Source organism: Ptychodera flava, chromosome 5 (genome assembly GCF_041260155.1).
Source record: "Ptychodera flava strain L36383 chromosome 5, AS_Pfla_20210202, whole genome shotgun sequence".
Classification (NCBI taxonomy): Eukaryota; Metazoa; Hemichordata; class Enteropneusta; family Ptychoderidae; genus Ptychodera; species Ptychodera flava.
Genome location: NC_091932.1, coordinates 36,547,882 through 36,692,060, shown reverse-complemented (window position 1 = coordinate 36,692,060; position 144,179 = coordinate 36,547,882). Strand labels below are relative to the sequence as shown.

At 36.4% G+C, this 144,179-nt stretch overlaps 3 protein-coding genes and 1 long non-coding RNA gene across 6 annotated transcripts; all 4 read right to left on the bottom strand.

The window, feature by feature from the left end:
* Window positions 1-25,090: 25,090 nt before the first annotated feature.
* LOC139133813 (polycystin-2-like protein 2) lies at window positions 25,091-37,377 on the bottom strand. The gene is made up of 10 exons (XM_070700580.1): window positions 37,254-37,377; window positions 36,579-36,656; window positions 36,034-36,173; window positions 34,226-34,497; window positions 33,021-33,104; window positions 32,458-32,567; window positions 31,499-31,614; window positions 30,298-30,502; window positions 26,858-27,035; window positions 25,091-26,601 (listed from the first exon to the last, which is right to left on the bottom strand). Exons 5-10 carry the CDS (start codon window positions 33,088-33,090, stop codon window positions 26,516-26,518), a joined length of 765 nt encoding a protein of 254 aa, XP_070556681.1. The 5' UTR covers window positions 33,091-33,104; window positions 34,226-34,497; window positions 36,034-36,173; window positions 36,579-36,656; window positions 37,254-37,377; the 3' UTR covers window positions 25,091-26,515.
* A 366-nt stretch (window positions 37,378-37,743) lies between these two features.
* Window positions 37,744-38,588, bottom strand: LOC139133812 (uncharacterized). Its single transcript, XR_011552646.1, has 3 exons — window positions 38,538-38,588; window positions 38,180-38,214; window positions 37,744-37,835 (listed from the first exon to the last, which is right to left on the bottom strand). It is a non-coding gene; the product is annotated as an uncharacterized lncRNA (long non-coding RNA).
* A 9,427-nt stretch (window positions 38,589-48,015) lies between these two features.
* LOC139133689 (protein phosphatase 1 regulatory subunit 12A-like) lies at window positions 48,016-53,443 on the bottom strand. The gene is made up of 4 exons (XM_070700448.1): window positions 53,117-53,443; window positions 52,101-52,295; window positions 49,653-49,862; window positions 48,016-48,290 (listed from the first exon to the last, which is right to left on the bottom strand). The coding sequence occupies exons 1-4, from the start codon at window positions 53,361-53,363 to the stop codon at window positions 48,016-48,018; spliced, it is 927 nt and encodes a 308-aa protein (XP_070556549.1). The 5' UTR covers window positions 53,364-53,443.
* A 9,641-nt stretch (window positions 53,444-63,084) lies between these two features.
* On the bottom strand, window positions 63,085-116,417 carry LOC139133810 (glutamate receptor ionotropic, NMDA 1-like). 3 transcript variants are annotated; one of them, XM_070700577.1, is made up of 14 exons: window positions 116,230-116,417; window positions 112,838-112,938; window positions 79,060-79,181; window positions 76,763-76,934; window positions 75,847-76,087; window positions 74,907-75,021; window positions 71,160-71,302; window positions 70,466-70,630; window positions 69,612-69,843; window positions 69,110-69,258; window positions 68,311-68,468; window positions 67,587-67,858; window positions 66,684-66,829; window positions 63,085-65,893 (listed from the first exon to the last, which is right to left on the bottom strand). In XM_070700577.1, exons 1-14 carry the CDS (start codon window positions 116,410-116,412, stop codon window positions 65,645-65,647), a joined length of 2,448 nt encoding a protein of 815 aa, XP_070556678.1. In that variant the 5' UTR covers window positions 116,413-116,417; the 3' UTR covers window positions 63,085-65,644. The 3 variants fall into 3 exon arrangements, with proteins under 3 accessions (XP_070556678.1, XP_070556679.1, XP_070556680.1); XM_070700578.1 differs by having other exon boundaries at window positions 116,236-116,417; XM_070700579.1 differs by having other exon boundaries at window positions 65,718-65,893; window positions 66,684-66,758.
* Between the last annotated feature and the right edge of the window lie 27,762 nt (window positions 116,418-144,179).

The window sequence follows — 144,179 nt, the reverse complement described above, 5'->3', positions numbered from 1 at the left end:
ACTGTTTAACCTTCCTTTATCTGCAAGAAAAGAAACTTGATCCGAGAATGCTTATGATGAACATTATTAGTTCCAGAGACCAGCTCTGGAACTGTTAGTTTTTGCTCACTTTCCTTCTCTCTTTCTTTCTTTCTCTCTTTCTTCCTTTCTTTCTTTCTTTCTCTATTTCCGGTATTACTACCATTATAGAACATGCTATACACAAATTTTACCTTAATTACCCAGATTGCATTGCGACACGCTTATGACATCATCGCTCAGCTCGGACGGGTTTTACGGGCATTTCTTGTTTGTTTATTTATTTATTTTTTATTTTGCATTGCACGACTATCATATTGCGTTCAGCTATTATAATTATAGCTTTCTTTCGCTTTGTTTTTTGTCGCTTTTTTGATTTTATTTTTCTCTAAATACTCGCCGTAGGTGGCGCTATACTGTCATCTCATACGCCTTCCATGTGAGACCCAGGCCTGGTTATTAGACCGCTGGTTTTCGCCCGAGTGCTCATGGGTTGAATGAGATTAACAATGGCGGCGGATACAAACGCTTCCCTCGCATAGAGAGAGAAAAGTAGGCTTTGCGTAAGTTTACAAGCGCGGCTGGGCACATCGTGTACCTAGGCGAGGTGGATGTGCTCGAAAACGAAGATCAATGCAAGTTTTGGATTCAAAATCGGCTGTTTTCGGCGGAGAAACTGCCCGCCGTATTTCTGAGGAGCCACCAGCGGTTTTTTCTATATCAGTCTGCAGGGCTGTGGTGGGAGGCCGTTTAACGCCGGTAACACACAGCCCTGCCATGCAGAGCTAGGCATAGCATAGTGAACTGTCTGTCACCACACCGGCATGCGTTGGCTGCACGTAAAAGCAACTCAACTTTCCAAGATCAAACGGTCAGTATCTTGTGAAAACAGCGACATAGCAATGAAAATTGTTTTAGTCAGTGTTTTTAATCAAATAGAAATGATTGTGGCCTCGAAACTACGCGCCTCTTTACGGCAACAACTCAGCGCTACCCGTCAAGAGATTGATTTTTGCGTAGGTCAGCGGAGCGAAAATTATTGCTCTGGCTCGCGAGAATGTCGTCTGACATACATTTCCGTGCGTTGTCACCCCCGTATGTATCTGTTGCGTTTTTACCGTACATGTAGGCATTGTTAATCTGTGTACTGTAATTCCCCGGACTGCCTTGCTTTTAGTTGTATTCTGTTGTTTACTGCTATCAGCCCTAACTAAAGGTACGTGCTTGCATATTAAAATCCAAAGCACTCTTTCATTCTGCACCTATCTTTGTCACACATTCTCTTGTTTCTTCCGCTGCTCTGGTCTCTGGAACTTCGGTTTGCTTGCAAATGCTTTCTAGTGCAAAATTGTCTTCTCATTATTATTATTATGAGCAAATAGAACTGAAACAAATATTCGCTCATCGTTTTCTGCCGGCAAGCGTACACGCTATTTTGGGTGGGGGGGGGGGGGTCAGTGTGTTTTTGAATTACAACATACTTGCCTAAAATACATCATATCAGCCAAGAATTTCATCATTTAGTTGCATGTATATATATATATATATATATATATATATATATATATATATATATATATATATATATATATATATATATACACTATATATATATATATATATATATATATATATATATATATATATATATATATATATATATATATATATTCACCTTTTGTTTAATTTACTTTAATCGCGGAAGAGCAGGGGGGATCAGCGATTTTGACGTCGACAAAAAAATCAACTGCCCCCCCCCCCACCACCACCCCCACGGGCCGAAGAAACTGACCAGTCTCTTATATGGATATATGGATAGCAGGCATTGTATTTAAAAACGTAGCCTGATTGATCCCTACAATGTACGAGATTTGAAGGCAATCTTCTGAAGCGGTGGGTCAGACGTAGTGAGGTGACCGGCAGCTATAGTGAACGACAAAGAATATCTTATTTTCTTCAGTCAAGCAGCATACGAAAATGATTACCATTGCACGTGCTCAGTCTGTTCCTGGATTCGCTAATACATGTCATGTGACAGGACAATGGTCGTTGATAGCGGTGATAAGTCAGATGCGTCAATAAAGGAGCGATATCTTATTCTCGTTACTATCCTAAGAAAACAACCTACTAACCTCGGAACTGCTTTTAGAAATAAATCCGCAAGCTATCGCTCTGTATTTAACACATTTTTTTCTCAAGACTGCTTTGCACGGAGGCAGAAATCACATAGGCAGTAGGTAGAAATTACAATACCGGTATCCACTATACTAATATGACAAATACCATGTAACATCTATCGCAATATCGTTTCACAATGTGATTTAAGGGTCAGTGAAGAACAGGAGTTCTTTAGCACTGCTAAATGTGTGACTTACTCGCCGTCCATGGCTCAACATGCTGAAGAAGGAACTTCTGTCGTCTGTTGGCACTGTCTATTTTGTGCAACTGATTAAGGCCAATGGGAGCCTGTGAGATATTAAAAGAGAGTATACCAAACCCCTCTTAATGCCAAGGATGACCGCTAGATTTTGTCAAGACGACTATATAGAGTCTGAACAATGCAAGTTTCAGAAGTTCAGCATATCACGATGATTGAACACTGATTGGCATGTCGATCAAGGTTTCAAGCAACTTCACTTGTCCCAAGGTAGCTTGGATTTGAGTGTAATCTTTCTGCACCCCAAACACACATCGAACAATATATATGGTGGTAGCTTCTGTCAAAAAGCAAGGTTTTTTTTTGCTCATTTATTCAGGCACATTAAGGACGAATTCGTTATTTTTATCAGGCAGTAATATGTACATCGTAACTGGGTTCTACGTAGATACACTAACATCGATTGACACACGCTTGTGAAAAAATGAAGTGAATAATGTGTGTTCAGCTGCCCTGACAAACAACTTATAAACAGTGCTCGCTTTGGAGTAACATACATTTATATATATATGATGGACTCACGTAGACTGTCCCTGCAAAAGGTAATTAACGGATAGTTCAATGAAAAAGAAAATAATTCAGGCGTTTTAGAAGAAATTTTTATGACGTGGAAAGACATTGATCAGCTGCTAGTATGACAAGTCAAACGTTGCGACCATTTCTTTGTATGAAACCTCTTTTCGTTTTGTAAAACTCTGTTTTCTTTGTGTAAAACATATTTTCATTGTGTAAAAATCTATTTTCTTTCTGTAAAATTATAGTCCTTTCGTAAAAAACATTTTCTTTCTGTGACAAAGATTTCCTCTTTGTACAAAGCATTTCCATTCTCTAAAAAATCATTTTGCGAAAAAAAGTTTGTAAAAAAAATAATTTTTTTAAAAACCTATTTCATTTTGTAAAAAATTATTTTCTCTTAGTAAAAATCTATTTTTCTTTTGTATAACTGACATTCATGTTGGTAAAACCTACGGTTGTGTTCCTAAACGGCCATTGGTATTGATCACGTGTCACACCTGTTTGTGCTTGTCCAACTCACGAAACGTGTAATTTGTAATCCAAATGTCTTCTTATATATTAATAAAAAACTTAAACAAGTTTTGCATCTGTAAAACTTTAATTTATGTCTGTAAAATCTATGCTTGTATTCCAAAACGGCCATTCGTATTGGTAATGTAACCTTCGAAATAATGGCGCTCTGGTCAAAGGTTAAATGCAGACGCCACCAGTTGTGTCGATATGTGCTGTGGTAATAGTGGTAAAGGTTTCACTTGTTCCGTGAACACCGTTCAGTGGACTGTATAATTTCTTTTATCGTCATATGATGATAATTGTTCGCGAAAATTTCGTCTCGTTACAGGTGTTTGAATCTAGCGACAGTATCATTACGTTGAAAGAGAGTTTCACAGTGGGATATGTCAGGTAAAGAAGGCTGTTTTAATGAGGCTTCGGCCTTAGCAGCACTTCGGCAACAATATGAAGCAAACATGGTGATTGGCATGCTATGTATAATCATGCAAATAATGACATCAACGTCAATACCTCACGCAGTCTGGCATAATGGAAGTAACAAATAGACATGGGCGTATAAAACCAGATCACGTGATTTTTTTCGACTTACCACAGTTGGCATTTTTGCCAGCATTGTCACAATACATGGTTCTCCATTATCATCTACTACATCAGCTCTGGCACCTAAACTGATCAGTAGTTTACTGGCTTCACTGCGATCTAAGTACATAACAAGATAAAGGTTATTTAACCTTCCACCGCGACGAACAGCAAGCTACCCCGTCTGTCTGTCTGTCTGTCTGTCGAAACATAAATCACCAGAAAACATGTTAAAACATTGTGAATAACGATTTTCATTACTTCGTTTTATAATTTACATTTCACCACAACCATCATTATCAAAAAAAGGCCTTGTCAGCTGAGGAAGAAGTAGTCTGAAATACCTATTGTGCTACTTTGAGTGTGTTACGATTTGCTTGAGGCTAACGTGTTGTAATGAAACTTCAACTCAGAGGCAAATGCGTAAGAGTTTCTCAAATTTGAAAGCAGTTGAACATTCACATACATTAGAAACATGAGAGGTCACCATTCGTGTTTTCATTGTATAGATTAAGGTAGAATGTTGCTCGGGGACAGATATTTGGACTCTCAAACTTTTACAATACTTTTCTGATCTAAAACCTGTGGGTGTTCATTTCAAAGCTCTTGGTGTAAGAAAACGTTTTACCTTCTTAGTTTTTCGAAAATCTAAATTTTTATTTTTCTCCATACAGTTAACACAGGGATGGCGGCCATTTTGAATTTATCAATGATAGGTAAATATTGAGCAATTTTTTCTTCCGGTACCAACATTTGCACTATGGCGCCACCAATTTTAATTCTTGATTTTGAAAGATAATTGTTGAGAGATTCCTTGATGAAAGTTTGAGTGAAAGTTTAATTCTTTCACTTTTCGAGGCGCACGCCTGAAGCACAGATATTCGACATTTTAATGCGCACTGTATCTCGAAGCACGTAGACGACGTATACAAGTGGGCACACGATCGCCTATAAAACAACTCTTAATGCTGTAGATAATAGTACTAAAGATTTGATATTGTTCTGTCCAAGTTGGACAGCCAAAAAGTGTGATTTGCATTACTCGTAGCAGTACAAAATGCCGTCAGAATTTTAAAAAGCAAGATGTTTCGCTGAATGTCCGATTGTTCTCCCTTCACATAACGGGTATTGAAAAAAGTATCAATATCCCTCAGCAATATCGCCTTGTTTTACGTATGACTGGCATGTATTTGGCAATATCTTTATGTGTTTTTTTAACTTCAGGGTCTTATGGAAAACCTGATACCTCAGTGGATACGGCTTTATAATAATTTCTATTGCAAGTCAATACGCATCGACAGATATTTGCGTGTTACCATTTTGACCATCCCTCCGATTTCTTTGGGGCCTTTCCTAACTAGAAGTGCCAACTTTGTTCATCACACACGCCAAAGATTTATGTACGGTACCTGCTATTGCTGCTGCCATTAGCGCTGTCCTCCCTTTCGGTCCTCTCAAGTGAATATCAGCGCCACGTTGATACAGGAGTGACAAAACATCACATGCGTCGTTGGAAGCTGCGAAGGCAAGTGGCGTGTAACCGTTTTCCCCGGCCCTGGCATCAATCTCCGCTGAAAGCGTGTTGAAGCTTAGGTTATTGAATAGTTTACCCTCATCTGCGCCCTCGACTGTGAACAGTCGCTTGATATGCTGAAGTCTACGTAGCTGTGTAAAGTCAGCTACATTGATTGCGAGTTATTGTTTCGGAGTTCTTTACCAATGTGAATAAGTAAGAATATAGCGATGTTCCGACTCTATCTTTTACTCCCTGTCAGCCTGACAGGTTGTGAAGACCAAACTTATATCTTCATTAACATTATGTTGTGGTGTATTGTTCACCTTTCCAAACCTTTTTTCCCTTCCGCTCGTAAAGAACAGTTCCTGTTTTACTTCCAAAATCATGTCGAAAGACCAGAACTGTACTTGGTATCACCACAGAGTAACATCATAGACAGTCTGTGGTACTCTGTGGTATCACGTACTTCTCAGATTTCTCAATGACATTGGAAATTATGAACAAGATTTACAATGTTGTCAGCGTTAATACTGAATATTTCATCATACATTGTGGCGAAGAAATGTTTAGAATTTACACATGTGTCTTGTGTCATAAGCTACTTGTTTAAATTTGCAAATAAAACCACACGATACAGTACCTCCTTTTTCCAATAGTAACTCAACCATCGCTACGTAGTTTACGGCTGCAGCCACGTGCAAAGGCTGGCGACCACTATTATCAGCAATTTTCCCGTCGGCACCCCTATCAATGAGAAATTTAGCGATGTCTGTGTGCCAGCATCGGGCTACCTGAAAGTTATGGATGAAATTTTAAGATGTTTATATACTTGCACGCTATTCGAGTAGGCAGTATTGTTTTTATCAAATTTTAAAGCGAAAAAAATGAGAAAATATTTTCCTTAACATACATTAAAAGCCATCGGCAGGAAAAATCCGCAAGATGTAGTTCAAAAGCTTACATTTTCAACAGCTTTGGTGTGTAACAGATTGCAACATTCATAAGCTCCGAAAAAATATTTTCAACATACACCTGTTGACTAAAATTCACGTTATTGAATTTTCGAAAACTCATTTGACTTTTGCAGATTTTGTGACATCCACAATTAGGGGGGGGGGATGTGAGAAAATATTTAGAGTTTCATTTTTTCATGTAATATATCTATAACATGTTTAAAACTCTGGGGCTGCTTTCGGATCAGGAAAACGGTAAGTAGCATTGGAAGAAAGGATATTCTCGCAATCAGATGCTGTGAGCCACGATTGGTTTGTGATCGCCATAATTTACGTCATTTCTTACAAAGCCTGACTTGCCTCATGTATTATTGCCTGTCCATGCTGATCCTGCGCGTTCATATCTGCGTGATGTCTGAGCAAATATTCAACGTAAAATAGATTGATTTCCTCATCCTTCTTTATAGATGTTGCTAGGTGACAAAAATACGCCATCAATCTTCTAGTCTCTTCATTCCATTTATTGTTGATATGAGATACATCAAGCTGGCCGCCTTTAGCGCCCCCGCCTTCGCGCTTATATATATCTAGAGAAGAAAGGTGTATTGATTGATAATAGGATGAAATTATGGCCGGGACAATTATATTAAAGATGGTCTAAGAGGCAAATTGTATAAGCCAGCGGCCGTTTCTATACACGTTGTTCTTCATTTCGCTTTGTTCAGGCCTCTGACACAGATACAATTGACGAATGATATACTACAATTATAATACAAAAATAGCTTTATTTGCTTGATAAGTCACTGCCAGCCATTTTGAAGAAACACAATATATGCAATGCATATAGTGTTATCCTTTTGCACCCGTTGAATAAAAAGAAAATACGTATATTGCTAGACACTGAGTCAATGCAAACTGTATTTATACAATTTTACATTGGTGTAAATCAATGTAAGATAATGATACAGCTAGATTAGAGAGGCCAATATTTAGAAGATATATCTGCTCACCGTTATCCTTGATGTCGAAATCCTCACGCCTTTTTCTATTGCAATTGTCAAGCTTCAATGAATCATAATCTGTCATAAGCAGTTCACGTTCATATAAAATCCCTACCATGTCCGCATAGTTGACGCCCAATGCAATGTGCAAGGGTCGGCGAGAATTCTTGTCGGCACTTTTTACATCGGCACCTCTGTCAATGCAAAACTTGGCAACATTTGTGTGCCAACAACGAGCTACCTGCGAAAGGAGCGAACAAAGCCCGTTAAAGACATGCAAGCCCACCAGAAACTGCTGAGGTAGCTTGCAAAGTTTGATCACTGTGGCGTTGTTATTTGAGTGAAGTGCCATACTTTAAAGAGTTGTACAATAAGGATTAAAAGTGAGGAGGCACTGCGAAATGTGACATCATGAAACAAAATAAACGAGATGAAATACTTCCGGTGAAAATCCGGCAAAACTTGCTGAGGTCAGCTTTGACAATGCAATTAACTGTACTTTAACGAGACAATGTTTCAGATACCTCGTAAAGCAACCATTTATTTCCATATACAAATGCACAATGATTCGATATAAAGTGGAGATGCAGTTAACCTATCAAACACGATCGGAACTCATTTGGGATAATTGGATCTTAATATTTTTCAAATTTCTCGAAAGTGTTAGGTACCCTTTCGTTGGATGTTTCAACATTACAAATTACTCATAAAAACAAGTGTATAACTTAAAAAAAAAGCAGATAAGCTTACATTTGCAGATTAAACCGACATGACTTCACTATCCAATTATCCCAAATAATTTCCATTTACGTTTATCGTAAACAGAATTTTTGATACCGGACTTGCCTCATGTAATACTGTCAGTCCATTGCAATCCTTTGCATTGATATTGGCGCCATTTCCTAATAAGTGTTCAACGTAGTAGAGACTGACTCTCTCATTCTCCCTCTTTGATGTTGCTAGTTGGCGGAAATATGTCATCAGAGCTTTAGTGGCCCTTTCGGAGGCCGTGTTTCCATAGGTTTTGTACACTCCCAGCCGAGCTTCTTTCGTGTACTCAGCTTCGTGCATTCAGAAAGAGAGTAAATAGAAATACGTGATGGCATTTTACTATACGAGTACAATTCTTGTAACTTTCAAAATGTTCGCTTTAAACATGTATAATAAAAATACCTAGACACGATTTTAAGTTACTCCGCCACTGGCCAAACGTTGAGCAGTTTGCACGCCAGTGGAAATAAACGACATCATTCACTAAGAAGGGGAAAGTGTTTTGGAATACACATCTAGTATTAAGTTTTCGCTATGATTTTTCTCAGATCAATTGTAAGAGCCGTGTATTGAGATTGAGGACCAGTTATAGGGCGCAAGGCAAAGAGAATGAATATAGTGGCGCAAGATTTCTCGTAAAAGTAAAATTAAGGTAGTTCGCGCCTCAAAAATGAAAGACTTAAACTCTTGCTCAAACTTTCACCAAGCAAACTTTAAACTCTTCTCTTTCAAAGTCAAGAACGAAAATCGGTGGTTACCGTGCAAAATTTTTGTACTAAAGAAACAATTGCAAATTACACAATATTTACTTAGATTTGAAATCCAAATGGCCGCCATCCCTATAATATCTCCAAGGGAGATATAAAATTTCTGTTCACAAAACTATAGGCCGGTGAAAACTTCTTACTCCATAAGCTTCAAAATGAGCCCCAACAAGTGATAGGTCTAAAGGCATTGTATGGTTTGAGAATCCGAATATCGCATTCTGTACCTTAACATCAATACACGCATTGCTATATCGAAGACGGAAACACAGAAATAGACGATAATCTGCTCACGTTTATCCTTAGAGTCGAACTCCTCACGTCTTCCTCGGTTGCACTTGTAGTCTTCATATTGATTCTCTCCCCCTATTATCTCACACTCCAGAAAACACTCTACCATGTCCACGTAGTTTGCCGCCAAAGCCACGTCCAACGGCTGACAACCGTTCTGATCCTCGCATGTTACATCGGCCCCTCTCTCAATCAGAAACACAGCGACGTCAGTGTGCCAGCATCGTGCTACCTATGGGAACGAACAAAGTCTGTCAAAAAATACCAACGTACTAGATACTAAGACAGAATACTCACCCGTTATTAGGACGAATGCTGTTGTGCATCAAACATCTTAAGTAATGTTGTTTCAAATACCACTTCATCATTTCATTACTGTTGTCATTGTTCTTACCGTCCGATTCCATGACTCTAGTAACTTTTGATTCATTTTCCATTGTGTTTGTTATGTTTTAACTCTTTGAGCGGCAAAGTCAATTTTTCACTTCTTTAGAATGTAGGCCTACCCCCGTCATTTTTCACAGATTTTTGCCAAAATTTTGATAAAAAATTGTAGGCAATCAAATGTGATGTTCATTTGGTCCAAATCATCAAAGTACAGAAAAATTCGGCATCCATATAGGGTTAATACTATATTTGTACCTTTTCTTGAAAATGAAATTCATATCGAAACCCCAAGTGTAAGCTTTTACGTCCGTGACATGAATTTACATGTAGTCGCGGTGGAATTCATTTGTCTAAAGTAACAACGCATTTCTACAATACGTTACTTTTGCAAGTCTTAGACCAATACTCCCCACCTCAACACACGTCGGAGGGAAGGGAAATCGGCCAAGTTTCTCGTACAAAACAGTACATCAATAACAATAATTTAGGCTAGTACAGCTATTTTCTCTAACCTGTCTTATTCAGTAGTGTTCCTTTCTACATTCCGAAGACAATCTTGATAAGTCAGCGTTCATAAATACTGGCAAGGGGTAATCTGTGATTAATATTTACGGCCTACGATCAAGGTCCGCAAAACCCATATCAGGGCCGTAAAGGTTTTATCATACCTTATTGAATGATAACTATGCAGTTTACATAATAATCAGCATTGTGTTGGAGATAAAAATATGTGCGATATCAAAAGTTCATCGCCATTCGTGTCAATTTTTCAATATGCTGCTACGGCGCGCCGATTATTTCAAAATTATTTTAAATATTTGTGAGGATCCAAAAAAAATCGCTGGGGTTAAAAAACGAGGGGGGTCATCCAAGATAAAAAAATCGCTAGGGGTAAATAAAAATGAAGGCTGTACTGTGATAGATAGAGAAAAAAATCGCCGGGGTTAATAAAAAAGGAGGGGTACATCAAGAAAAAAATCTGGGAGGGTAATGAAAACACGTGGAGGTAGGGGGTAACATCCAGAAAAAATCGCTGGGGTAATGAAAAAACACGAGGTACTATTGTAGTGGTAGATCCAAATTAAAGAAAATCGTTTGTTTCATAAGGAGGAGGGAGGAGTTAGCGAGGGTGTAAATAAAAAAAGGGTTGGTTACATATTTGTGAGAATCCAGAGAAAGGTTAAGGTGGGAGAATACAGTTTCAACATTGTGGTGATGTGGAAGGGGCAATTAAAAATTGGAAGATCCAGAAAAAAAACCACTGGGGAGAGAAAACCGGAGGTTATCACAATTTACTTTTTGAACAATAAGAGTGTATAATGACGCAAAACTTTTCAGTAGCTTTATGAATGTTAGAAAAAAAGAAGAGATATAAAATGATACTGAGAAAAAAACGAGCCGTGCTTGTTGAAAATGTGGAGTACTTGTTTGGTGAGCAAAATCAAGATAGGGAATCCTACCATTCAAAATTTGTGGCGTGGGTTGACAAAATAAAACAAAGTTAGGGGGTCTTGGCACCCCTTCATTTTTTCCTTGAGCATTTCGCGAGCTGCAAAAAAGAGGGGTGTTACTTCAGCTCTCTCATTATTTTTGGTCAAGTAAAAAAAATTAAGGCGGTGGTGATCCCACAGCTCACTCATTATTTTCAATATAGAGTCCATTGTGTACTCCGAAGTCACAGAACAAAAGTTGACAACAAGATAACCAAACTCGAAACAGCTCAATTACTTATAATTCTGTGAGCACTAAGCCGTGTGTTAAGAAAGTGAAGAGTTATCAATCGTTGTATCCGGATGTTTCATCTCTTATTTCCCTGCGAATTGTAAGGAAGGCGGCCATAGTAATCAGTCACATCAGTTGTATGCTATTTATCGGTGACTCGAAAGTCACCGATTGCCGAGATCCGACGATTAGGGATGCTCGCTTAGGTTTCTCAAAGCTGATGCTTCGCGTATCGAAAGCTGATGTTAGTACTATTCGATCGATGCAAATCGTATGAAAATCGGACTCAGTTTGATACAGTTACGGACATTCGAAGTTTTGTGCTTGTCACTGAGGCGGGGACCAGCAAATTTCCGAATTGAGCGTGAGAGTATAGCCCTGCGTACGATGCTAAAAGCAGTCTAAAGCAGTCTTTGTTTTGACGCAATTGTTAATTGTTGGTTGCCGTTTTATGGCATTTATTATATGGTTGAATCCATACTTTATTTTGTTGAAGAACTAATGACTGACATTAACAGTGTACTTTAATAGGTGACTCTAAGAAAGGTTACACATGTTTGGTTTTTTTAAACGAGCAGAATATTACATCGCCCACTAGCATCCTAATAATATAGCCTCTCGCCCTTCTACCACTAAATTGCCAGACTTTTTTCAAATCATTGAAGTTCTTTCGAAGCTCTACCAATAATTGAAGCATTTGCCAGAAGAGCGCGTATCAATTAAAATTATCCAAAAATCTTTTTGTTTGTGTGACAGACAATCTTTGTTTAAATTAACTGCAGATTATAAAGCTCAAGTGAATATATATGTGGAAGATAATCAAAAGACAATGTGATCTGTCATTCTTTGTGTTTGATACTTGCCTCGTGTAGTATCGTTTGTCCACGGACATCCTTTGCGTTGATATCGGCTCCTTCTTCAATCAAACCATCGACGAATTTAAGGTCGACCATATCATTTTCATCCGCAAATCGAGATAGGTTTGGAAATACTTCATCAGCATTTGAGTTTCTGTATTTGCGTTTCTGTCGTAGAGCACACCGAATCGTCGTCCTGTGATCCACAGAGAATATCGATAGTTGCTGACATTTCTAGCTATCATTCGACCTCGGACACCTTCTTTTTATAATACTTATGACCTTCTTTTTATAATACTTATAAATTTCGATCTTTTCAGTGTATTAACAAATGGAAGATCAAATAACGTTATCGTGCCCTCATTCACGAAGACTGCAACAGTTCATCTCTCTCTCTCTTCTCTCTCTCTCTCTCTCTCTTCTCTCTCTCTCTCTCTCTCTCTCTCTCTCTCTCTCTCTCTACTGTTTCAATATGATTGAGGAGCTGTTACCTGCAAAGTACGTTGAAGGCAAGCAAAATGTAGCTCGTAAAGCTGTCGATTGAGCAAAGAACTGACATATGCGAGTTTTATATCACTTGTGTCAATGTACCGAGGCAACGATACTTCTCATTGACCGAGGAAATAAAATGACACAATGGTCAGAGCTGAAAACTTTACAGACGTGATCTAGTATATGTAATATTTTACTGCAGGCCATCAAACACGAAGCTATATTAGTTATTTTGAACCGCTCATTAAAAGGAAAATTGCTCACCATGTTCATGAAAGTTGAAATCTTCTCTTCTGGACGAAATGTAGACGTCATAATTTCTAGACTGGCTCGATTGATTGTCTTGGTTGCTATTGTCTGCTGGTTTTACTGGGTAAATTCCATTTGCTCGTATACGCTCGTCCGTAAAACCCCAATAAGAGTAATTAGGTTTTCCGTTCAACCCAAACACTTCGTTCTTAAAACCTTGATCTGGAATGGGCTTTGCATTGTTTGCATGAAACATCTTCATACAGAGCAGTCACGTAATCGTTTAAGGAAAACCATGTGACGTATTTATCCAATAAATTCCAAAGTTTATCAACTATTATCTGAAATAAAGTTGGCAGGAAACATGGTTTGTCATTTCGTTTTGTAAAGTTAACGGAGGCCTGAGTACTCGTAAAGTATCTGTTTTGACATTACAGCATCTCACACTTTTATGAACTGCCCTCTGTAGAGTTTAGTTTTTAATTCCTTACAAGCACAGTTCTGCACGAATAAGTGATGTGAACAAACGTTATGAGTGACTTCAATGCACTTGATCACCTAGTGTATTAATATGTCACTAATTAAGATTTTGACTGTTTATTGAAATCACATGCAAAAATCTGCCTTCTCTTCCTCAAAAAAGAACACATCCGCTGTTTTTTGGGAATATTTAGGGTCCATGACAAGCATTTTGTATCACCGTGACAAGTGACAAGTTCGAAAGTGATTTGTCACAATACTCGAATTTTAATTTTAAGCAGGATGGGCGCACCCAATGGTCTACATCTAGGACACGAGTACTTTGTTCAGTGTGCTGACCTAACATTGCTGGGGTCCAGTGACCCAGTGAATTAATTCATAAGCACTTATTAATGAGAGTGAGAAGGGTTTGCAAAACTATATGCCGGAGAGATTGGTTTCGTTGATAAAGGCCCGGGAACAAGTATTTGCCAGTCTCGTGTAGCCTGGTGACAGAGGCATTATATAGACGGCCAAAACGCCACAATTTACAAAAAGTAAATAAATTCAGTACATTTCCAATCAGATTCTGACTCACACCGCACGACACCCATTCACCTAGTGAAGACATCATAGTCAAAACCGCTCGGCATAATCCCCACCCTTAAAAAGAATAGTTCAATAAGAGAGTTCATTTCTTACAATTTTTCCGACTTTGACCCCTTCACAGGCTGTAGAGCTCATGAAGCATTCGCAGACATACTTTGGCGTTTATAATTATTTAACTCTTCCTCGAGTTAAAATTGTACAAGATTCAACTTAATAGGACAATAATGATGGAGAATCAGATGTTCAAGGGAAGTCAAATTTTAGATTGAGTTTAAACCAGATGCTCGATATTTTGTAACGGTGGTGAAGATATTAAATGGTTATCCAAGACCACCTCGTATTTCCATACATCAGGAGAGAAGTTGTAATGTATCTTTTCATTTGTCTTTATGGTGCTATTTGCAGAAATAAATCAGTTTCGAAGTTGAATTACGAGTAAGCTCATGTGATGTTATCATCAAAATAAACATCATAAACAAAGTAAACAACCTAGCTCGGTTATTTAACCACTCTTTTCAGGGGTAGAGATTTGACCAAGCGGTTTTGACTCTGATGTTTTCGCTAGGTGACTTGGGTACCGTGCGTTGTGAAGTTGAATCCGATCAAAAATATACTGCATTTCACACATGGGTATATATACACTTGTGTGTTTATGAGTTTTCTGTTTAAAGAGGTGATAATGGGAGTGTGCTACGCGTGCATTGACCGGTCACCTATAGATATATTCCATGGATTCCTGTGCCGAGTTGACTACTCCACTTGAAACACTTGCTCCTGAGTGGTGTTTATCATTTACGGTGTCTATATCAGACGATGATCGGTCGTCTATTCTAGATATTTCGGGTCTTCGGGCAGGCATTTGTTCCAACAGATCGTCACGGTTACTCTTTGAAGAAATGCTTACCGTTCATTACGGTTGCTGATGATAAGGCCTAATGGAAAAAAGTGTTTTTCCGGTAACATGCCTCCGAAAAATAGATTAGGTAGGTAGGTGGGAAATGTTTTGCTAGTTTTCTTTTTGTTGGTTAAAAACAACACATACTGTAAAATTCTTAGAATTTATTTGAAATGTTTTGAAAACGCAGAAGAAGTGTATTAGGTAGGCGGGTTTTTTTCTAGGGTAGGTCGGGTTACCAGAAACATACAGATTATTTCATTTAGCCAAGCCATTTTCTATGTACATTTTCTATGTACTACACTTGCTACTCATGAACACAATGGTGCTGATCGTCACGTGAGATTTTATTCCATTTGATTTCCCCTACCTCAACGAGAACATGACATGACCCAGTGCAAGAGGGGCGTATCTCATATGTTTTAACACAGGGTATACGTCCTCCTTGCACTTGGCCTTCGATGTAGGCAAGTTACATCGTCTGAATAAGTATTTTTAAACTACAAATGATCGATATGTGTGTCTCAATCTGTAATTCTAGATGATGTTATGATTGCAAGCAATCCATGTGAGGATGATCTCCCCTCTCAAAAACACATGGGAAAATAGAGAAATAAAAATCCCCTTCCAATAGTGGTCAAAGATGCTTCAGGTGTATATGCTTGTGAAAAGGGCCGGTCACTGTATACGTGAATTCAACTTACCTTCAGGAGTCACATATAATTGACTTTCTGTGTCACCCTTCTTCTACTGCAATCTCACTCGAAACTGCTGGTATTGCTAACGCGCCTGATCAGAGCTGCCTCGACGAAGACGCCAGGCCTTGTCAGATTGCTACTAAAAGCATGATTAAATTCAATGAGCCCATTCATATCACTTCAAAACTCAACCAACCAATCGCACGGCTACTAACAATGTATCATAAATTATAATTTTGTTCATATCATCGGCGTTACATCCGCTCATGTGTATTACTTGATTGACATACACGTGTAAAAATGACCCCAGACGGAGCAAGTCAATCAGTGACTAACGCGCTGTTTAACTTCTTTTCAGTAAGTCTGTCATGCTGATTATACATTGTAGAATAAAAACAGCTAAAATCACATCAATGCATCTATTTGACATACCTTTAGAATAGCTGATTATTATTATTTATGTTACACTAGGCCATTCACAACTCTCCCACGCTCTTTGCCGTCCTTAAGTTTTCTTTGACATACTTCATAATTTACAGACGTGTTTTTCATCGCCAATCCACTAATAATCCGCCTGGCAACTTTAAAGAAAGTGTCGAGCTTTATCATTGAGCTGTCGGATCTACTTTCACGATGTCGGCGAGCGGCAAAGGTCCCTGTCGCACCATTGATGTAACTTTGTTGGCATGTACAACAAATGATTGTCGGGGAGGTTCCACTTGACTGGCCCGTGCTACAAACCAAAATGCAGAAGTGTACCAAACTGTAGTATTAACACGAAAACCCAATCTTGCTGAAGGGCTCTACGCTATTTACTTAGCATAGTGTGCATTATGTGTTCATATTGATCAAAACCAAAACCCGTGACCAAAAGTTCTTCATCTATCATGATTGTTGACATTAACTATTCAGGCCACTGAAGTCACCTATTCCTCGTGAAAGTAAAGCAACACCTACTGAGGCCGTAGGTCGATAAATTTGGTCGAAAGTATTGTCAATGATCTTGTAATTAAGGTAGAACGCACCTCGGGGACAGACATTCGGACTCTCAAACTTTTACAATTCTCTTCTGATATACCACATGTGGGGGTTCATTTTAAAGCTCTTGGTGAAAGGAAACTTTTCACTGGCTTAGTTTTTCGAAATTCGAAAATTTTTATTTTTCTCCATAGAGTTAACACAGGGATGGCGGCCATTTTGAATTTCTAATATCGGTAAATCTTGGGTAATTTGTTTCTCTAGTACCAAAATTTGCACGGTGACCCCCTATTTTTATTCTTGATTTTGAAAGAGAATGATTGAAAGATTCCTTTTGGAAAGTTAGAGCAAAAGTTTAAGTCTTTCACTTTCGAGGTGCATACTACCTTAATAACGCCAACCGGAGTCTCAATATCGAACGATTTCTCGTCTGATCAAAGTTCGACGTAGGTTGCACTGGAGTTAATTACACGTACCTGCCAAGATAAATAAGCTATTTTACTTACAGAGTGAAAGATAGTAACTAAAATTAATTGCCAATATGTTTTCAAGTTGAGGTCAACTTGTTATCAAAGATACATCTTAATCGTCTGTTTTCGATCATGTTGAATTAATAATTGTCACTTTTCTTCAAATGAAAAGTTTAGACTATCTTAGGCATCGAACATGATGAAGTTATAGTATTAACCGGAAAAATCCGAATCGCAAAAATTGCTGCAACTGGCCAGCATTGCTGCTCAGCTCAATTATTTACACGCCTTCAACTTGAAAATTCAAAATGGCTTGGAAGTATTTAGAAAAAACTAGACCATTCTGTCAATTCCACCCACATTGTTGAATCTTGAAGGCGCGAAAACTACACGTCCCCATTCTGTACAATACCTCAATAATGTATTTCCCTGTGACTTGGACTGAAAGTTGTGTGAGTGGGTGGAGAACCATATATATAGACAGACTGGATTTTTTGACATATGTAAGTGGGCGGAGAATCATATAGATTTTTTGAGATATGTGACACATCGAAGCGTTTTCAGGGAAAAGTTGGCATACGGTTTACTTTTCAGAATTCAAGTATTCAAATCTGCCGTACGCTGAACATAGTTTTGACCTTTTTAATGCCAAAAGAAGCTGGCAACTATTTACATTGTATTTTAACTTTCCAACTTTTCCCATCACAGAAAGTGGCCTGGTTGGGATCATTACACATCCTATAAGTCTACTGTTAGATCGGTCCACGGTCTCTCTAATACCGAATGTTTTGACACCTTTCCGACTGCGAAACGTGCACCTTCTTGGTCGAAGTGGCCGTTCTAATCATTTGTATTACTCCTAGACCCATTGGCTGGTCACGTGTTATTGTTAGAAATCTTGTTGCCAAAAATAACTTCTGAGCTACAAAAAAGCAGTCACACCACTAGAAAGACGCCATGGCAAACTGCTTTTAACACCTATGAGCTGAGCAAAATATACAGAACAATGTACTGAGTTCCTGTCGTCGTCTCCGTTTGTTTGTACAGTGGGGGCACAACCATGCTGGCTCAGTCGCCCAGTGCTTGGGAAATCCATACGAAGCAAATGTTTTTTAAGCGGTTTCTTGCGTCGTTTTCTATTTCTCTTTGCAGGGTGGAAAAAATCAAAATGTAAGTGAAAAGGTGAAGAAAAAGAGCAAAGTTCGGATTTCTCACTTCACCATTGTTCTCAGTTTCAGTAGCGCTAAGCTTGATCGTCATAACTTTTATTATTAACACGCCACATGCTCATTCCGTGTCGCGATTCGCCAGATACGTCACGTGACGAGAAAATAGATACGTCTAGTCCCCACCAAATCGACAAAAGTGACGTCAGAGGGTATTTTTTGAAAAGCTATTTCCCTAGGGAAATAGTTCTGACCAAATTTGGAAAAGTGCCCGGTCACGTGACCGTAGTGTCGTCTGCAGCTTTGCAACAATGGCGGGTGACTAGAACGTGATGGGCGTCCGGGATAGGTGACGACACATTCTCTAAAACAGATTTTCCAACATTTTCCAACATTCCAACAGCGTAGGAACTTGAATAGCTCATCGACGGAAAAGATTAAGGTGCAACCACAGTCCCTTATAGAGGGACTGTGGTGCAACTAAGGATGTCGCTCGGTATACTTAGAATATTTTTAAAGAAAGTACCACGCGTACAACTGAAATCGCTGTGGAAACATCGCCCAGTAAACTTGTCACACGAGACTTTGAATGGCTTGGAGTCATTTCCGTAGACGCTACTGGACAGGTTGATGACAGCTGCCGTTGTTGACCCGTTGATGGCTGGTTCGAGTAGCCTTTAACGCTTGCCTCGTTTACATGGCCACTGACGTACATGATGTGCCGTGTGTCAAACCCAGTATCATCTAAGAGTTTGCAAGCCGTGGCTCGGATACAATGGTTTGTGTAGCTTTTTGATAGCTCGGCCTCTTTGCTCAAAGTTTTCATCATGGCCCCCAGAGTTATGAATTATGGCCCACAGGCGCGTTCACTTACCAACACGACTTGGTCTATAGGGATGCGTTGCTAGGATTAATAAAGCTGACGTATTTTTCATGCCACTTGACAACGGTCTGTGCTTGTGGCATACATCCGTGCATGACAAGTCATGAGTGCAGTTGTGGTCTGCATTGCCGGCGTGGTTTTTCACTTTCTTGACGTATAGCGACATAATAGACGATAGCGAATGATGATTGGTCAAACTTCTCAGACCTTCGCGACCTCTTCTCCAAAAGTGTAGCATCAAGTCAAACCAGACATTTTGTTGTAGACCAACGTTGCGTGCAATTAAGATCACAGGTCACCACAGCTGACACTGGCAAACTAGACATTAATAGTCTAAATATATGATATTATTTTCGTAATTATTTCCGCAGAAAGGAAGCTCAACCAAGATGAAATACTAACTAGGTTTTAGTGATGTAAATGGTTCATAATTACTATTTATTTTTTAATTATTACAAAAATAAAATATTTTCAGACTATGAATAATGAATGTCTAGTTCGCCTGTGCAGCTGATAGGCACTTTGTGTGTTGTCATGTCTTTCCCATCTTTTATCATGGTCTGGACCACGCCACGATTATGCAGTTTGCCACTTGAAATTCCCTGTCGTGTATGATATTTATTTTTCAGTGGTATGGGAAACCTGTAATGTGGCGATGATTGATGTTCGAAAACCAGATAAGGATTTCCCGCACAATCACAGCCTGCCTTGTTCTGACGCATAAAATTCGCGAAGTAGCTCAGCGAGTTGATCGATCGGAATGTCGTCAAAATTCAACGGGTAGTGCTTGCAATCAAGCCATTCTTTAGAAGAATAAAAATAATAGAAACCAAAAAAATCACCATTTTGTTTCGTTTTGGTTTTTTATTCCTAGTGAATATGCTATGTTGTTGTGAACAGCTGATTAATTTGAACATGACTGTAAACATCGGCAGTCATAACTCACTGTCTCCTCGCAGTAACTAGATGACGTATTTTCCACTCATTTTCGTCGGCGACGAATCGGAAAAATTAAAGATATTCATCAGGCCAGAGAAAAAAATCTTGTTCATGGGATTTTATAGACCAAGGTCCAGGGGCGGCCAGCGAGAATGTTTTTAAAATTTTTTTAGGCTAAAGATAACCGCGGTCCCTCGGACTTTTTTGCTTGGATGCAGACAAGGCAAAATAATCTTTTCCCCTTTTAGGTTAACTAGAAATATCTCAGACAAGATACACTGATACTTGTTATTAAAATTCAACACTACAAAAATAGCATAGGGAATTATATATACAGTCGGTGTTTGCACAACATATTCTAAGTATTTCAACATACTCTCACAATAAAACTGATATGCACAGCAAATCACTGAAATCCAATAATTCAGTATTGCCCATCAATACTCTCCTGCTAGAACCTAGCGTCTGAGATTTTTTAATTTACTTTTGCCCCCTGTCTTAGCCACTTTACCGCTGTCCAGACACATTTTATACAATGGTCTAACAACATTGTATTGTGATCTGAGTGAAGTTATATAGTCATCGTTCAGAAGAGTTCTCTTGTCCTCCATAACAGAAACAGCAAGCTTCAGATGATACTGTTGTTGTACTGTAGTTGTTTCCATTGGGTACACGCCACAGCTTGGCTATCACGTCGAATGCCTGCGATCAAATTAATACTCAGGGTGTACTAACCTTGACAAAACGGAGAAATTTCAGCGAAAAGTTGACCAAGTTTGTGTCTGATTTGCGAATTCAGACGTCGCACAAACGTGTTGACAGAGCTCAGTGCAGACACGTCGGAAGTCTAATTCTGAATCCCACATACCCTCGAAAACTTGACGAAGAGTAGGGCGCCTCCAGCGGCGGTACTAAAATATTTGCGATGCAGAAGTATGAATTTCCGAAATAAAAAAATCCAAATCGGGCAAAGTATGATCGGCGATTCCGATTATTTTTTTCTTTCTGGCCTTACCTCTCAATAGTCGTACTCCCCATTTGGTTTGTTGTATTTCTGGCATTTTCCGGCGCACTGAGTTCTGTTTCACTGACATCAACGAAGCGAGGCATTGTTGTAAACAACTTAGTACAGAGTGCTGCATACCGCAGCGTATCGCAAGGGAGCCGAGCGCGAGCCAGTTAGAGCAGACGATAAGTGCATCCGGGAGGACTCACTAATTTTGATAAATCGTTCAGAAACGCGTTATATTGATATTGTACACCATTATCAGATGAATTGTTTAATTTATTGCATGTTTAGTCCCTAATTTCCCTTTTTTTAAATGCCCACGCCTTTATTCGTTTGAAAACCAAAATCCTGTAGGCTATTGTTATGCTCGCTGAGGGGCCACAATGCTGGATAATCCGATACATTATCAATAATAATAAGGAGTATGACGTCACAAAATTCACTGGTATTGACAGAACTATATTATAATTATAGTGAATATTTCTTTCTTATACTGAATTCTCATAGAGAAAACAGAAAAAGGATCAGGAATTTGTCAAGCTTTTCATACGAACTGCAGGTTTTACAATGATTAGTACACTTTGCAAAACAGACTTTAAATTTGCAAACATCGAGATATCTCTGACATATAAGCTTAATATTGATATATTAAAGTAACGTCAAAATATCAAACATCCAGATATCTATGATATATATATATGTCTCATATATTGAGGCTACGCGCCCGAAGGACGCGATAAAAATATATGTCTGATATACCAAAGTTACGCAAAAACTGCAACTGAGCGATGCAATTCGTGGCAGGTACGAGTCCATGTTGAAATTTATAAACACACTGAACCCCCCCCCCCCCCCCCCCCCCCATTGACCATTTCAAAAACATAGTGACCCACCCCATCGCCAAAGTCAGGGTAATCCCCCACGAATAAACAGTCACAGGCCGAAAACACTGACGCATCCCTAACAACCGACATAAGACTTGTATGGTTGAGTATTCTGTTACATTCAAATTTCGATTACAACCAATCCAAGATAGATTCTGTGGTGAACAGAACATTTATTATCAATCGACCATTCATGCAGACGTTACATTTCTGTGCTAAGTTCTGCCTGACTTTGTTCAACATCTGTGCCAGGCACAAAAAGAACTAAAGTTAATTGAGGAAAGCCTGTAAAGACAACGACTATTTACTACACTGAAGTACTAATAGAAAACAATCTCGTTAGGGAGGGTTCAGTTATTATGGCCGGGAGTGGGCCGGCAAATTCTTCCTGCGCGTCAGTCAAAATAAGTGAACCCCCTACCTATTGCACCAAAAAATTAATGACCCCCCTTTTAAGATGACGAAAATTTCATGACCCCCCCCCCCACATTGCTTGAGTAAAGCTGCACACACAAACACCTTGGGGGGGTCGATAGAGTAAAAAAAAGTGATTCTCAGATTTTTCAAATGACCCACTTACAAACTCACAAGTTGTTAATGTTCAAATTTCCCCTTCTGACTTGCTATAATTTTGAAATTAGCCCTCAAAGGGATTGGACAGAAATTACAGGTGGATTGCAATATTTTTGCACAAGCCTGTGTGTACAAAATTTTGATATTTGGATTTAATTGATAATCAGCTGTGGATAATGTTGATTCACTATACAATTTTAGTCTATGAGAAAACTATATAAAACATTTTCAATACAAAACTATATCTATGCATTTATAGGTATTTGATAATTGACATAAATCTACTTAATTGGAATAGGGTTGTGACAACTGGTATGTGGACAAAAAGTTTGACTTTAGAATTTCACCAAAAATGTTTATCCAGTATATATTGTGAATAACTTTTTTCCAATGAAAAACTTGCTATACTTGTGCATATTCACGGTTGAATAATTAACATAATTGTACTTGATTAGAATATGATGGTTAAAGGTGCATAGTATGTGATAATGAGTACAAGAAATCTGATTTTGGAATTGCACTGAAAATGTTCATCCACTGTACATGGAAACTATGAATATTTTTATCCAATACAAAAATAGGTAACTCTGTGTATTTATGTACTCTCAATTATTAATATTAATGTGCTTGATTAGACTAGGGTGGTAACAAATGGATGTGTTCGCCAGAAATTGGATTTTGGAATTTCACCGAAATGTAAATTCACTGTACATGGGAGTCTATGAGGAAACTATGAATATTTTTTTTCAAATACAAAACTATCTAAATCTGTGTATTTATAGACGTTTGATAATTCATTTTATAGTATTTAGTCAGACTAGGGTGGTTAAAGGTTGAAATGTGTGCAAGAAATTGGATTTTGGAATTTCACCCGACTGTTGATTCACTATACATTGGAGTCTATAAGAAAACTATGAATATTTTTTTTTTTACAATGCTAAAGTAAATGAATTTGTGCTTTTATAGGTGTTTGATAACTGATACAAATATACTTGATTCAAAAAGGGCATTTGAAAGTTCAGATGTTGACAACAATTATGATATTGGAATTTCACCTAAAAGTATAATTTTAGTTATCATGGTACTAGTAGTCTATAGGTAACTGTTAAATAATTTCCCTGACAAAACTTGCTAATCTCTAATATGTAAGTAATAGGAATTGTTCTTTGCCCTCAGTGACCTCGATTTACAATAAGACTAGCTCCAGAGATGCCAAGTCAAGATGTTCACGTGACATGGGAGTCAATTCTACCTTTTTTCAGATTGACAGTTAAATGACTTCGGAGAATGAAATCATGCAGTGAATCATTTCTATCTCCCAGAATATTTATGAACACTGAAACTGCTTTTTGACGGGACGGATTTATGAAAATGAAGTGAACAACCCCTCTGAGCTGTTTGAAAAATACATAACCCCACTTTGCAGTTTTCAAACTTAAGGTGACACCCCCCCTTGATTTTGCGGCCCACCCCGGCCGTAATAACTGAACACTCCCTTAAAACATCGCGTGGTTCCGGTTACCCCACCTACCGTACCTTTCACCAGCCCACGAAAGCATTTGAAAGGCATACTGTTAACATTAATGCAGACGTGAAAAAAAATCATGGTAACAAAAAAAAACACGTTAAATTTGGCATAAAATACAAATCCTCTGGAATTTCAGTAAGATTTATTCATTGCTGCACGTTACAAACAAGCTACAGTGCAGCCTGCGATGTCCACAACATGTAGTCAATTAAATTCGGCAAACATGAGAACTTGCAAACAAATTTCAGAGAAGCGATATCCAGATTTTCCTTTTCATACAACCCAGTATTTTTGTATTAAATGCGTTCGCGATGTTGCTGGGGTGTGTCCGGAAGTGCTGCAAATTAAGGGAGCATTTGGTAATTACAGGGAGGTGGGGTGCGCAACTATATGAAGGCAAGATGTGGCCGATATGGTGCTTCACCCAAAAATATCAGATCATAGTCTATCGATGCAAACTATTAATAATATGAGGTTATCCCACGATATCAGCGCTTGGTTGGGACGTATTGCCACAAGTGAGGGTGCGAGCCGCATCACACGAGTCGAAGACGAGTGTGATGCGGCGCGCACCCTCACTTGTGGCAATACGTCCCAACCAAGCGCTGATATCGTGGATAACCGATTTATCATATGCACATGACCGTATATTTATGTAAAAGGTAATTAAAAATAAAGAAATTTTATTAGTTTTTGTCAGTCTTTCGAAGGGTCTATGTTTTTATATTCTGCCGCTGGTCTGAGCGCATTGATACATGCTTGGTTACAACAGCTGATCAAGTCGTCGATCGCATCGTGTCGAGTGTATACAGTCTAAACAGGATTATTTCAGCGAAATTTACCGCAGTTCAGAAAAGGAATGGAGCCAATTTTACTTATTCTGTTCACCGTCCCGGTGTTCTGGTGGATAATTATTACACGGACAATATTGTAAGTTTGAATTCACTTTAATAACTCTTGCTGAAACATGGCTGACGTGAACAGGAACGACGATGTAGCGCGGAAATACAACAGATTGTAAACATCACCTTTTAATTTTCTACAACACAACAACCTGTCCTGTAACTCTCTTTAGATCTGAAAAAAAGGACGTTCAATTCATATGTACTAGTAATATGTTTCGTTTTATATTGGTAAATTTTGATTGAAGTGAAAAAGATGGATTTGATCGTTAAATGCAAGATGAACATCATAACATCAAAATCGGAAATAAACAACAATTGATGACGTATAAAATGCCGTATCAGACTGATGTTTTACGTTCCATGTCACGACGCGTCAGAGAGACACGGATACGGTCATGGGTATATGATAATTGTGTGTGTGTGATAATATATGTAAATGTGTTTTGCTTGAAGTGGGAAGTAAAAGTTGTCGTGTGTACAAGTGATTGGGTTTTTGGATTTCATCGAAAATGCTGATTCACAATAAGAATTATGAACAACTTATTTCCAATGCAAAATTAGCATCATCTTTGCATTTACAGCCGTTGATAACTATAAAATGTACTTACTTAGAATAGGATGGTTACAAGTGCATATTTGTACAAGACATTGGATTTCTCCGCAAATGTTGATCCGCAATACATTGCAGTCTATAAGAAAACTATGAACATTGTTTTGAACATAAAACTAGCAACATCTGTACATTTATAGACTTTTGATAATTGACATTAATGTTCTTGATTAGACGTGGTTCAAGAGCATATGTGTACAAGAAATTTGAATTTGGAATTTCAGCGATACAAATTTACTATGCATTATATTTTTTACCGTAACTTAATCTGGTGTTTTACAAGTGTTTGACAATTTTAGAAATGCTCTTGATCAGGATAGGGTATTTGAAAGTGCAGCTGTGAACAACAAGTATGATATTGGGATTTCAATCAAAAATATAAATTCACTTTTCATGGTAACCTAGGGGTAAGGTTAAAAAGTATTCCTTGCAATGCAATTAAGACACTATTGATATGGAAGGGGAAGGCCTCACAGTTTTGCGCATGGAATTGGGGAAAGTAACTTTTTCCGCGCTTTTGAATGGTCACTATTTTCCGCCCTCTCCTGTCCAGTCACTTAATGAAAAATCAGTACCCTTTCAAATCACTGAGTCCTCTAAAATGTTAGCAGATGACACTACATATCAGCGTTTCGGTGACAGTAACCATTATAAATGGGTTTACATTTTATGCACATCCATTGATTATTAAATCCTGAAAAAAAGGAGTTCGATGTTTAAAGATGGGTTTTATGAAAAGTGTTATCAATACCGTTTAATTTTTGGTGAGTTCGATGGCAGAAATTTCACTGTTTTTTATCACGAATTTACACTTGATTTTATTTTAAGTGACTGCCCCAAGTGTTATTCATTAATGCCACGTCGTTGATGGAAGGTACCTCTACCAGCGCGAACGTGGACTGACTTGGTGGATCGGAAACGACCTGGACCTGGAGTAAAGAAGAAACAGACAATCAATCAAAGACAGGACATAAAATTGCATTAATTGATATCGTTCGATCTATTTATTGTCTAATGACAAGATGGCACTGACTCGTTGATGTCTTAGGAGAGGGGAATAAAAAGAAAGAAAGACAACGGAAAGAGACAGTGGCAGAGAGAGAGAGAGAGAGAGAGAGAGAGAGAGAGAGAGAGAGAGAGAGAGAGAGAGAGAGAGAGAGAGAGAGAGAGAGAGAGAGAGTATACCTCTCAGTATGTCCAAAATTTCGTGAATACTAGCCATCGCTTTCTCGTTTTGTGCCTTGAGAGAGTTTAACTCGTGATTGATGCGATGTATTTCGTGCAATTGCTGCTCATATTTTTGCTCTTCTCCACTGTTCAATCCCTTTTTGTTGATTGTATCCACCAGAGCGGCCATTTGATCCTTGATGAAAAAAACACCGAAAAATGAGAAAGGTATCATTTAAAACCATAGGCGGCTTCTTCTCATCATAACACTGACACCTGACAAGAACGTGCATTGTTTCATTTAGCAGACTAAAAAATTTCAGTGACTTAATAGTCGCGCCAGCGGCTCGTCTGGTTCCCTGCCCCCTTTTTACGAAAAGGGTCAGGTATGCGCCATTCTATTCACGGCACTGATTGGACGACACTATGGAACATGTCGATTGGCTAAGGGGAGCACCTGCGTCCGCTGCGTCCGCTGCAGTGTTATATGTTATTTCAAATTTCAAAAACAAACAAAAAACTAACTCGATTCTGTCATTCGGATCATGGAGGTAGCTCTGCTACCTCCATGTTCGGATGAAGTACGCTCTTTCACAAATATATCAGCTCGTACGACGTTTTGCATAATGAAACAGATTGATTTTTGAAGACTTGTGTAATGTTCATGTAACTGCCCCTCCTACTTTGTTGCTGAGTTACTGTCAAGGGCGCAGTCATTTCGAACATTCCAGCCTGACATCACGCGCCACGCGCATCCGTCTGGTTCCCTGCCCCCTTTCTACCGTTGGCTGCGCTACACTCACGAAAAGGGTCAGGTATGCGGCAGCCATTTTGCCCAGATTTTGGGCAAAATGGCGGACGCGCGTGGCGCTTGATGTCAGGCTGGAATGTTCGAAATGACTGCGCCCTTGACAGTAACTCAGCAACAAGTAGGAGGGGCAGTTACATGAACATTACACAAGTCTTCAAAAATCAATCTGTTTCATTATGCAAAACGTTGTACGAGCTGATATATTTGTGAAAGAACGTACTTCATCCGAATGACAGAATCGAGTTAGTTTTTTGTTTGTTTTTGAAATTTGAAACAACATATAACACTGCAGCGGACGCAGCAGACGCAGGTGCTCCCCTTAGCCAATCGACATGTTCCATAATGTCGTCCAATCAGTGCCGTGAATAGAATGGCGCATACTTGACCCTTTTCGTACATAGGGGGCAGGGAACCAGACTACCAGACTAGCCAGCGGCTTACTGACTACGCATGCGCAGATTCATAACATACTATGCGAGTAACCGGAAGTGCACCCGACTTTCATGGGCACCGCCATGTTTTTTTGAGTACTCGTAAATAAACAAATACGAAACGTGCAAATTATTATTTTATAACATGCCATTTATAAAATATATCTCTTTTATAAGCAAGTAAGTATTATTGTCCACCTTGTCGCTGATACAAAATATCGTTAATATCACGCCTAAAAATAGAAAAAGGGAGAAAACTGCCGTGCATATGAACGAGGGCATACGCAAAGAATGCTGGGATTTAATTTTAGAAAAGCGCCCCCTGTGTCAATGACTAGATTCAAAAATTGCCAGTTTTTAGACAGAACACTATAGTTTTCAGCTTACAAGTGGAAGATGGGCAGTGCAGTTACCATTGCAATGATAATGATGGCACAATACGTCCCTTGTTAAACATAATATGCTGTTATCATGGTAAAAATTGCCAATTTTTGTCCAACATTTTTACACATTACAGAAAATCTATACCTGCACTGCTGCAGGGTTTGATGTCGTGTACGTACGTGAACTGCTTTCATCAGAGGGAATCTGGGCATAGTTGTCATACAAACGTATATGAAGTAACAATTAATTCTATTCTATCATGAATCAATACAAATAAAATTTGATAATCTTAATCCCTGGTGCGACACCAAGGGCTGAGCCCTATATAATATTAGAGGCCTTGTCGGCCTTTGTGGACCATAAAAGAACTCTGTCACAACGTGAGTATGTATTTTGAACTGACTTCTGCCAGTGGGATTCGCAAACAATCATCATATGGTAGCTTCCGTTTTTTACGGGGAGGAGGTCGGTAGAAATTAGGAGGGGGTGACTTTTACAAAACCGTTTTTAAGGGGGCATATTTACAATCAAAGATTGGAGGGGATGGTTCAATTTTGCGAAGGTTTGTATGAGCTTATGACAAAAAATAACAGAATTGACAAAAAGTGTATAAAACAGAATACGAGCATGGCTTTATTCTCTCTGAACGGGTGATAACAGCAGATAAGAGCATTTTGTACATAAAAGTGAAATCCTTAAGTTGACCAAGAGAAATAAGTGTCATGCCATGTTCGCACCATAACTTTTATGACACCTTGAATACCGGGAAATAACTCAAATGTTTGGAAATATGGTGTTTTACGAAGTGTTTGCAAGTTTGTAATTACATACTTTAAACAAAAAAATTGATTTTTGGATTTCACTGATATGTTGATTCACTGTACATACTGTAGTCTATTAGAAAACTATGAACAATGTTTTTCCAATATAAAACTAGCTAAATCTGTGTATTAATAGACACTTGATCATTGATATTAATTTACTAGATTAGACTAAGGTGGATACAAGTGCATGTCTGTGCAAGAAATTTGATTTTGGAATTTCACCAAAATGTTGATTCACTATATACGTTGTAGTCTACGAGGAAACTATGAATAATTTTTTACAATACAAAATTAGCTAAACCTGTGCTTTTATTGATAATAGACAATTGATATAAATATACGGGATGAGAATAGGGTGTTTGAAACAGCAGATGTGAACATCAAATATTGGTATTTCACCCGTGATTATTTGACAAGTAAATTCAAAAAGGACTCTCTGAAAGTTCATAGGTCAAATGAGAAATTACATGTCAATTAAGATATTAATCATACGGAATGTGACATCTGGGTTAGGGTCCTGTTTTTCTGCAGGAAAATCGGGGAGGGTGATTTTTTTCTTTCAAACACTTTTGAAGGTTCACTGTTTTTCACCCATGGGCCTTAGGGTGAAAAATTTTAATGTATTAAATCAGATGAATTTATTTGGGGGTCACATTTTACAATTAATGAATTGGGGTTAAAGTTCAGGGGTCACCTTTTGCATTTCATTTGTAGCTTAAGTTCCAACGACCCCCTCCCTGTAAAAAAGCGAATGCTCCCTGACTAATATTTATTTCATGCAGTATATATGACTTCACTGACATTGGAGTATGCAGCAATCACATTAAAGGTAGGGCAGTTTAAAAAACAGAAATTGCATTATTTATTAAACTAAAATTACAACGTAGTCTTTTGTTTCTGACAGTACTCGATCCTTTCAGTGTCACTCTTCTTTCAAAGTTATAGTTCCGAAAACATAATGCATACGCACTTGGTCGTTTCTTTGAAGTTTACTAATAGATATTTCACCTTTATTTGAAAAGTAACCTTCCTGACATCGTTGTCTTTTCCCTCCAGGGCCATGTCGTCGTCATAGTACTCTACCATCGGTGCACACTTTGTCTGTACGTGTTTATAGTAAGCCAGCTTCTTCTCATCAGAGAGGTTGTCCTCTAAAGACAAAATAATCGCGGCTCTTTCCATCAGAGCATTGGAACTTGCATTATCGTGGATCCTATGAGATAAGAAATGGCAACATCGTTTCTGTTACATTCATCTCTGCAATTATAATGACAATCAATATATGAGCGTTATGGGCCATCGTAGTATCGCTGAAATGCCAGGCTTGGCAACAAAAATACTCTTATCACTAACATCGTGCCTCTATTATTTATCGAGTTTGAAATCGTATGGGTTTTATTTCTCAAATGTTGAGCGTTGGTAATTTCAAAAACCAATCACTCTTACAAACAGCCATGGCGATTACTTAGAAATCTCAATGACTAAAAAGATATATGCTACCATGTTTTATGAATGACAGAGTGAAGGAAAGAGGTGTAAACGGTACACAATCTGTCATGTAAACATCAAAGCATTCAGGGTCTTTCAGTACAACTGCGTATATCGATATTCCTCAGTCTAAAGTCTGGTAGAGGTTTTACTCCGCGGTTAAGATGCTTCTTACGTCCTGAGAATGTGACATACAAGGTAGTACACGGAGTTATACTTTACAATGTAGTGAAATTGTGCCAACTGGTTTGTAAAGACAACAAATCCTTTTCTTTCACCGAATAAATCGGAGTTTCTGTTAACATGGCACATTGTAGTTTTCATAGATAAGAAGTCAGGTCAACATTGTTAATGGAAGAATGCGCCTCGGAGACTGATATTCTGACTCCTTAACTTGTAACAATACTGTTTTAGTCTACCACTTGTGGACGCTCGTTTTCTTGGAAGCTCATGGAGTGGCTAAATGTTTCACCGTCTCTTAGTTCTTTGAAGATCGATTTTTCGATATTGGTGGGTTGATAAAAAATTGGCCATTTGTGTGTATATTTCTTCGCGGTGACCCTTGACTTTTATTCTTAATTTTGAAAGGGAATTATCTAAATTTCAAACAATAGTTCACAGAGTGTAGTACCTCTAACTTACCAAACGAATGTGTTTCTTAGGAGAGTACCATAAAGCTTAGAGAATTAAGATTTGACTGGGGATGGCATCCTTAGCTTACCTAACAAATGTCTCGCTGAGCATAGCAATGAAGAGGTTAAGCAAAACAATAGCAGAGATTGCCAGGTAGGTACCAACCAGGATATCACACATAACAGGGTTTTCTTCTTTGAGTCCCTACGGTACAAATAACAGGTGCAGGTACTCTAGTAGTTTAACGGCAGAATTAACACTCATTTTTGAGTAACCTGAAAAAGTTAACTCTGGGAGGGGTTAAAATTATCAATCAAATTAATTCTGTGTGTCCTGTCATAGACATACCAAAAGATTGACACAATTAATTGATAACTTCACGCGACCGAAGGTAAAATAAATTAACAGGTTTATAAGGTGTAAATTGTGACTTTGTGTGCAGCAAAAATATTTTAAAGTCAATTGTCAATGAGTCAGCTCATGCATTTTTTAATAAAGAGTTATTTTGTGATATTAACACGACTGGAACTAATTGGGGATAATTGGATGGTGAAGCAATGTCGATTTCATTTCCCATGTAAGCTTATCTGATTTCTTTTTTACATTAGACACTTGTTTCTATAAGTAATTTGTAATATTGCAACATTCAACTATTGGGCACCTAACATTTTTGAGAAATTTGAAAAATATGAAAATCCAATTATCCCAAATTAGTTCCAATCGTGTTTATTGCAACTACATTTCAACGAATATTAAATTTTAAAGAAAATACATTATTTGACGAACGAATTTTATGTGATTTTTATGGATTTTGAAATGGTTTAAGGTGTCATTTCGGCAAAACAAAAGTAACATGAAATCCTGACTTCACAAAATAGACGATCGATGTAGTGGTACTCCGAAAATTACCTACAAGTTTGTTTCAATCTAACTTCATCAATGGCCCGTTTTGGCTCTGTAATTGTCGTTCGAATGATGTGTGTTACAGTGAACAATGCAAAAGTTACAGAGCGCAACTGGTCAACTGTTGCAGTTAGTTTTACTCACGTCATAGTTGTATTCATCGACAAGGGTCATTCTGAACAAACTAAAGAGCGTCTCCGAGACAGTCTCGAACTCCTCTACGTCACCACCGAACATCATCCAGAATGAACAGGCTGAAATTATGAATTATGTAACTATTAAACTAACCACTTAATTATTATGGAGACAGGTTAGTCGACAACAGCGAATGTAGTGATATTATGATTCATGTACTACTTGCAAACTCAAGTTTCCTGGTTTTGAAGGTGCAATTGAAAATGTTAACTCTTTTTAACAACTATCAAACGTAGATTTCAAAATCTGAGTGGCCCTTCAAATATCGCAGGGTAGATTAGGTTTACATGGTAATAATAAATTGAATTATGTATTTCCAACTGTGAACCGTACTCTGTCCGGGACACTGTATGTCTCAAGTCGACTCTGGAAATAAAATTTTAAGGCAATTTTCAAGAGTAAAGTTTAACTTAAGAGTGGTTTTACGCTTGCTTAATGAGAAATCAAATACGTATGAATATCCCGCCTGTGAGGCAAGTTTACCACGTGACTAGAAAGTGTTGTATACTTACTGTAAGGTAAGTAGACGATGAAATAAAGGAAGCAGAATCTCGCAACATCGCCAAGGATATTGTGACACATAACAATGAAAGGACCTATAAGGAACAAGACAGCCGTAAAAGTTCACCACGTATGCAATATTCGCGGAAAGTAAATCATACCTCATCAACTGTTACCTGGAAGGATATTTCATGATGTATAATTATGTGGTTCATAAGCCCAGAAAGATATATACTATTTTTACTAATAGCAAATTTCATTACATTACACAGAACTCACGAAGTAGATATTTCACCGTCATGGTCCGAAATATATCAGTGCAATAACAAAACCAACTTGAACACAGCAACACCCGTCACTCATTGACAATTTGTCTCTAGTTTCAAACTTTTGTGTATGCGGTTATTTCATTATTGAAAACAGTGACCTTTGTTTTCATTGCTGCATTAAACAGTTCTTATAAAATCTAACAACCTGGGTTGACAGTGATTGTCTGGTGCACATAGGAACGACAAAGAGATGCCTAGGAATATTTAAAAAGACTACATAGATTAATCATAACAGTTGTCAGGTTTAAGCAACCTCTATCGGCGACTTTATACTGCCATAATGCATCGTGGACGATTGACACCGCGCTGTGGAGAACTTTCGGAAGAATTTAAATGAAATCGAAGACTTCTATTTGGTGACAGGTTGATTCCCTACCAAAATTCTGATTTTTCAACAGTGCCAAATAAGGAAACTGTAGTATACAACTGGCAATATGCTAAGAATCTTTAAGACCTTAATTCATGACACTTTTAGATGTAAAAATCTTATGTGAATCGCTTTAATTTGAACTTGGCCGTCCTGCATCCTGAATTTACAACAATAAACCAAGCAGAATAACGATTTCCGAACACAAGAGGGAACCTAATATCATCTAGATATCTGTACATACTGTTCAAGTTTAAAGGGAAACGATGGAAATTTTATCCATTTTGTAGGTGAAACAAAAATATACGTAATTTCCCTTAACCCGACCCACCTCACTTTACACCCCTGATCCTAAAAGCATTTGTTGTCAAAAAAGAACTCGTGGAATTTACATGTTTTGTCTTCTTTATTTTAGGCAAAAGATTAAACCAACAAAGTCTAAACCATTCCACGCATTTTTCAAAAGCATTATTGTAGGAAATTCACATATTTTTGACCTCCCATAAGACTGAACACTCACCCAGTGACGTGAATGCCCTCGCAGTTTTCAAAAGTCTAACCCACACAAAGATTATTGTTATGGCAAAAAGTCGAATGTGGATTTTGGCAGCCCAGCTCTCCAGTTCACTCTCATCCCCAAAGATTCCTATTCCAGTCGTCTCAACGGCGGGCGACGTGGCATTGGTGTTGTCTTCTGGCCAACAGAGTTCATCAGATACGATGAAGATGTCAATGACATGGAAGATAACACAATTTATCAGGAGGATATAGACACACCAGTCACAAATATTCCTGCAATGCAACGCAGAACAGAATAGTGAACTGGCCACATTCCAAGGTAAGATGACACCAGGTAAATTGAATTTGTTGATAACATTTACAAAATGAGTTTAGATCCTGCAGATGTTTGGCTCTGCTATTTCATCGTAGCCACAAGGTTCATAGTCACCAATTGTGGCATTCAACATCATAGCCATACAGGCTCTTGAAGTCAAATACGACATTGACAATTGGCCATTAACAGCAAGAATTAGAGGCTACTGTCAAACCAAAGGCAGTTCCTGAATCTTTTCACCTGCAAACATTCTACTTAAATCGTTCAGGATTTAGATGATAAGACACCGATCTTTTCAAGTGCCAACACATTTTCAAGTTCCAAAAACAAACTTGAATTCGAATTTATTTTTCCCAATGAATGAATTATCTAATGCATGAGTTTATCAATATTGATAATAGTTTACACAAATGAGTTTGTTTCAGTATGCCAATCAAGCGAATGGTCATTACCGATAAAATATTCATTGGCCTAAAATTGTGCGTTAAGAATGAATTGATAGACAGCTAGCCATTTTAAACTACTTTAATTTTCATTCTCAATCAATATGCTTTTCAAATATGTGAACAGCCCGGACCAAAAACAAGATGCCTTGAAAATTGGATAGATAGCTGGGCAGCAGACGCTCTGAATGTTATACGCAAGAACTATTGATTTCAATGGGTTTGTGTTGGATTAATCCATGGAAGTAAGTGGAAATCATGAGGGTATACCTGTTCAATATATCATAGCGCTTGAGTTGTCGCATGGAATGAAATGAAATCGAGGGGTGCCTCAGAAATTCAGATGGTAAACCCGATACCAAATTGAATGCACGGCTGGACGCCTTAGTACTGCTTGTGTCTCAATGATTCAATATATGTAATTCTGTTTCTAAAGAGCAAATTTCAATGTGACAATTTCTTAATACTTTGTTCCCTTTTAAGAAAACCTACTTTGCAACATATGCTTGTTTAGAACATCTTTGATCGCATCACATTGCTGATTGTTTCAAATGTACCCAGTTTTAGTGAGTGTGTGATGTATAGTATCTCAGGAATATTCCTCAACAATTTATACAAAGGATGTTGATTTCATGTTTTGACTGAAGTAAAATAATTCAAGTGAGATACTTATTCGTTGAAGAGAGCAAAACAGAAAGGTCACTAACTCTGATAATATTTTGTTCAGATTTACTGTAAGTAACTGCTAAAGTATTGTCGCTTGTCTAGGGTCAATCTACAACTTTTACAGTGACCGTGGTCTGTTAAAGCACAAAATCAGTCGATTAAATTTGCATTTTAACCAGTCTAATGTTAATATATACGGAAATTTGCTGATGGGATAAGGTCTCTCAAAACGACAACTTCAAGTCGATGCCAACCAGGCGAAAACAACGCTTTATAATTCGCTCTTCAGGGAAATTTGCCCAAGTGTAAACGATCATGAATCAATAGAATCCTATACATTTGACTGAGTTCCGACAGAATGTCTCAAATAGCTTGTTTTCTAACCAGTAATTATGGAAGTACGATGATTTCACACTTTCAACTTCTTCTTTTTCTCTTTCAAGCCATTCTTTTTCAAGTGGCCATCTTGGATGACAATCCTTGAAATCGTCTTCGATGAGATTGAGTTTCCAAACTTTCCAAGCCTAGGGAACGGAATGACAAGTTATCAGTTCAATAATTATATTAATACTTTTTTGGGGGAAGACATGCTTCTAAAGTTGTACTCTTAAAATAGAATATACGGGCAATTTAGCACTTAGTATGGATGATCTAAAGAGTACTGGGAGCGGTGATCTGAATACAATAAATGGGTTCAAGAAAATTAGACATACCCTGTTCCAATAAGCCAGTGATACAAATCAGACTAATACGCATACTACAGAACATAAAATGTATTTAACAAAAACAATATATCACTCTAAATTTGTGCCATTGCTATCTCTTGTCTAGTTAGTTGGATACTTCAACAGGTCTATCTATCTATCTATCTATCTATCTATCTATCTATCTATCTATCTATCTATCTATCTATGTTGTCTTGTACTTACGTCCACTTTGTGCTTAGAATTAGCAAAGTCAAGAAGTTCTTGAACAATTAAATAAAGAGTGAAGGAAATGGCCACAATCTGCAAAGAGAAGACCAACACATCTTATTTGCAACAAGGATCGTCCAATGAAGTTTACTTGAGGTCGGTTTGATGGTTAATTGATATGTACGACGTTATGCGTGACTCTCTTTTAAAACTTTCGAGGAAGAAGAATGGAACAGAATGGGAAAGTGAATAATATTTTTATGTATAAATGTTGCCAACTTTCTCAGAGCACGCAAAGCACGCAGAGCACATAGTCTTTTTTTTACAATATCTTCCGCAAGCTAGAATCCCTTTTTTTCGCCTCCAACCGCACCATGTATTTTATCACATCACAGTCCATTGTTGTGGTTTTTTGACACGCCTTCATTATATCTTCTGGTCAATAGCTGTTGCGTGCATTTTTGTGAACAATATTCAACTTGTTGTTTGAAGTTAAGTACAAAGAATTTCTAAGGAAGCTCAATAAAGAGTTTTTTTAACACGCAGGATTACCGTTCCGAGAATTTGGCTCATCAAGCTTCAATGAGGACACGTGCAACTCCCAGTTGGGACCAATTTTTCACGAGCTTGCTCTATGCATAACCTACACCGATTGATAATTTGCTTCTAATGAATATCGTAACCTATTACCCAAAGAATAATTCTCCAAATATCTCCTGGAATGTAGTAACATGCTCTGGCATCGGGTTTTATCACAGCAAGTGCCGACCACAGTAGAATGTAAACGATATCCAACAAAAAATCGGTCAGGGCAGCCCGTCTATATTAAAACAAGACAAAGTAACGGAAGACTTATGGCACAGCAATTGTAATGGTCACATAAGCTGCTTTACATCTAGCCTAACTACTTAATCTTGTGAAGAAGACTTTTGGAGGATAAAGTAAACAATCCCCAGCATAATAAATGACAAAGATTTTCTATTTCACGGTATGAACGGTGATTTTGATGATGATGATGATGATGATGCTTTGTTGTTGTTGTTGTTGTTGTTGTTGATTATGATGATGATGATGATGATGATGATGATGATGATGATGATGATGATGAACACGATTTATACAGAACATTCTTCAATGATAAAAATACGCAGTCACATCAAAGCACAGTATGGCAACACACCTTCCGAACACAATCCACATGACTTCAAGCAGTCTCTGGATAACCTCATGTTCTATGTTCTCATGTAGTCGAAAATGGACGATTATCTGCAGCTATAATATAAGAAAAATCACATATTAATGGCAGAAGTCTTGATGGAGAGAGAAATTTCAAATTATCGACATACAAGTGGTTCATTGCCATGAGGCGAAAGTAAATGAGATTATTACAGTGTACATTTGGTTGATTGTAAGTGGAGTTAAGCACGCGTAAGGTTTTAAACGTCGATTAGGCAACTGCGAGCAATGGAAACAGACAAAGTTTCCTCCACCACTGTATCTAGCGTTTTGTCAGGCCCTATAAACACTTGACGTTGAGTAATATGCAAAGACATCAAGCATAGAAAATGAAAGGGGGATACCATCGACAGAAGCAGAAAGGTAGTCTGTACTCTTACCGGCGTGCGCGTACAACTGTTCAACCTTCCTTTATCTGTAAGAAAAGAAAAATGATGGGAGAATGCTTATCATGAACATTATGCACTATTGTCTTCTCATTATTATTATTATTATTATTATTATGAGCAAACAGAATTAAATGAATATTCGCTCATCGTTTTCAGCTCGTACACCGTACACGCCATTTGGCAAATCTTCCCATTCTTCCAATACTGATCTAACACGTAAAATTTCTAATTTTAGTTGGCATCTGAAATACAAGGCCGACACACAATAGTCCAGTCAGACTCCGAGTACACAATTATCATGATACAACATATTTCGTAGCTTAAAATTCGCTGAAAATTACCAACTCACCGTTTTCATCTGGTTTTGGAACATCGTCTCCCTTAAAATTTCAAAGGAAAGACAGGTATACCAAGAAAATCATTTCGTGCACATCCTTCAAAAGAAAGCTCCTGTTGAAATTGCAGTTGCCAACATAATTTCCTTGCGAGTTCCTACCCATGAGACATATTTTGAAAACATTTTGCCCTTAGATGTCAGACCCTAAGGGTGAATGAGGCGTTTAGAGTTCGTGGTCATTACAAGAAAGCAAAACACGCGATTAATATTATAATAAGATGGCTGTCGGAGCAGCAGCTTTGGCCACTCTAACTTCGACTATTTCTCTTAGAATATTATTACATGCCTCGATGTGAGTGCAAATCAGTGCACTGATTTGAATAGGAACATCCGGGGAGTTAGCGGGCCGGTGAACGATGTACTGACCGTTTTCCATGGTTACCCGGTGCAGTGAAGCCCTTCGACGTTTTCGACGTCAAAGTAGACGCTTAACGCTAGATGTGAAATATCCATGCGCGCACTACTATTTTGATGTTCGTTAAAATCTGTTTGATGCTGGTCTATAATGGTAAATTGTTTGAAAATGCACTGCATGTAACTAAATGTCATATAGCATTAACTGTGAAGAGGCATGTTATAAAAATATTATTGCCTGAATACATGGGTTTATGTGCCCTCGCAGCAGGAGACAATTTGCCCTCCTGGCGTCGGGCAATTGCCCTCGTGGCGTCGGGCACCTGCTCTCGGGCACATAAATCCATGAATTCAGGCAATAATATATATGCTATCTGGACCTATGGACAATAAAACAGCACAAGATAAATTACGCATGTCGGTCAGAGAGAGAGATAGACAGAGAGACAGACAGACTGACAGATACAATGACGTAAACCAGAGAAGGGGAAGGAAGCAGACAGTCAGAGAAAGTGGTGGACAGAAAGAGACATCCGAATAGAACGAGATGGACAGCTATGGACAGAGTGCAGTTTACTTTTTGCTAGTCTCATTGACGACAAACACTTGTACGCCCAACATGCAGACACTACATACAGTAGAAATGATTTTTGCCTTACCGCCAGAGTTATGTAGCCTGTGAACGATAAATTAGAATTGATTAAAATCAGATGTTGAGATGCCGTCGTTTCCACCTTTGCTTCTTCTTTGCCGATCTCGTTAACTGCACATCGCCTCACTACATCTCAACCACTGTCCAAAATATCCAAATTTCGCGCTTTGGCCGGAATTGCCGACCAATCGGAAAGAGGATTATGACCACCACATTTGTATGGACCACCACATTTGTATGGACTCCCTACAGAGCGCAAGTCTTTAATGCAATCTTCCGTAGCAGTGGGTCAGACGTAGTGGGGCGACCGACTGTAGACGCGAACGACAAAAAATGAGCAAAAGTGGAAACGTCGCCATCTCTCTATCTGATTTTAATCAGACTGGTCAAGCAGCAGAACGTGTATGGAAAATACACTACCAATACACGCGCTCAGTCTGTTCCACGATTCGCTAATACATGTCGATGACAATAGAACGGTCATTGATAGCTACGACAAAGTTGATCAGCTGATGCGTCACTTTAATAGGAAGTGATATAATATTCTCCTAACTCTCCTACGAAAACTACAATTTACCTCGGACGTGCTTTTAAAAATATATCGCGCATCGCTCTATCTTTAACACATATAGCTCTCAAGACTGCTTTGTATAGAGACAAAAAGTAGGTAGCTATCACAAACTGTATCCACTGTAATAATATGAAATATACCAAGTAACATCCACTGCAGAGGGTCAACGCAGTACAGCTCCCCAGTACTGCTACATGTGTGACTTACTCGCTTTCCAGGGCTCTAAATGCTGTAGATGGAACATTTGTTGTCTGTTTGCGCTGTCTATTTCGTGCAATTGGTTAAGACCGCCGGGAGCCTGGAGAGATAAGAGAGGTTATAATCAAACCCCCTTTAGAGCCAAGAATGACTGCCAGATTTTGTCAGGACGACCATACCGAATCTGCATTGTGTTTTATAAGTTCTGCAATTAGGCAGTATATCACAATGATTGACATCTTGATAAATCTTTCAAGCAACAAGATCTCTTGGCACTGCGGTAGCTTGGATTATGCAATCTTTCTGTACTTCAAACACCCATCGAAAAATATTATATAGTGGCAGTGCCTGTCAAAAAGCAAAGCTTTTCTGCTCATGTACTCATGCACAACGGGGACAAATTCGTTTTCAGGCAATAGAGTATGTACATCGTGACTGGAAATTCTCACCAAGCACGGTGAGAATGGTAATTTTCACGGTGAGATGAACAGCGAGTCTGCTTGATTCTCACCATGAATGGTAAGTCTGGTTGATTCTCACCGATGAACAGCGAGTCTGCTTGATTCTCACCAGTAAATGATGAGTATGAAACATTCTCACCGTGCTTGGTGAGAATTTCAAGTCTCATCGGTGAGAATCTGTTATCATACTTTATTCTCACCAAGGAGTGCATTTCTCGCAGCTCACCGGTGAGAATTTAAAAATTCTCACCGACAGCGGTGAGAATAACAAGAGATTCTCACCAATTGCGAGAAAGCGTCACTTTCTCGCTCCAGTCTCGCAATTTTTTCCTATAGTGACACGACCTCATCAATACGTTTCCTGTACCGAATGCAATGAAATCGAAGAAAACGTCGCTGTTATAGCGCTTTGTATCTGTCTTCATAATTTTTCCTCTTGGTGGGTTCCTATTATGTTACATGCTACAATGAATATTACTACGTCAGTCACCTTGTTTACCTGACTGAGCCATATCCATGATTCTGATTGGTCAAGATTTGACGTGGCAACAAATGATTCGACGATGTGGAGTTTCAATCGGGAATTCCGGAAGTCAGACAAAGATGTAGCGAGGTCGTATGTTCTCATTCACATGAACAACTGTCGCAATGTTTTCCCTTACTTTTGGTTAGATAAATGTGGCGCACACCTTGCACATATCAATGGTGCGCACGTTACAAGCACAAATACAAACTACTTCAGTTCTGGCTCGTTTCACAATAAATGGATAGGCAGGTATAGACAAAAGAAGTTACAACTAGACCAACATTAGGTGATTATTTTCGACTCACCACAGTGGCATTTTGGCCAGCATTGTCACAATACATGGTTCTCCATTATCATCTACTACATCAGCCCTGGCACCTAAATTGAGCAACAGTTTACTGGCTTCACTGCGATCTAAGTATACAAAAAGATAAAGGTTATTTTAACTCTTTTAACCACGACGAACGGCGAGACACACACACACACTCTCTCTCTCTCTCTCTCTCTCTCTCTCTCTCTCTCTCTCCTCTCTCTCTCTCTCTCTCTCTCTCTCTCTCTCTCTAAAACATGTTTAAAACATCGTAAATAACGATTTTTATTACTTTGTATTATATACATTTCTTCATGACTTGCGTTTTGTAATAAAAGTTCAACTTCACGGCCGATGCTTATGGGTTGCTCAAATTTGAAGGTAGTTGAACATCAGCATCATACATTAGAAACACAAGAGGTCAGCTATCGTGTTCTCAGAGTATAGCTTAATGCACAGATTATCGACATTTTAATGCGCATTGTATCATAGGGTCCTCAATCTCCGATGACATTGATGATGATGATGATTAAATATTTAAAAATGAAGAAAAATAAAAATATATTTGGACTCAGTAAATTTGTTGTTGTTGTTGTTTTTGTTATTGTTGTTGTTGATAGTATTTGCAGAAAACTGAGAACAAAGTATGCGCTGCGAAATTCAACACAGCCTAACTATACATATGCGCTGCAAAATTCAGCCTAACTTTACCCAAGGAATGTCACTTCATTCCCACACACTTTTTTTTACTAACGCCAAAAATGCACCTAGCAAGCATCGAAAGCGGTAAAATTCGTCGTAGTGTCAAAGCACATTAGTCCTCCACGATCATACTCAAACATTTTTACCTCTTACCGATGAAAAGTCGAGAAATCAGCAGGTTTTTCAATGCATCTCGTCGTCTCTTACATTCCACATTTAAAATACCCCGCGTTCGATTAAGTCACGTGGGTGCATTTCAAATCGAACCAATAGCAGAGCCCGTACTGAACGAATGGGCCCAGCGTGAAAACCCTATGTGTGAACTGGAATTGTTAGAGCTACCAGAATTTCGTATGCAGACGCACGCAGACAGTGCTAGGTGCAATTTTGGCGATGGAAAAAAAATGTGTTGCAATGAAGTGACATCCCTTGGGTAAAGTTAGGCTGTATTGAATTTTGCAGCGCATAGTATAGTTAGGCTGTATTGAATTTCGCAGCGCATACTTTGTTCTTTTCTGCAAATACTATCAACAACAACAACAACAATAAAAACAACAACAACAAATTTACAGAGTCCAAATATATTTTTATTTTTCTCCATTTTTAAATATTTAATCATCATCATCATCATCATTAATATCATCGGAGATTGAGGACCCTATGATTGTATGTCAAAGAATGTCGACGACGTTGCAAGACGACGCACGTCCTGCACGATCTGCTATATGTACTTGTGAACTCTCAATGCTGTTGATGATGCAGCTTAAGATAAGATATTCTTCTGTTAATTATGCGCAGTACTAAACGTGTGATTACGCATAGCAGTACAAAATACCGTCATATTTGAAAAAAACAAGATGTTTTGCTCGTTTCTTTTAGTTCCACTACCTCAGTTGATGTGAAAATCAATACACATAAACAGATTTTCGCATGACATCATTTTGACCATCGTTCCGATTTCTCTGGAGCCGTTCCTGACTAGAAGTGTCAACTTTGTTCATCTCACACACCAGACATTTGTACGATACCTGCTATTGCTGCTGCCATCAACGCTGTCCTCCCTTTCCGTCCTCTCAAGTGAATATCAGCGCCACGTTGATACAGGAGTGACAAAACATCACATGCGTCGTTGGAAGCTGCGAAGGCAAGCGGCGTATAACCGTTTTCCCCGGCCCTGGCATCGATCTCCGCTGAAATCGTGTTGAAGCTTAAGTTAATGAAGGGTTTACCGTCCTTTACACCCTTGACTGTGAAGACTCACTCAATATGCTGAAATCAACTTAGCTGTGTAAAGGCGGGAATCCAGTCTTCTACATTATTGCGAGATATTGTTTTGACTTCCTATACCAATGTGATAAAAATCAGAATATGGAGATGATCTCGGTCTTTAGGGGAGAACCATGTGATTTTTTTTTTTTGGGGGGGGGGGGATGGAGGAAATGGGTATGGGAGCAAATTTTTTTTCCTGTCACAGTGACAGCAATTTTTTTTCTACTGTCACAGCTGCGTCAATTTTTTTTTTTCAAATGGAGTAGCAATGCAAATTTTTTTTTTCTTTGTCATCAAGTTTGTGATGCGTTGTCATTATTTACGGCCTGAAACTCAGAAATTTCGAGTGACACACACCCCCCCCCCCCGTCAACCATGATGAATTTGAGTAACTCCCCTCTCTAACTCTGAAATTTTGACTGATACCCCCACTTAGAAAAGTTAAATACAAATACATGTATTTGTAAAATTTACAAAATACAGCAACAGTAAAGACCTTTGAAATCCTGATGTACTCTGGTAGACTATCGTCAGTTATCTCATGATGGTTCAAAAAAGGTGAACCCATCAATATGAAATTGCAAGTCACAATAAAATAAAGATATAAAAGCTCACGCAGTATCTAACCATATAGTATATTGTTTAATTTGGATGGGTATTATGACAGGGTTTTCACTAGGATATCTGACCGGGCAGAATTTGAAAGTACAGGGGGGGGAACACGCGAGAGGCTTAGGGGAAAGTGTCACAGGGGCTTTCCCCTATCTTGCATGGAAATTTTTCAGATATTGATGTGTGCAATGATGCAGTCTGATGCAATCTGAGAGGTGTTTTTTAATTTTTTTACTATGTGAGACTGTTAGAACACCCCAAGGGGGAGAGCACGAGAGGGGGTTTCCCCCTCTCGTATTGGAAATTTTGGGAAATTGATGTGTTTAATGGTGCAATCTGAGAGGAGTTTCAGGTTGTTTTGCACTCAGTAAAACTGTTTGAAAATGACATTGAACACTGCAATATTTTTTCACATTTTATGCATGATCAGTGTTTGTGTCACAATATTCAACAACCAAACAATGGCAATACAATTTGTGAAAAATAGTTGTTTGCCAGAGACTGAAGATAAATAAATATACAGGAACGGAAAATCTGTGACCTTCTTGTGTCATTTCTCCAGCTGCCAGCTTCTAATGAAAAGCATGAATATGGTATGTTTAACTGTCAAAATGGTCATTGAACTGAGGTAAATGAAAACATGTTTCTGTGATAATAAAGGATGAATTCACAAACAGTTCAGTTGATGTGAAATTGATGTGCGCCACGGTGCAGTGTAGTGCAATCCGATAGGTATTTAAATTGTCTTTTACCAGTAAAACTGTTAGAAGAGCCAAGGGGGGAGAGCAAGAGAGGGGGTGCCCCCCTGACTCGCATTGAAAATTTTGAGAAATGGATGTGTGCAATGGTGCAATCTGAGATGTGTTTCAATTTATTTCGCCAAAAAATTAAGTAACCCCGCCCCCTTCTTCCTCTCCACATTTTGAGTAACGCCCCCTGAAGTTTTCAATTTTTTTAGTGACCCCTCCCTTGTATTTCATTATATTTGTTGTTCCTCAATTTTTCATTGTCAACTTGTACATCTTCCTAATATATTTATATTGAGAGAATAATATATTGATTTTAACACTAGTTTATTGACTCCTGTCTTGTGTTTTAAATTTTCACAATTTACAGAAGTCAAAAAGTCCCCTTTAGATAGTGCCTATGCCATTGAGATATTGCAACAGAAATCCTGAAATATGATTTCTTGGGTCAGAAAAGGGAAGGAAAACATTGAGTGTACGAGGTGTAAAGTAGACCTATGTAGTGCATGCTCATATCATAAGTGCTGGGAAAAAAAACATAAGAATTGCTTGTGGTAAAAACATTTGCGCGCGGCGCGCCGGCAAAGAATACATGAGAATAGGGTTTCCAAATTTTGCTAATTTCTGATGCATCGTGACAATTTTTTTTTTCACTTCTGTCTGTTATGACAATTTTTTTTTTCTCAGGCCATGACAGGATCATTTTTTTTTCTTCTATCTCACCTGGCGACAATTTTTTTTCTCAAAATCCTCCATACCCCCCCCAGAAATCAAATGGTGTTCCCCTTACCTTTTACGTCAGTCTTTCAGGTTTGTGAAGACCAAACTGATAGTTCAATCATAGATAGTAGAGGGGAACCCCTCTTTATGGTTCAATTAACAGTATCACGTGGTGTGTTTTTTCACCATTCATAGCCTGCTCTTTTCCGTTCCGCTCGTGAAGTACAGTTTCCTGGTTTACTTCCAAAATCATAGATCAATGCTCTATACTGATCACTTATTTCTCTCGGCAATGACATTGAACATTGTAAACAAGATTTACAATATTTCCTAGGTTAATATTGTGTATTTCAGCTTACGTTGTGACGAAGAAATGTTGAGAATTGATGCGTCTTGTGTCATATGCCACTTGTTTAAATTTGCAAATTTAACCACATGATACTGTACCTCCTTTTTCCAATAGTAACTCAACCATCGCTACGTAGTTCACCGCCGCAGCCACGTGCAAGGGCTGACGACCAGTAAGGTCACCACTTTTCAAGTTGGCACCCTTTTTAAGAAAGTATTTAGCGATATCTGTGTGCCAGCATCGGGCGACCTGAAAGGTATGGATGGAATTTGAATGTATTTACTTACTTGCATGCGATTTGAGTTGGTAGTGGTGTTTTTTACCAAATAAAGCGAAACAAAAACATTTTCTGTCGAACACATCACGTTTAGGGAGAAGGACTCATTTTCAACAGTTTGCTATGTCACAGATTACAACATTTATAGCCCCGGAAAAACGCATTCAGCATACTGTGACTTATCTTGTTGACCGAACATTTACGTTGCTTCACTTCTGCAAACTCCCGTTACTATGGCAGATTTTTCGACAACATAATTGTCAAAAAATCTTCGTAGAAAATATTCAGAGTTGCACTTTTTAATGAAGTGTATAGATGACATACTGAAAACTATGTTTGCCAAAATACTTTTCTGATCAGGAAGGGGTGGCAAGGTAGAAACAGATGCCTGTGCGCCATGGCTAGTATGTGATCGCCATAATCACTTCCACTACATGACTTGCCTCATGCATTATTGTCTGTCCGTGTTGATCCTTTGCGTTGATATCGGCTCCACTTTGACGTAAATATTCAACATAAGACAAGTTGACTTCCTCATCCTTCTTTGTAGATGTTGCTAGGTGACAGAAGTACGTCATCAGGGTTCTGGTCTCTTCCCTTTCACTGATTTTGTTGATCTGAGATCCATCGAGCTGGCCACCTTTTGCGCCCTCGCCGTTGAACAAAGCTGAAGATAGCAAAGAATGGTAATTGGTCGATAATGGAATTTATTTGGAGCCTGGAAAATTTTCTTAAAGATGCTTTAGGCCAATTTCATGTTGTAGCGGCCGTTTCTATACACGTCGAACTTCATTTCACGGTGTTCAGGCCTCTGATACGCACCTCTATATAAAAGAGACGAATCATATATATAACAAAATTTGCTTGCTGAGTCACTGCTAACCATTTTGAAGAAAATGAAACTCGATGCATATTGTGTCTTAGTCTTATCCTTTTGCATTCGAAAACTTAACAGAAAATGCGTTTATTGCAAGACACTTAGTCAATACAAATTACATTTTCTAAATTGGTATGCAGCAGTGTACCGCCAGACTTGAGAGGGCAATTTTATATAATATATATATATATATATATATATATATATATATATATATATATATATATATATATATATATATATATATATATATATATATATATATATCAGCTCACTGTTATCTTTGATGTCGAAATCCTCACGTCTTCTTCTATTACAGTCGTTCAAATTAAACTTCAAATTCTTTGAATCTTCATGTTCGAACAAAATCCCTACCATATGCACGTAGTTCACGCCCAATGCAATGTGCAACGGTCGACGATTTTCATTGTCGACACTGTTTACATCGGCAAACCTGCCAATGAGAAACCTTGCAACGTCTGTGTGCCAACAACGAGCTACCTGTAGGGAGCGAACAAAGTCCGTCAAAACATGCAAACATACCTGAGACTGCTGTTGTACTAGTACACAAAGTTTGGTTGCTATAGCGTTGTGTTCGAGTGAAGCGCCCGTATTTTAACGAGTTGAAGGAGTCAAAGTGCGGATTCATTGCGAAATGTGATAAGAAGAACATACAATAATTGAGACGCAAAACTTCGATTCCAATGAAAATCAAGTAAAAACTTGTTGTGATCAGCTTTGAAAATACAACAATGAACTGTACTTCAACGAGACAATATGTTTTAACCGTCTTGTAGAGTAACCATTTATTTCAAACTACGAATGCATTTAGTCAACGTATTGTAAACAAAAATTGTTGATACCAGACTTGCCTCATGTAATACTGTCAGTCCATTGCAATCCTTTGCATTGATGTTAGCGCCATTTTCTAATAAGTGTTGAACGTAGTAGAGACTGACTCTCTCAGCCTTTGATGTTGCTAATCGGCGGAAATATTTCATCAGAGCTTTAGTGGCCCTCTCGGAGTCCGTGTTTTCATAGGGTTCGTACTCTCCCAGCCGAGCTCCGTACGTGTCCTCAGCTTTGTGCATTCATAAAGACAGAAAAGAGAGGCGATGATGTTTTGTTATGACTACCGTGCCTGTAACTTTCAAAATGCTCAATTCAGATATGTAGACGAAGAAATAACTGGACACGAACTGGTTCTCGCACGGACGATCCAAGTTACTTCGACACTGACCAAACGTGAGCGGTTTGAACGGCAGTGGGAACTAGCGTCATGATTCACAGGCAAGAGAGGGTATCGCAATATGAATAGCATCGAGTTTTGTCTGTGATATTTCTCAGAACAATTGTAGGGGGACTAGTCATGGGGATGTCAGTCTATTTCGAAAAAAATGCAAGAAAACATCCTCGTCATATTGTCATTTCTTGAGATTTTCACCTAAGACTTGGAATCAGTAGTCATTTTGGGGAAAAATATTTTAAGTATTGGTGTCACCGTGCTATATTTCAAGATAAAATAGCAAATTTCGTTACTTTCGGAGAACCTGTGAAAAAACGCTTACTCGGCAATTTTCTTGGAGATTTTGATGAAAATATAATTGTGTGCCTTCATTGCACGGTTGGCAACCGACATTGTCTGTTCATATAATCTAAAAAGCATTGGTAAAGAAATGTGTTAAATTGCATGCTATAGGAAATAGCAAAATAATTATTTCAATTCTTATCCGCTCTTTACATTTTTGAACGCTAAATTTGTCATTAAGTAGTGTGAACTACACAAAATCAGGGGATCGCGTATTTCTATGGGATGTATTTCAAATTTATCATGGGAACACTGCTTTTTCTCATCATATTTCTTGTCTACTCATTAAGCGGTACAACATACAATTACACAGAAAATGACAATATTTTCGCTTTTGCGAAATCAGCGACCTTACACGTCGGAATTACAGAGGCAAATTAAGGCAAATCATGTTAGGCCAGATTTTCCGTAAAAGTAAAATTAAGGTAAATTGTAGTTCTCACCTCGAAAATGAAAGACTTAAACTCTTGCTCAAACTTTTACCCAGCAAACTTTAAACCGTAACCTTTCAAAATCAAAAATAAAAATCGGGGTGGGGGGGGGGGGGGGGAGGGAGGAGATCGTCATGCAAATTGTGGAACTAGAGAAACAAATTACCCAATATTTACTGCTATTTGAAATTCAAAATGGCCACCGTCACTATTGTATCTCTATGGGAGAAAATACAATTCCAGATTTTCATAAAAGTATCCATGTGAAACTTGTTTTCCTCCGTAAGCTTCAAAATGAGCCTCAAAAATGCTAGACCATTAGAATATTGTAAGTTTTAGAGTCGAATATGAGTACACCTTAACATGTTGAACAAACATATTGTTGCATTGCAGAAGGAAACACACAATAGATGCATCCGCTCACCTTGTTCCTCAAAGTCGAAACCCTCACGTCTTCCCCTATTGTATTCTCTATATTCATCTATTTCTTGACGCTCCAGAAAACACTCTATCATGTCCAGGTTGTTCACCGCCAAAGCTACGTCCAACGGCTGACAACCGTCCTGGTCCTCGCATGTAAAATCGGCCCCTCTCTCAATCAGAAACACAGCGACGTCAGTGTGCCAGCATCGTGCTACCTATGGGAACGAACACAGTCTGTCAAAAATACAAGTATACTACAACCGTAGACAAGAAGACGGAATACTTTGCCGTTATAAAGACGAATGCTGTGTATTGATAACACAAACATCTTATATTGTTTTAAATATGACTTTATTATTTCATTTCTGTTGTCATTGTTCTTACTGTCACATTCAATGAACAGTAAGGGATTAGTCAGTTTCTTTGCAAAACAAACTTCCAATATGCAAACATCCAGATATATCTGATACATTAAAGTAACACGCCCGAAGGGAGCGCCGAAAAATGTCTCAAAGTTATTCGCCCGGAGGGCCTGTTACAACCGATAACGTAGTAACTAACCGATTCTATCTATCTAATATCTATCTATCTATAAATCGATCGATCCATCGCTCGCCATGAATCGCTTAATCAGATATTATCAGTTAATCGATACGTTATTGGTTGTTTTGATGCAGTATTGGTTGACTTTCCTACGTTATCAGTTGATTTAATCCGTTATTGGTTCATTGATACATTATCGGTAAATTTGTTGATACATTATCGGATAGGAAAAATTACTACGTTATCGGTAAATTTTTACTACTTTATCGGTTAGAAAAATTTACTACATTATCGGTTCGTTACTACGTTATCGGTTGATTTACTACGTTATCGGTTGATTTACTACGTTATCGGTAAATTTTTACTACGTTATCGGGTTGATACGTTATCGGTTAGTTACTACGTTATCGGTTGTAACAGGTCCAAGGCGCGCCGAAAATGCAAGTGAATGATCAAATTCGTGACTGGTACGATGTATTTTAGGCAATTATATGACTCCGTCTTACCCCCTAATGCGCATTTCAAAAACACGGTGAATCAACCACCCATCACCAAACTCAAAAACAAGGTGGCCCCCAGGCCGAAAAAACGGACCAGTCCCTAACTTCTGATACATTTTCAATTCCGTGTGTTCTGTTATTAAAATATACTTTATATGTGTTCTTGAAAATACAATTCATATTGGAATGTCCAGTTTAAGCGCGTATACGTCCTAGATATCGAATTTAGTTCCCAATAGAATTTCATTTGTCAACAGTAACATTTCATAAACACAACACGTTACATTTGCAAGACTACTGCTTCGCATTTCAACGCACGTCGGAGGGAAGGAAAAAATGTATTAGTTTTCCGGTACAAGAACAGTGTATAAAATAAAATAAGTTACAGCTATTTCCGTCTTTACCTTTTCTCTGAGCCTTGCTCAATAAGGAGTAGTGCTTTCGTCTGGACTCAGCAGACAAACTTGTGATAGGGCAGCATTCATAAATAGTGACAAAGGTTCAAAGATTTTGTGATTAAGGTAGAATGCGCCTCTGGGACAGCTATTCTGACTCCCAAACTTTCACAATTCTTTTGTCATCGACCACTTGTGGGGGGCTCATTTTAAAGCTGTTGGTGTGAGACAAAATATTTAGTTTTCCGAAAATCGAAAATGTTAGAGTTAATACAGGGATGGCAGCCATTTTGAAATTCAAATATCCGCAATTCTTGGGTAATTTGTTTCTCTAGTACCAAAATTTGCACGATGAACCCCGATTTTTCTTCTTGATTGTGAAAGACTATGGTTGAAAGATTTGAGGAAAGATTGAGCAAACGTTTGTCTTTCACTTTCGAGGCGCATACTACGTTACATCTTAGTTACTTTTAGGTGTCCTTGAAGTACCGCCATGAAACTTCAGACCTTGCCCCTGCATGGTCTAGTCATTTCAAGCCCGACACCTGATACAACCAGCATGAAATGGAAATATTTTATGACATGGTATTTGCTGTATCTTTCGATTATGGTATTTTCGATCTGTTCATGTAGTGTAGATGATTTTTACTTCCAGGCGCCACTGCCTTCATACGTGGCCTTTTACAGTGTTTCTTTCTTTTTTTTTTTTTTTTTTTTTTTTTTGAAACGAACAGATATATCATATCACCCTCTGGCACCCTAATGATAGCCTATCGCCCTTATACCAACAACACATTTTCAAATCCTTTAATCTTTCGCAGACCTACCCATAGTTGAAGCATTTGCAGGGAGAGCGCTGATCGATCAAAATATGAAAAAGTCCATCTGTATGTTTGATGACAGACAATCTTTGCTCACATTCAGCTGCAGATTAAAAGCTCACACCAAATGTATATGTGGAAGCTATAATCAAAAGACAATCTTATCTGTCTTCCTTGATATGTTTAATACTTGCCTCGTGTAGTATCGTTTGTCCTTGGTCATCCTTTGCGTTGATATCGGCTCCTGCTTCAATCAAACCAGCGACGAATTTAAGGTCAATCTTGTCAGTTCCATCCTCAAATCCAGATAGGTTGTGAAAGTACTTCATCAGCATTTGAGTTTCTGTATTTGCGTTGCTGTCGTTGAGCACTCCGAATTGTCCTCCTGTGAACCAGAGAGATTACCAATAGCTGTTGACATTTCCAGCCATCATTCGATATCGGAAATCTTCATTTATCATACTTATAAGACTTATAAATTTCGATCTTTTCAGTACATTTACAAATGAAATATCAAACAACTTTATCGTGCCCTCATTCACCGAGACTGCAACAGGTGTACCGGCAGCATATATAGATTTAACCTCTCTCTCTCTCTCTGTCTCTCTGTCTCTCTCTCTCTCTCTCTCTCTCTCTCTCTCTCTCTCTCTCTCTCTCTCTCTCTCTCAAAGCGCATATTTCGCTTAAATAGAAAAGGGGATGTAGCGTAACTATCCACGGATACAACGCTAGAAAGACAGTTCAAATGTAAGAAATTAATGTGGGTTCATTGTCAAGTTATTTAAATGTTATGATATTGTTGTGACCACAGGCGCCAGTGGGCTGACTAGTCTGCTAGATCGATCGATGAAACTTCGCAGAACGGAATTATATTAGTTTATCAAACCTAGTGACCTCTTTTCCTTGTTTGTGCCAATGTGCATGATAAACACTGTACGCGCATGCTCCATTATATTTGAGGAGACTGTGACCTGCAAAGTACGTTGAGGGTACGCAAAGTCCAGCTTATTTCATGTCACATGTGTTGTATCGGGGAAATGATATTTCCCATTGACCAGGAAATAAAAGGACACTGTATGGTCGAGTCTAAAAACTACAGACGTGGTCCAGTGTATTACGGTAAAAATTTACAGCAAGCGATCATACACACAGCTATATCTATTTTATAATTTGGTACCGCTCATTTAAAAAGAGAAACTTGCTCACCATGTTCATCAAAGTTGAAGCCTTCTCTTCTTGACGAAATGCAGCCGTCAAAATTTCTAGGCTGGCTCGATTGATTGTCTTGGTTGCTATTGTCTGCTTGAGTTACTGGGTACCTTCCATTTTCTCGTATACTTTCGTCCGGAAAACCCCCATTAGAGTGACCAGGATTTTCATTCAATTCAAACGCTTCGTTCTGAGAACCTTCGCTTGGAATAGGCTGTGTATTGTTTGCATGGTGCATCTTCATACAGCGCAGTCATGTAATCGTTTCAGAAGAACCATGCGACGCTTTTACCCAATAAAATTCCAAACTTTATAAACTTTTGTCTGAAATAATGATGGTAGAACACACGGTTTGTCATTTCGCTTTGTAAAAGCTTGACTTCCGGTAAAGTAATTGTTTTGACATTACCGCATCTCATGGACTGCCCTCCAGGGATTTAGATTTCAATTCCTTACAGTCAGTTCTGCATGAATACGTGGTGTTGACATAAGTTTTGCACTAGATCACCTATTGTATTAATTTTTCACTAAAAGGAGTTTCTTTGTTTATTGAAATCACTTCTGCAAACATCTGCCTTCTCTCCCTCTAAAAAGAATTTTTCATTCACATCGCTATTCATGGGAATATTTGCGATCCACGACAAGCGTTTTGTGTCACCGTTGCATGTGACAAGTTCGAAACTGAATTGCGCAATACTTGAAGTTTAATTTTAAGCGGGATGGATACATCCTATAGTCTAAAATCTACGACCACGAGTATTTTGTTCGGTGAGCTGACCTAACATTGCTGGGGTCGAGTGACTCAGTGAATTAAGGTAGAACGCGCCTCGGGGACAAATAGTCAGCCTCTCAAATGTCTGTAATTCTTTTCTGATCTACCACTTGTTGGGCTCATTTTAAAGCTCTTAGAAAAAGAAGAACATTAAATTTCTTACTTTACGAAAGCCGAAATTTTATGCCCCCGTCCTATAGAGTTAACACAGGAATGGCGGCCATTATGAATTTCAAATATCGCAAAATGTTGGGAAATTTGTTTCGCTATTTCAAAACTTTGCACGGTGACCCCGATTTTTATTGTTAATTAAGTAGGAGAATGGTTGAAAGTTTCATTCAGGAAAGTTTGACTTTTCACTTTCGAGGCGCATACTACCTTAATGCTAAAACATTGATAAATGAGTGTAACTTGGGCTTGCAACTATCAATCTCCGGACAGAGATTGTAGCGGCGTGGAAAATTATAACCCAGCTAGGGAGTCTCAGCAGTAGCCACACTAATCTCTGCCACAGGCGACTATTTTCACCAACTTTTTGGGTATTGCGCGTTTTCCATGATATACATTTTCTGTCTTTTTATATACAATACTTCGAACAAAAAAAATTAGATAAATGAATAGTACACTAGTTTCAATACCGATCCTCGATTCCGTTAACACTTGCAAAACATAGACCTTGCTCTAGGTTACAGGGATGTAAATTGATGATTCAAAATGTATGCCCCAACGGCTGTCAGCTTTGCAGACGCGATTGCCAAGTTTTAGCAGATTATTTATTATTTTTATTGGTGTATTAATGTATTATTTTTACCAGTGTGCGGGAAAGTGCGATCTCTAGCTGGATTGCTCCTATTATTTACTATTTCTGTCACGTTTATTCAGCCAGTTGGGCGCGCGCAGGACTGAAAGAAGTCCGATTTGGAATATTTAAATTTGCCTGCAGCAGAGATTGGTGGGGGCGCGCGTTCAAACGACTCGGAGACTCTCTAGCTTGGTTCGAATTATCCACGCCGCGATGCTGCCCCACTGCGCTTCAATCTCGGTGTGGAGATTGGCAAACTATATGCCGGAGAGATTGGTTTCGCTGATAAAGGTTCGGGAACAAGCATTTGCTTGTCTGTGTAGCCTGAAGACTGGCATGATATAAACGGTAAATACGCCATAATATGCCAGAAAGTAAAGAAATTCGGTGTGATTTTCGATCGGATTCGAAAACACACCGTACGGCTCCCATTCATTGCGAAGACATCACAGTCAAAACCACTCGGCCAAATCCCTACCCTTAAAGGGAATGGTTCAATAACCGAGCTCAGTTGTTACAGTTGTTTGACTGAGACCCCTCCACACGCTGTAGAGCTCATGAAGTATTCGCAGACATACTTTGACGTTTAGTCAACCGTTTCGTCGAGTTGGAGTTTGACGAGATTAGTAAGATAATAATGATGGAGAAATCAGATGTTCAAATATCACTAGGGGGAAGTCATTTTTAGATTGAACTTAAACCATTTGCTCGGCATTTTGAAACAGTGGTGAAAATATTAAATGATTATCCAAGAACTTCTGGTTTTTCCATAAATCAGGAGAGATTTGCAATTAATCTGTTTTAATTTATCTTTATGGTGCAGTTTGCAGAAGTAAATCAGTTTGGATCAGAAATTGGGCACGAAGAGGAAGCCCATTGATGTTATCATCAAAATAAACAACGTTTTCATACAAGTGTATGGAGCATGCAGAGATGCTATGCGGGAGAACGCTTAGATATTTACGCCTGTGTTTGGTGGAAATTTGATGTATTATTTTTCACATAATTACGACGAAGCGCTAAAATTACATTTGAACGGTCTGCAGATTCATGATGACACGGCTCTGCATGTATTATATCCCAAAGATTTGGAATCCCTTGTCTTTTCATCGTTCTTTTTGTCTATAATGATTTTTCTGTTGTAAACTGTTGATTATGAGAGTGCTGTGCTACGCATGCATGAAAAGTGTGTAGGATCGGAGGTTTTTCAAGGGTACATGTAGTTCAGGTTACCAGAAAATACTGTGATATTATTTTGTTTGGCCTAAGCATCTTCATTGTACTACAGTTTCCTATGCTCATTATGGTGATGCTTGTAGTGTGGGATTTTATTCCATTGGATTTATCCTAACTCTCCGAGAACATTTTAAGAAGTAACTAGCACATATTTGCAAATCACAAGTTAGTGATGTGTGCAAGCGTCTCAATCTGTAAGGCAAGATGATTTTTTTGTTTACAAGCAATGTTTGTTTGGGTGACCCTCCCTAAAAAGAGGGAGAAAGTTATAGTCAAAGATGATTGAGGTTCGCTCAAAGTATACATGAATTCAACTTACCTTCAAGAGGAACATGTACTTGACTTTCTTGTCACCCTTTCACTGCAATCTCACTCGAAGCTTCTGGCATTTGCTAACGCATCTGATAAGAGCTGAAGCGACGAAGACGCCAGGTCTTGTCGGATTTCCACTCCCAAAACTCCGATTAAATTGTCAACGCATGCGCTCCAACCGTGCACCAATGGCCACCAATGAGATAAGTGCCCATTCGCATCACTTCAAAACTCAATCAACCAATCGTACGGCCACTGACAGATCTCGTTTGAAAAGTGTATCATAATTTATAATGATTCATATCGACGGCGTTACATCTGCTCACACATCTGTATTTATTTCGTTTGATTGACATACTTACGATAGCAAGGTACTTCACCGTGTCAAAGATGACGACTGCGTGAGTCCATCAGCGACTCACGCGCTGTGTGAATTTCGTTATGTTGATTTATGACAGTTTACGATAAAACAGCAAAACTCACCTCGATACATCTAATAGAAATACCTTTAGAATAGTTTGTTATTATTTCCGAACACATAATTTCAAAACTGTTTTCGCCTTGCTAGTTACTAAATGCATTCCTCTGGCCACTCTTTTAATAAAGCATCGGGCTTTATCATTGAGCTGTTTGATCTCTTCTCATAAAGGGGCGAGGGGCAAAGGTCCCTGTCGCACCATTGATGTAAGTGTACAATAAATGATAACACTGTTTTTTGGAAGAGGTTCCACTTCATGCAAACCAAAATGCAGAAGTGGGCCAAACTGTAGGATGAAGAGACAACAGTAATTGGTATGAATCCCATATCGCTGAAGGGCAATACTCTATTTGCATCGAGCCGATGTGCATTCAATCAAAACCATGCAGTCAGCTTGTGTTTCAAGTTCTGCAGGACTTGTAATCAACGACGTATCTTAATCGCCCGATTTCGGTTGCGTTGAAGTAATTGTCACATTTTTCCAAATGACAAGGGAAATGGCAATGCAAGACATGGAAGATGGGAAAGCGTTAGTGTAAACTGGGGAAAAAGTTAAATCGCAAAATTGTTGCAGCTTACAGCCTTACTGCTCAGCTAAATTGTTTTCTTGCCTTAAACTTGAAAGTTCAAAAAAGCGTGAAAGTATTGGGAAACATAAGACCGCAGACTGTGTCAATTCCCTACACATTGTCGAATCTTGTAGGCTGAATCAAAATAATGCAAACTCAGTTTTGACCTTTTTAATGCCAAAACAAACTTGGTACTATTCACGCTACTAAATAGCCATAATAATTTCATTTTTACGTAACAGCATTAAAGATATCAAGACACACTGATATGAAACTGGCCTGAAATGATGACAATGACCTTCATAACGAGTGTTGACTTTTCGGCATATCGATACGTTGAGACTGACTTTTAACCATACGCCAGGAATACATCATTGTATTATTCCAGTGAAGTTATGGATATCGATGGCAGTTGAAATGTGCTGGAGAAATATTAGGATGATTCCATATTTAAACAGGGAAATTCATTATTCAAACAGATACTCTAAGTATTGGACACATGGCTGCTGTTGCAGTGTGCAGTCTAATTATAAGTCGTTAAGATGTTTTCCCTTCTTCATCGTAACATTGATAGTCGCGTATGACCTTGTGACCTAGTCTTTCATTGTTCTTGCATGCATATTTTTAAGAAATGTAATCAACATTTTAGACAAATATTTATTTTTGCATATTAATGAGAACGATAAGTGTATAAACCCTATTCTGTCGTAAGGAGGTATCTATGAAAGGGATCACAATTTACAGTGGAGGAATTAGGGTGTTACAATTTTTCATTTCATATACGCAGCTTCACTTCCATTGACCCCTACCTATAGAAAATGACGGGTGCCTTTTACTACTCTTTCATTATACCAATTCTACGCCACATTTTCCACTGGAATAATGCGATAACGCATTTCAGATTTATGTTTAGTAACTCAGCCTTACTGTATCCGGTATTAATTCCTTGCATATTTAGAAATAATGGCATCAAAATTCAATATGTCGCAAGGTCAAAACATAATGAAGGTCAAGGTCATCGGTTCGGTGCTCAAGGTCTAGGTGATACCCATTTATGGCAGAGTATTTTGACAAACCTTTATGCTGTTACATTAAAATATAATTATTGTGGCTTTTTCATTTTGTAAATAGCTGCCAGTTTGTTTTGGCATTTAACAGGTCAAAAGGTCAAAAGTGAGTTATAGGCATACGGCAGATTTTGATTCCAACACACTTGAATTATGAAAAGTCAAGAGTAAGCTAATTGTTAGCCTAAAGGCTTTCAAAATTTTATACAGTTGTAATTGTGAAAAATCCGACCAGTAACATTAATATACGACGTCGACTGAATCTTTCAGTCTACGTGCGACCTTACTGACATGTTAGGCCCCTATGTTTTTTTCTGTTATCATTAGTTTCAAATGTAAACTAAGACGCGCAGGAAAAGATGGTCATGCATATCGGAAACTTGCATGCTGAAAATCAGATTTCGGGTTAGTTTGTGAATGTTGAATGTAACATCTGTTTTGATAAGTACATGACTGTAAAGTGTGATGTTCACTACATATTTGTTACTGGGATGCTGGGTAGAACTATACTGGCTGTGTATTTGGCCTAATGTGTCCCGGTTAGTGTCAGGTTATTGAACTATGATATATTATACACAATGAGCTGCATCTGCTGTTTATCAGCGTAGGGATCAACAGGTATTTGTATAGTTATGAACCTATTTCCAGCAAGGCAGTGGCCCATGGGGACTGCCATGGGAATGTTATACGCAGGTTATCAAGGAAAGTTATCATTTGAAGCTATCTTTCGAAAACAGAACCATTCCATGGTTTTGAAACTGTGGTTTCGAAGCGTAGCGTCAAAGTGTCACAGTGTCATACATATCTCTCCACTCCGGTGCTGGGAATGTGTTTAGACATTCAGATTACAACTATGTCTCGCCATGGCTAATCAGCTCCACGCAAAAATAAACAACAAAAACATAGTGAACACTCACAATATACACACTGTCATGTACAAAACGCAAACAACCAAGATATGGGATAGCCCTGCGTACAGGTCTGTGTGTTCCCGGCGTTATACGGCCTCCTGAGGTGGAGGCCGTGAAACGCCGGGAACATACAGACCTGTACGCAGGGCTAGATATGGGATTGCTTAAATAATGATGTCATATTCATTTTTCGAATTAGTGAATTTGCTCCAGGCAGTATTTGATTTGATTGTCACAATATATCCAATGCAAACACACAAACATATATTATATTACCATGCCCTGCCCGTCGCATTTTGATTGGTCGAGCTGAACAACGTGACTGACCACAAATACACAGAAATGGTTTGCTTACATGCCCGTGAATATGAATAATAAAATACACAACTCAAAGTATTGTAACTTTACAGCTTAAACGTAAATCATAATCAATCACAAAATAAAATGGAGCACTTGTAGGTCAAGTTAAGATACTTTTTTCTGAAAACATCTCCGGATTTGCGATTTTTTTACAGCGCGCGTGACACTGCGTCGCGTATCGCTCAGTTTCTGGGGCCCCAGTTGTCGTGTCGCTCCTGAAATTTTCGGAAATTTGATGGTTTTTTTCTTGGGTTGACTGTTAATATAATGGAAATAACAGACTCCGCTCTGACCATTAACGTTTATTGTGGGCGCGGGCTCGAGGAAAGCCAAATTAACGGGCTCAGCAAGCCTCGCGCGTTATTTCTATAATATAATGCAGACTAAAGACAGGACTCATTGTGCTGGGTAACACATTGTGCTGGGTAATACAGAATTAATAAAAGAGGAAAGTATCATTTAAAAAGTTCTATTAAATGATAAAAAAAAGCTTTTAACCTCTTTTAATTGAAATAATGCTCTGAGTGTCATTTGGAATTTTGTCAAAGTCAACACTACCTGCATGGGTAAAACTAAAGGGGAATAATAGTAGAATAGGGACCTGATCATACTATAAATATTACTTCAAAAACGAAAGGATTGTGAACAATTTTTTCTGGACTACTCCCACAGTAACTTTATGCACATGATTGAGCTTAAGGTAGTAAGCTTATGCACCTCGAAAGTGAAAGACTTAAACTTTTGCTCAAACTTTCCTCAAAGAATATTTAAATCATTCTCTTTCAAAATCAAGAATAAAAATCGGGGGTCACCGTGCAAATTTTGGAACTAGAGAAACAAATTACTCAAGATTTACCGATATTTGAAATTCAAAATGGCCGCCATCCCTGTGTTAACTCTATGGAGAAAAAATAAAATTTTCGATTTTCGAAAAACTAAGGCGGTGAAAAGTTTTCTTACACCAAGAGCTTTAAAATGAACCCCACAAGTGGTAGATCAGAAAAGAATTGTAAAAGTTTGAGAGTCTGAATATCTGTCCCCGAGGCGCGTTCTACCTTAAAGTGGCACTCACACTTGGTAACATTTTTAAAGCACATTTTTTTAATGCCAACGGTCGATATTTGACGAGGCAACTGCGCGCGGATCGCGAGATATCGATAAAAACATGTCTTCAAAAAAGTAAAAGTTTGAATTCCGGTGGCCCACCTAAATTCAGCTTCCGAACATCGAACGTTCGGCACTGGGGCATTGTCAACTAAGCTATGGAGTCTATACGAGTCTACGCTGACGCTGCTGTACGCCACAGTACCACTGGCGTCGGTGATCGGTCATGGCCTGTGGGAGAAAGCTGAGTCTTACTGACTTGGCGTATAAACGAAAAACAAATTTTGCTGATCTCCAATTCATGATCCACCAGAATTGGCAAAGGTGACTAGCACAGATACGTGCGGTTGATACATAGCGGCCGCCGCGTGGTATGCATAGACACATACCACGCGCGCGGCGTACTGTGTGGCAGACGACAAAATGTAGTCATCGGAGGCGTTTATATTTAACATGTAAAAACTGACGTTTATGTGGTATTGGTTAAAAATATAATACAACCGATTTAGAATAATGAAAACAACAAAACTAAGGAGAAGTTTTTAAAAACTTACCTGAGGTAAAGGCATAATGCTGTATATAAAGTCTTTGCAGTGGGAAGTAAATTAATTGCGTCGTTCGAACTTATTGTAGACTCCCTAGAATATCGTCAATCAGCACAACAACAAACCTTCGGGGGATTTCGAGTCAAAATTCGAACGATCGTAAAACTTCGGGATGTGAAAAATACGCTTGGGAAATGACATGTTTTTATCGATATCTCGTGATCCGCGCACGGTCGCCAAGTCAAATATCGACCGTTGGCATTAAAAAAATGTGTTTTAAAAATGTTACAAAGTGGGAGTGCCTCTTTAAAATATGATATCCTGTGTGTGACGGGAAACAAACAAAGTTCACTGAAATGAGATTGTTCACTGTCAATTCAAGATGTCAGATGAAAACTCAATTGCACTTAAGAACTCTAGGCAAATTTCTTCTTTTGCCTCTGCCCTGTTCTCAACATCATATCTCATGAATAATTCATAGCAACCAAAGTCCTGCAACAGAGGACAGTCCCTTGTATCAATGTATACTTTTGCTTGCGATTCCCCACCCAGTCTGAGTGAGAGGGTACACCAATAAGAGACAGAGAAGGCACAAGGGACTGCTGACAGTCTAGGATGTGCCTAGCTTGCGCCTTCGGTGCTACGCTTGTGAATCCCCACACCATCGTATGTGCAAAAGACTACACTAATGAGAGACAAAAGGCACAAGGGACTGTTCACAGTCTACTGTGTGGCATGCATTTTCTAATGCACACCACATAGCTACACACCGACCATTGTGTAGTGGTTCATGAGTGACCGTGCTATAGTGTAACATATTCAAGTATCATTCTTGTAATGCCAATTCAGTCTGTGCCCAAATTTTCGCAATCAATGAAGAAATGTAAATGAGTTAGTATGTCTCATAGATAGACAACAACTGTTGAGGCAAACTATTGGCTGAAAATTACCATTTTTAATCCAGAGACTTTTAATTTTAATTCAAACTCATCCAGGTCATTTGTGTCTTCTTCATGCTTTTGATCATACAATTATAGCCATCATTGAATGTGATTACAAAATTATACATAGGCAATCTTCTCTTGTTAGAGGGGAACTTTGAACATGCATTAGCTGTGTTAGTGGCAGGCCCTGATTATGTATCCAGCTACAAACATGTTACTCCTGACAGGTGAAATAAATGTCAAAGCTTGTAGTACAGGGGATAACCAAAAATAAAACAATGAAAACAACTCAACCAAACTGTTGCTGAACGGAAAAAGAAAAAAATTCACAAAACAACTTATTTGAAAGATTGACAGGAAGCAACATTTGAAGTCTGTTTAACAAAATTTAAACTTAATTGACTAGGTTGGCTTTGTAGTGGAAAGACACACCTGACTAACTACTTCACAATGGGTATTGATAAGGGCCTAGTCTACAAGTTACATTACTTACACTGAATGCCTGACAAGGGAAGACTTCTTTGAGTTGGTCAACACTCTGTTTGAAGGCTATTTGTACCCTACAGGTAGTAAGGATTAAACGATAGATCTGTCATTATACAATTGCAAAATATAGAATGCAATTTGCCATAGGTATTTTATCCAACCCTGTTTGTTGTAAGTTTCTATATGCATGCATATTTACTTTGTATAACCATCATAGTTATAAATCGAGAAAACCAGATGGTGCAACACCCATTTTCTAACTTTCAGTCAAAGTGGTGACATCAACTTTGAAATGGACACACAACATGCAAACTCTTGAGATAAGTCTTCGCTACTCCATACCAATCCAAGAAATGTGAAAGAGAATGTCCTTGTTCCTTCAGGGTAGGTCATAATCATTTTGACCTTGCAAAATGTAAAATTCACAACTCTGCTCAGGTGTTATAAAGTGAAACTAGGAAAGTAGCTCTTTAAACTCAAGAAGTATGTCATGCTCTTTCAGATTTTACTTTGTGCATTTCCAATTAAAATGACACTTATATTCAACATCAGCAGATAATCACTATCAATGCAATAAATGCACTACTACTGTGACATTTTTTCTGTCTTCATACCAGTATTCAGAGGCACAACCTTATAAAGGGATTATAAAAGAGAGATTTTCAAAGATGCAATGCTCAGTATATAAAAACATTCAGGGATTTGCTAAATTGTTTCTTATCTCAAAAGACATGCAATCATATAAATAGAGATAATGTTCCCACAGAATTTACATTTTTTTATAAACATATGACTGAGCCAATAAAGACTTCCTGAGTTTTTAGGATAAACAGTGCCATTGGCTAAGTTTTTGAAAAAACACAACACAACAAAATGAAATAGGAGGACGTTAAGACTTCTTTTCATGTAAAAACTGCCGAGTAGGTCTCATGGACCAAAGTAAACGTGTATATTGCATTCTTTCATGAACTTAAGATGTGAAGATGCCGTAACAAGAATTCTCATGGTTGGAAGAGTTCTTAGCTGTGTCATATGTGACATAGGCAGTATCAATCCAATAAAACTGAACATACTCATCAATACCGTCAAAACTTACAAATTCAATGAATAATCGTCTATTGTTAACATGTTAATTTAAAGTTTGTAAAATAAGGTGCCATTCACGGCATAATAAATCTAACTATAATAATTAAAACACTTTAAATATTAATAATATTTTTCATTTGTTTTTATTACAAGTTTTGAATCACATGCTCAAATAATTGTCAGCTGTTTTTTTCTACCATGATATGAATTTCATGCTGTGGTTTCACATGGCAAGCAATATATATATATTGCAAAAGGAAAACTTTAAAGAGAACATTTCTGATGAGATTAAACAGTAAGCAAATTGCTTCAACCCATTTCAAATGCACTGGAAAACAAGGTTTGCTACGTGTAAATTAATAGGTGCATAAATAGAACAATTCATACTACACTGATAGCTAACCTATCATGCACAATGAATTATCCACAAGTGCAACAGAGCAGCAAAGAAAGAAGTAGAGAACATATTCAAGAAATAATTTGCGAAGTGTATCGCCCCCTTGTCTGATCCAAGAGAAGCGGCAGACATGCAAAAATGTGTATTAGTCTCTGGTAGCTGTTCATATCACTATCTGCTATACCTCAATTTTATTTCAAACAGTCAATGCAAGCAAAGACATTTGTTACAAACCTGGGTGATAATGTGGTAACTATTTTGATGTGGTGTCAGCTTTTTCAGGTTTTGTAACTGTAGAAGAAGATGTTAATTTTCCCCAGACAACTGTTTCAAAATAATCACCATAATTTCGGAAATATTAACATTGCATGAGATTAAATCAAAATTTCCATTGCTCTTAAAATGTTTTACATCTTTGTTATGTGGCTTGTGCCCTCTCTGTAGATCAGGCTTGTCGGGAAGTAAGCTTAGTACCTTAAAACTCTTATCCAAGGTATATAGTATGATCTGAAGCACTGAGGTAGATACGAACAGCAGTAAAATAATCCAAAGTTTATTTCATATGTATCACCTAGCTCACTGTAGCCTTTATCTTGGTCTATGTCTATGCAAGCAGTAGTGACATTATTTCTCAATAAAATACAGACCTTCATATTGCACAAGCATTTTGGTATGACACATTGAGTCAACAGATGTAATTGAAAACAACTGAAACGCAGTTCTGTGCTTCTGACACCAGTTGCTCCGAGCTCCATGTCAATATCCCAATCTTTCATGCTGTTCACATGATGACCACTCTGAATGCATTCATATAGATAATTCATTGATGTAAACAGGATAAAGTAGCCATACAACTCATTAGTGGGTAAACTTTCCGTTATTGGTACAGCAGTTGTTGTGATCCCATGTACAAATCCAATCAACTTTATTAGCAAATAAAGTACGCCTTGTATTTGTTTCTATGGTAAGAGCAAACCTGTGTATAACTCAAAATACATGTCACACATCATTCCTAATTCTATTTCATCATTCCAAATCAACCTTTATTTATTTGCTGCTTCATTTCCTCACTTTAGATTTTCATGTATCAAAAAAGTTCAAATCTCTTACAGATCTCACATGATACAACAATTAACACTCTGTGGGATACATTTTCATTCAATCCAGCCAATTACTATTTAGGCTTTAACTCTATGGAGTATTGCTGTTCTCGAGTTGACTTTCTACAAACCATTTCAAGGCAATGCATCTTTTGCCTGGAACAAGTGATCGTTCAGTAACTCTCTGTACAGGACAGATTTGTAGTTCTTTGTTCACTGTTGGTTTCCAGCCTTTGTTGTTGTCACATTTCCACTTTGACAATTTTCAATAATACACACACCAACGCGCGTTTCAGTACAGAGATTCCTCTTTGAATACCTCAAATGGTCACCAAACCATATGAAACAATATTTTCTCATACAGTATGTTCTAAGATTTCAAATTGGCTGGCAAGATGATTCCTCTTTAGACTAGATTTTCTGGGAAGTAAAAGAGGTGAGTCACATACTCGTATCTGATCTGCCTGCTGTGTTTGTGATATTGTCTGAATTTCTGATTCTTTTGCTTCCACAACTTTGGGTGGTATTGAATGGGTATTTGATCTCAGATTGGCTCGGGCTTGCTGTGCTCTATTCAGGAGCGTTTGCCGTATAGTTCTTCTTCTCTGAAATATTGAAAAAAGCATGGAGGCTCAAGAATTTTTCCAAAGACATTCACAAATGATAACTGATTTGAACTTTATTTTTACATGAGTCTGCCACGCAAATCATCAATATAAATAATGGTTATGATTGGCCATAACGTTTCTTAAAATTTAGCATTCTCAAGTACTCTGTATGTTTTCATGAACAAAACAACATACTATCAGGTCCTTTTGTCAGCCACAGAACCTTTTAGGACAGGTCTCATATTGTGAAGGGAAGGGGTCTTTTCTTAGTAACATTCAATAAAGAGATGCAAGATGTATCATTGTTCTAATTAGACTTGCATATGGTATTGATCCTTTGAATTCTCTCAGATCACTTTCACAAGATCTGCATACTGGCTAGAATATTTGGCAACTGACTGTGATGCTCTTATTGACAGCTTACACTTAATCTTACTTACTTTTCATGATTGATGGGAAATGGTATTCTGTAAATTATTTGCATGTTGTCTTTGTTGATGACTTGTTAGTGAAACAGAAAACAACTACAGGAAGGAATTACAATGCATTGCACTCAGGCTATCTTGCATTGTGTTCCATCATTTTTGCCTTGGATGATTTAATATCAGTGAGATTGACTTGGCTATTAATAACAGATTGAGATTTATTATTATTTTTATATTTTTTTATTCTTGCATTTGTTTACTTTGCAATACTCCTTTCTAAGAGCTCAAAATCTCAGCTTAAAACTTTTACGTACAAGGACATCAAAACTCAAAATACTTGACAAAATTTATCACTTAAATACCTGGACAGTACCCCTCCATCTCTGGGCTGCCATTCTTGCTAATTCCATCTGTTTTTCCTTTGTCTCCATATGGTGCTTGTAGAAAATTTCAACAAAGATAAGTGGTATGCCCATAACAATGCCCCCAGCCACAAGAATGAAAACACCTGACCAAAATCGAGAAAGAAAGAGATAGTGTTGTAAAAGTCATTACGTTTTAATGTCAGAAAGTCAATTCTGGCCTTTGATGACATCGAAGTGTCATAACATTTTAAACCACTGACTTGATACTGAGTTTTCAGTTGGTTATATTTACACTTTGCAGCCTCTGACTTACCAGTAATATGTGAAAACTGAAGGCAGATACTCAAGAAGTAGATATCAGTAAGTGACTGTGCAGAAGATGTATATGCTTGTAAATATTAACTGTCATGTGTTACAGATGTTCTGAGGTGAGCTGATTCTGCGAAGGTGAATTTCCATCTCAGACTGCACTTTAGGATATGCTGTACCAAGTGAGTTTTGGTACAGCCATTGCACATTGTTGAGAACAACTACAGTATTGCTGGTGTATGTATTAGTCCTTTATGAAATATTTAACCATTTATATCAGACGGAATAACTAATATACATACATGTATTCATTTAATTAAGTCTTATCAAGTAATCAAGTTTATTCTTAAAAATGTATTTACTTCAAGAAGACCAGGCAATTCCAGAAACGACCTTTAATAAAATACATATGCTTGTATCAGTTGCAATGGGAAACACCTACCTGGTCAAGGCATGTTACCAAGAAATAAAGACATATTAGAAGGCACATTTGTCAAGAGAAGGACATTCTACTGCAAATATGTGCCATAGATGACTAGACTAACTAGCAGTACTTTTTGGGGTTACAAATATACATAAAAAATCACTTACCAGCCATGTTTGACAGTCCTAAGGTAGCTGGCTGATTATCAGTCAATTTACAGTGTTTGTAACTTATCCATTGTGCGTCTAGTCCTTCCATGACACCGCTCTCATGAAAACTTAAAATTTGAAGTGAAACTTTTTCTGTCCAAGGGCTTCCTTTTTGTAAACCTAAACCAAAGCCACACCTTCCAAACAGCTCACCAACTGTAACTAATGAACAGTCACTAGACGCTTCATAATCTAATACTGCCGAGTCCCAAATGAAAGCATCTAATTCACTGAAAAAGAAAACATGAAAGTACTTGCATTACATTTCAAGTTCTGTTTGTCACAAACGTCTTTTACATGTCTGCTACTTTTCTGTGTAACCTTTGTATTTAATATCTCTTTACCATGATTAGCATTAAAATTAAAGCATGGGTGCAGTAGAATTTTAATTAGTTTACATTTTTGAATATTTAAGCTAAGGAAATATCAAACATAAAGAAGTAATGACACAATGTTCGTCTTTCCACATTTTTATCATAATCTACACATGTAGTGGACACTTTTAACTCTCTGGTGCAACATCAGAACAAAAGCTAACTCAAAACTATCGAAGAACAGTTTACCTGGGGGGTTTACTGCCCACAAAAGAGAACAAAGTTTCACACATGAAGAAAATTACTTTCATTTTCAAGATTTTCACAACTGTGAGGTGCTCACAAACTTAATGGTAAGAGCTACTTACTTTTTTCTAAGGGCTTCTATAGCATCTGTTACATTTTGATAATTATACGATTCCATGAATTGATACATTGTTGATAGTTCTACTTGACGCCGAAAGTACTGCTCCACAGAACTGCCTGTGACTGTTGCATATTTAAAGGAATCTGATGGATTTCTTAGCTGTAAAGGAAATATTTAGTTTAGTATGACAAATCACAATACAAATAAATAAAAGCAAGTCTGCATAAACACCTGGATTTGTCTTTGATCTAATCAAAGTTATCTTAATGACAGTAATTTCATTGTAGCACTTTCATATCTTTTTTCCCATAATTATTCTAGACCTTGCTCATCACAAGAACTTTTTAAAACAGTATGCTCTTTCCCTGCTCATGTCATAGTTATCTTGTGTAAGAAGGATCTTTATGTTTCTTTCATGTGACAGATAGCTACTAAAAACTTTGTACCGATCCCCAAAAGCAAAGAATGTACGTGATTACTCCTTGCATGAGGTAGTCTGCAGCCCAAAATGAAAACATCAGCAGGACTAGGCTAAGAGGACATTTCATGAGGTAATCAGCACGGCATGTTGAAGGATGTGGATTATTAAAAACACAATATATATGATCAGCATTGGATATTCATATTATCTTGTCTGTACTACATTGAGAAGACTTCAATGATTAACTGCAGGGACAGCCTTGACTTAATTACAAAATTATAACAGTCAGTGATTTGCGAGTGACTGTGAAAATCTAAACACTCCATTTATTGTGAAATAGCGACTGAGAAGTTGTGGTAAACAGACCCTCCTTACTGACCCTTGGATCATTTATTCCAGTGATGCTGGATTCTGGTCTGTCTAAGACAAGGAATGCTGCTAAGTTGGCAGTATAGGAAGCAACCATTATCATGGCAAATCCGGCCCATACCATGCCAAGCACTCTGGCACTAAGACTGCGTGGTGTACCTGAAACATAACCATGCACGAAATATATATCATGTACATTTTTGGCATTTTCATGGAAGAACTGCTGGTTCTTTTGACTAATAGATTTAACAGGCCTTGCATAAAAAAATATTTGCATTGTGTGATTTGTACCGAAAGATAAATTTTGAGCACGGTCCCTCTATTTTTTGAGAAATAACATTTTGGACTCGCAATTTGTGGATAATTTGGAAACCCAAATCCAGCATTTGGTGGTAACAGTGATTTTCTGTCTTTGGTAAGGAAATCATTACTGTACATGTACATGTATACTTGTAATAGCAGGAAAATATCAATTTGACAATCAGAAATGACTTCACAACTTGCAAACTTACCCTCTCCCATTCCACTATTCAACAGAACACCCCAAGAAAACCACATGGCTGATGATAAAGTCAAGGCGTCCTGGTCCTCATTACTTTGAGACGTCTTGAAGCGGCCAAATGGACTGAAGCGGTCCAAGACATAGAGGATAAGAGCCACAATGTGTACTGCTAAACCAATGAGAAGCCACAGCTCCATCTCAAATGGCTGGAAGAATGATGCAAAGCTACTGCCATGGTCTTTCTATGCAGAAAAAAATAAATGAAAATTATATACACTCGGTTATTTTACACAATCAAAGACACCAATTCTGAAAAAATATCTTTGAAAACATTAACAAATTATATCTGAACAATTGTGATGAACTTAAATAATTGGGAAAAAGCAATCATTTAGTGACCTTATGGTATTGTATAGAAAATAAAATATTTCAATATCGGAAATACTAAATAATATAATCATAAACATTCTCAAATCTTCTTCATTCTGTCTCATTCTGATTTGAAAATGGCAGCAAGCACTTGAGTCAACAGTTGGACATTGTTTGTTGCATTGCTAATTATATGAATCAAACGATTACTTTCTGTATTTAGTATTTTGAAAACTGATATTACAATGTGGGTTGTTGGGCATATTCTTTGAGGGGCGAAAAAAAAAAGGTTGGATGGGACCCTAATCAAGGTGTAAATTGGTGAGTATCTCATGATTTGACACTGTTGAACCTTTCAATATGTAGATCCTATGGACGCTGCTAAGCAAAATCTAGCAGGCACATTTGGAAATGAACAATAAAAGACTAAAAGCAAGTGTCTACACTAGTCTTCCAGTGAAAGGTTGAGTACACAGGTACAAGTATGTGGCCTACCTTTTTGACAAGAATTGTCAATCCTTGATATTTGAATGGAACTGAAAAGTCAATGTACTGAGCACGCTCATTGTTGATGGTCAGAGGTGCCACAATCATGTCGGCTACACCATCTACCAACTCGCCAACCATTCCATTCCATGATTTCTTTGTGTTTCCACTTTTCTGAAAATAAACATCGTGTCACAAATGAATATAAATATGCAATCAAGCAAATCATGTTAGAAATGCTTTGTTAGTGGATGTACTGGTTACTTTGTGCAATACTGTTTCATGTACACCATCCCATCACTCTGCAAGAGCTAATAAAATCTACCCAATTTGTGCCATATGAAGCAGTTTTCTGACACACTCTGTGACATGTATCAATCAATATCTAATTATAATAATTGTAAATAGACATGTTAATTTGAGACACATTATTAGCAATGACATCACTGATGATGATGACAACGAGAGGCAGAGAAATGCTTTTTGTGTAAGAGCCAATATTTTGCTGAGACTTTGTAAGTCCGGTAATGTGGATATAAAGAAAGTGTTGTTTGAATTATTCTCTTCTTGGAAAGATTAAACATCACCCATTCTGTGAGATGTGAACACAGGTCATTATTTTCTACCCTTGGTATATGATTCCTCAATATACTATGGTATCCGATGCAGTTCCCCACCATGTTCTGCAATACCTTACACTTACCCCATTCTGTCTTCCCGTAGTTGTAATTTCCATTTGTCCATAGAAACCATCAGGTACCAAGTGAACATCATATGTGAAATTCAAATTGTCTGCTAGTCTGACCAATAAATCAATACAAAATCCACTGCAGCACATCATTGACCCTGTGCAATCAAGACAAAAAAAACCCCAGAGACTATAATTTTCACTCTTTCGTAATGGAAAGGATATATGAACAAAATTTTCCTTTGCTTCTATTGTTTTTAAACTATCATTTGCTATTAACCCTTTGACCTAGCTCGGACAGAAATGTCCGATGATGTCACAGAGTACCAAGGGTCAGTGTGCAAAGGGTTAAAAATGTTATTGATTATAATGTGGTACACTGTATTTACCTTTTATTGAAATATTAAATTTATAATATCAGTAATATTGTTTAGTCAAATTTCAGCCAGTAAATATATGTAGACATGGTTCCTTGGATTTATATTGACAAAAGCAATGTACTTTTCAGGAGTTAGTTTGCAGTTTGTCTTTGCACTCAATATTCAATGAGTGGTCTTTGAGATATCTCCTAACTAATTTTGCGGAAATTATTAATTATGCAAATATACTAAATTATTCAAGCCAAGCCCACCAAAAACTAATCAGATCTCATAAACTTTTAATAAGTTCACCTGTGTTCCAAATTTTTGCTTCCATTCTAACCAGTGTTCTTAAGATATCAAATCCATAGATGGGATGGAGAGACAATAGACATTCGCGCCACATTATGAACATGGAGCTTAAAGAGGCACTCCCACTTGGTAACATTTTTAAAACACATTTTTTAATGCCAACGGTCGATATTTGACGTGGCGACTCCGCGCGGATCGCGAGATATCGATAAAAACATGTCATTTCCCGAGCGTATTTTTCACATCCCGAAGTTTTACGATCGTTTCTGGTTATGACCCGAAATCCCCCGAAAGTGTGTTGTTGTGCTGATTGACGATATTCTAAGGAGCCCAAAAACGTTCGAATGACGCAATTAATTTACCTCCTACTGCGATGACTTTGTATACATCATTATCAATGCCTTTACCTCTGGTAATTCTTTTTTAAAACTTCTCCTTAGTTTTTGTCATTTTCATTATTCTCAATCAGATGTTTTGAATTTTAAACAATACCACATAGATATCAGTTTTTACGTGTAAAATATTAGTTGCCTCTGATGACTACATTTTGTCGTCTGCCACACAGTTACGCGTGGTTCGATACATAGCGGCCGCCGCGTGTGGTATGCGCGCATACCACGCGGCGGCCACTATGCATACTATGTATCAACCGCACCGCACCTATCTGTGCTAGTCACTTATGCGAATTCTGGTGAAATCGGCAAACTTTGTTTTTCGTTTTTTTGCCGAGTCAGTAGGACTCGGCTTTCTCCCATGGGACATGACCGCTCACCGACGCGAGTGGTACTGCTGTGGCGTACAGCAGCATCAGTGTAGACTCGTACTCCATAGTTTAGTTGACAATGACCCCAGTGCCGAACGTTCTGTGTTCGGAAGCTGAATTCAGGTGGGCCACCGGAATTCAAACTTTAACTTTTTGAGGACATGTTTTTATCGATATCTCGCGATCCGCGCGCAGTCGCCATGTCAAATATGGACCGTTGGCATTAAAAAATGTGTTTTAAAAATGTTACCAAGTGGGAGTGCCTCTTTAAAATGTGCAGGTTTTACAAAGCCCCGGGAGACATAAACTGTTTATCTTTTGTTTTTGTAGTCTAATACTTTAATGAATTTTATGAATTTAATGTACTTTTTGTCTTGGATATGGGTACTCCATTACTGTCCAACATACAAGAGACATAAACTCTAAATTACCTTTTATTTTCCTAGTCTCATACTTTTAAATAACCTGTCATTTAATTTCTCTCTTTTAATGGGCGCACTATTACTTTTTTCCTAAAGTTTTTTCTGCAAATGTAATTTACCTTTTGAACAACTGATTTTAATCAATCTTTTTTGTGTCTTGACCTCTAAAAACTTTAGATTTTGTTTTATAAATTATGATGCATAGAAACAAACAAACAAATAAACAACAAATTGATAAATAAATCACATGCTTCAATTTATAAACTTCAAGAAATGAATCATCTGTTGCTTGATGTTGCCATGTTCTTAGATTAAAAAAAATATCACATAAAAAAATAAAACATAGGGCCAAAGTCCCTGAAGCTACTATAGACATGGATACAAAATTAAGTATTTCCTGACTGTATGAAATTATCTCACTAAGGTCATCCTAGGGACATGTAAAACAAATATTAAAGCTGTCTGACCAGCGGTTTTGAAAAAACAAGCGACTCAACAGTTGACAGAGCTCTGCTGTGTTATGTAGAGAATAACCTTTTGTGACACATGTATTGATGAAGAAGGTGGATATCTTTGATAGCTCATTCAGGATGGTCTGACCAAAAATGGAAAAAATTCTGTAAAAATACAGATTTGCATATTTCATCAGACTATATTAGTCTATAACAGCAAATAAACGAGAGTTAATACATTCCAATTAAAAAAAAGCAAGACTTGCTTAAATAAAGATTTACGTCATAAAAAAACAGCATATCTGTCAGGTTATAAAGAATCTTGAGCTGGTTATCTTTAATATCAGTATTTTCATCCTATTAACCAAGCACATTTTAACTTTCAAATTAACATTGTAAGTAAGTTCTGTTGAATAAGTTGAGACTGTACGTACTCAGAGAAAGCACACTGAAGAGACAAATGTTTGAAACTTAAGAAGTTCAAGGTCATCAAAAGCATTATAAGGAATCATGTTACACTTTCATTGCACTGTTTACACAGATTGCATAATTGCTATAAATAGCACATGAGGCAGCCCAGCTTTACCATAAAAACTCTATCACTTTGACCACTCTTTTAATTGACCACTCTATTTTTTTCCTCAAAAAGTAATCTTATTTTATCCTTACCAAGTCAACCATAAATGGAAATAAGAACTTTCTCTATCTCTATTTATTTGACCACCCTATCATGACAAACTATTATGAGCAATTTCTTTTAGATAACATAAATGGTGGTTCAGAATATATCAAAGTTGGGATTCAGGAAAGTTGCCTTTACATGTTTTAATCCTCAATTCACGATGAACTGTCAAAAAAAGTTGAACTTTCTGATAATTCCACACTAAAATTATTTTGGCTTTGATGATTTCCTAATTAATTCAATTATTTAAAATCATATTAATTATTTTTTTCTGGGTGAATTGATAGGGTTTATACAGTACAAGAATTACATACAATGTAAGTCAAACTTTGACCAAAAATGACAAAAAAATTCCTTAAAAATACACATTTGCATATTTCATCACAATTTGAACAAATCTAAGTTGGGTTATCCCTAGGGACCTGTATACCAAATAACAAAGCTGTCTGACCAGTGGTTATGAAGAAGAAGATTTTTTACCAAAACACCTTTTTTGTCATTAATTTGCCTATTTTCAACAATATCAAAAAATAAAAAAAGTAGTTTCTCAAAATCATATTTTTCATCTACACAACAAATATCAAATCAGTAAGTACTGCGGTTCTCAAGATATTTGAGTGGACGGACGCCTCACAAACGGACATACATACATACATACATACATACATACATACATACATACATACATACAGACTGACGCCGGACGGATACCCATCCCAATAGCTTCTATAGACTATAGTCTATAGTAGCTAATAAAAAAGTGTTCACTTACAATCATCGGATGAATTATACTGTGCACATTCAACAGCATTGACTTCGTCGCTGCATGTACCATCACTGTTTAATGGATCCACAAACACAAATGGTGGAGTCAAAATAGTTGTAATCTGGGAATGAGACCATGGAAAAAGGGACAGTAGATGTTTGATCAATATTGTTTACATTATTGACTTATTCTTTTGATTACATAGTATGTTATATGATTTTGAATATAACAGTATGTCAGATATTGTGACTCAATTGCTTTTGATGGAAAAGTCTCTTTGAGATTTGTACTTGACAAAATTACATTGTATACATGGCAGACTGAGAGAAATTATAAAAAATTATTCAGAAATATGAAAGACAACCTGGAAAGTATGCTTTTACAATATTTTGTTTTCCAGAATTGTTGGTTAAAAATTTAGCAAGATTTAGTGTACACTTTGAAACAGCAGAGATAGCTCAGCATAAGCTTTTAAGCTTTTTTGGAGGTGAATCAACCCTTTAGATAGATTTTTGACTCTCTCAAACTTTTATAATACTTTTTGGCTTAGAAATTGTGGGGCTTTATTTTGAAGCTCATGGGAAATATAAAAATTTTCTATTTCTTTTTTTGTGTTAAAATTGAAACTTTCTCTTTTGCCTCACAGAGTACATTCAAATGGATACAATTTGAATTTCAATATTGGCAAATTTTAACAAAAATCTTTACACGGAACAAAAGTTTGCATGGTGACCCAAAATTGTTATGATTTTGAAAGAGAACAGCCTAAATAAGTTTTGTTGAGGAAAAGTGTGAGCAAAAGTTAATGACTCTTTCGATTTTGATGTGAATACTAGCTTAACACTTGGCATGTTTATGATGTAAATAAAAATACTGAATATCATTTAGTTAGTTCACATTTACCAAAATCTTTAAGATTCATTGTTACGTTAATATTCCCATTTACCTGTAACCTTGATGACAAAGAAACACCCTCTGGTGGTTTACCAACTTGACCTCCTGGCCATACAACAGAACCAACTCTAAGCCGAGACTTTTCCCATAATCCAACAGGAACAGCCATATTTTGGTCATTTGCTGATTTCTGTACATTGACAATCACATAGGATGGTGACTCTCTGTCTCCATGGCTGTCAAATGAAACTCTACCAGTAACACCATCATTTAGTATTGTGCTTATTAGTTTCCTACAAAGGAAAAGAAAGTGGGAGAGTAGATTTATATAGCTCTCCTATTCTGTGAAACCCGTGACAAGAAAATGGTTATAATTGCAATAATGGCATTTTTCAACTTTTATTTTTTATTTGGAAAACAGGTAGAAATATCAATCACTTCAACATTTTAATAGTTCTAACAAATAGTGTTACACAAAATATGGAGAGTTAAATTCACAGAAAGGGTTCTGCAATACTAAAAGCTATCATGAAAATCAATTAAAATTTGCATTCAAGTCCTGTTTGATGATTTGCCTTGACTGAAAAGTGCCTTGTATGGCTTTACCGCCCTCATACAACTACATACAGAAATGCTTTTGTTTTCACTTGGCGAATGGAACTTCAGCTCTGGTTGCTTCAATGCTGTAAAACTCTCATAAATCAGCACAACTTGAGAATGCCTTTGTTTAAATTGTCACAATTTCTCTGCATTGCCTGCAAACATGTATTGTATAGATAGCATTTCCCTCTTATTAAAATTAAGCTAGTTTTTCCTTCGGTGAATTTGCCATTCTACTGTTTGGGTACTGAAGGAATTGTAGTATGTATAGTATTTATGAGTGGATGACTTATACCTATATTAGCTGCTGAAACAATGGATTTACCTTGTATCTGGCCCGTGAAAAAGCAAACATAGACATGATTTACCTGTGAAAGACTGGTCCACTTGGCCAAAATTTTCCAGAAGTTTGACAGGTTTTGGGTGGTAGTGTTGTGTTTTCTGAGAAAAAATTCTGCAAAGCTTTGGCGACAATATGAATGGCATCTGTTACATGGGCTAGCTCATTGGTTCCATTAATCAGATGTAACCCAATTACACCTGTTAGAAATACAACAAACAAAAATGATCTTATGAAAATCGTGTTACACAATGGAATATTTCTTTTTTTGCTGAGCATTTTGGCTAGAAAAAAATTTCTCCAATGTTGCAGAGACTAACTCGTGGGGAAACAAAGTGATATACCATTATTTAACTTTAATGAAATACAAATGGGTGTCTATATTATCCAGAATTTGTACAAACAACAGACATGTTGACATATGATTATCTTTCTGGATTAGCAATATATGATAAATACAAATATAATCTATAACATATAGATTTCTGCCAACAGCTTTTCAATTTACTGTGGATATTTTTTGCAATATTCGTTTAATAACCTGAGCATGTTTTACACTCCAAAATAATCAGCGTCTTTAGAGAGAAGACCTTAGCAAAGCCATGAACCTGCCAGGTAAAAAGTATACTACATTTTCAACACCATTCAGGAAGCGGCCTTTTCAAATTCATTATGTAATACTGCACTGTACCTTAAGTTCTATCTTTGTAGTGTCTTAAAATATTAAGCCTGACTTTTAGAATTTTTCATACTGTTTCATTTTTACACTTTGAAAAAAAATAATTATCAAAACGATTGTTGTTTTGTGCATTTCTAAATGTAATTTGTTTATTCATTATACCGGTTAATGTTTAAATGCTGCTGTATTTAATTCTATTCAAACATGTAGGTATGCAAAATTTGAGAGTGATCAAATCTCCAATGTATGGCACTGACTTTGATAGCATATACAGCCAGTTTCATTCTCACTGTAACCTTCAAATACGCAATTAGGTTGAATTACATAGTAGTTTTGCCTTTAGTTTGGTATAGACGTTCTACCTAATCCAAATTTGACCAAAGTGAATTAGTCTAGGCTGTGATTTTACTGTATATTGATAATATAGTTCCACTGAATTTTACAAGTTTGCCAAATTGTAAATACTGCATGATGAGACTCTTTGCAAGTTAACAAGGCATCCTGCAAACACGTCTGATCGCAGATTATATCAGCCGAGACAGACCTGTTCCACCAATAAAAGATTAAATGCATGTCTCATAAATGTTGAAAGTATTCTCAAGAATGTGAAGTTGTCTGCTTGTTTCTAGAGGTTACTGACCACGCACTTTGTAACTCTGAGATAATGTTGCTGAAATACGTTTACAGTTATTGCAGAAATTTTAACATTTATGTCATATAAATTCAGGAAGTTCATATTTTGTGACTGGAAGATATCCACTTTACAAACTATTTTTTTCAGATAAAGTTTATGCTTGAGGATTGAAAAAATAGAATGTTCTGAAAGCCATGCTATCTGACTCTGGATCTCTACAAGAATGTTGACAACTTGCAAGATATCAGTCTGCCAGGAAGGTCACACAGGGTCAAATCCATCAAAATCACTCACCTTGAGGGAATAGTAATTTCCTACACCAGGGCTGAATGCCACACGGCTTTGTCAGATACTCAGTTGAAAATATTTAACCATGGGAACGATGTTAATAATTATACCTCTTACATTTTTTCAAAATTTGTGATTAAGAAGTGTATGTGGTTCGCTAGCACAGAGACTGTCAATTTAGATTTTATGCTATCTTGTTTACACATTACAAGGACTTGATATACAGTTTCATAGTCATTTATTGGACAATAGCACCCAATGCTTATACATTGTAGGATGAACATTCAGCTTAATTCCTTTGATTTTTACTTCTGAAAAACATCAAGTTTGTTGTTTAACAACAATGTTAAATGATATTACTATTGTACCAGCAAAGGAACATATTTTTGGTTATATCAGTTGTCTTGTTTCTGTGTGGTTGAGAAATTGAGAACTTTTGATTTTACTTAATTTTAAATGGAGAAAGCGATCAAGCAAGGATTTCAGAAAATATGTTTAGCAAATTAATAGTTATCAGTAAAATGAGCCATTCAAGTTGCTGAAAGAATGATAAATTCTAATAATATGGCCGATGATTCAAGTTTATTGCCTTCAGATTTGTACAGCATATGAGAAGCAATATTTCAATAAATCTAATCCAAAACCAAAAACTGCAGATTGATATTTTTTACTCTTCTTAGAATGTAGAATTTTGAAAATCACAGAGAAGACATGATATACTTACCTAATGGAGCCTGTCTGAGAGCTTTACCCGATATTGCTTGTTCTGTCACAAACCAGACATTTCCTTCACCTGTGAGGTTGTACTTAGCAGCTTCTGCATAGATCTCAATGGCATCATCTTCACTGAGGATTAAAAATATGACAAGATAATCAATTAAATGTGGCAAAAAATGGCAGGGACTTTGTTGGAGTCTAGAATTCAAAGTTTACACACTGTCTTCACAGGACACATTACTGCTGAAATATTGCAGGACCCAGCTTAGTCTAATGTTATTATTTAAGCACAGAACCTGTAAAAATAGATTAATTTTCATCATGCTATAAAACTAATATAAGGTTATACTTTGGAAATTTTGGAATAATGAGAAGTAAATATCTGCAATGTTTGCTTTTGGACAGTAAGACACTCATACTATGCTCTCGTTAAAAAAAATACATGAAAGAATTTTAATGAAAAGTAATCACACAAATCAAAAACTATGACCGAGAGAACTACTTTTGCAATATATTGAAGTGCTATTTATCACACCATTGAAGTTTATGGCAAAATGCAGCAGACTTAAGAATGTTATGATGTTGTAAACTCTGGTTTCAGAATTGTTATCACCATATCATTCATTCCAATGAGGATTAAGACATTAAATACACATAGCTACCGGTAGATGTCATTGAATGTAGCAGCAATTCTGATAATATGTTTGATATCTAGCTAGTAAGATCAGATGAGGACAGTGTACCCATAACTGTCATTCATTTGGGTGTCATCAATTCCAATACTGCAAATTAAAGCACCTACAAATTGGTATTTTAAAAATATGACATGACTCAATTGATTTCACAGATGAAGTATATATGGAGGTTGGTTAACATTCCATGGTACAGTAAGTTACACGTACATTTGTGTGTAGCATTTGATTCCCAATCCAATATAGTTTATCAATGACACTAAACATCTTTCCTTCTTTCTGTTATTTACAGATTATTTGAAAATACATGAACTAACTAAAGATCAAATTAAATAATTTGACAAACTTTGATAATTTTCTTGAAATAAAGCTTAACTTTCAGCTATTTGCACATGAATGAGCTAGTTGAACTACTTATCATCAGCTGGTTAAACACAATTAATTTTCCGTATGGCCTGAGAGTGTACATGTATGCCTTTAGGATTTCCATGGTAACAAAGGTTCATAAGTCTCAACTCTCCTTAGAGCTTTCTGAACATCCAATGGACATTTTTGTCTTGATTAGAGGAATGCAGCTGATGGCTATTCCATTTAAGCGGAGCACAGCTCCTGCTGGGTCAGTAGATTCTCTCTGTACATATTGCCTGTGAGAATTAAGCTCCTTGTATTCAAATCTACAAGTGCAAACACATATAATCTGATGCAGTGTCCTCAAGAAGTGGAAGCCTAGAGATATCATGAATGAATTTAAAGATCGAAGTTTAAACTAATCTATAAAGAAATCAATAATTGACTTAAGGGATATTGATTTATATTACATCAGTAATCTTCAGTGTCCTCGTTCAGCAAGACTGTATACACAAACACTGTTAAGAATCAATTGAGTTAACATAGAAACTTTCTTGGTATTTGTCTCTCTTTCTCTTCTATACCAATTATTTGGCCACCTCAAGAAAGATATTGATAATTCAAACTTCCCAGCATGCATAGGGCATAGTATACCACATGTATTTCCTATGCACTGGGAAATATTTCATAGAGTCGACGTCAACTTTGATACTCAATTCATTGTAATTTGTATGCAACTCTTCATGCACACAGATACTGGAGTTGTTCAATACTCAGACTCAACAAACACCCATCACAGCATTCATGTCATTCAGAGCTACACTCACTCGGGTGCATTTATTCTACTTTTAGGTCAATTTGGAATCTTTTCAACATCCTGATAACTGCCCAGGCTTTCCAGTTCTACAGGGATTTTGCTGCTGAGTTAAGAGTTCAGATGGAATTAAGTTTTTCCCCTGTGGCACTGTCTATGCATATTGTATTATCTCCAAGACATGCTGAAAGACTCAGCTGGCTAGTGGCTTTTTTACAACGTACAACCCTTTTGTATTTCCTGTTTAATTGAAATTTTAGAAAATGGGATATCCTTCTAAATTTTTCAACGATCGTCACTTTTTCAGAGCAGGGTACTTCTCACTGCATGGCTTGCCATTCTTACTGTTAGGTTACTTTCCATACTGATGATATACCCAGTTGGTAAAATTGCATACATGTGAGTGATCAGCTTCACAATGGGCTTCATCAGTGCAGCACTTTTTGATGGATACCTATAAAAGCTGTGTCACAGATGGACGCGGATCGCCATTTGATTGACAGGAGTTGAGGTTACTTGAGAGAACGCCACAATGAAAGATGCTTCTCAATAAGACAGATATGGATTTGCAAGAATGAATGAAGACTGTTAGCTTTGATTGATCATGTTGTGCACTGTTGAGAGCAAGGCGAATCAATGTGACTCATTTAGAATGGAAGACAGAGAAGCTGGGTCATAGCTGCTAGTCAATTTCAAAGTTAATTTAAGGCAAGGTCAATGGGGAAGCATGATTGCTAATTTCTGACTTAACATGAACTTTTATGGCATACTGTCATTCCCCATGTGTGAAAAGATAGAAAGTGACAGTTTCATCATCAGACTGTCCTTCAAATTGCTTACCAATCTTATGCTGCAATGCATGGCTACTAGTATAACACAAACATTTGATTGAAGAAAACCACCATTCAATTAATTGGACTTCAAATAACAATGATCGATATCTGATTTCATTTGGTATGGGCAAGGCGATTACTCATCACATGAGGCCATCAAACTGTTAAATACCCTTCAACTGCATCTTTGCAATCAGATAGATAGATCTGACAGCAACTGTCTCCAAACCTCAAGAACTACAGTCTGATCTCTGTCGTCATACAGTTGAAGCATACCGGTACTGACTGTATCATCAGTCTGCTTAACAGTACCGGTGGCTGAAACCGAGATTTTGTGTATGAACATTTTACTTATGAAAATAGCGGGGATACTGGTATTTTTTCAATTTATCATTTTATGTGGTAAGTAATGGTTTGGTAGATATAGGTAACTTCATTATGTTCCCTTTGCAGAGAAATCAAATGAGCAGAACATGAAGATTGGAAGCAAAGGATAATGACAACAGAACTAAATCTGGCTGAATTTCACTACATTGTGCAATGTGACATTAACAAAGAGGACAGCAACTGAAAAGTTGCACAGATCAGAATGTAATATCTGTTACTGACACTCTAAACATTACAAAATTCAAAGTAGTCATGTAAAAAAAAGTACCAAGAATAGAATAAATGTCAGAATGAGAATACAAAATCAAAACAATGTGAATTATGCCATCACAGTGGACTTTTCAGATTTGTGGAAAGAAGAGAAAAACTTCAAGATGAAGAAGGAGAAATTAACCAAAGAGCAAAGTCCAAGGAAGCCTGCCAATGGTGTGAACCTGAAAGTGAGAATGTATTGTGTTACACTGGAAGATGTGTTGAACAGCTCAGGCTGAAATTGAAAAAGTGGCCCTAGCTATGCAACATGAAAAAAAGACATTACCAAACAGTCAAAATCAAGCACTTTTTGATCTTTATATCACTATCTTGTATCAAAATGGTTTGGAATCTAAAACTGCTTCCACTTTTGTGAAACAGAGCTACATTTCAGTCTGAATCTACCAAAAATAAAGATATTTGTTTCAACTCCTAGCAAAGTCAAATGTGAAATCTTGCATGCATTTGATGTCAACTTTCACAATGAATGAATGCTGGAATGCTATTTAAAACATCATCAGACTGGGAGTGTACACTCCAGGGGAATGCCTTAACATAAAGGCCCCTTTAACATCATTGTTCAGTTGGTGAGCATACGCTTTTAGCACTTTGTGTTCAGCCATCCTGAAGAAGTTGTCGAACTGCATGGCTGCACTATGCAGTTAGTGTATCTATTTCTCTTCCACACGACAACTTTGCCAAATTAATGAACCTCAATAAATATAGTTACTTGTGTTAAATGGTTTTAATTTTACAATGTGACCGTCTTTAGTTTTAATTTCATTTGGTACAATACAGCGATGTGCGTACTGATCATAGCATTCCTATTATTAGATTTACTTCCAATCCACTTGTGTGACATTCAAATACGTTTTCAGTCAACAGTAGTGTGATACAAAAGCCATCAAAAACTATTCAGAAACATCATGGATTTGAACAGAATGGGATTTCTTCTCAGCCTACTTTGGACTCAATTTGATAAGTGTAAGTGGATCGCATACGGATTTCTTCAAGCCAGACATGAACCAACTGAATAAGCTCCTTTGTTTCAGTGTATGTAGTGAAAAAATGCCCATAATTGAATTGACACTTTCATTTTCTGTAATTACTTCCACAAGTTTCAATCTAGTCAAAATGAAACTTTTAAATACCAAAATGAAATAAAATTGATGATAAATGAATATGTTTTTACTGTTGATATAAAGCTTCAATTAAAAATACAGTTGTATTTGCTAATTAGCGATCAATTAGTATCATGTCTTTTGTTATACTATCATATCTTGTATCATGAAAGTATCTCACATATTAGTTTCATAAACTTTTGGACCTTATAGATAAATAGCTCCAATTGTGAAAGTTCACCACTAGAAATATGCAAATGAGCTATGTCATCTTTATGAAACTCCCAATACTCCTGCAAAACTCCTTAATTTTTGCATATTGATCAATATCTGCAGCAAGATTACTCACATCTGATGCAGTCACTCTGAGACTACATCTGAATAATTTGTGCAAGTTATTTTTGGGGTTTGGTAAAGTTTAAATAATTATCATGCAAATTCTTTTTAAATGTTCAAACAATAGCAATCAAAAACAAACAAACAGTTCTTGGCATTGCCAAACAGAATTTACATACCAGATTTGACTCATATCTGATGAGCCATTCATACAACCGCAAAACTGACTGAAACAAACTTACAGACAGATCAACAGACAGACATCAAAGAGATAGATTGAGGTATTGTTATGATAAAAGCTCACATGTGTGTATGTGCTAGAAATACATGTTCCTATAATCAGTTGTTAAACAGCAATTTTAACATCCATGTGGATGCTCTCATCTTTTTTACCTGACTTCATTTCTCAATTTTGTGGAGTGAGCTTCCTCAAATCATTCTTACTTGTATTCACTCTGTTTTCCTTTGTTTTGAACTTTTGTCAATTACCAGTTTCTTTTTTGAGTTCTGGAATGTGTAAAATACGTGGCTCTTTTGTCACAAAAAGTTTCATTTTTTGGGATTGGTATGATAGCCTCTTCGCCTTTTGATTACATAAAAGCTGTTTCATGAGAAACATTGTGATTTTTCTGAAAACATTGCAATCCTACATATAACACATATACAAAGTTTTAAAAACTCTTTATAAAAGGTACTAATTATTTTGACACTCCTCTTCATAGAATCAAACCTTTGATTGGAAAATAGCTAGCCAAGAGAGTTGCTGGTCAAGTGGAGTAGTGTCCAGCAAGTAAAATTCAAACACACTGACAAACACATGTCTTTCTGGTACCAATAGCAAAACCTCGTCAAAGTTTGCATTACCAAATCTTAAATGGTAATTTTACAAACATGCCTTGGGCAAAACATTGCCAGTGTTTGAAAATGTCAATTTTTAAATATATATAGCACCTGTGTAGTTACTTTACTCAACATGTAGGATAAAGCCTCTTTATTCTTTAATTTGGATTATTCTTAGCTTCAGAAAATAAGATGAATTTTTCCTTCACCAGTGAAAATACATAGTATGAGTCTATGTATATTTTACTTGTATCTACTTTCATAGAGCTTAAAGCTTTCTAACAGCTTCTGCCGACAAATGGACAAATACAGTATTATCAATTGTATGGCTATGTACTACCTCTCAAGGGCTTTAATGTCAAGTAATGATTGCGGCTTGCTGACTGTGCGCTAAAAGCCTTCCTAATGCCACAAAGATAGCAAGCTGCGATAAGGTCAGAGAACCTAACCTATTAAAGTATACTTTAAAAGCCAGCATGGTATTCTACCATTAATGCATTGGCTATCTTATCATGTGAGTTGAGGAATCGGAATTTGCAATGAATATATTTCTGCATTGTACCAGAAACGAGCTTTTAAGTGGAAACACTCATGCCAACTGCTACAAGCTTTTATTTGTAATTTGCTCAGTATCTGAGCCCTTTACCATGGAATGGAAATCTTATGGCTCACCAGTGGTTTCAATTTCACAACGGAAAACATTTATTTTGTTGACAGCTGATCTATAGCAGGGACATAGTTTAGCATGATAAAAGTCAAGGACCTCACACTGTCATGTTATTTCAATAACCTTTGATTTTCTTCCTACAGAAAAACCACATATTTTGTCACTCAAAACAAATGATAGTATTCTCAGAGAGTGTCAGAAAAGATAAATATTGCTATTTTAACCTTTTCTTGCGGCATAACAGCATGAATTTTTATTTTTATAGATCAGATGTTTTCTTGTGTCATTCAAGATAAGTGATCAATGCTATTACCTGCATGTTTGCAGTGTATGGGTCTCCTGAGTCTTTCATGTCTGAAATTCATGAAATTCATAGCATTTCTGAAAGATTATTCCATGCATTTCATGGGAAATGTTCAGTATTTCCAGCCCACATGCTATGGTGACTCATAATCAATACTACTTTTTGTAGATTCTTTTGACTTTCAATTCTCAATTCACAAGGCTGATCAATTGGTTTTGTATCGACCAAAATACCGCAAGTGTTCCTATGCAACAGTGACACAAAATACCAGCCTGAGGTGTTCATTTTTGTTTTTTACATGAACAAAATTTCCACTCTCATCAATTGAGGGTAGATACAATGACTGTCTGTCCTGTGCTGTAATACCTATAGCACACCTGTAGCTGTGCACAGATGTGTCAAGAAAATTTTTAGTGAACTCTCTTTCTGACAAGTGCTCTACCACTTTGATGTACTGGTACTGAAAACACATACCAGTACCACGTAACCTTGTATTAATTACCAAAATTAAGAGCACATGCAGTATATGTTAAAACCTACAACACTGGAAAGCATGACTGTGAACTGGGCAGTAGTGGGAATCAAACTTTGAGTTGATTCATTTGTATTCTTTTTGCAATCAATGATGGTTAAAACCGAGCTTCAAGAGAAGGTACCCCGGTATTTGTTTCATTCACACTTGTTTTTCTGATTAGTCTCAATCTGACCTATGAGCTAAGTAATCATTTCTAAGAAATCAATAGTGATAACTATTTAGAGATATACCCATTCTGTATTTGTCAATGACAAAAACTCCCGCACCTTTTACAACATCTTTCAAGCTTTGCACAGAGAAGAAATTTCATTGTCAGTGGGTTTGTAACACATTGGATTGTACTGTCACAAGAAGTAGCAGTTTGCTAATCAGTGATAGTTTGTCCCCGCAAAGAAGACATACATTTTTTTGTAAAAAGAAAGATACAGAATGAGCAAACTGTTCATCCTTAGATTACTACGTAGAAACATTTTGTGTGGCTTTCCAAATTACTTCAAACAATACACACCGCAATGTTGGATAGCCTGCTAATTGAATTGGAATGATTAATTTGATTTGAGATAAGATAAAAGAAGCCTTAAAAGCTGGCGTGATGACTACAAGAGGAGAGACAGTAAAACTTGATCAATCACAGACATCATAATCATGAATGTTAGACATGAGTGATACATATCACTACCAGTTATAATGTATTAAATATCTGAAACAGAGAATATTGATAAATGAGTGAGCGGAATCATAGAGAGTGCATCATACAGTTGGATACCATGTCTTAAGGGGAACATTAGAAATATACATAAATTTTTAGGTCAATGTTAAAAAGTTTAAGTTAAAGTAGAACACACCTTGGGGACACATGTTGGACTCTCAAACTTTTAAAATTCTTTTTTGATATACCACTTGTGGTGGTTCATTTTAAAGCTCTTGGTGGAAGAAAACTTTTCACCCACTTAGTTTTTCCAAATTCTAATATTTTATTTTTGCTGTAGACTTAACCCAGGATAGTGGCCATTTTGAATGTTTAATATCAGTAAATCTTGGGTTATTTGTTTCTCTAGCGCCAAAATTTGCATGGTGACCCCTAATTTTAATTATGATTTTGAAAGTGAATGGTTGAACAATCCTTAAGGAAAGTTTGAGCGAAAGCTTTTGAGTTTCACTTTCCAGGCGCATACTACATCTTCCGGTACCTTAAAGCTTGTGCAACAATATACTGTTATGACTTTCATTGAGATTGATGAATGGCAGCAATTGTACATGAATACACATTGGGTGTCCAATTCATTCATTTATCATGTTGTGCTACGTACACTGATGACTTTCAGCAAATCATTTGATGAATTGAGGGTCCTTCCTGATAATGTGACCCAATGGACCAGTCACTGTAAGGGCAACTTTGGTATTAAAATGCTTGGCCATGTTGAAGCCTATATGCAATGGAAATTAGTCTTTTAAAGTGGGGTCATCACCTGGGCAGGATGGTAAATTTATTTACGATTTGATAGAACCATGGCCTGCATCTAAAGTACTTGGCATGAAAATGAACGCTGACAGCTCTATGACAGGTTTTCAGAAAGCAACGTTGAGGATTCTTCACAATTCCTGAGGTTGTCTCTGAGTGTAGATGTGCTCACTGTAAGAAATACATAGGGACTGTACATGCAAAATAAAGTTTTTCCTGACTTTTCAGTTTAAGAGAAGTAAAAACTCACTACCAAATACTCAATTTCAAGTGAACTGTTGACAACCTAACATATTCTGAGAGGCATAGTAAAATTGAGAAGGAATTTTGAAAATGCTATAACTACTGTAGATCGTACAAACTTAGAATTGTTTAATCTCTTTGGGAGCAAACCCACCTGACCTTGGTGTAATATATATGCCAAAACCAGTTATTTCAACCATGCAGAAAAATGCAAATACGTCATTTTCTCCCAAGTGCCTCTTCCATCGACTTCCAAAAAGTTGAAATTTCTATTACCTCTTAACTTCCTGCCCCTGAATATAAGCTTCATACTCTTGGTATTTGAAACAATGGCAGTAATTAATGAGTAAAATTACTGAGCTCACTTAAATAAGTACAGATCTGATGTGAAGTACCCGTACATGTATATACCACATCAATGATATCATCAATCAAGTGATGAAAAGGTTTACATACAAAATACAATGAAGTATCAACACAAACTGATAACTTTACAGTTTGTTGATGTCATTATCGTTATTGATGTTGTTTCCGATTAAAAATCTCTTTATCGTTTGATTGATTATTTTATCTCAATTGGTACACCCACACTCTTCATGTACTAATATAATGTACAGCATATCAGGTTTGCTTGAATGATCCCAGTGGCAATCACCTGGTGAACAGTCCTGTGGGCATGTCTGGGGCTTAAAACAAACTACCGGAAGATGATCTCTGAACAATTCCTGGCTAATGCCCTTTGCATAAGCATGACTTTGTACAAATATGCTGAAAATATAATGCCACACAATATACCTTCTGTGTTGTAATTTTTTTCATCAGTATTATTTCATACATTATATGATTTTTTTAATCAAGTGCTGTTTGGCCAGCACAATTTGTTGTTGAGCAAATGATATATTGTATCTCTGAAAAAAAACTAGGCCCAATAGAGCCAAAGGCATTCATCTTTGAAATGTCAGCCCACACTGTCTAATCCATGTATGACACACAGATTTGAATAATTTTTAGCATATGTAGTAATTGCACATATACGGTACTTAATTAGTATGCTCTCTCATTATGGAAAGACATTTTTTTTCATTTCACCTTTAACAGTATAGGAAAATGCCACAAGCCATCCTGCACTGTTGAATACTACACCTAACTTTGAGTTTACCGGTTTTTATTTCATCTGCATAAAGTGTGCATTGTTTCCCATAACAGTTTACATTTTCTTACGTCATTCAGAGTTTAGAGAAATCTAGAGAGTGATTTTATGTGATCATGAGAGGTTTTGAAAGTTGTTTTGTAAATTCATTTGATTGCTGAAAAATCCTATGATATATAATTGTGAACTTTTTCCCATAAATCATGTGATTGAATAATAATGTAACATCAATAACGTGACTAATCATGAAAATATCTTCATGACTGTTTTTGCAATTAAATTCTTTACCAAATTTCAGTTCAGTTCAAAGAATACCCTAGATTGAATGTCAGTTCATGAAATGCACCTTCGTGAGACTCACTCATCAATCAAGGAAGCTGATTGTTCTACTGAGTGAGCTATCTAACAAACCTCATTCTAAAGTAAAATTTACAGAAAGCTTGAGCAAAGTAACCAGATAAAACACTAAAATCATTATGGGATATAATTCTGATGGTGATGTTGCTAATAATATGAATAATCAATAGACAAATTTTTTTTGCAAATTTCAAATTGGATATCAGCTGCTACTTCTGTATTGTACCAGCACTATACAGATATCATGTTGGCATATTTGACAGACTCATATAGCTCAGGCTTTAAACAGGATATAATCAGCTCTTGCTTGTTTCTGTCAGAAGCATGCTGTCTCATCCTTCACAACCATCCACAAAGTAAGTATCAGCTGGCGCCTAGCCAGCATATGCAAGGCTCATCAAACCCGTCTACAGATGACTGTACAACCTCTCTGAAGTGTTTCTCCTTGATTCTGCTAACTGATACGATCAATTGTCAATGTCCATGGAGTCGTCATTGATTTAAAGCTTGACTTGTTTCAAGAGAAGGAAATGCTTCACACAATGGTGCCAGTGAGAACACACTGATCTCCAGTGCTCTTGTAAAGGTAATCTGTACATATTACCAGTTTAAAACAAAACAGCAAGCTTGCTTTCCACATAACATTTTCCAGGGACAGTAGCTATTATCTATAGTCAGAAGAATTGCTTATTTTTTCCATCATATATGCTTCTACTTCACTTAAACTTCAATCTGCTTGTAAAAAAAATGCCGTGATGAAATAAAGCTCCATGAAAATGAATAAAAATCAACTCTTGCCTGCAAACATCTGTCAGATGGTGAAACTGAATGACAATCAGAGAAATCATGGTTGTAATTGAATATTCCACTGCACTTTGTTTGTCTTATCAACTCTTATTAGATTTGTCTAGCCCACTTATTCTGTTGCTTGTAATATGTCCTGCTACACAAGTAACAGTCTAATTCAATAACCCTTGATATAAACAATCATTGTTGGTCAAATTATGCCAACAAGAATTGCCACAATTCTCTTATTGTGTGATGCCCTCACAGGCAAGATGACTGCAACGATGACTGTGTTTTCTGCAACAAATAAGGTCTACCAGTACCTATATGTCACTGAAGACAATTTGTAGAAAATGGATGCTTGGCTAATCTACTACTGTACATTGAATTTTTGTGTGCACTTTTCGACTAAAATGTTCTCCTCAATGACCAGTAATTGATTTCTGAAAATTTTTATCAAGCCAATCTAAAGTGTTTACTCTTGTAATGGTAGGGTTACACATTCTAGAGTTTTAAATTGAGAACAAAGGTCAATGTAAACTTTTTCCCCTTGTCTATGCTCTTATCAAGAATACTGACATTGGCAACATCTTGAAAATTGTGTAACTAGGGCAGAGATTGATCTGCTTTGAAACATCTGACTTACATACAGTGATGGAGCAGGTACAGAATAATTCCAAGAAAATCACATATATTTTAAAATGAAACAATTGCCCCAACTGGAAATGCTTTCTTCATATTTATAAATATAAAAAGGAAAACATCAGCTTAAAAACTTAAAAATTTTGAATTATATCATCATTTGGACAGATCAGGGTTAAGACATTCCTGGGTACATGTACATCACAAATTTCAATGCAATGTGACAAGTGTCTTTTTGTGTACTGGTACTGCATAACCCCCTGATTTCATATTAATTTGAACTTGAATGAGATCATCCCTACAAGGCTGAAAACTTAATTTATAGTGATTTAAAAATTGCTCTCAGAGGTGAACTTGCTTTGGCAAAAGTAAAAGAAAATTTTGATTTGATGTGACAATTAAGACCTTATGTATGCCAATTGCAACATTTTTGTTTTAACAAACTTGAATAAGTTTCCCCCTATGAATATAATTAACAAATAAAAGTCTGATGCTGATGTTAACAAAACTTACAGGTATCCCTGGGATTATACAATGTGCAAAGCAATTGAACAAGATATTCTTGAGATGTTGATCTGACGTTTTCATATCTTTCTCAGCACACTTTGCAGAAAGCAAGAGAGCGCCTTGGATGCATGTTGACATACGAGCAGGAACACAAAAGCAGCAAACAGATACCATTGACATTATTTTTTCAAGATGATATTTTCTTGTTTGATATTTGTCCCCTAAACTGAATGAAGCAATGTTCTCAATCAAATATCACAGATGTGTACAGAAACATTGACCTCTTATATCAAATCAGATTTCATGATCTTCTCAGTGCAATGAGGAATGTCTATCCACATTACTGTCACTGCTTGTCTTTTTTTGTGAATATGAACAAATTTGACAGAAAATCTGTAGTTTTCTATTTGACATTTGCAAGATACTTTGATGACCAGATCTGAAACACACTCTGTGCATCTTGCTGCAAGATTTTCAAATCGCACAAGCTCTGCCTCAAGGCAATGTGACATATGGTATTTCCACAAATACTTGTCCTCTTCACTAAGTATGGTATTTTAATCCATAGACTACTCAGAGATACAAGGTAATCCAAGGATTGGACTTCACTCACCCAGTACCTGATGCATCATGGGAAATCAGTCAATTGGATGGTTGCTATGGCAACTAAAAGGACGATACAAATGTGTGCAAACTTGCCATTGTTTATATTACCTTGCAAAACATTGGAAATATCGACAAGGAATGATGGGTGTAAAAGGTCTTTGGCATGATGAACATTCTGGAAAGATTGACAACAGTCACTGTACAAGAAAGATTCATTTAACTGATCGCACTTCCATTTTCCTAAAGAAGGGAGAAGTCTCATTAAGATAAAACTCCATGCAGGCATGATGGCTCATTGTACTGGTTTAGTATAAATAGATTTTATCGCTTTTGTTTCTGTCGCAAACTTTAGCGTATAATATGCATAATCCCATGAAATTTTTCTGTGTTTGATATCATCGGATACGAGTGTTTCTTGCAAATCTATAGAGTCAGTGTACAAAACAATAATAACCCCACTACTCACACTCCATGGTACTTGGGCAATAAAATATAAAGGAAAAAAGAAAATACATATGTGCATCACTTTACCAAATGTCAAGGACCAGAACAATCCTTTTTCCTTTTCCCTTTCACCTGAACATCTAAAACACTCTGTACATTTCTTCCTTTTTCAATGGATCTTGTTTTGCAGGGAAAAATGTATATGACCTAATAAAGAAGTCACTGGTGACTGTGCAGCTCAATTTAAGTCAGCTAATTTGTAACCATGGCAACACTGATTGATAAAACTTATCTTATGATCGACCACTGGATAGTTTATTAATCACTGCCTCTGGTACGGTAAAAAGTACAATAATTTGGCATCTGATAGGTAAAGATTGAAGCAGGATTCTCCTTGTCCCCTCATGACCATCAAAATATTAATGTTGTGATCATATAGCCAGAATCAGAATCAAATTATCTGGATGATTAGGGATTTGCAATTGAATTCCAACCATAATTAGCTGGCCAGGCACAATTGTGCTGATTTGTCGCAAACCACTGTAATATGATCAAACTGCTCTGTATCTCCAATCGCAGTTTGCATGTCAGTTTTGATGAATGCTACAGCAGACTGAAATTGCCAAAATTAATTCTTCAGCAAACTCCATAACTACACAATCGATATTTGATAGTCACAGTAATTTTCATTTTTCCTAACATACCAGTATATGGGTATATAGTAGCTATGACGAAAACATGGAACCAATACCATTGCCTAAGGAAGAATTGCCATGGCAACACAGTAAAAAATAAAATCACAGTCCTGTATATATGAATTTTTCTGCTGAAAAAATAATATTTTACTGATTTATTAAAAATCTGGAAGATTATATTGTCTTTTGTCTTCTGACTGCTAGACTGTTAGATTAAGGGAACAATTATTTTCTCTCTTTAGGGATACATTTTCAAACAAACATGAATGGTAAAAATTAAGAAACTTCCGTACTCATAGCCCAAAGGGAAGCCATGATTGGATATCTCAGCCAAGGTGAAATGAGAGTATTGACATGAATGTTAGGAGATTATAGGTCTGCTGACATCTTTTAATGGATTTTTAAGAACACTGAAAACTAAGCCATCTATCAAATCACGATAGAAAAACACAACCAATGACATTTTGGTGGCAGCTGCAATTAGCTGATGCCTGAAAATCTTGTATGACATCATATTCCCAACTATCATGCAAGTTTCGGGAAGGCATATCTTCTCTGTTACATAGATTTCTATACTATAGGAAACAAAGTCTATGCAAGTATATTTGTACATGATTGTTGAATGATATAGTATCACTGTGTATAGCAACGATGTAGACAAGAAGACACAAACCGTTTTTCTTGTGAAGGAAAAGGATTTTTTGTATGGCATAATCTTTCCGATCAACAATTATGGAGATGCTCTGCCATCCAAGGAAAGCTTGCAAATGAACATTCCATGATAATATTCATTCAACTTTAAAACTGGACAAAATACAATTGAAATGAAAGTTTTGAATGTTACTGGGCAAAGCTTGTGAAATAAATTGGAAAGACTACATCAATAATGTGTACAAATGAAAATTAAATGGTACAAGAAAATTAAATGGTACAAGAAATTACAGTAAAACTAACTTGATTTCTGGCATTTTCAATCGGTACAACCAGGATAACTAAATAATTCCTTGTTCGTGCCATGTGTTTGTGACTTGTAATTTGATCAACGTCTATCAATAAAAGCAAATAAGTGGAATGGCCTGCAGGCATCTTTTGTATTGAACAGGATCTCTTTGACTACGAGTATGTTTCTGCATTCATGTCTAAGTGGTAGTAACAAACCTTCTCTAATCACCTAAGAAGGCATCTGCACATGCAAATAACAAATTTAGCAAACTGGTACTATGATTGTGTTAATTGCATTGTAAAAGCCAGCTGAGACTAAATTGGATCACGAGTCAGGCGGAGAATGCCTTGAAGATTTCATTTGAATCACTGCACAGCATCTTCATGGATACATTTCAAGTTCATGAAAAAATGCAAAGATAAAACAATGTATTTTTATCAATCTATTGCCAGGAAGCATAGATCTATCATAGCATCTAATAATTGAAAATATAACAATAGCTATACTATTCTTTTGTATATTATGCAAAAATAAATTAATCTTGAGTTTTTGTGAACAAAATGAGGTAGATCCTGTATTTTAAGAATGTGATTGATGTTGTTGTTGTCGAGAAATGAAATGAAACATGCATGAGTTTTAAGTAAAACATTGGGCCAATGTCCCTGAAGCTACTATTAGACATGGATACAAAATGAAGTATAAACAAAGATTTTGACCAAAAATGGCAAAAATTGAAGATTTCATCAAATTTCAATATATCACACTAAGACAACCCCTAGGAACCTGTATACCAAATATCAAAGGTATCAGACTAGTAGTTTTTGAAAAACAATTTTTTTTACCAAAAATGGCAAAAATTGCACCAAAAATACAAAATTGCAGATTTCATCATAATTTCAATGTATCATATTTAGTTCATCTATAGGAACCTGAATACCAAATATCAAAGATGTCTGACCCGCGGTTATAAGAAGAAGATTTTTTACCAAAAAAGCCTTTTTTTGCACTAATTTGCAAATTTTTTTACAATATCAAAAAATAAAAAAAATACAGTTTCTCATAATCATATTTTGCATCTATACAAGAAATATCAAATCTGTAAGCACTTAGCAGGGTTCTCAAGATATTTGAGTGGACAGACATCCTCATAAACGGACATACATACATACATACAGACTGACGCCGGATGCCGGACAGATAACCATCCCAATAGCTTCTATAGACCAATAGTCTATGGCAGCTAAAAATTATTGCGTTATCAGTTGATTGACACAACTTTCCAATCCATCTTATTCAAAATATGGCAATTACATATTATACCGGTAGAGGAATCTCTCCTCAAGTTTAAAGAATATTTCATTCGGTAGTGTAAAATTCCTACATAAATACTGGCTACTGTCTCTTAAACAATATGTTGACGGAGCATGCCTCTTTAAATGTGAAAAATTTTGTAACATTACACAAGGCTGCAAACATTAAAGCTGGGTAAATGTCTCAATAAATTCCAATAATTCACAGACCTGACATTTACTTAGGCTGTTATTACCTTATATCTGTTTTATGATGTGTTGGTGAGCACCTAACCAAACGAACCGCCAATAAATTCTGTGATTTAATTTTGCTTCTGAAGTAATTCAGCATCACCGGAATTTGATTTTATTATAGAGTTGATGAGGAAGAAAGTGATGATTGTGATGGAGGTGTTTTTTATTACAGGCCCCAATGACATAGATAACCATTACGATCTTGTATCCGGTATCTCTGGAAATATTTTAAAGTTGGCTGATGGGATATAGCTGATTGAAGACGCACATTAATTTTTTTGTAACGTTGGAAACACTCAGATTCAGTATTTTCCCCAATTTGCATTGCAATAATGAGGTTCTCAGATTGGCATTGATTATTATCAAGGAGATGTTCTAAGAAATTTGAACACTGCTTTTTTTGTGGTTTAAGATCATCAAAGATATTATATTATTATAATGCTAATTTCTAAATTAAATTCCTATCTTCATCGCAATAGAAAGAAACAATACAAAGATAACTAAGAGACTGCTCTTCTTTGTGAGAATGTGTTTGTTTAGGGTGTCACTCATGAAAAATGAGTAAGCTGAATTGTGATAGAACCATAATTGCAAAGGTAAACCTAAGAATTCTTGAGTTTATAAAAACACCTAGACACTACACAGTACTGCTGGCTTTAGTATAAGTAGCTTTCTAATCAAGTAAAATTCTAGGAGGAAGAGTACTGCATTGCCAGACACAATTAAGAGAATGTACCGGGACATGCCTGTACAATCTAAGTTGATATGAATATGCATAAGTATTGTACATGCTGAGTAAAAGATTTGAAAAATCGATGAAATAAAAGAGTTCTAAAATTAGCTATTATATTATGAGGACACTGACAGAAAATACAAGACTACTAGGCAGCCATATGTGTTCCTAAATGCACACAAATAGTCTAAGAGTCTTCAGGCAAGACTATGGTAACTAGACTCTATTGCTTGATAATTTTTGGCTTTCCTGTAGCATTTACTGAATAACCCTTCCAGTTCTTAACTCCAATGTGTATGGGTAGTTCTGGTAATTTACCAGAAAGTCAAGCCTGAAAGGGTTAACCAATTTTTATTAAAGCCTATATTCTTCTACTTTTACTTATTCATTTGACGAATACTTAGAACTGACCTGCCGATTTCAATCTTTTTTCTTCCTGCTTTCAAACTAACATATTACTGTAATGCAAACAGCTTGTGAAAATACTGGGAGGTTGGAGAGATATTAAAGTTGGTAGCCCGGAAAATCCACACATCCTTGTACACTTTACTCTAGGTTATAGTCACTCAGCATTTTGCTACTTTGGTATCTTTAAGAATGAGTGATGCACCTACTTTGCAATGCAGTAATCAGGAAATAGCTAATGACATTTAATGTCTCAGGTTTGATGAAACCATGTGAACGTAAATATCCATTTTTTTTCCAATTACCGGTACACAACTAATGGAAATGAGAAGGGATTGACATGGTAATTACGGATGATGAACACACATTTTTATTCCGAGATGTGGTACACCCACGTATCACATGTGATGCTGACAAAGGCAGTATATGTTGTGGTTTTTCATGATGATGATAGAATTATTTGATAAAGATGTATAACCTGAAAACATTTGCAACAGTATACATGTATGTTCTATACAATTGACAGAGTTTATGGAATGTGCATTTAATATTTTTTGAAATATTTCACATTAAAAAAAAAGGTAACAAAGTGTTGAAATAACACCAAATGAAATGTAAATTCATATATGTTTGTGACTTTAGAATATATCCGTATTCCTTGAAGGCTAGTTTTCCCATAATGCCTTTCTGTTAAGTCTCCGATTGCAGACAGTTTGTTCCCAAAGTTTATTTCCTGATCCTCACTACAAGCAATGCTGGGAATTGATCACTCACTGAAGGAACTAGCTTCCAAGTAACTGTGAGCATTGATGAACCTTCAAGATAATCACCCTCTTAAGACATCACACATTTCAGTAACACTCACTCGCAATCTAACAGACATACTGCCTCTTAGCTTCCACTTGGGCGCTGTATTTTGAGAGCATTAATGAAGACAGATATGGGGCTAGGTGTATGAATTCTCAGCACTATTGACAACTGCCTTGAGCATTTTAACACTTTAGAAACCCTAATGTACCATTCAAAACAGTCTTGAAATGAGCTAAACTTCCTCAGTGTATAACGTATGTCCATTACATAGCTTTTTCTTTAAAGATTTTCAGTTTAAAATGTCCAGAGCTCAATCTTGACAAAGCCAGAGCGTTTTGTTATACTGTAAGATGACATAAATTCATAATCATCTGTACCAATAAAGTTACACATCAACAACAAACTCGACACAATGTTATTATAAATGTCAAAGTTATTCACCAGCTGTGTAGTTTTTCTACAAAAAACCTAGTCTAATTTGCTTCACTTGACAGTCATAACTACCTGGTTTGCATCCTTATTTTTGCAATCTACCTAAAACCATAAAACTAGAAGTATTATAGTTATTATTACATATGTACCACAGATTATCAGTCAATGGCTGCAAAGTAACATTGATATTTCAGTATCTGGACAGGGGAATGGGAATTCCCCCTCTCTTGACATGTTGGCACCCTTAGTAATTTGTAAAGGGGGGACCAGCCCTCCATGAAATGGTTCCAAGCAGTCACACCTTAGAGATACAAGTAGAACACATAAACTAGTGAAATCCCCCCTATATTTTCTGATAAAGGAGGAAAATCACCCCTGTTGATGCCATCATCTGGATGAAACACTCTGGTATTTTTCAATGAAGATCTTACAATAAAAAATCCCTCTCAACAATAGACATATTCAAAAACTTAGAAGTAAATTTCAGTTTTCCCTACATGTTCCAAATTCTTCTAACTTTGTTTAGAAAGTCATTCACAAACAAGTAATTGTAGCTGAACCACTCAAAACATTTATTAAAAAAATACGGCATGACAATTTCCTGAACAATTGTTTCTATACGAAAATATGTCTTATTTATTTACTTGATGAGAAATGCTCTAATCAACCTGACAATTAGATTATTAAAGCCACAATCTTTTGGTCATCCAAATATCACTTTAGCAACTGTAATCAGTTTACAGTATTTTGCTAACAATATTTTAGGAGAAAGGAAAACCTGTATAACTGGTTTTTCCTGAAAATGAGAATGCCAGGCTATATTAACACATCTTACTAGACATGCAAACACAAGGGCCGGGTAATGACTCTCGATTGCCTCTAGATGAAAATATGCAAATGGTTTGAACGACAGCTTGTACAAAGATGCACTTATATCACATCAGGCAGGAAAAAGACACAATAGAATGCATTTATCAATCACCTTGGAGATTAATTCTCACAGATTTCTGATAGACAAGATCTTTCATGGTCATGACCATGATGATTTGCATTTACAACTACATATTATTGACTATGTTTTAGCAAAGATCAATGAAAATATTTAACCAGTTGGATCGCAGGGACATGCAGATGAATAAGCCTTATTGCTGTTGAATAGAGATTGATTTTAGAACCAAATCTCTATGTAAACACATTAAACACTTTTGATTACATTAAAGTATATGATGTTGAAACAGGTCCAGGTCAACCATTGTGTAAATTTTAAAGAATAAATGTTACTGGGTAACCTGCAAATATTTGATCATTTAGGACAAAATATCTCATTAAACTATGCTGTTTCACCCATAGAGAGTTTCTGTACTGTCTATGGTTCACCGTACTTTGTGAAAGAAAACATTGAATGGTTGTGTTGACAGTTTACAGTATGATTGAAGCTTATAGATTTAATGCCTGGTAACCATGCAGACTTACACATTAAATGAGTCGCTCTGGTAGGTAGGTGACAGTTGGCTTTGCAATTTCATGTCTTTTGTTGGGATTACTGCAGAATTCAGAGATCACACGGCAATTTCTGATAGGCTATGATGATGAAGTACAACTTTATGGGACATATGGCTTGATTTGATGTATCTCGATAAAAAGTAACTTTCCTCAATACATGAATGCATGCATATGCATATGTTCAATTCCTGTTGATGCTCTTTTATGTATATTCACTGTCAACACTACATAAAATACAGTTGCACAATAAAATGGACAGCAGCAGATGTCCCGATTCCCATGTTGATTTCAGTATACATCGATTACATCTTCTTTTCTAAAGCACTTGTGCTTGTATCCTACGTGTGATTGCAGCGACAATTTCCGCATATTGACTGAATGTAGTGGTAAAGTCATCACCTAGCAACACTGCCATGGCAACAATAAGCATTAGGCACAAAAGGGTATGTACCGGTAAACTTCAAACAAATGTGAGAGCAGTCATAACTATCTACCTGAGGAATTTTAGTGAGTGTTTCTGAATAATCTGGAGGAGTGAACACCTTTTGATCTTTCCGGAAGCAGGAAGAATCTGCTTCTGTATTTCTTTTGCGATGAAAAAATAATGAAACAGTCCGCTGCAGGCTTTCAAGCTTTCTGTTTTATCCTGCCAGTGGATCTATTTACAACAGATTTCTGTTCCATTTTTCCCTACTAATATGCATTATTCAAACATAACGGACAACAGTTCATCATCAAAGCTAGCCTACATGTACATGGTGTACTTCTATCAATGCTGACAAATAAGTGAACACAGCCTTTTATACTCAGTCTGACTTATTTGCAAATATATTGATGAATCAGATATGTGTATATACACATCATACTGGTGTTGGTGCTGTGTATCTGTGCATGGATATACACAGCAGCACTGGGTTGCCTATTAAAGTACAATGTACGGGTATGTTAATATGTAGCACTTGAAGATGGGCAATTATATTACTTAAGGGATTAGGGATTCACTTAATATAGAGGTTTCAGTAAAAGTACCAGCTACATTATTCTGTAAGTCTGTTCGTTTCATATTTAAGAATTTTGTACAAATTGAACTCTTCCAAAATATGTCATACCGGTATATGCAATAACAAGGTGAATACAAAATACTGTACTCTGTCATAAAACTAGCACATGCCTTATGTGATCCAAAGTATTCGACTTAAGTGATCCCCATGTGCATTTGCTGAATTCTGAAGAAAGTTGTATACCATAGATCAAAGGTAATCCCTAATGAAAATTAAGAATAAGACCTTGATAATTGGTCATAGCCTATAGGTCCTGGAACTTTTTGTAAACAATTCATTGACAAATGTATGCATGTTTAGCAATTATCACATACGATTGCTGAACAAGTTCAAGGTCCAGATATATGTCTTAGTACAGACCTACATGTACAAACCATCACTGGAAACACGTACCATGGCAAAATCATAACATGTAGCAGAGAGCACAGATTAAACATTGGAAAACCTTGACCTTACTTTATGATTCAACAGCTGGCGCTTCATCAATCTATTTCCATTTAGAAAATAATATGCTACTATTTACTGCTTGCTTGCAAATAAAGTCACATTTCTTGGCAAAAAAATTGTTGCACAGAAAACAGACAGATTCTCAAACTGAAAGTTATACATTATTAACTTGCCAATCTGACATTAATACTAATCTTTCACCCAGTTTAAGTGATGTATTCATTGTTTCGTTTTGATAAGTTTCTGTGATGTGCGATAGTGAGCGTACTAGCGTGACTAGTGCTTCACGAACTCTACAGCATGAGGAGGGGTCGCAGTCAGGAAAATGTAATAACCTAGTTCGGTTATTGAACCAATCTTTTTTGAGATTGGGAATTTGGTCGAGCAGTTTTGTGTGTGGCTTCTCCGCTAGGTGACTGCATGGTTGCTGTACATTGTGAGTTCGAATCCGATTGAAACCTCCATATCTCAGACTTAGTACTTTGTCGGCGTGTGCATTTCTGCAACATATAACCCAATAACATTTAAACATTGATCGTGATTTAGGATGCACATGCCACGGGTGTGATTTCCTGTTGAAGTTGCATCTTGCATTATCATTCTGTCGATGTTTACCGGTATACCTCCAAAGCTGTACCACGTTTGTCTGTCATGATGATAAATCTCTCAAGAAAATTGGATTACTACTTTCAACAGCACATTCTGTAAATTGGAATAATGTCTCTTTACAAATTGGATTGTGTGAGATACCCTCTTTAATAACCACACACACATCTGTTTGGCCATTTCAAATGGCGTTTAAGCAATGAAGTCTATTCAATTATCCAATCGTAATGTATATTTATATACACTGACTGTGCATTTCGGATAATGCCATGGTTGCAGATCTGCTTATGCCAACAGCATGCAGCTACTCTGAAGACAGGTTAAAACCTGAGCTTTCGGAGTACAGCAGTTTTGATGATTTCTTGATATACGAAAATGTAAAATAAGTTGAGAGTAATCTATTCTTTGGGTTTTCACATTCTTCGGTAATACTAGCAATCTTTCTAAAATCAATGTCAAACTAGTGTAAATTTATAAATCATCTTATAATGTGGTAACACAGCTAGCGTTTTCCTACTGGTGAAACCTTTTCATGGAAAGTGATGGTTATATCAAATGTACTATCAATATCATAACTGTAATAACATATAGGGTGTGTAAACTTTTGTTGTAAAAACCATATGAAAGATACAACAGGGTTCTCAAAAATTTTTGAAGTAGGCGGAAAATTCAGGAAAAGTAGGCGGTTAGCTTCTGTGTGCAACCAGGTTCCCTGGGCGGGCGGGGGGGGGGGGGGGGGGGGGGGGGACAGTTCTGAGCAATTTCATGCATTCTTATTCAGTGTATAAAAGGCTATTCCAACATACACACAGGGGGGAGGGTTTCAGGGAGGGGGTCCCCTCCCTGTGTGCAAGAAATTTTTAAAATTTGAAGACATTTTGGAGTAATTTCATGAATTATTGTACTGTATGAAAGACCATTTCAGCATAAGAGTGTTAAGGATTATTTTTAAATTTGAAGACATTTCTGAGCAATTTCATGCATTCTTATACAGTGTATAAAAGGTTATTTCAACATACATAAGGGGGGAGGGTTTCAGGGACGGGGCTGGGCAAGAAATTTTTAAATTTTGAAGACATTTTGGAGTAATTTTATGCATTCTTGTACAGTATTAAAGACCGTTTCAGCATACAGAATAATCATTATCATTGCCAATTTCAACATGTTTTCAAAGGATAAAGTTTTTAAAAAAGTCAGAAAAATTAATTTGATACCACTCGGGCCTGTCAACTACATTCAGTTGACAAGGATAATAGCAAAATTTCACCAGACTGTTGTGTAGAATTATGTTTAGCTCATGACTGGAACAAACATTTTGAAATACATTATAGAATGGGGCCTAGGGTTTTCACAACCCAGATAACGATCCGCTAGAATCCTGACCAGCCTGGCTGTACAAAGTGTTTTACTGATTTAAATAAACTTGATTGAAGATACAGTAAAATCAAAGAGTTTATTCAATTCAATGAATTATAGGAACACAATTTACAGTGATTTTAATTCCCTGTACTAATTTCACGATAAAACGAATCCGCGAGCTGATTATTAATTTTTTGCTGATGTGAATATAATTGAAAAAGAGAGCTAAATTTCAGTGTTCGTGTTTGATAAAACCTCAAACTAACGACGCTGAACGCCAGCCTGTACTACACCGTGTGTATACAAAGCACCGGTAGTCAATATTGTAACACAGTACACACAACGCGATATCGGTCGACCTGAAATTTGGCACTGTGATCGACGTAGCGTTTCAAAAGTACGAAAGGTGAGACCAAGTAATTTTTTGTTTATTTAGATTTGATCTAAACCTCCCATAACCAACAGACAAAGTCAGAAAATCAAAGTTCTCAAGCGTCGACTTTCTCTTCCGCGATGCACACAACCACGGCCCCTCCACAAAACGCGATGTCGATCGACTTGAGTTGAATATTGACATCGTGATCGACCACGGATAGATTGACGTGGCGTTTCGAAAGTATGAAAAATGAGACTCAGTAACTTGTGGTCGCTTTAGATTTGATCAAAAACCTACCAAACCCATCAGACTAGGCCCTACTCTTACACAGAAAACCAAAGCTCTCAAGCGTCGACTTTCTCTTCCGCGTTTGAGCGAAACAAAAGTCGGCTTCATTCGGTAATGGTCGGCTATTCGCGGGCATAACGTATGTTAGTCCAATTTTCGGCTATACCCGATGTGAACGTCGGAATAATTCGGGCTGTGATCGGGCGAGCAAGGCGAGGTTGACCTCGAGAGCGATTGTGTATAGTACAACACGTTCGCTGATCGCGGTAGGACAGTGATAGCAACAAGTTCACCGCGTAAATTGCTAGACTACATATGGCCACATCGGCACTTCTGAAATATTATCTGCGGCTTGCAAGACCACAAAAAAAAATCTAATTATTGTTATCAAAACCAGAATTTCCGGGCCAGAGAGCGAAACAGTGCTGAAAAGTAGCCGGCCAAAATACGAAAGTAGCCGGTCAATTTGGCCGGCATCCGGCTAAAAATGAACACGCTGTACAAGATTATTTTACAGCCATATGCAGAGTAATGTTATAGAAAAACGCAAATTCTTAATCAGAAGTAAAGTTTCAAAACGAAGATGTTGTGAGATTATAAACTTCAGGTCCTCTAATGGAACTTGTTTATTTATAAATATTATACTTATCACATGCACAAACCGGGGATTTGTTATTTTTCACTTGAGTAAACTTTGAAGTACTTTTGGAATAATATCAATATGCACATGCAAGTTTTCAATCATTTTCTAGTTGTCTAGTTGTCATGGTCATGTGAACAAGGGACAGTGTTCACGTTTGTGTACAGGATAAATGCCAGAAGATCACTACATCTACAAATTTATACACAATTTTTCTGCAAATTTATACATGATTTTAAAGATAGCAGAGGCCTAGATGTTAACTACAGACAAAGTTACACTATTTTTCGAGAACAAACATCAATTGAATCTCAACAGTACGGTGTCTTACTAGCAATACTGACTAGTTCAGTAGTTACAATACCGACGGAACCTGTGATATTGCGACAAGCTTCTAGTTTGTTGTTCCTGAAAATTATTTGCATAATTCTTTTGGAATATACGCTTAGGGGTGTTCCTCTGCAGTTTTCATTTTTGGATTATGAATGTCTATGGAAATACTGATTTCAAGATAGGGAAGCTTAGTATGCAGCGTTGACGCAGGACATGACCCCCCGTTATTGTTATGGAAAGTACATCTACAGCATGAAAGTTAAGATGGTAACTCTGTTCTTGTGAGAATAAGGATTAGGTTTTATAAAGTAATACAATTATAACACAGGCTTATGACCACATATAGCATACAGTCAACAGAGTCATGTAACTCTTTCAACCAGTGATGCATGCATGAAAAATACGCCCATTAAAAATCATGTTCTTGCATTTCCTATGGTAAGTGCAAGATAAGAAGATAAACAGATGAAGATTTCCTTTCAATAACTGCATAGTACCATACATGCAGAAACCACCTGCTTCATCTCTTTTCAACTTATCTGACCACATGGATATTGATGAAGATATGGCAGACAGAAAATGACCCTTGGTCAACCAAAAGAAATTCTTGATGAAAAGTCACTTAGTGTAGAATACTGAAAAAATATTTCGCAACATTCCTGCCTGTCAAATCTTAGACATCTTGTTGCTAATTATCCATGTGATGGAGTTTTGTTTTCACTAAATACAGTACAGAATATTTTATGTGGACTTAGTAGGTACACTGTATCTACATTATGCTTACAAGTTTATTCCTGCAGTCTCACATAATATATACTAAGATGATATTCATTGTATGTGCTTTTTAAAGTAAACTGAAAAACATTATATCTATGATGTACATCATTCCCTGCTACTTTTGTATGCACCTGGCAGAGACATTTATTTCCATTAACAGCTGAAGTCTATGCTATAGGACCATTAATGAGCAAAAATTGGGTTGTTCATCATCATTAAAATGCAATCACACTCTCTGTATGCAAGCAACATCCCTGGTATTCAAACAGTACTGCTGTGACCAGTACAAAAGTGAATTAAAAATCACCACATACAATTGACAAACTCTTAATGAAATAGCTCTTCTTCATACACCCGGTATCTTTGAAGGGGAAAATTTCAAAAATTATTTTTATAATAATATTGGGTTCTTATATAGCGCACATATCCACAAGTACATGTGATCAAGGCGCTTTTACAATTATTATTACCCCTGGTCACTGGACCTAATATGACACCACTCAACTCCCTGGGGAGCAAACAACAGCTCACATGTGCGGCCAATAAGCGTAGCAGAGCTAAACACACGCATTACAACCACTATCCTATCAGGTACCCATCAGTCCTGGGTGGGGAGAAGCAATGAGGAATAAAGTACCTTGCTCAAGGACACAACACCACAGCCATGCCGGGGCTCGAACTCGCCATCCTTTGATCGTGAGTCCACTGCTCTAGCCACTGGCCCATGATGCCTCCTGCCCATGATGCCTTTTGTTGAATCTCGTGCTGGCTTTGTTTACAAACGGAACGTTTGCTGATAGCATAACACGTAGTAACCAGAATGAAGCTTTTCTGAAATGCATGTGCTTGCCAATACCGGTATTTGGGCAAAGTGTGCCTGGGCACGATACGGCAAATTATTACACAAATTTGAGGGTGTTTTTTCCATAGAGTTACACAGGAATGTATAATAATCTCTGTTAGTATGCATACATCAATTGCTTTCAATTGCTAGTTCTACCGGTACACATAAACAAATAATGCCATTATGTATTATATTTTTATCATTTCATAAGGTACATAAGGTATATGATAAAATTTTTGAGGCCCTGATACAGGTTTTACAGATCTCGGACGGGTGTACGGTGTATGTTGACCTCAGACTCCGTTCTCTCACGTTAACGTGACATGGTATGACGAATTTCTTTTCTGGGACAATAGCAGAAATATTTGAATACATTTCCTTCTTTTTCTTCTAGGAAACATAACATTTTCTTCTTTCCCTTCAATGATGATACAAAGTCTATAATGTACAATGTTATTATCAAGAAATGAATTTTAGGCCAGACTAAACTTCTGATTTAAAGAATGACAATTAACAGCTGTTACACATACTCTCAGGCTGTCCATGTTGACGAGTTACAGACTTAGGCATTTCAACATCTGTGTGATGGAGGAAAAAAAATTGCATTTTACAGACACAATAAAAATAATTGAAAATAGGGAGCTCTATCTGTTCAACAGTTAGATTTAGTTTTAAAATCATAGATTTTAGTGAGAGTGGCAAATCACTGCAGAAATTGGCATTTGTTGTGTGATCACAGACGCAAAGCGGTGTATCAATAATAACACTGTCATAAAAATTGTAGCTTCATTGTAACTATAGCATAATACAATCAGTATTGGCTCACAATGACAAAGGGATTTACTGTCTCCACTTTTTGGTAGGGGGCCATAAAAGTAATTTTTGTGGTCTCCATTACAACATCAAAAGTTGGAAAGAACAATTTTCATTCTTTGTTTAATAAATTCCAAAAGACTTATAACCTACTTGCACAAAAAATTTATTTTCCAAAAATTATCATCAGAGCTTTGATTGCATTCAAAATTAACCACATTGTATTTGGATGGAATATGTTGATATCATTGTAAAACTAAAGGCATAGCATTGCAAACACAAAAGCCTGTGATTTTAACGGAATACTGTGAGGTGATATTGAAAATATCACTTTTTCTTTTCCTGTCTACCCCAGACTATAAAATTCTGCACATTATCCCCATTTGAAAACCAAGCAAGCTTGGCGACCTGCCACAAAATATCATACACTCAATACAAAGCTCTTGGTATGTTTTAATCAACGGTTGCCAAAACTAATGGAAAAGATGGTGCTGTCATCTAGGTCTGAAAGATTGACAGCTTCATCTGTATTGATATGCTAATGCTGGGATATGTCAAAACGCATACATAGTAACAGCTGTTCAGTTATCTATTATGCGATATGCAAAAAGTTCCTATTCCTTACTCTTATAAAAAGCCAGATCTCATTCAGGATATGAGATTTGAGGTTTTTAGGGCATGGGTGGCTGTACAGAACACAAAGATAAAAGCTACAGACTACAAGCTGGTGATTGATACAAAGGTTACTTGAGCAAAGATTTCAACGGATGATCCATAACCAATCAATCATACCTGCAATTTGCTATTTTCTATTTCATAGGTACACTCCAAAAAAAATATTTTGGAATAGTATACCGTCTGGTATATAGCAATTTGTGCTAAAAATGAATATATGGAAATCCCATTATTGTCTTACAGGAAGACTTTATGACATTTTACCTGGTGTGTGAGGTCATGAAACTTAAATTCTGACGACCAGGAAGTTTATGATTCCTGGTATCTATTCAGGAAATACAGAGTAAAGCTAGAGGTAACTGTGCTGGCATACATTCAAGGTCAAACACTACCGTATACTGGGGAATAAAGATCAATTAACTCTGATCTTGTCCAATTCATGCTTACCGAATGTAACAGAATTATAAGAATTTGTGAAATTTGGTCAAAAACATCTGAACTGGAAACCTGAAGGTGATGACTGTATAACAATAGAAAATTTTAATCACGTGATTACACAATTCAGTACGTGTACGTCAGCGCAAACCATGCATCACTTTCATTATGCATATGAAACGCACTAGTGAACGTCTGTTTAAATAACGACTCATTAGAGACATTTCCAATTTTATCTGTACTTGGGTTTGATTCACGACTTTCAGGGATTTGTACAAGATAGTTTGAAATACCGCCAGCGACATAAAGGCTTGAGATAACAATCAGCATCAGATTGGAGCATTCTGATTCGGACTGTATTTTTTCAAATAATTCAAAGATAACTCACAATATTGATGTTTTAGAAATAGATTGAAAGAGTTATTCAACAAAAAGTATGGATTTTAGCCCCAAGGCAAAGGCCCTTGTCACATCCCATCAGGTAACGTGACGCCCACCTTATTGATTTTTATGACCCCAATCTCTGAATGTTAGATGTTGTATTTGATAAAAATACGATAAGAATTTCATTTCAAAGCGTTATCCACACTGCCTGTTTTTGGAGAGTAAAAATACCAGTTTTTCGGTATTCTTTTTTCCTGTTTTTTTTTGCGTTCACTTCAACAAAACAATGCTATTTTAACACATCTACATCTCCCTCGCATATGTTCCTGAAAATAATTCTGTCACTGTCAAATGTGTGTATGATAACATCAACTGCAACTTGTGAATAGATTCACAAGATGGAAGAAAATGCAAGTCACATTTGAAGCCTGCAAGGTGGGTTAACACAAGGATTGCATTAAACCCAGTATGTAGAAAAAATCAATATGGAATATAAAAAAACTGACATAGACTAAAGGTTTCACAGAAACACCTTTGGACTATATACTGTATGGATTATGCATCAATACAATTACTTGAAAGAAAAATGATAAGATGATAAGAATACGGGGCTCATGCTAATCCATGATACAATTCAACATTATCTGAGGGGGTATGTTTCTTAATTATTAAAGTATCATAAAAGGCACCCCAAGAAGTTCTGCCATAAGGATTTGTCCCGGTTCCTAAGATGTGCCCCCCCCTCCAAAATATGAAAACAGCAGACATGTAATAGATCCCCTTGTACTTTTAGAGAAAGAGATACGATAAAATTGTACATTGCTAAATTCCTGTGTTTCCATTACACCATAATATATGATTGTTGATGGCTGTAGCTGCTGTCAGTTCACTTTGCCAAAACATGTTAATTCATTGTGTATGGAGTGGTAATCTTAAACAGATCAGAGCCCATTGTTCTGTCGTGTTTTCCCGTTTGCCATAATTTCCTCCGAGATTTATTGATACATCCATAATTTTCAGATCGATATTAATCCAATTATGTGTCTACAACTGAATTATAAATTTGCCTTACCCGGGGGTAAAGCATATTCCCTCCTCAATCAAGTTTCAGTCAAGCTTATAATCAGGAACAGTCTGATAACAGACTTGCTTAGACTGAACAGTTAGACAACAATCTCTGATGATAGAGCCTGGTAATTATATTTCACTACCCTAAAGTGAAGTAGATGAATGCAAGGGTACACAAAGTGGACATTTTAGACCATTTTCTATAATTTGATAGTTTGTGATAGGTGACTTGTGTCATTTCACAATAATTTTCAAATTATATCCAATAATATGTTATTGTTCTGGCACTATGATACTTGGCTAACAAAAAATGTAAGCCGTACAAATTGCCTTGTTTTCAGTTTTCCAAACAAAAATTTTAATGTTAATATGGTTAAATCATCACACGTGCTACATGTTTGGGCCATTGCAAAATTACATTCTTCTTTGTGAACATTTAATAAGTTCAGAACACAGAGGCCTATGCTTGTCATAATAATCTGTCCTGAGCTATGAAACTTGATATTTGAAGACTATTTTGGTAATTTCAAAAAGCAATTTTTGATACAGTATGTGTACAACTGTGTGGCAAAAGCTTTATAAGACATTCATATTTTCCAACAAATCAATTTGTGGGATTGGAGGGTACTATTTAAAATAATAGTCTAAGAGTATTTATTGCACACATGCAAAAAAAATTGATCCAATTCAATTTGCATTTTAATTTGAAAAACAGAAAGTCAAACATGGGAGCTTCTCCCTTTGCATGCTTCAGTAGGGAATAATGGAGTTCGGCATCCATGACAAATGAAAATTTGGTAAATTTTGAAAATTTTGCTGAATTTCTACATTTGCAATTAAAGCCCACAAATTGTTTGATTGGAATTAATTTTTCAACATATTGGGAAATTTCCAAACGCAATTACACGATAATTTTGCTAGATTTTTTATTTTTGTCATATATCTAATTTTATCTAATCCATACACTTTCTTTACTACACACAGCCTATAATACTTTCCCTTTACGCTTTTATCTTCAGCTAACAATATTGTGCTAATGGCAGAACTTCACAGAAAACAAATCATCCAAAGCAACATTTCTTTTACTGTATATCTGTCCAATGACACATTACCACATCATGTCATTGCCTGAAGAGATACAATCAGCAGTAGAATTCACTAAATTTTAAAAAGCTATACGGAAGAGATGAGTCTATGCCTGTAAAATCTCCTACTGAGTTTCTGTCCTCTTGTACTATTTTCAGTTGGCTTGTTTCAGGTAACATTACCAGCTCTGCAGAGAACTAGTTTAATGTGCTCTGAGTCACCATTTTTGTATATAAATGTCATCTAAAGAGCGGATTGGTATGACAACTGCAAAGTATATGATGGGAAAATGAGTGCTAAATTTGGTATTTCAAGGCAATACTTTGTCAGTGACAAACAGATCACACAAAATACTAATAACATCCAGTTTAATGGTGTATTTGATGATATGTCATAGAATTTATGTGCCTTGGGGACAGATATTTAGACTTTCAAATTAAATTTTGTACAATTCTTTACTGATTTAACATTTGTGATAGCTCACTTTAGATCTCTCAGAATAAGAAACAATTTCACTGTATTAAATTTTCGAAAAAATCATTTTTTTTTTCACACAGAGATGACAGCCATTTTGAATTTCACAATATTGATAAATGTCCAATAATTTGTTTCTCTAGTACCAAACTTTGCATGGTGCCCCTGATTTTTATTCTTGATTTGGTGATAGAATAGGTAAAAAGTCTCACTTAGGGAAGTTTAAGCAAATAGTTTGATTAGTCTTTCGCTTTTGACGCACATACTACTGGTGCCTTTGACACTTAAGTTACTGACTCACTCATCTACCCGTTAGGTTGTACAATGTTTTTTGAAAATACATTGAAGATGGTATGAATACAGCTTACCATAATAGCAGGAAACTTTTAAAGACAAGAATGACAAGGACATCTTTAATGTTGTTTACTTTATGTCAGCGAATCACCCTTGATGTAGCATTTATACGACAGGGATACTGATAAAACCATCATTAGAGGGCATTGAAGGCAAGTCATTATTTACGGTAGATCATGACAATTTCGGTTTATTATTCATTTTTGTTATTTTGCAGAATATGCTAGGACAGCAAGCAATATTTGATTCGCTACTGCAATGTCTGATTGCAGATACAGACACACTGTCACTGTAAACTTTTGATGGCTATGATGAGTTATAAGGATGAAAGTCTGGCATCTTCACAGTAATTTCAAACGGTGTTTTGCCACAACCGTGTTATTAAATCTCTCCAGGAAGATTGCACACAGCAAAATATTAGCCACAATAAACCTTGATTACAAGCCTAGTACTACATCAAATAGTCCATAAGCTCTCAGTTGTCAGACGAATCTGTCGTCTCATCAGTTTAGTTTTTCTGATCTTAGACTGACACAGCTAAATCAAAACAAATGCTCATTTGGACCAGATACAAATGCTTGCAAAATTATTGAGCACTGTAATCCCCCCCCCCCCTCAAAATATCAAGGCAACATTTTACCGACTTTTATGAATTTCTCTGTAATTTTTTCCATAATTTTGGACTCAATGGACATAAATTTTCATGGGCTACATTTTTTGACCAAAATTTTGGGTAAAAACGGATAAAAAATTTTCTACAATCTGACAGAAATTGTTGGTGTTACATTGTATAAAGGCAACAAAAATCGACTTTGGCACTCAAAGGATTAATGTTAATGTACAGTACCAGTATACTAACAGCAATCATTTCTAAATGCAGCATATGAACTTGGTATTATTATTGCAAATGGAATGCACTGCATGTATGTACATAATAATCCATTCAAATGTACATTTTCATTCCTTCTTATGCGCAAACATGGAATTGAAGTAAAATCTACTTTTACTTATTGATCATTACTTGAGACAGTATATGCCAACAGGTATAGCAAGTATGGTGTACTTGCACTTTAAGTTTATCAAGTACAACTCAGGGGACATACTTGTGATGCAACATAAGCAATTCATCAAATTTAAGTCACTATTCAAACATTTATTTTACACAGCAAAACTGTCTTTACTCCCAAGTTGTGACACTCCCTTTTCATTTTTCAACACCATTAGATGATATTTGGCTGTAAAAATCTTTACCAGTTGTGAGTGTAAAGCACTGGTTCATATATGTTATGAAATCATTCACACAGCAAAACATACCTTGTACAAATTAAAAGAACAGAACTTTAAAGAAAACGAATATAAATAGCACCACAGTACCTTGCATACAAGAGGAACACCCGAGACTGGATTTCATATATCGAAGTAAATAAGTTGGTTATGTTGTCTCCACCAGGTTTATATACCAGTGACTGTTCAATCTATAAAGTAAAATCACGGTCAAAAATGTTAGGATTAGTAAAAATGAGCCACCAGTAATTTAAGGATCCCAAAGGCATTTTACTTACCAGACAAGCAATGTGACAAGCATTTTAAAGATTGGCAAGTAAACTCAATTGTATGAAACTTGTGCTTAAAATTGCACACACAGCTGTCTCATTAACCTATGACATATATTTGTAGACTTTCAATGTTATCACACAAGATCTATGGTCAAAATGCTGTACTGTTAATGGATTTTGCTGTTGCTATTATTATTCTACAGTCCATGGCACAGTTACTCTTGCCAGCAAATCTTCATGTCATGCCCTGCCTAATTGTGAAGAAAAATACTATAATTTCTTTGGAAGGGATACTATGGAAAAAAATGAATTATTAAGAAATCTCGGGCATCTTCAGTTTGTTTAATATACGTATTGCATGTTTCTGTAACTTTAAGAAGCATTGAAACTGTTTTTTACAAAAACCTATTCGTGTGTAAGTGTAATAGAAAATATCGTGACAACTATTAAAGTCTAAATGGGTAAATAATGTGAAAAAATTATGTACAAATAGGTATTTTTTTCATTTTGGACTCATACCAGATGATAGAATAAAACTGAAATGTGCAAGTTTTTATCTGCTTTTTCATACCAGATAAAATGATAAAAACGGGTCAACTTTGGAAATAAATGGTCAATGTCTATTTCATGCTTAAAGAAGAATATTAATCAATGAAGAGTCTATCTTGTAATGTTGATGTTTGCATGACTTTTTGTGTCCAAAGTGTAATGTAACGGTGTGAATTATACCGTATTTCTCCACCCAAGGGACCAGAACAGGTAAATTAACACAAACAATGGAAGACATTCACTGCAGTGTAAGCTTATTTTACCATTTTGGAGCTAACATAAATCGGCATATCAAATCTAAAGTGAACATTTATACAAATTTGTTTAACACATTTAAATAATAATGTTATCATAGCTGCTAGCTTGAACAGCCACCATTTCTATATCTCTGTACAGTACTTCAGCATGAAGGTAGAATATTTTGTCCAATGAAAAGTTGGATTTCATAGATAAAGTAGTCTAAACAACAGAAACTTTGCATTGTGAGGCTATAGATAATCAGAAATGTCTGGTACAAGGTCACGGATTGGCAGAGACTGGGTCATTGTATAGGGACCCGTGGTATCTTAGTATGAACTTATGACTGGTACATTTTTATTACATTATGAGCACAGCATGCAGTTCACTGTATATAAGACTAATTTCTGCCGTAGTGGAGAATTGTGCATCAATATTCATGACCTTTCAGGTCTTGCTAAAATGGCTCCACGCCCAGCCACTATCTTACCAAGAGGCCTATTGCAGCTGTGGTATGTAGTATATCATTGTTATGGATTTTGATTGTGGAGCGATCATTCACAAATGCTGTGTAATACATGTACTTCACACAAAAAATGTGTGAAAGTGATATCGTTTTGCTATGTACACAGAAATCTGGCATCTTTGTTTCAATTAACAATAACAATAGACAATAGTACGAGAGTCTTAGTATAAGCTCATGATACAGGCAATTGTGACCTGGTAAAACTGGGCTGGGTGGTGGCTTTAGATAATAATGAAATGGATACTTACTGAAATAGTAAAAGTGAAGAAATTTCCACAATCAAAAACATTTATTTCAATAAAATATAACAATAAAATAATTGTCCATGACAACAGCAGCTGGTTTAATGGGTTTAATAAATGGATACGTACATAATGGAATATTGTGATCGGACGATCACAGTTGAACACAAAGTGATAAACAACAAAATTTATGGGCGCTGCTCATATCTTTATGGAAATATCACTTTGAACATGTGATCCACATGCACAATGTTTACAGTATCTGTTTAGGCTGTGAAGCTACACAAATTCTACTACGATGCCATTTTGTTTCGGTGTATGGAAGACCACGGTCACAACATACAATCTGCGGACAACCTGCCTCTGCCATGTTTTGTCGTGACCTAAGGTTGTAGTACCCGCATTCATACTTCTAGTACATATAAACCTGTTGAGCCTAATTATATGGCTTTACAGGCTACAAGCTTGCCACCACAGCTCTGCCATAGACAAAAACTGTTAACCTCCGGTTATACGCCTCTGATTGCAAGTGCGCAGTTTCTCCACTGAAAACAGCCAACTTTTAATCCAAAATCTTGATCAATCTTGTTTTCAAGCATGCTTAACATTCTAGATATGTGATGTGCTGAGCTGCGCCTTTAAATTTACGCAAAGCCTGCTTTTCTCTCTATGCGAGGGGACTGTCTGTATCAGTCACCATTGTGACTCTTGTTCTTTCCCATGAGCACTTGAGCGAAAGCAGAGGATTTGAAGCCGATCAAATTTCGCCTTTATGATTTTGTGGTTCCAACGTTATCAAGGTCTGATCAAAATATTCCTTTAAGTACTTTATCCATTCATTACAACCCAGTCAACCAGCTGCTGTGGTCACAGACAATTATTTTATTGTAATAAATGTTTTTGATTGAGGAAATTTCATCATTTCGCTATTTTGTTATTTTGTTAAATATTTACTTCGTTTATTATCAAAAGCCCAAAATCAAAATTATCATCAATTATCAAAATTAGATACCTTGATCAAAATTGTATAAGGGGAAGGGAACTTGACTGGGCATACATGTATGTGGTGACGTTGAGAATTTAACACTATATCCATACAAATTTTTCTGATGGCAACCTCTTGATCAGATAGGGTTTGCAATTACCTACACATGCAGCAGAAATATTTTTTAATTCATTTATACCATATGATACACAGTGCATTCAATTTTCTTCATTTCATAATTTTTATACTTACAATTCACACTAATATTTCTACTCTCTCATGAACTATGCCTCTTAGAGCAATTACAAAATTGGGAAAAAGTGCAGACTATTTCATATCCCCTTTTCCCATATAAATTCGCAAATCAACTGTGGCTATATCATTTTGTATGTAATGGTTGTAGAATTGTTTTCAACTTCATGCGGTTTGTGTTGTATTAAGTTGCCAGTAAGTAGCATCAACACAGATTAATTACAACACATGTCAGTTTAATGTCAGCAAAGCTAACCTACATGTACCATAGCAGTAACATTGATTTCATGCCAACCAAACTTACAAATATATACCTTCATGCCCCATCATTCTTCTATGGATAGGATGATCATGCCAGACAACACTGGGATGACAAGCTTGCATGACTGTACAAGACAAGCGGCACATGGAACACCTACCCTTACCATGTAGCCATTGCTGTTTAACTCCTCAGCAAAATTCTGAAAAGTATTTAAAACTGCGCGACCATCTTGATCATTGCTTGTTATCATGACCACACGCGTCCAGCCGTAATGTTTGAGTAGATCTGCCCAGACAATGGCTTGGTGTGAGTATGGCGGAACTGTCCTCAAGAATGACATATGGATGTGCTGTAATAAATGGGAGAGAGAGAGAGTGGGAAAAATTAAATTGTGCTTTTGCCTGAGAATGAGCACCTGCAAACCATGTGAACATTAATATATACCATTACTGTAATAGATACTCAGTTCTGTTAGAGCAGGTACCCTAGTTAATTGTATCAGGGTTACCAATGGTACCTTACCATTATATCAATGCAATCACATCAGGTGATGACTGGAATGGTCATGCTAGGGTACAAGCTTAAACCATTTATTTATTCAGTAAACCAATATTTATAACATATCCTACTGCATAATTTATTACCAGAAATCAATACATAGTATCGGTATTGTAAGTTTTTATGGTGCACTAAAGTTGGAAAACAGAAATAGATATTTGCAATGAAAGTAACCGGTAACAGTGCACACACGTTTATTGTAATTTTGCTGATACCTGTTGAAGTCATGGTTGGAACAAAACTCTGTTTGCAGAGTCTGACATACATTAGTAGATGCACAAACACTGAATAGGTTCATGGCAAATCTGTACTTATATTATCAAGGGCTTTTCCTGTTGAATTTTAAAAAAAATTCAAAGATTCATTATTCATTGATTTTCCATTAAACCTCTAAAGTATGCCCTCATATTTGGCAAAATTTATCGCACATTTGATTTAGTTTTTCAGACTTTTAATCCCATTTGTGTAGTATAATGTTATTTATATGCATTTACCATCTCAAGTCAGGCAGAAATAACAAATTCATATTTTCTGTGTCATATCTCCCCTTTTAAAGCAAGATGTTTTTACTACCCATGTGAAATATGAGAATATTTGCCAACAAACCAGTTGGTCTGTAATTTGTCAATGTATTTGTATATCATACTCACTGGGATGTACACATAAATCTCAGTTCCATATGTTGTACATGATGAGCAAATACAGGTATTTACTAAACCATAAGAGTATACCATGCATGTATCTTTATGCTGAAATATGTAATCCAAGGTAGACCAGCAGGAAGTCACTGAGAAGATTCAGATATTGAATGAAATCAATTGAATTTTTGATGTTGAAACAAATTGTTAATGCATGGATAATTACGGAAAGGAGTCATAGAATGCATTAGACATCACAAAGACAAATTCTAATGGACCTGGTGAAGTTTTATAAGTAGATCAATCATTAATTTGCCAGACATTGTGAATAGCGAGTGCACAAATGAACTTGCACAAGGATCTGACAGAGACTAACCCTAGGATACTTTATACCAAGTTTCTAGGCAATGGGATGATTTTTGACCAAAAACAGGAAAAATTGCCCCAAAAATACATGTATAACCATGAAAATTTCACTTTAATTCTGACAAATCTAACAAAAGTCACCATAAAGAACCTGCATCCCTAGTTTCAACCAAATCTGGATTCTGGTTACAGATATTTTTTGCTGGATTTCCTAGATGTTTTTACCTCATTTACATGTATTTAACACTGACATGATCATTTGAACAAATTCACATCTCCACTCATGAGTGCACCTGTAACACCACATTGGTAGGTGCTGTGGCTTTTGAGTTTTTGATGTGGGTGGATATACATCTGCACATACTAACATACATACAGACGCCGCCGACCTACCATATAAGCTCTTTTTGGTATATATACCAGGGGTGCATATACTCAATGTGAGCTAAAAATTCGGCCAGTCCAGTATATTTCTACACTTAAATTTCTCATTACACAAAAAACACAGATATTGCCAATTAAATAAGTATCATCATTGCACTGAGAAGATAGTGAAACATATTCTTCTGGAAACTGGAGCCTTCACTTCACTGACCCCACTTGAAGTGAATCCATTGACAGTTGAACAATGCAAATATATGCATGCATGGGCAGATGGTTTAGATGAATTTTTCAATGTCCTGCTCATTCTACCATGAATTCCCAAGGGAGTGATGTTATTGATCAACAAGTCACAATTGTGAAATGAGGATCACAAGGTCATTACACTGTAGTTCCAACCAAAGATAATAACGAAGCTTCATCATTATTGCATTTGTGCAAACCATGATACATGCATGCATACGAGGTTAATAAACTGACAACTGCAACTCTATGCATACTAAAATGCATGCAAATTTACAGACATTTCAGGTGAAGTCTACTCCATTGATTAACACTGGATACTCAGAAAGATGGTAAAGTACTCTTTCATCAAAGTCATTGGTAGATGTATGGTATGTGTGGCCACATACCCTACAACTCTTCATTTACTCAAATGGTGATCAAGTGACAACATTCCTCAGCCATGACTTGAGGAAATAGTTAATCAGTAGCTTCTGTATAAATTTAAAATTTGACAATTTTGGACAGCGGCACAGTCAGTTAGCATGGTCACTTGCCAATTCTGAAAAACTGGTATCAATACTGACTATAAATAAGAATAGTGAATAAGAATTTATTGGGCCACTTTTGAAGTCATATTCTGTGCTTTAAACTTTCGAAAATGATAAATTTTTGTCGTTATATATAACAGAAAGTCTAATGAGGTGTGCCTTCATCATTTGTGCTTCAATGAATCCACTTGCGGTGAATCAATTGGCAACTTACATTCTACCTTGCATGCATGCAGATGGTTTAGATGAGTTTTTGCTCTCTTAAGCATTTTGCCAAACATTCTCCTGAAAGCACTAAGTATTCCATCACATTGTGACAGCTAAACAGTAGAGTTGAAAGATTTAATACATGCTTGCTTATTATGTGACATATAAAGAAAAGTGCTAAATAAATTTTATCATCTAGTATCAGTATATTCATGCTCCACTGGCCTCATTCCTGGTGAACCCACTGACAAATCATTTACTCGCTTAGAGTCTACTTCAATGTATCCCTGGTGTGTATGGTGGTTTTAGGTAGAACTTTGTATGGTACTACTTGAACATCAAGAATGGTTTGTGGATCATATTCTATCAATTGATGAGTAATTATCCATTACTTCCATATGGTCTGTCATTATTCATTGTCAGCTATTACTTTTAGTCAGAATAGACAAAAAGTGTACTATAAAATCATACACATATCCCAGGTATGGTATCCAACTAATCTAGACTAAAGGGACCTTAGCAGCTAATCTTCTACATGGTTACCCTACTATTACTTGATGTCAAATGGCTGAACCATGTTTAACCATGGTTGAAATATGGTTAATGGGCACAATTTTTAGCTACATATTGACCAGGATGCTTGTGAAAGGGCATCAAGGTGAGATCATTTTCATACACTGGCTTGATACAAAAACATTGTCCACCATGTTTTAACTTGATATGGTAGTTTCACTAGGTGGTGCACAGCCATACAGGTACATTCAAATGTCTGATGATGATATTTGGACATGTTAATCAATTTGTCTGCTTGAAGCCTGCATTTGAAAATAATGACCTACTGTGTTAAAAAAGTACTAATTTTAAAAATTAACCCAAAAATGATAACAACATGCGAAAGAAAGTGATATATAAGTACATGTATATTAAAAGTATACATTATCCACTTACAAGGAGACCAACAGCTAAGCATATTTCCTTGACTTTTGAATTATTTACCTTATGAGGATTATAATGTCACTTGGATACATTAAATACATCTACCGGTAGGCTAATCAGTACAAAATTATTTATCTATTGACAAATGCATTGAGGTTGCAAGTATGAAGGAGTAAAATGTGTACGGATCAATGATGCCGAATGAGTTATCGCAACATCAAGGGATTCAATCTGTCATATATTACTAGACATTTGTATCAGAATCGACAACAAAAACGAGTTTTCTTCAGGCTGAATAACCTTGCTCAATATGCTTAGATTACATCACCAATCTACGTTTCAAAGGCAAAAGCATATATCACCCAACTTGTCTACAAGTTTAACAGGAAAACATTCCAGCCATTCATGCATGAACACTTGGCAAATGTCGTCTCACTGGAAACAGGCAATGTGATATTGTTAGCTTCAAGTCACCTGTATGTCTTTTCTGGTGACCTTACGCACCCAACGTAATGCACAGACTAGCTGAAAGCTAGCAGCTTTTAATTCAATATATTCACAGCTAAGTAAATGAAACAGTCAGGCTGTCAAATGTAATGCAAAATATCAACCTTTCCTAACACTTTCAATGCATGGCAATCCTCAATGGGACTATTACCTGATCGATTTGCATTTCAGAAAGATAACAATGTATTGAGTGATAAATGTGCTGCACGCTAACAAACAACTAATACATGCCAGGTAGTCATTTCCCTGAAGTTGTCAGTTATTTAGTCCAGAATGCCCTTAAAGAAGAGCGGGATACCACTCGATATTTGATCATCCATTTTGAAATACTGCAACAATGGTAACTGAATTGAACTGACACAAAATCCGTAGGGACACTCACAGTTTTACCCATTATGTCTCTTACAAAAATGATATTCAAGGATATTGTGATTCTGCAAGACATCTGGCTGAACAGTTACAAGGTTAATATACATTTTTATTACACCTTACTCATTCAGCGTGCACTGCCAACGTGCCGATGCCTCTGCGAACTTAATGATGCCCTCTGCATTGATATTACATAGATGACGTCATTTTACTAACTGCACATCCTTTCTGTGCAAACATATTGTCGTTCGCTTGTTGTACTTTGCAGTCGGCAACTTATGGCTGTGAAACGTCATGCAGAGCTGTCACGGCACAGTTAGACGATATTTTGATGCAAGTAAACAGCAAACGAACGAAAATGGCAACAAGGAATGCAATTTCTGTGTTTAGCGACTATGCAAGCAACAAATTTGGATAAGCCACCGAGGAGATCGGCAAACTTTAGTGGCAACCCTAGACTTGGCACTGACAACATTTTACGCTGAGGTCCGGACTCAGAAGGCGAACTGTACTCGAAGAAGTCTTTGTGTTTTTGTTCTTTGCATGTTTGCTTGTTCGGTGTAATAAAAATAATAACACATGAGAGCTCGGGCAATATCACGGTTTTTTGCCTGCCTTCTGGCTGGTATGGTCATGATCGAAATACTGATGATGCCCGAGCCTTTGGCGAGGGCATCATCAATATTTCGATCATGACCACCATCCCTTGGGCAGGCAATAAATCATGATATTGCCCGAGCTCTCATGTGTTATTATTTAACTATCTATCATGTCAGTGATAAAAAATGTATGATAATTACAGCCCTGTAGAGCATATACATTAACACTGAGGCAATAAATGTAGATCTTACAACAGGAAATTTCCAGTTGTCAAAGGAGCTACTGGTAGATATATGCTTTCTGGACGCTCATGTGTTCACAATCATTCAAGCAGCATTTAATATTCTCTAAATGAAATCCATTGACCATGGATGTCATTAGGTGTCAATGAATTGCAAAATCTGTGAACTATATGATCAATATTCAGTGAATTGCAAGTAATTGAAAGCTACCTGCTCACCTGGGGAATTAATATAAGCTCTTCACTCAGGTATTTCTGAAGAGCTTGAGTAAAAAATTCAATAAAAGGTTAACCACTACAGTGTCTGGTTTGTGTACTATGTGGAACTACCGTACCGGTACAATCATGTTACTACAGTGAGCACTGTTGAGATTTATTAGGGATTTGAAAAGATGAGGACATTGGCTTTTCAGAAATCATTTGCAATATGGGCTGTAAAAGATATTACTACGTGTGCACTTTTTTTTAGAAATATCTTGCTATTAAAGCACGTCTTTGTTGAATGATTTGCAGTGCTTTAGTTATCATAAATCTTTGAATCAAGCAGTATAAAATGTGATTCAGAAACTTTAATTTACAGGGGGGAAATTTGACATCTTGAGGGAATTGAAGGGACTCTGACCCTTATATACGGATGTACCGGTATGAGTCGAAGGTGACAGTGAATGAATGCTCAATTAAATGGTCCTAAAGATGGAGGGAAATTCCTTTGCAAGAACTATAAGTGTATACTTCTTCAACCTGCAAAGATGTTTTCAGGCAGCTATGTTATACGCTAAAGGAGAGAAACTAAGAGCATGATGCTGAAATACCAGCTCATTTTGCTCAAATCCCTGGTCACCACAAGATGGATTTTAACAAGTTATCTCCTTAATTTCAAGATGAACCACTCATAAGTTCTAATGTCCAGATGAACCACTCACAAGTCCTTTGTAGTGATCATTATGGCAGTAATTGGCAACATTGAGACGGCACATACCAGTAGCAGCTACTGGTACATTTAAGCCTTATACATTGCAGGAATGAACAAGTAAGGAGCTTAAGTACACATTCTGTGTCCAAAAAAATTGCAAACTCTTCCCTTTTTTAGTCCCCACGGACACCGTCCGGGGGGACTTATAGGGTTGGTCATGTCCGTCCGTGCGTGCGTGCGTCTGTCCGTGCGTCCGTCCGTTCACGCAGATATCTCAGACATGCCCAGGTCAATTTCTTTCAAACTTTGCACAAGGATAGTTCCCTACCCCATACAGATGCACGTCGATTTGTTTCACAATGCGATCAATTTTGGCCGTGTTAGAGGACTTTTTAGTTTTCACCTCCATAGACTCCCATGTATAAGGCAGTCTCCATAGACTCCCATGTATAAGGCAGTCCATAGACTCCCATGTATAAGGCAGTCCATAGACTCCCATGTATAAGGCAGTCTCCATAGACTCCCATGTATAAGGCAGTCCATAGACTCCCATGTATAAGGCAGTCCATAGACTCCCATGTATAAGGCCAAGAAAAATAAAAATTTAGTTTCTCATCGTATTCATATTGCAAAAAGGATGCAGTGACAGTTTTTAGTCCCCACTGATGAAGTCCAGGGGGCTTATAGACTGGGTCATGTCTGTTCGATCTGTGAGTCCATCCGTTCACGCAGATATCTCAGATATTTTGACCTCAAATATATATATTTGTCCATAACTCAGTAACCACAAGTGCTACACCCTTCATATATGGTATGATGGGACAGCTTATGACGCCACATATTGTACCTCATTAATTATGTGCATATCTAATTTTGAGCGGGCCAATAGAGCTAGAGGTCTGATTTTTGGTATATAGGGATAACTTAGCAATACAATTTTTTTGACAAAATGTCACATGACCTCAGTGACCTTTGACCTCAAATATACATATTTGTCCATAACTCAGTAACCACAAGTGCTACACCCTTGGTATGATGGGACAGCTTATGACGCCACATATTGTACCTCATTAATTATGTGCATATCTAATTTTGAGCGAGTCAATAGAGCTAGAGGTCTGATTTTTGGTATATAGGGATAACTTAGCAATACAATTTTTTTGTCAAAATGTCACATGACCTCGCTGACCCTTGACCTCAAATATACATATTTGTCCATAACTCAGTAACCACAAGTGGTACACCCTTCATATATGGTATGATGGGAGACCTTATAATGCTTCATACTGTACCTCATTAATTATGCGTACATCTAATTCTGAGCAAGCCCATAGAGCTGGATGTCTGTTTTTTGGTATATAGGGATAACTATAGGATAGAAATTTTTGATTAAATGTCATGTGACCTCGATGACCTTTGACCTGAAATATACGTTTATGTCGATAAATACGTAACCACAAGAGCTATGTCCTTTATATTTAGTAGGGTGGGAGACCTTATGACAACACACGCTTTACCTCATTAATTATGCACACATCTAATTCTGGGCAAGCGAATCTGGGCAAGCGGTCTGATTTTTGGCATATAGGGATTAATTAGCAATACAATTTTTTTTCAAAATGTCACGTGACCTTATGACCTTTGACCTTGATTATACATCTATATGCATAACTCAGTAACCACAAGTTCTATACCCTCCAATTCTGATAGGATATTAGACCTTAAGATGTCACATCTTATACCTCATTATTATGCGCATATGTATTTCTTGGCTGGCCAATACAGCTAGAGGTCTGATCTTTTTTCCCGATTTAGAACCATAACTTAGACATGCCTCATGTGTTTCAAATTGGGAACAACGACATAGACCTATGTGCCCATAGATCTCAACATATACACTCCAGTGATACTTCTTAATGACCACATTTCCCTGCCCCATCAAGACTAATACTCCCTATTACAAGTGGGGACTATGTCATTGTCAATGACTTGTGGTGAAAGGCTTAAGCTGGTAGAGGAGGGTGATGATGAGGCTGTTATATTAAAGGGCCAGTAATGCTAACTTTTGATAATTTTTTCACCATGATATTTGTTTTGAATGTCAACCATAATTAATTGTTCTATTTGGGCTTGGGGTGGGGGTGGGGGCCTAAATTATGGTACTTAAGGATAGGTTTATTGGTGTACTCTATGGGAGGTGATAGGTGCACCTACAACCCAACTGCAATTTTTACGGGGCACCTGGAGGATGGCCAAATCACAGTACAATTGGGTTGGTTACGAGTGTGTTTAGGGGTGTTCGGGGGAACCTACAACCCACCTACAATTTTTTTTCTGGGTGCACCCTAGGGATAGCAAAATCATGATACTTTCAAGTGGGTTATGGATGTACCTGATATACCTGTACACGCATTGTGGTTAATACCGGTGGGTTTCGGGTGCACGTCGATGAATGAAATTTCGGTAAGGGTCAACACACTTTTCTTTAGACATCATTTTGAACTACACTAGAGCAATTGATGCAAAGCTGTGCAAATTGCTGGCAAAATAAAGTCCCGGCTATTCATACTGATTGTGCAAAAAGTTCTGGTCATATCCTGCATTTGCAGTTTTGATTTAAATAGCTACAGCTGGAAACCCTTCTGTACACAGTTCTGTCATTAATAAAACTCGTCTTCATGCTTTCATCTTCTTTGACATGAAAAGTAGTATTTGACAATTAAGATAAATAGGCATTTTTTATTTGTTCACATGTAGGAAAGTAATTTCATTTGCAAGTGTGGAAAACATTATTCCTTGCAGTTTCAGAAACGTCTTTAAGATAAAAAAAAATGATGTTTCTCTTTATGTTGAAGTTGGATGGGCTATATTCAATCAGGAGTGATTTAATGTACCTCATCTCATCTAATTCTGGCACAAATTGGACACTATTCACTGAGACAGGCCTACGTATGGCTCCTCATCCCTAATAATTTTCTCTTTAATTTCATTGAACAGACTGACAGTTCAAATCTCATGGACATGAGCAGGTTAATTGCTAGGATGCAGTTGGGATACACTTTGGCGCCTTTGAGAGAGAACTTACAATTGACAGTTTTTGACAATCCATCAGTACTGGCATTTCCTTTTCCTAAAATGTCGATTTGATTTTAGCTACTATTTAAAAGTGTTACAACACCTTTCAGATGTGCTTTCATTCACTGATTGAAAACCTAAATTCTTTCTTTGTCCATTTTACAGATTCTTTTTGACTGACAAGCCATCATGTTCATTACCTACTCTGACATCCTGCAATTACCATTAAAAGTATATAAGAACAGTGAGTCTGATTTTACCAAGTAGATCTGCACTTCACTCAGGGACGTGCATGCAAATGTATACATGTACAATTTGTAGCATTCGGAGTACCACCACATTAACTTGAAGATAACCTTCTTCCTGTATTCCTCTATAGAAGTGGCAGACAACATTTTCCAACCTGGTGGAAATGTCCTTACTGTGCTTCACTCAACCTTTACACTGGCTGATGAAAATGCAAACAATATTGTCTTCTCACTGCCAGTGTAATTTATCCCTCAGAACAAAAAAATAACCAACAGGTTAAATTTAAACAATTATAGTGTAAATGATGAAATATAAGAAACTACTAACTCCTTTCAAATCTGTCAAAAATGTAAATTTTAGTTTATAATTACTGACTAAATTTATGTTTACTATCCTAGGCTCTTGGGTTACTGCATCATCATACATAAGTAACATCTATTTCGTTTTCTTTCAACCACCTTAATTCAGCTATTTGGAAGTTCCATAAGTTCAGAATGACAAAAACATGAAAAATGTTTCCATATATGTATTGGGATTTTCAGAGGTGTACTATTCTCAAGGTGCCAATCGCCCACCCAGAATGTGTGTGTGACTTCATTTAGAAAGCAGTCACACAATGTTTCTCAGTTTCCCAGCATTTCAGCAGCCAGCAGCAATAATTGAGATGAATGACTCACTGGTTTAAGGAGTGACCTACTTATTATGTGAAACACCTGTGAAATGGTGAACGTCTTATCAAAGTCTGTAAATGAGAATGACATACTGTCTCAGATGTAAACATCAACAATTGGATTTATCGAATTCTCACTAAACCTATGGGACACAATGTCTCATTTGATTATGTTGCACAGCAGCCTAAGCATAGTACCATATATCGATCACTTCAGTTTATCATGTGATCACACCAAGATATTCTGTGAAATGTTTTTTTGTTTACCTGAAAGGAGCAGTTCTTGTAATTCAGTCACTCAGCTTTAACAGTAAAAATATTTGTCACTTCAATATCCACTTACAGTGAAAGAGAATGTAGTGTATAAGCAGAAGATGAATTAAAAATCATTTGTACAGTACTGTATACTTCCAGGTATAGAATAATAAATATTGTCAGGACACTATTTTACTTCTTTGTATATCGTGTCCTCATAATTAAAGGATTTGAGTTGTAAAGTAATTTCCTGTTAAAGGTTGTAAATTCATTTCTTGTCAGCCATTTCGCTTGCGAAGTCACTTTTGTTCATCCCAATAATCCTGACTTAAAGAAAAGATTTACACTTCTCAAATTATTTCAGAATCCACCAATATAAGCGGAAATGTAGACATGTTGATCCTCCACTGAGAAATATCACCGAATTCATCATATCATCATCACAGAGATAATCCGAGTGATGTCATCACATTTGATATATCAAATGGCTGATTTAATTCAGCGAGTCTTATAAGCTCATACTTTCACCCACATGTATCTGATGTATTATTTAAATCTGGTATTACTATTCACAACCTTGGTAGCTTGAAATAGAAATTGAAACAAAGTGCAGTCAACTCATTTTTATGTATACTGTAAACTTTGACAGAGTGAAGATTTTTCTTCTGCAAAATCCTACCATTCAATATACATTTGATATTGAAATTTTTTATTAATAATCGTAATCAGTATGTATGGGACAAGAAAGGACAAAATTAGCTCTTTGGGTAAAATCTACAGGCAATGCATGTAAACCAGATTCCTTCTACTTATACCAACCTATATACCTGGTATTAGTTTCCATATAGTTACAATCTGTATCTAATTCATATCCAATGGCAGATGCAGCTACAAAGAGTTTTTTTTTCTATCCAAAATATTGTAAATTTTAAATGCAAAAGCTTAAGAATGAGGTTTTTTCAGAAGAGAATAATTTACACATTGCATGCAATTAATATTCAGTTGAAACATTATTACAGTTTTAAATTTTTTCCACATGGATAGTAGATGTGTGAAAAATATTTTGAACAATTTTGAGGTAGTGGTGACATGAAAATGTGACGATACTGATGGTATGTTTGGTCATGTTTCAAAGGAATTTGTTCTGATGAACTGGAGGTTAAGTATCAGAAAGTGAGATCCAATACTGCAAAATGCATAGCACATATCAATGTTCTGATGATCCAAGGAGCTTTACTATCAAACCCCTGCGGAGTAAAGCAATGCTCCTCACGCTGTCTTTGTGAAGAGAGTAAACAATGGCATGTTACAACTACTTGAATACAAAGTGCATGTAATTCTAAAAGAGCAATTTTCTCCCTTCTGTGAAATGGCAAAATTTCATGTATTTACAAAAGCAATTTTCAACCATTTGTCATCCATTTTTAATCGCATAGCAGAACTATAAAGTACAATTAAAAGTAAAATTAAGTCACTGTTGCTGTGGTGTAAATCTCCTGTTAGTCCTTCCTTACATGGTACACATACATATAGGACTAATTTCACCTTGGAAACGTTACACTTACAGAAAAACAATTTCAGAATACTTTATATTGTATTCTTTGTATTTTTTATCAGTAAAATTTCTATCACATACCGGTATATCATTCATAATTTTTTATTTTCTGTGTATTAGTCTGAGTCAGTAAACTATGTTCAAAAAGTAAAAAAAATTAAAAGAATAATTTTGTGTTAGAGAGAGGCAAAATATTTAAAAAAAAATGGTTCTAGAACCTGTGACTGATCTCCTGTACCAGTAAAATAAAAGTCATTTGTATACTGTCAGGGAAATGTTGCATGCTCTTGCCTCATATATCAGCTAGAGCAAAAAAAATTGTTGTATACACTGTACGTTATGTTTTGATATTTGGGAGTAGCTGATTTTGGTCAAGCATAACACATGGTACAAGTAACAACAGTTCAAGTAGCTAGATATGAACTGAAAATGCTCCCATGTTTCAGTATAAATTGCAGTTGTCTGTACATTGAAACTTTTGTCACAATTTTACAACTTATAAGGGAAACTGCTATGATCAATATCATTAACGACATTCACCATAGATAAATTCCACAGTATACAAATATACTGGTATACCAGGTATTTAGCATAAATTAAAATACCACATTTCTGTGACTGCTGTCACTGTATCACCACTTTACACAGCAAGTGTAATAGCCTTTAGTCAAGTAAAACAACTTTCATTAGTGTTATAGTATCGTCAATGTACATAGGCTTTTCATCTTTATGGTCAAATCAATTAGCTCATGTAATCAGTTCATGCCATTCCCAAAGAGAATCAATGTATCAAATTTGATTCAGATCAGATAAGATGGTCTTGAGATATCATGTTAACAGACAGACAGACCATCAGAAACACAGACAGACATCGGTTTGACATCAGTTCACCTGTGTGAACATATGAGCTAAAATCTGCAGAATTTTAAGGCCTCAAAAACCACACCCTGAAGATCCTTGAAATTAAAGCATAGATATACTGGTACCATGAAAGAAAGGGTTTATTACAATAATCTTACAAGATTTTAATTTACTTTTTACTCCAAGTATAATTCTTAGAATCACTGGATATACCACAAAGAGTTCTTAGTCTAGGTCTATTCATACTGTTCACAAGTTCAAATTTATTTTTTATATTCTAATGTGCCAGAATTGCTTTTTCTGAGTTTTAAATACAGTTGAAAGTTGTATAGGAAAAATTTTAATGTTAGTGTGTTGACATCATTTTTTTCAACTGAGAGACACATGGTGTTTAAGCTATTGGATTTTTTCTACAGGCTGAAAATTCTGTACCATATTTTAAAAGTGGACTTTCATTCATTCACAACTTGCTTTTAAAATTAACTGAACAGAAAGCCGCCTTTTAACCATTTTTAGCAATTATTTGTGTAAACTTTACAGGATTACTCAGCTTTATTCTACTAAAATACTGCTAAATTACCATGTGCTAGAAAAAAATAATGGCCTGCTATCATTAAAATCTTATCAAGTTACTGTAAAAAGGTGCATTGACTTTGAAAACGGTTCAGAATTCAATGATTTCACATTGAGTACAACTATAGCACAGCTGTCCAGAACAACATCAATTACAGGTCACTAATGACACACAATTTGCTTTAGGTAATGGACTGCATATACCAGTAAGATGACAATACAAACTGTACTAGTAATACCGGTATGCTAGTGGTAGTTGACTGTCTCTATACGTGGCCTAAAAGTTAATTTAAGGACTTGCTGGACATGTCTTTATTAATGCAATGCAATTAACATTTAATTAAGTAGCTGTCAATATAAGAATATCATACTACAGTACCATGAATTTGTACAAGCATGATAGTTCATTCCCATATTTTTGTATTTATTTTTGCCCTTCAGGCACCAAAGCATATCACTACAATAGCAAATTTTGAATTTTCTGCGCGCAGCAATTGTATCAGTATTAATTATTTTTTGGGACTTCCATGCAAAAAAATGAATTTACAATAACATCGTCCATAGAATATATATAGTGAGTTAACTAAGATGTATTCTTTGCTTATAAATGTTAGTCTGTCATCTACAAACTCTGTTAAAGGCATGGGTTTGTTTCTGGATTTTCTGCACCTTTATAGCCTAATGCTTATAGTGCCATACCGGTATATCTTGTTGGCATTTTGAATAATGCACAATTAGGTTGACCTTTAGAATCATGGAACAGTGCATGTGGAGATATATCTCAGTTGCAGTTATAGCATAGTGGGATTGTGCTCCTTCGGGACAAAACACCAAAATGTCAACTTGGACCATGGATTCATGGGATAGCAAAGATTGACATAGCAAGGTGAATTGAAAGCTAGCAATGGGATTTGCAGAATACCAAGGAGACAACCTATTACATGTTTATGTCAGCCCCTATTAGCCATCAGTGATGACATAGAATAGCACATGAGAATTGAGTTCTGTAGATTGTGTTCATCAATCTGTCTTATATCCATTGGGAAATCAATATGTTCTCATGTTCTTAGGACATTGGAATTTAAAAAATTGCAATTAAAAGACAGCTTTCAGGTCAGTGACTGTGTACCCCATTTTATTCTGCAATGTGTAGTTCCTATAACTTATTTGTCTGTACACGTACACTAATGTACCGTAGATGCAGTATGACTCTCTGACCAGCAATTTTTGTATCTTTCCTATTTTTACTTCCTCTTCATCTGACTAGTCTTTTCTTCTCTTTCAGTGAAGTATGTAGCATCAACAAATACAAATAAGTAAATAACAAATCAAATGAATGCTCTGAATTATTATCAATTTTTTTTGCGAACATTGGGCTGTACAATATTATGTACCAGTATATGACAAAGAATTTTACCAGCTCATTGTAGCAATAGTAATATGTACTTAAAGCACCAGTAATGCTAACTTTCGATGATTTTTTCATTATTTTTGTTTTATAAATCAATTGCAACTTCTTATTCTACTCCCCTAACAATGTTGAAACACTTAGCTTTTCAACTTGGCGTCTACTGTATATGTGTAAAATGCATGGTTACTGTTTACATTTGAATTCTAGTCTGAACCAGAAGTCAGTTTTCAACAATAACAATGCAGTTTACAACCATAGGGGCTGAAGTGACAAGCTGAACACTGTGTATATCAACATTCTTTGGGGAGAAGAACAAGGAATTATGGTTCACATTCAAAATAAAAAATGGTGAAACTATCATCAAAAGTTAGCATTACTGGGGCTTTAAAAGACAAAAACCTTTCATTCTCAAAATCACATATCAAGAAGTATTTACTTTCCCAGAAACTCGCATTGCACTTTTAATCGTTGCCTCTGAGAAGAAAGGGATCAAATTTTAATGTGTTTCTTGAAAATGATGATATCACATGATAGAGAAAAAGACACAAGTATGCTGTTTAACTAATTATTGAAATTCAACAAATGCACCTCTTTCTCTTACACTTTCATAAACAATTGCAGTAGATAGGGCTCCATCAATTCGCAAACAAAGAAGAGAAAAATACATGTACACCTGGTTTCACCTGGTTTTATCCACAATGATACAGTGAGAACACACACTGATGCAAACTTTTCGTAAAAATAATTTAAGTAGTACGGAACATATTATCATAAAAAGTGATTCCAAACACAAATCAACTGTTATAATGACATGTAAAATTTCAAATTTCACAAATAAATTAACGAGAAAAAAATGTGAATATCAAAGTTAAAAATCAATGCCATTAACCAATATGTGCAAATTGGTAATTTTAACATAAACATTTTAACTCTTTTACCTGTTTTGAATATAATCTTGATTTTATTCATAGATTCAAATTCAATTAAAACTACAGTCATATACGACGTATCAACACTGGAATCAATTTAAGCTTTCTGGAGGAGTAAAAACTGATAATCTCCATGACAACAGAAACATGAATCATGACCATTACTTTCCCTGGCACAAATTGGTTATACACGTATGAATTAAAGCTCATTTCCATGGCAACATGGTGGGTTTATAACCATTGGCAATTCACGTAAATATCATCAAAATGCTAGGCATGAAATCTTCGCTACTGCAATCAGGGATAAAAAAATTAAAAATAATTGACCAGATGTAAATTTCAAATATATTTTGGTATCATGCTCTCTTACAATGGTATTTCATTTTTGACATAAAGGCGTATGAATAGATGATATAGTGATGCTTAAGTAGTGACAGCAAAATAACCCAAAATACTGGTAGCTCTCCTTGTGATCAAGTTTAAATTTAGCGTTATAGTACTATAAACTTCATGGAAACAGAGTCTTTTTTTAAATATCACCACTTCACTAAAAGTCATTCCTACATGTAGGTAAACCCTTCCATATAGTACATAAAGCTATAGAAAAATTACCTTTGACATTTGACAATCCCATATTTGATGCTCCTGTTACAACTTTGCACGGAAGGTTTAAATTCATAGTCATACAGTAAGCTTTATATTCAATTTCTACTTTGTCTGTAGTGGATTCACAGAATTTTACATAAAAGCTTTAGAGATAACTAATTTTGGTCTATAAATGATACTCTTACAATGAATTACATTTGAATGAATCATTTAACAGATTTTTTTTTCATATATGGGCCTATGAGCTGACAAAAAAAATTATGGAAACAAAATTTTCCTTTTATCTTGTAATTCGGTATGTGTGAAATTATTGATGATTGTGAAATATGGCTGTTGAGCACAGCAAGCGTACACAATGGGTAACCTATTTCAATAATGCACAAGTTCGATATATGTCTGACTGTAATGTAATCACACACTTCTTGAGGGTCACTGATGTTGAGATATGGAAAGGCTTCAGAAAATGAGACTGAACAGAAAGGTTGTTAGTTGTTACGATACAATAGCTGACATTACAGCGAAGGCAGAGTAACCAAGACTTCATGCCTACCTTGTAGCCATAAATAGCCAAAGTTGACAAGATATGATTTCAAATTTTTTCTGAGAGAATTACAGTGCTTGCTGCAAAAGAATGCTGGAAATTAAGATAATATGCACCTCAACATGCATCAAATGTTGAATTTGCTTCACATTTGTTCTCATCGCAAATTTCAAGGACGAGGCAATGTTTATCAACAAGGAAGTGGTGCAGCCACTGACAAGAAAACCCTCTGCCTTTAACCTTTTGCTCAAACTTTCCACCATTCTCTTTCAAAATCACAAATCAGGGGTCACTGTGCAAATTTTGGTAGCACAGAAACAAAGAACCCAACATTTTAAGGTATTAGAAATTCAAAATGGCTGTATCCCCGCAACTCTTTGGGAAAAATGAAATTTATGGTTTTCACAAAAATAAGTTTTGAAAATTTTAGTTACTCCAAGAGTTTTAATTAAAATGTGTCTACACATGTGGTAGATCAGAAAAATATTAAAAATTTGAGTCCAAATATCTGTCCCTGAGGTGCGTCTACCAGGTACATGTACCTTTACCGGTACACCATGGTGGCATGATAAAAAGAGCACACTTGAAGAACAGTGAGTCATATCTTCTAATTTGTTGCTGCATACATGTAGATACAATATCCCTAAGATAATGTTGAACTGTGCTGCAGCACTGAACTGGCCCTATGTGTCATTCAGTTGTGCTATGAATTAGTGTTATATCTGACAATGTACAGGATAAAAAACTGGAAACTGTGTGGTCTTGTCTTCTGGCCAATATAGACAGAATATACGGGTACTTTACAAGTCATTTCCCCAACCATCCTAATTTACCTCAGATAAACATAATTTCCCTAACACACTATTTATACATGCACTGTAACTCTGATGGGCGGGTCTCTGTGTAAAGATTGCCAGGCAGAAGTTTCAAACTCATCAATGCTAGTTTATTCAGCACACAAAACTTTATTGACTCATCCTGGACAACCACTTGGAATTACAGCCGCACTATAACAACTTCATACAGGCTTTCCACTCATGTAAATTAACAATGAAACAGACTAATATAAAAGCCTATGATCCATAAAATTGGAACTTGTCTGAGTAAATCAGAGTGGACAAGGACAACACTAATCTCGTAAAAAGTCACGCAGGCTGTAATTTTTTTGAGAGTGACATTTAATATTTTATCTTGTGCTCCTGCAATTCATGCCATTTTGATCTTAAGAGCAATTTTTTTTATATTTCACCATAAAAATCCATAGTGCACTATTTATATGAAAATGAGATAAAATAAGGTTGCGATGAATATGTTGATTACAAGCAACCTGCTTGTTTAAACTAATTCCCAATATCTACTTTAGAAAGTCAGAAAAGAATATCACCTTTAGTATCATTTTCTGAGATGACATTACATTATGTGGTAAAAATCACAGCTGCAATTTTTGAACTTGATTTTCAGATAAATTAGCAGGCACTTTATTTTAAATCAAACAAAAAGTGATGACTCAGCAATTGTCTATCTTGCTCAGTATGAATTTCTAAAATCCAACCATTTTGATTTTAAATTTAAATTATCAAACAATTTGTTGTGTTGCATATTCTGATGATAGTTTATTCCATACGATGTGTGAAACTTTACAAATAAATCATAAAGAAATTACAATGAAGGACTAAATTCTTTGTCTTTGGTGATTACAGTGACTGTACTTGGACAAAATAAATCTATCGTTATTCCTGATACATGTGCTACTGTAGATGAGTCTTAGGGGCCGTCGATAATAAAAGCTGATGCTCGACAAACGTAATTCTTTCGTTTAGGGGGAAGGGGGTTAGAGCTCATTTCGTTTTGTGTGCGTCAAAATGTATAAGGATTTCTATTGTTTTCGAAGTACGACTTTGCAGTGAGAACGCAAAACTACCTTCACGTTCATTGAGAATAGAATGACCGCAAAATACTGAGACAGAAAAGGCAACGAAAGGACATGAATGTGAAATAAAAACTTGTATGCTTTTTCAAAGTGAAACAATGTACGTTAAACATTTTCTACGTGCAAATACATTTAAAATGTTCTGTCTTGAAAAGTGAAACGCGTAAAGTGGAGGTTTATTACTTAATGTGCCCTTTCGGTATTTTTCATGGGCGTGCGGATCAGGTGCGTGTGGGTTTGTCAGAAATGGCATCATAATACGACATTGATTTCGCATAAGAACTTTCGTTTTGAAGGGGGAGGGAGGGGGTTTCCAAGTAAAACGAAGGAATTACGTTTCTTGTGCGTCAGCTTTTATTATCGACGGCCAATAAACCAGACTGCTGGTCAGGTCTAAATCAACCCTTCTCTGAAATACATACTGGTATACCAGGTAGATCCTTTGGCATGACCTAATTTACACGTGCTACATATATTGGGTTACAATCAGTCACTTAATTTTTCCAATGTACATTACTGCAATACCTTTGCCATGAAAGTTATTAAAAATCAACTTTAAGAAACATCTAATGTGAAATATAATACTAGCCCTACCAGAATGCAATATTTACACATGTACTATCTTACACTTTGTTGAAATAGCAATTTCTTGAGTTGCAGCAAATGTACTTATGAATAAAACTGCACCATTGGGAATCAGGTTTCAATACCAAATTAATGATTCACATATGCAGATGAAAAGTATGATTGACCTGGAAAGTTGAAGAGGTCTCAAATATGGAAACAATATTGAGATTCAGAATGAGTCCTGTATAATGACTGTTTTTCACATACCTACAAAGCTAATTTTGGACTTCATTTTAATGAAAAAATCTGTGCAAAAAGCTTTGATGATAAATACACTTCAGCTGTCAAAAATTACCAATGAGCAGTTAAGGTACCATGATGGAAGATGCAATTTTCTCTGGATAGCAGTTTGAGGCATCTGAATGAATCTTCCCTTCTCATCCCTTTGAGTGCCATAAATTTTCCCATCAAAATGTTTGTGAAACATCTTGCAAAATATTTTTTTTTTCTGTAATTTTTTGATAATTTTGGACCAAATGGACATTAATTTTTATTGGCTCCAATTTTTGATCAAAATTTTGGGAAAAATTAGGAAAAACATTCACTTTGGCACCAAAAAGGTTAATGAGCTCAAAATATTGACGAGAAAATCTTATTCTAAAACAAAGAAAACTAATTATAATTGAGAAAAGTCAGTAATTGAGTTGTATTTTGATCAAATGGAATCCGGAATAAAAGAACGGTACTACATGTACATGTACCGTATCTTAGCTCCTTAGTGGATACAAAATTCAAAATGACAATTTAAGATGAAAAATTGATGGCTGACAGGAACCCATACATCAAATATTTTTTTGATTGCTTGTTCACTTGCTCATAATTAGAACATGAGAAAAGCTATACAGTACCCTATTACTTTGAAATTTCCCACAATACCACTAAGCATACAAAAGAGCTACATGTACTGGTACAATACTATAGTTGGGAACTGCCATCAGATAGAACCCAGTTTTCTTCACATACATCAGGGTGTCTGCGATTGTCTTAGCAGACATTGCAATGCAAAACCTTTAACCGATGGCCGGCAAGTTACATTCCCCACAGATCAATAAGCAATACACCATTGAGCCGCAAGCACAAACATCCATTTTCTGTAAAACACACCAACCAGTAATCTAACGCTCAAGGTTTGATTTCCCCAATGTATATGCAACTGTCTCACAAAATAAACACAATTCCTACTAGCTAGAGTCACATGAAAATCAAAATGAATTTGTACCAGCAGCTTTGAACTTAAAGAAAACTACCAGTCTTGTTTGCCTTTAATACAATGTTTCATATTTTGTTTAGAGAGCACTGAGACATTGTTGAAATCCAAACCACACACATATATCTGTTTCTCAAGATAATTTCCAGGGAATTTTAAGCAGTTTCAGTATTTATATATCACTATTATAACCTAAGGTTGTCTTCCACTGGCTATATTCCAATGACATTTCAAGTTCATGGGGCTGATCCAAATATTTGTTTTATGACCAAGAGAGATAGAGTCAACCATAAAATATATTCAGAGACATAAGAGCAGAAATCGCAACTTCAATGTTGATCATCATAAAAAAAATGTTATCTGCATCAAAGGATAAAAATATCTGTAGAGCAGCAACACTAAATCATCAAAGATGACATCAAGAGATATAAGAGGATAGTTTATGCTGAGCTAAATCTTGGGATTTCAAAGAAGAATTATTCATGCATCTCCAGAATGATGTAAAACTGTAATATCTTTGCAGATTTATTACAGCCTTTATTACGGCTATTTGACAAAAAGTACAGGTAATTTATGATTCTGTCATGGGAATGTAACTGAAATTTGCATTGAGTATAGTTATGGGAGTTCCAAAATTCATATATTTTAGTTAAAAAATAGCACAGCTTTCTTTATATTTCTGTTCTGTATAATTTGCATGGTCTGGGTATATTTATGAGTGTTCAAAAAATTATGTACTCTGTTAAAAAAAATAGCAAACATATTTTAACTTCCTCTTAATATATAATAGTGTAGGGCATTAAATTTTCTGTTCTATAGCAAGAGACATAATATGACCAAGAGAATGAAAAAATTCAGCTTGTCAACGATACAACCATTACAATTTACATTCTCTAGGAGGTCAAATGGTATCATGCTAAACAAAAAAGCAGAATTGAAACTAGATCTTTTAGTCGTTGGAAGTTAAGATTTTTCATAAGTTGATAAATATCATTCAGTGCACATTGAAAATGTAGTGCAAAAATATTACTATGACCACTTACATCTGTGAGTAGAAAGTTAGCCATTTCTATGATATCATGTAGAAAAAATGCAGTGAAAATAATTATTAAAGTTATATTTGTCTATCATCAGTCATCATCACAAAGAATCTAAGTTATTGATGTCAAAACTGAAAATCTTCCATGTTGCTTGTAAGTTTTCATAATCTAAAAGCAAGTTATTTGCAAGAGTCAAACTGCCCTGCCTGGAAAAATAAGTATGTCATGCAGTGTCAACCCACACATATGATACAAGAAATGGCTAGGTTCTTTAATAGCTTCACTTGATTTGAACCACTCTATTAATATACAGTATATCAAGCAAAACTCAAATGCAATCTTTCTACTTATAAAATACGGAGTCAATTTTAATGTCTGATTTCAAGAAAACTTGGAAGTCTGCCAAAGAAGAAGGTTCAATACTGTGTGTTCCAAATTCCATTCAGAATTTAAAAATTACCTGACACAACATGTACACACCATAGTCATTTCAACAACGTTCCATGACTTCATAATGTTTGATTGTAGGATTGAGAATAACAGGCACGATGGCTAGTCAAAGAGAGTGCAACAAAGTCCCTAGTTCAAAAGTCCATAGTCGATGTATGCTGAAAAACCCTTGTAACTCAGCGACGTTGTACTAATTCACTATGTTACAACAATTTGTTTCTCAATTTGTCTAGAATGCAACATTGAATTTATCCACTCATCATTTGCCATTCTTATTGTGATGGTATAAAATTCACCGAGCAAAATGACAGCTATCATGACTTTGTCAATCTTCAGAAAGATTTTATCTCCAATAAAGGGACTACATATACTACAAACTTGAGATCTTAATGGAAGGACAACAGAATCTAAAATGTATATCCATTATATTATTCAAGACCAATATCACGACAGGAAAGTAATCTCCCTGTAGTGTGTTTTGTAATTTCATCTGGTCCATCAAATAAAACCTAACTCATTACCTATCCATGCATTATTGAAATGGTAGATGCAGTGAATGCCAAAGTTGAAATGATACAAAAATTTTCAGGTAATTTGCAGACAGTATTAATTTCCTTCTCTGCCAACAAGATTTGGAATTTTGATTTAATTTGCATTTTAAAGAAATTTTCTGTAATCATGCCGTAGAGTCAAAAATATATAAATGCAAGATATATTGCAATACAGTTGTTCATTCAAAATAATTTTCATTTTTACTCTTATTGTCAGTAAAAACAGTATTCTACACTCTTTATTAGTTGTATGCATCCTGACAAAATTTCTTTACTTGCATTCAATTTTTTTTCCACGCTGCCAGTATATATTCAATAATGAAAGTCTCTTTCTTGTCTAAACAGGACAAAACAAACACTATTAATTTATTAAAGCATAGCTACTGGTGCATCACTGTAAAATGATAACTTAAAATTTAAAAAATCAAAAGGAAAGTGTTTTGATGAGCAACTGATTGTGAGAAAAATTATCCTGAATGTGTAAGTTGTGGAATCTTGACAAGGAAGAAATGTGTAGTTTTGTCCTTTACCATCAGCAAAGGTAGAACTCATGAAGAATACAAGGCTTACATTAGCAAAAAAGTCCCTTCCTGAAATGTCAAACATATTTCTGATTATTTTCAGAAATTCTTATTGGAATCTTGACACGAAGGAAATGTGTAGTATTGTCATTTACCATCAGCAAAGGTAGAACTCCTGAAGAATACAAGGCTTAAATTAGCAGAAAAGTCCCTTCCTAAAATGTCAAATATACCGGTATTTCTGAGCATTTTCAGAAATTCTTAATTGATAGTGATTTAAAAGGTTTTGTAAATCATCAAAGCACCAAGTCAAAGCATATTTTCAATTTCATCTGCTGTTTTCTCAAATTATTTTTTCAATTCTATTTTACTGTTACGGTAGTTTTGTGATACCAAGGCAAAAGATCAAGAAGCAGATGGGTTTCTACAATAGAAGATGTTTAATGATGGACTATAACCTTTAAAAAGCAATAAATGCAAGGTCTTTTATAGAAATCTGGTCAGCATCAGCACAACCTAACCCTGTGGGTGATAACACTTTGTAGATAACTATATCTTAATCCGTTTTACCAGCTACAATTTAAGTCACAGCAATTTTCTCATTGCATGCAATTTTCAGTAATTGCCTAGGGAGATGCATTCAGGTCTATCAAACTCAAAGTTACCGGCCATTGATGGAAAACAAGCAAGACAGCAGGTGTCGGGGCTGTATGACGAGAAAAAGTATGAATCAGATAAAAGTCAGTAATCATACCCGCTAGTAGTTCCACTATTTCTCATTGCTACACCGGTTCATTTATGGTGCTAGTACAGATGCAAAAGAGTCAATGGTCTTTCAACATATCACAGTCATTGTTGTTCTCAAAAGGAACATATTATGTTGCTATGACAACAGAATAAATGGCTGAATTGTGGTCTGCCATTTTCATACTTTTCTGTGGCAACAACACATTTACGAATAAAACACAAGATGATGAGATGGTAATTCTTGAGGGAAGCAAAATAATACTGACATATAGTAGTGTTGACAGGGAAAGTTCTACGACTTATACAGAAAGGAAATGGTGATCTGCAAAGCTGTGGTACATAAAACAACACGCACAGATATAATTGCATATCACCATGCATTTATACATAAAACAACCTTCTTGCCTCTTTGGCTTCATTTACAATTCAAAAGATACCAAAAAATGTAATAACTTCAAATCTACTTGTAACTTCTATCATTAAAAAATACTTCAAAGTTACTTTATATCCTACATTTTTTTTTAAATATGGCAATTTGAAAGCAGTGCAATCTCTCCATTAAAATGAATGAACAAGAAACATGTATTTATATGTAACTTTTAAAAAGGCCACTCGTCATGCTGATTGCCCCATTTCATTATGCAGTTTTGCAAAGTCACAAAGAATTCCCTGTTGTACCAACAAATTCCTGTTGATTGATGGAGGGATTGAAGCAAAGTCACAGCTGATATAATTCAATTAAGAAACTCGATAAAAACTTACTTTTCAATTAAATGCATGATATCACCTTGATATTGCAAATTATTCTCTTAAGACTCAACGCACCTGGGATATGAGAGGTAGACTCATTTTCATTCAGCAATTGGGCATTTTGTGTACCCAAGCATCTGCTATAAGTCTGTAAGGTAGTACAATCCTAGTATGCACCTAAGAAGTAAATTTGCTCAATCTTTCTACAGTGGAACTTTCAATCATACTCTTACAAAATCAAGAATAAAATCAGGGGTCTCTGTACAAATTTTTGTACAAGAGAAACAAATTACCCAACATTTACTGATTTTTGAAACACATGGCCACCAGCCCTGTGTTACCTTCATGAGCAAATATTTATCAGTTTTCAAAAAACTAAGACAGTCAAAAGTTAATGTACTAAAAAGCTTTAAAATGAGCCCCCATAAGAGGTAAATCAACAAAAAATTGTAAAAATTTGAGGGTCTGAATGTACGTCCCCGAGGCACATTTTACCTTAACATGTGTGTTATTGAAAGCATTTCACCTGTTACCTTTTAATATCTGAGACTCAGTGTATTTTGATACCAGTTCATGTATGGCCTGTTGTGAAAGGGTGAATGTAGTTGCTGAGTTTTAGAGTTGAGCAAAATGAGTACAAAACGACGAAAGTAATTTTTTGACAGAATATCATCAGATGAGTGACAAGACAGATGGAACTTGTGGTTGCAATTGTACATTAATAGATAGAGTGCTAGAAATATCAACACCGTTAACAGTAGGACATACAGTATGTTCATACAAATTACAAAGTTGAAAGTTATATCAAGAACAATGAATGACCATACCGGGTAGTAATGCACTATCAGCTTCAGATTTTAAAAAGCAAATGTACTGATGTTGCAGTATTCATTAAAGAAGGAAAATTCCTATCGGCCTATCATTTATAGAACATGCTTAGTACAAATCAGAAAGCTAGATGCATAGAGCAAGGTGACAAGGTAACAAAAAGCTTGGGAATACACCACTCGGGCACAATTTGAGTTTCGTCCATTTACAAACTAATTTTACATTTTAGGAGAGAATATATGATACAATTTCACAACTTTTGAGATCATAAAAAGACTTGTCAGCACACTTGAAATTCGTCATCACTCAAACTGGTAACTGTATAGAATTTTTACATAGAATATAGAATATGTAGAATTATAATTATATGATTATATGATAGAATTTCACAACTTCTGAGATCATAAAAAGACAGGATGGCACACATGAAATTCATAATCACTCAAATTAGCAATATCCAAGAAAACCATGTATCATTCACTGACGCAGCAAATACACAAATTGATTGATAAACTGGATTATAAAATAGCACACAAAGTACGCATTACATGTTCATGTTCATTGGTCGGTATGACTGATGTACAGTATCAAATGCATTGGGATCTGCATGGGAAACCTTTAATAGGCCCGTAACAAATGCATCGATAGCATTTAGTAACTATAGAAAACTTGAAACTTTGAAACTCTCACTGTTCAATATAAAAACATCATTGGCATGTTACTGTGCAAATGCAACAATGCATTTTTCCCTTTCTCTCTGCTACCAATGAGAATATTCAAAATCAACTTGCATAGACTGTAACAGATGTGTAAAAATTTTGCGCATTGTTGCATAGGACAACAGAAATTATCAAAATACATACAGATTGTTTTCAATGACTTGTAATCCATATTTACAAGACACATTCAATGAAAGTCTTGAAAACTGTAAAATTGTTCACAATGCTGTGAAAGTACCAAAATAATGAGATTCCAAGAGTTAGGAAACTGAAACTGCATGTTGACACTCAGCTGACAGTTGGGAAAATTGAATTTCCTTCAAATACAGAAATCTGTCACTGCTTATCCATGCGTAAAACTGAGAAAAAATATATGATTTGGATAAATGGAAACTTGTAGAATATACACTTTATTCTTTGAGAAGATAGGTTTCTTTCATTAACTGTGGGCCTATGAGGTAAATTTAATTGTCACTACCCCTCGAATAATATGCAAATTTCTGATCTCACTCTCTCTACAACTATGAATGCACACTATTTGTATGCTTTCCTTGGATAATTCCTTTGATTTATGAGTCTGAGATTTAAACATCCATTCTGATAGAATGATTCACTGAGTTTTGCCATGTCACTGATGGAAAAAATACCGCAATTATACGGTGTCGCTCAAATTTGATCAGAATTGGTACATACCAAAGATCAGCAATAAGTGTTGTTTCTATCTGTTCAGTGCAGGAAAATTCTACGTTGATGTTATGACAATGATTTCTGCACAGTACAACCAGAAAAACAACAAGAAATATTTAAACCAGAAAAACAAGAATGACAAAAGTAAATAAGGTCTGAAACTTTAGGTACTGGAGGTCAACTTTAGCAACATGCATAGCAGAAACAGCTAGTCCCTCTTAGTTTGAGCATAGACAGTCTTCCCCCCCTCTACTGTCTATGGTTTGAGCAGGTCTGTTAATATGTCACAGTTCATAAACAATGACAGGAAATGACTAATTAGCTGTTTAAGTTACTGCCACCACTCCCACACATAATAGGTACCTGCATACAAATAGGTAAAGGTCAAAAATCTCCAACTCAGATGTGTGAGCTGTTTCAGCTACTCCCATCACTCCTGCACATTTGCAGGATTTCCCTTTTTCTTCCCTCATTTGCATATTTTTGACACTGACATGTTCATTTGAACAACGTCACATCTCAACCCCAGCATCTTCCTGTACACCAAATACTGAGATGGTAGCTTTGGCGGTATGGGAGCCTTTGCGTGTGACGGACATACATGCACATACATACCCACATACATACAGACGCCATCGCCTCACCATATAAGCTCTTTTTGGTATATATATAAATACCAAATATGAGCTAAAAAACATTTTTGCAGGGTTCGCGGTAGAGGTCGCCAGTGTCGCAAAATGCGACTAAAACTTGTTTGTGGCGAACAAAAACCCATCGGCATTCGCCACGATCTCAAAAGCGTGGCGACAGCTGATTTCTATAGTCGAAATTGATAA

What these genes read in the sequence shown, in the direction of transcription:
- LOC139133813 (XM_070700580.1), bottom strand. Translation starts at nt 33,090, where the DNA reads ATGTGTCACAATATCCTTGGCGATGTTGCGAGATTCTGCTTCCTTTAT. An exon ending in CATCGTCTACTTACCTTACA is followed by an intron (nt 32,568 to 33,020) that starts GTAAGTATACAA and finishes TCATAATTTCAG; the next exon opens with CCTGTTCATTCTGGATGATG. An exon ending in CTCAGCGAGACATTTGTTAG is followed by an intron (nt 30,503 to 31,498) that starts GTAAGCTAAGGA and finishes CTTATCTCATAG; the next exon opens with GATCCACGATAATGCAAGTT.
- LOC139133689 (XM_070700448.1), bottom strand. Translation starts at nt 53,363, where the DNA reads ATGAAGATGCACCATGCAAACAATACACAGCCTATTCCAAGCGAAGGT. An exon ending in CTTCAACTTTGATGAACATG is followed by an intron (nt 52,296 to 53,116) that starts GTGAGCAAGTTT and finishes TCTGGTTCACAG; the next exon opens with GAGGACAATTCGGAGTGCTC. An exon ending in AACGATACTACACGAGGCAA is followed by an intron (nt 49,863 to 52,100) that starts GTATTAAACATA and finishes TCCCATAGGTAG; the next exon opens with CACGATGCTGGCACACTGAC.
- LOC139133810 (XM_070700577.1), bottom strand. Translation starts at nt 116,412, where the DNA reads ATGTCATTCTTGAGGACAGTTCCGCCATACTCACACCAAGCCATTGTC. An exon ending in TCTCAGACAGGCTCCATTAG is followed by an intron (nt 76,935 to 79,059) that starts GTAAGTATATCA and finishes TATTTCTAACAG; the next exon opens with GTGTAATTGGGTTACATCTG. An exon ending in ATAGAAGCCCTTAGAAAAAA is followed by an intron (nt 67,859 to 68,310) that starts GTAAGTAGCTCT and finishes TTTCTTTTTCAG; the next exon opens with TGAATTAGATGCTTTCATTT.